Source organism: Lagenorhynchus albirostris, chromosome 6 (genome assembly GCF_949774975.1).
Source record: "Lagenorhynchus albirostris chromosome 6, mLagAlb1.1, whole genome shotgun sequence".
NCBI classification, from domain to species: Eukaryota; Metazoa; Chordata; class Mammalia; order Artiodactyla; family Delphinidae; genus Lagenorhynchus; species Lagenorhynchus albirostris.
In genome coordinates this window covers 44,759,090-44,903,268 of record NC_083100.1, presented here as the reverse complement: position 1 = coordinate 44,903,268, position 144,179 = coordinate 44,759,090, and the positions used below count along the sequence as shown (strand labels likewise).

General features: G+C 37.4%; 1 protein-coding gene across 2 annotated transcripts; it reads left to right on the top strand.

The window, feature by feature from the left end:
• The first annotated feature begins 81,170 nt into the window (after positions 1-81,170).
• WDR75 (WD repeat domain 75) lies at positions 81,171-122,394 on the top strand. 2 transcript variants are annotated; one of them, XM_060152468.1, is made up of 21 exons: positions 81,171-81,256; positions 86,978-87,107; positions 92,751-92,816; positions 93,704-93,794; positions 97,741-97,865; positions 99,606-99,676; positions 100,667-100,786; positions 101,227-101,315; positions 103,973-104,131; positions 104,979-105,038; positions 105,131-105,246; positions 106,328-106,503; positions 107,532-107,689; positions 108,145-108,325; positions 109,129-109,223; positions 110,208-110,303; positions 110,904-111,073; positions 111,656-111,715; positions 114,518-114,667; positions 121,570-121,661; positions 122,055-122,394. In XM_060152468.1, exons 1-21 carry the CDS (start codon positions 81,171-81,173, stop codon positions 122,257-122,259), a joined length of 2,496 nt encoding a protein of 831 aa, XP_060008451.1. In that variant the 3' UTR covers positions 122,260-122,394. The 2 variants fall into 2 exon arrangements, with proteins under 2 accessions (XP_060008451.1, XP_060008452.1); XM_060152469.1 differs by lacking the exons at positions 114,518-114,667; positions 121,570-121,661; positions 122,055-122,394 and adding an exon at positions 114,295-114,510.
• Positions 122,395-144,179: the final 21,785 nt, after the last annotated feature.

The following is a 144,179-nucleotide window of genomic DNA, read 5'->3' as shown; positions in this document are numbered from 1 at the left end:
GCAGGGTCTGCTGTAAGCAATAAAAACGTGGAGGGCAGCGTGCATGTCACATGTATACCAAGCTCAGACAAAATTATTTCTTTCATTTTTTTCAGCTATAAACTCTATTAGCTACCATTTTTAGTGCCTACTATATTTCAGCTATGCGAGATGCTCAACAGATATTATTTCCAATCGTCACCATATTTTAAGGACAAGGAAACTGAGAAACATAAAATAATTTTCTCAAAGCCACACAACATAGCTGGACTCAATTACTAACAAAATATCCCAACAATCTCTATTATGAATAAAATCTTAACTTCTCTTATTTTAGATCACATCCCCTAGCCCTCTTGCAACATAAAAGCTATAATATCATTATGCCTTATCTGATGATACCTTAATACACCCATATTTCCACAGAAAGAAAGGATGAAGGTTTTGACATGAAATTTGGCTAGCCCATATAAATATAAAAGGGAAAGGTAAGAGCTTAAGGGAGAAAGTGTCCAAGAAAATGCTTTTTTTAGCAAACAGACCAGAAAGGATTGTATGGTAAAAATTAAAAGTGGCAAAGGAATAGACAATAACTAAGTCATGTTCAACTTTAAAGCAAATAGAATTCTAAACAAATAAAATCACAGGGACAGCAAATCCAGACTTGAAAAGATTCCCGTAAAAACAGGACATTGGGGCTTCCCTGGTGGCACAGTGGTTGAGAGTCCGCCTGCCGATGCAGGGGACACGGGTTCGTGCCCCGGTCCGGGAAGATCCCACATGTCACAGAGCGGCTGGGCCCGTGAGCCATGGCCGCTGAGCCTGCGCGTCCGGAGGCTGTGCTCCACAGCGGGAGAGGCCACAAGAGTGAGAGGCCTGCGTACCGCAAAAAAAAAAAAAAAAAAAAAAAACAGGACATTGTGTATTGCATCAATACACAGGCAACAGCAATTTAATTGGTACAGTACTTAGGGAAGTACTCAGGTACAGTATGCAGGATGTCAGTGCTTGATACACACTTTTTGATGATGATGGTTTACAAATAATTCAGAAAACAGATTCCTGGTAAGAAACATTTTTGAAGCTTCTTTAATTTGATGCACCAGTTTGGACATTCTTTGGGTTACAATGTCCAGGTAGAGTAGAAAGCAAGACACTTTAACTTTGTTATAATAAACTGACTCTTTCCATCATATAACAGAAACTTTGAAAATGGCATCACAAAATTGGTCTATCCTGACTAATTACAGAATTACATACTGATGCTTTCAGAGTACATACTCAGAAACTTATACTTGCCTTTAGAAAATTACTCAGAAATACAGATTAGTAAAAAAATTTTAAGGAAACCAAATGCTAAAATGTACCCATTGGAGAAAAATGATTATTAATAGCCAAACTGGATTTCATATCAAGGTACCTCATGGCCTATGATTAGCTGGCTGATTTATTCATGTTAAAAGTATTTATTCTTCACTTACTATGAACTAGGCACTCTGAGAGTCACCAGGAATACATAATAAAATAAAATAGTCCTAACTTTGAGGAGTAGAGATCTAAGTGGAAACAGGTACAAAAATAAACAAATGAGGTACATATGTATTACATGAAAGTGAAGTAATTAATTTTCTCTCACAGGGTCAAAGAGGATCTGAAAGACACATTAAGTACAGGGCTGAACTGAAGATCAATATGTTTCTTAAGATACCCATAATTTGCATGTTTTTTAAATGATATTAAGATAGTAAAAAAATATTAAGATCAAAGGCATGGACTCTTAGACTGGCCTCACTTATAAGATAGCTCTGAAAAGAACATAGTCAATAACCATATGGGGAAAATGGTACTTGTATTATTATGTAAAGCAAAGTGGTACATTATTTTTCATCCCTGCTATTTTTTTTTTTTTTTTTTTTTTTTGTGGTACGCGGGCCTCTCACTGTTGTGGCCACTCGCGTTGCGGAGCACAGGCTCTGGAAGCGCAGGCTCAGCGGCCATGGCTCACAGGCCCAACCGCTACGCGGCATGTGGGATCTTCCCGGACCGGGGCATGAACCCATGTCCGCTGCATCGGCAGGCGGACTCTCAACCACTGCGCCACCAGGAAAGCCCCCTGCTATTTTAAGGTAATTTTATTCCAAGGGATGAGGGCCCAACATGGAATCATGCACTAAGAAAGTCAACACAAGAAAGTCCTGCAAAGAGTGTTGTTCTACATACGCTTTGTGACTAATTCTGTTTGTGGAATGAACTGAGCCGTGGTCATGGGTCACATTCATCCAGCCAAGAGAATGTTTCCAGAGTGTAATTGTTCTGGGCATCAAGGCACTTTACAGCATGTTCCCATTGCTTTTTGCTATTCTGTGGACAGGAGACTGCTGAGAAAATATTATTCACCCGAATTAGACTGGACTAGTCAACCGCCTGGTTATTACATCTCCATGTAAGCACAAGCAGTGTCTGCAATCGAATTTACCAGATGTTTCTAATTTCTCTACCTTCTGAACTACAAGTTGGTTTTCTCTTCCTGACTTTGAAATATTTTAAACAAAGGACTTTCTGTAATGTCTCAGGAAACTTACAAAATTAAAATCCTGGTTAATATCAGAATAAGAGTCCTGGGACTCCTGCCATTGCCACATTGATGGGATTTCCACCTTGCTACTCACTACTGGAGATTCTCTCTCCGGAGTCTCATTCACTCTAGAGATTTCCATCCGGCTAACAAATTGAAAAACACTGAATTCTGGAGGTAACGGCATGTCCTCTGCTACCGCATTATCTAAAATAAATGCTACTTCAAATTAAGGCCTTAATGTTAATAAAAATGATCAAGCCACATACCTCTCAAACCAGCAACTGCATTTCTAGAAAGTTACCCACAGAGATTTGGGTTACCCACACATGTTCACAAGGAATCGTATACAAGGATATTCATTGCAGCATGGTTTGTCAGACCTTGAACTTGGAAACAACCTAAGCATCTATCAGCAGGGGACTGGTAGAATATTTTATGCTACATCCACACAAGAAATAATTTGCAGCCCTTAAAATACCTAGGCAGTTCTCTAGATATAATAAGAGAAATCCCCATAATAATTGTTAGGGGAAGAACTAGGCCAATACGTATGTGTAAAAACACACACAATATATACTGTGTATCTTTTTGTAGCTTTTGAATTTTAATTTGTTGCCATGTGCAAGCATTGTTTATTCAAAAAATTAAATGTTTGGTGAAAATAAAGTAAAATCAAGATAAAATGAGGTCTTGAGGAAACTAAACACAACTAATGGAAAAGGGACATAGTAGAAGGAGGGAAGAAAGAAGGGAAAGAAAATTGTGAGATTTCAAGCTTCCAAAACCATGGAAGGGTCTGTCTTTTATTCTCACCAGCAAAATTTCCAACTTGTGTCACACGGTTGGCCTACCTCAGTTCTGATTCTTTGCAAGCGCTCAGGAGTGGCATTTGACACTTGACTGGAGACTCTCCCCTTCCGTGAACTGCCTCACCCTGATTCTTTTTTTTTTTCTTTTTTTTTAAATTGAAGTATAGTTTATTTACAATGTTGTGTTAATTACTGCCGTACAGCAAAGCGATTCAGTTATACATACATATACATTCTTTTTTATATTCTTTTCCATTATGGTTTATCACAGGACATTGAATATAGTTTCCTGTGCTATACAGTAGGACCTTGTTGTTTATCCATTCTGTATATAATAGTTTACATCTGCTAATCCCAGACTCCCACTCCATCCCTCCCCCAACCCCCTCCCCCTTGGCAACCACAAGTCTGTTTTCTATGTCTGTGAATTGGCTTCTGTTTCGTAGATAGGTTCATTTGTGTCGTATTTTAGATTCCACATATAAGTGATATCATATGGTATTTGTCTTTCTCTTTCTGACTTACTTCACTTAGTATGATAATCTCTAGTTGCATCCATGTTGCTGTAAATAGCGTTATTTTGTTTTTTGTTTTTTTTACGGCTGAGTAGTATTCCATTGTATACATGTACCACATCTTCTTTATCCATTCTTCTGTCGATGGACATTTAGGTTGTTTCCATGTCTTGGCTACTGTGAGTAGTGCTGCTATGAACATAGGGGTACGTGTATCTTTTGAATTATAGTTTTGTCTGAATATATGCCCAGGAGTGGGATTGCTGGATCATATGGTAATTCTATTTATAGTTTTCTGAGGAACCCCCATACTGTTTTCCACAGTGGCTGTACCAACTTACATTATCACCAACAACGTAAGAGGGTTCCCTTTTCTCCACACCCTTTCCAGCATTTGTTATTTGTAGACTTTTTAATGATGGCCATTCTGACTGGAGTGAGGTGGTACCTCACTGTAGTTTTGATTTGCATTTCTCTAATAATTAGTGATGTTGAGAATTTTTTCATGTGCCTGTTGGCCATCTGTATGTCTTCTTTGGACATACAGGTCTTCTGCACATTTTTTGATTGGGTTGTTTTGTTGTTGAGTTGTATGAGCTGTTTGTATATTTTGGAATTAAGCCCTTGTCAGTCACATCATTTGCAAATATTTTCTCCCATTCTGTAGGTTGTCTTTTCATTTTGTTTATGGTTTCCTTTGCTGTGCAAAAGCTCATAAGTTTGATTAGGTCTCCTCACCCTGATTCTTTTTTTTTTTTTTTACATCTTTATTAGAGTATAATTGCTTTACAATGGTATGTTAGTTTCTGCTTTCTAACAAAGTGAATCAGTTATACATATACATATGTTCCCATATCTCTTCCCTCTTGCGTCTCCCTCCCTCCCACCCTCCCTATCCCACCCCTCCAGGCGGTCACAAAGCACCGAGCTGATCTCCCTGTGCTATGCAGCTGCTTCCCACTAGCTATCTATTTTATGTTTGGTAGTGTATATATGTCCATGCCTCTCTCTTGCTTTGTCACAGCTTACCTTTCCCCCTCCCCATATCCTCAAGTCCATTCTCTAGTAGGTCTGTGTCTTTATTCCTGTCTTACCCCTAGGTTCTTCATGATATTTTTTTTTCTTAAATTCCATATATATGTGTTAGCATACGGTATTTTTTTTCTCCTTCTGACTTACTTCACTCTGTATGACAGACTCTAGGTCTATCCACCTCATTACAAATAACTCAATTTCGTTTCTTTTTATGGCTGAGTAATATTCCATTGTATATATGTGCCACACCTTCTTTATCCATTCATCCAATGATGGACACTTAGGTTGTTTCCATCTCCGGGCTATTGTAAATAGAGCTGCAATGAACATTTTGGTACATGACTCTTTTTGAATTATGGTTTTCTCAGTCACCCTGATTCTTGACATGGTCATCAGTCACTCCTTCCAGCTCTCAGGTGGCTCTTCATTCTCCTCCTCCCTGAGATCTCCCTTCAAGGCTTTGGTTGTGAGCATTTCCCAGGGCTTAGGGACTAGTCCTCAGTACTTCAGATACTCTGTTGATGGCATTTTATTTGTAGATGATTCACAAAACTGTATCTCCAACATTTGCCTACCTTTTGTTATTCGTCTTGTCTTCCCTTTCCCTTTGCATTCTCAATGCCTTCCAACCCCATTCCCTGACTGCCTACAGAGAATTTCCAACAACTGCTATTTAAACACTGAACTTAATCTTCCCCAATCCCTCCTGCTTTCATGTTTTATATATGTACATGCACTGCCTTCAAAACAAAATGTCAAATTCCTCAAAGTTAGGAAGATTTTTACAGTTATCTGAGTATGCACCCCATCATTCCATCCTTCCTCCAGCCAAGAACAGTGTTCTTGGGTAACAGCTTGTTACCCAACGAATTCTTATGTAATATTATGTTTTTATGAATAACCTATTCCCTTCTCATATAACCACCAGATTTAATTCATAATTTGGTATGCATAATAGAACATAGGAATTTTATTTATGAATTATTGATTTATTTATTTCTAATCTATTCCACAATGGATTATTATTCCACAATGGATTTGAGACAGCCTATGTTAGAATCATTGTTTACATGTTTCCTCTCTCACTAGACTAAGCTTTTTGAGGCTAGTGCTGTATGTTGTTTTCTTTTGCTAGGGACTGACTCCCATTAGGAGCTTACCAGAATTATTTGTTAAAAAATGAATATTTTAAAAAAGGAAAATACATGATCTGAAGTATTTTCCAAAACAGATTTTAACATTTAGTGAATTAATCCTTTTGTAATAAAAGTGATGGTTTGTATTCACATGGAAGAAAATGGATCTGTCACCAGTGTAGCAGGGATAAATGAAGTCCACAAATTCAGATATGCAATAAATGCAAATGTATTTCCCATTACTCCACTGAATTGTTATTATGAGTCTGTAAGGCAGGCTGAAGCTTCCACTTGAATCCTTTTAAAGAAACCCAATTCTCCAGGGTTTTGTTGAGGCTTAAAGAAGAGTAAAGGATTTTGTAGGGTTAAGAATTGGGGGAGATAGGAAACTAATACAGCTCTAACGTCACTCCTCATATAAAGGTTGCCACTGAGAAGTCCATCATGCCATGGAATTATGGTCTTTCTCATGCAGCTTCCTTACTATTCTTGGAGCATAGGAATCTGTCCACAAAGTTTCCCATTCTCCATCGGCTAAAAGCCTCATGTTGTTGCTTTCTTGATAGCGTTTACCAAACCCCATCCTCTCAAAGGCATTGCCAGGAAGCAGAACTGTACAGTCAGATCTCTAGGATGCTATGAACCTTCCAGGCTGTCTCTTCCCTGCCCAATCTATTTCCTTCTAGTCTCAAAGCAATTCTCCCTTCACAAATCCAGCCAACACATTTTCCTTTGCATTCACATTCACTTTATTCTACCAATTTCACAAAGCCTTCCTCCATTATGAGGTTTAGACTTCTAACACAAAAGCCAAGTTTTTTGCTTCCCACCAGCCACATCCCTTCCCTGAGATAATGATCCCAGAACCAAATACTTACTTGAATAGGAAAAGGAAAAGGGAAAAACACAATGTGAAGCTTAAAACTGTGTTAATATATCAGTATATTAGCCCACTCTGTTTTTCCCAGATCTTTCCACCATTTGTCTCTTATCTTCTCTTTCCCTTTTTCATTCTTATTGTATTCCCACTTCATATCACCCTTTTCTGGGCACTTATCATCTCACACTTGGATTACATCAACATTCTCCTAAGAATTCTCCTCTACAACATTCTCCTCTACAAAAGCATTTATCATGCCTCTGTATAATCTTCTGCTATCTGTGGCAGAAAGCTTAAATTCTTCTGCCAACTTGAAAAATTTGCATATCAAGTTATTTTGACCTAACTTATTTTCACCTGATTCCAAGCACTCAATCTCTTTTCCAAAAAGACCAATCCTTTCACTGCTCCCTCCATGCTTACAGTACTCATTCCTGCTTCTGTGCTGTAACTCACATCGTTTCTCTCATCTTAAATTTCCTTAACCGTTTTCTCCTCTTAGTAAACTTCAACCAACTTTTAGAACCAACTCTAAATTCACTACCACAACCCAGTCTTTCTCATGCACAGTAATTTCACCATAGGGCATGAATTGCCTAATTTAATATTTAATTATGTGTTATGTATTTTTGAATTGCACTTTATTTCACATATTTTGTTCTTTGCTCCCTCCACTAATTGCATGCTCCCTGCAAACAGGGATCATATCTTCTCATTTCCTTCATTATACCCAAAGAAGAATCTGACAGGTAATAAACACTAAATCAATATTTGTGTGGTGGAATGAACATGTGAATTACGTGCCAATGTGGCTGCTCTTCTGCTTACTCCTCCTGCCCCCAACTTGCACACAGACACAGTTTGTGCTAATGGATATCCCTCCTCAAATCAGGAAGTAGCAAAGGAATTCCATACTTACTCTCAAAGTAGAGTTGTTCCAGCAGAGATGCGGAAAGAAAAAAATAAAGGATGGAACCAATTCTCAGCTCTTGACCTTCCAAATAAAGTTTTATAGCCCACACAGAGACAGCAAAAAGTCAGAAAGTCTACAATCTAGAGCACAAAATAATACGTGCTTTAAACAACTGAAGGATGAAGAAGAAAGAAATTAGCTCTCTGATTTAGGAAGAAACTTTTAAAAAGAATAATACAGTGAGATGCTTACGTGAGTCTCTTAGAAGGGACTCTGCGCTCCCTTATTCTCACTCCAAGAAGGTGTAAATAGAATCTCTAGTATATTTGAGTACTAAAAGCTTATTCTTTGTTTCCCATCTGCAGCCTTGAGAAGGAGCAAGCTAACCGGCTCCAAAGATGCACTGGCGTAAGAAAACAGAGATGGTTTCATGCATACTTGGAGGACTTACAGGGTTCAAGAGGTATGGAGAGCCTTGAACTAAATGAGTGAATAAAACTTTTTCACTTTTTGAAAGAGGCCAGAGAGAAAGTAAGTCCACTGAGTGTACTGCAGAATGACTAGATTAAACTTTCTGCCCCTAGATAGAGTGGAAGTTCAAAACGAAGCTTAGGTTGAGCTACAAAAAAATAAAGAGAGCTACTTTGCACATCCAAATTTATTGTCGGAGAAATATCACACCCAGCACTATATTTATGATTGAGTGATTAATTCGTTGATTGATCAATTCATAATGAAATAAAAGTCTGAGCTAGACTCAGAAGTTGAAGACACAATTTCTAAATGGTCCTAAGTGCATTTTTAAAAATCTATTAAAATATTCATAAAATTTAAATAATAAAATCTCATAAATCAGAAAAAACCTCCCTCAGAAAAGTACAATGCTAATTAATAAAGTTTATTTTTATACCTATAAATGTAACATTTAGATGAGAAATGAAAATACATGTGATCACATAATATAAAATCACGACAGGATAAGAGTATATTAGACCATACTTTTAAGGCATTTGTCTGTTTTCTTACACAGGCTAGGATGCATAGAATGAGAAGTCAGTGATTTTTAACATTAAAAAATAATTTACCCTCTTAAGTCTTTTTACAAATCTATCAATTGCCACGATTCACAAAGCTTGAAAAGCAAGAATTTTATCTATGGAATCTTTTGGTAATCATATAATGGGTTTATAAGGTCACCAGTCTATTGAAGAAGAGTGTAGAGTGTTATAAATGTTTCATACCAGTAAAAAAAAAAAAAAGTATCCAACTTATGCCTTAAATAAATAGAACATTTTCCCTTTACCCATAATTTGTCTCCTCATTTTACCAACAGCATTCTGTCAACCCAGTACACTAAAACCATGATGATGGGAAAATATTGGTCATTTGTTTCCTTCTTACATTCTATGAGTTATTACCTCAGAGCACAGCTGGATGATTAACTACTTGTCTTAGTCAAAATGTTCCAGTTGTGTCCTCACTGTCAGAATTTTTTTCATTTTGATTTATAACTTTCCTGGCAAGCATATTATTAACTTTACATCTCTGTAGTTAACTGCCAAATGTGAACAATATGTTATTCAACATATCAGCTTCCCTATTCTGAGTAAGCCTGGTTTCTACTTGGTGAGAAAACATTCAGCAGAAAGTGCTAATTATTAGTAGGAAAATACTCCATATTTTGAAATTAAGAATCTAAACTCACACACAGGTCAATAATTAAATATTATAAGCCTGGTTTAGGTGCATTTTCACTTCAAACATTTTGGAGAATGTTTTCAATCTCACCAAATAATGTTTAGATCACATTTTTAAGTATCAATTTTAAGTCATTAAGAAAGGAAAACAAAAATTAAGTTCTTCTACTATGTATAATCTTCGAGGAAATAGGTCTTCCTCAAGCTAATACTCTTTGAAACAGATGGAAAGACCAATGTCTAGGGCTGTGTTGCCATAACCTGACTTGGGAATTGTTAACTCCACTGAGGAGAAAAGGGATTTTTTTCACCAAAATTGCTGTAAGGCCTTGCTAATGTGAACTGGTAGGAACCAGGACAGTATGCCTAGAAATGGCTCTTCAAAGTCCTGAACCAGGAGGGGACCTGACCTTAAAGCTGGATTAGGAAGAGTCTGTTGATACGAGGGCACGCTCTGTGACTCAGGGCTTAATGCCCTGGCAAGTTCTGATATGCTGCTGGATGAATATTGGAAGCTTGAAAAAAAATAATGGCCTTATATTAAACAAATTTGAGATGCTAGAACTGATAGACTGCTAAGGAAAGGAAGCAAATGTCCCAGAGAAATGAACATGGTAAAATGTGTCTATTACATACGATGGGAGAACCCTCCAGCTGACTTTTCCTGGAAGGGGCCAGAGAACATTTCATTAACTGCGGTGATAAGGAATGCACTGGAAACTGAGATGCCATTATTACTGAGAAGCTTAGTAGTGGCTGTCCTCTGCAGGCTGAGGCTGACGGCAGGACATAGTGTTATGAAACTTGGCTCCCCAGTATCAACAAGGCAGACAAGATTCCAGAGTTGCAGAGGCAGGTGGCAGCACTTAATTGTCAGAGACAAGGTACATGGAATAATTGTAATTGGCAGCATGGTTGAAATGGCATCCAGAGTACCCTGACCCAACAGTAAACTATCATGATGACTAATAGACCATGGTTCCAAAGAGCAAGACAAATAAGCAGTAAACAGGGAGTTTCTTCAGATGATACATACATACATGATAGATTCAAAAGAGATCAAGAATGGATAAAGACGCAGACATAGAGAATGGACTTGAGGACAAGGGGAGAGGGAAGGGTAAGCTGGGACAAAGTGAGAGAGTGGCATGGACATATATACACTACCAAATGTAAAATAGATAGCTAGTGGGAAGCAGCCGCATAGCACACGGAGATCAGCTCTGTGCTTTGTGACCACCTAGAGGGGTAGGATAGGGAGGGTGGGAGGGAGACACAAGAGGGAGGAGATATGGGGATATATGTATACGTATAGCTGATTCACTTTGTTATACAGCAGAAACTAACACAACATTGTAAAGCAGTTATACTCCAAAAAACATGTTAAAAAAAAAGAATGGATGAGCAGAAGAATGATATCAGCTGCCCCAATAGAACTAATCAAAAGCTGCAATCTCTCACCTACATTTCATACCTGAGCTAGTTCTTAGACAAGAACTCATCAATTAAAAGAGAGATCAGATCTCTGTAAGGAAAGACCCAAGAATACCATAGTAAGTGAGGGTAGTAATTCCCTCAGTCCTTCCCAACAGTTACCTAGGGTCATTTATCAAATAACCATGATCTTTTTTTGTCAGTTACATATATTTTTTTCAGATTATTTTCCATTATAGGTTATTATAAGATATTGAATATAGTTCCCTGTGCTATATAATAAATCCTTGTTGCTTATCTATTTTATGTATAGTAGTTTGTATCTGCTAGTCCCACACTCCTAATTTATCCCTCCCTCCCCTTCCCCTTTGGTAACCATGTTTGTTTTCTATGTCTATGAATCTATTTCTGTTTTGTATATAGATTCGTTTGTATTATTCTTATATTCCACATACAAGTGATATAATATTTGTCTTTCTTTGTCTGACTTACTTCACTTAGTATGACATTCTCTATGTCCATGCATGTTGCTGAAAATGGCAATATTTCATTCTTTTTTATGGCTGAGTAATATTCCACTATATACATTTATCTCACATCTTCTTAAACCAATCGTCTGTTGATAGGCACTTGGGTTGTTTCCATGTCTTGGCTATCGTAAATAGTGCTGCTATGAACATCAGGGTGCATGTATGTTTTTGAATTAGAGTGTTCATCTTTTCTGGATATATGCCCAGGAGTGGGGTGGCTGGATCTTGTAGTAGCTCTATTTTTAGATTTTTAAGAAACCTCCATACTGTTTTCCATAGTGGCTGCACCAATTTACATTCCCTCCAAGAGTGCAGGAGAGGGGAACCAGGATCTTTTGAGGTCTACTAAATTCAGGATCTAAACTGGCTCTAATAACAAGGACTACAATAGATACCCCACCACAGATAAGATAGGAAATCAAGAACAATACTGAATAATACTGCATTCCAGGTAGAAGGACAGAGCTTAGTGCCAACCTCAAAGGCTTAAAAAAAATGCAGCGAAGGTGTTTCCCATTAAGAATCCATTTAATTCGCCAGTCTGGCCATAAAAAATCAAATGGACCTTGGCAGATGACAGTGGACTCCACAATTTAATTAAATACTAGTCCCAATTTCAGCTTTTTTGCTAAATATGGTGTTTTTGGCAGAGCAACACGGACTAGAGTATGTGGTATGGAGCTACTGATCTGGTAAACACCGATCAGGAAGGAGGTCAAAAGCCGTTCTCATGCACCTGAGATAAATAACATGATACATCTATGGCATCACCCAGGAGTATGTTGAATCACCTCTCTTCTGTCACTTGTGTATTCTGAACAGATCTTGATCATCTGGACCTTCCACAGAACATCTCACTGGTCCAATATACTGATAACAACATGATAAACAGAACTGATAAGCAGAAAGTGGCAAGTACTCTGAATGTTCTAGTAACATACATGAGCTCCTAAAAATGGGTGATAAATACTACAAAGACTCAAGGTCCCGATTTATCAGTCAATTGTTTAGAAGTCCAGCAGTATGCTAAAATATCATTTTCAAGATAAAGAATGAGTTATTGCACCTTGCACTTCCTACCACTTAGAAGCATAGCACTTGGAGGGTTTTTAAAATACTGTTTCAGCCCACTTACGTGACTCAAAAGAGGGCTTTGCAGTAAAACAAGGCCGAAGTACAAATAGTCCCGCCACTTGGGCCACAGAGCCCATTAGATCCACAGTTTTAAAGGAATTTACGTTAATCTACATAATCAACATTATGTAGAGTCTCTAGGAAGACCCAATAGGAGAGTTGCAGCAAAGATCTCTAGGGTTCTGGATCGAAATCATGCTACCTACAGTGGAGAATTGTATCCTATTTACAAATCAGTTCCCAGCATGTTATTGAGTGATGGTAAAAACTAAGTGTAAGACCACAGGATAGCAAGTGACCATTGACCATAGCTGTCCAAAATGAACTAGATGCTATTAGACCTAAGGATGTCATAAGATTCAACTGGTCCAGCAACAATACATCTCTTAAGAGAAGCTTCATCCACATATACCTAGGACAGAACCAAGGAAGTCTAGAAGACCCAAGCAAGCTTCATGATTAGGTTTACCATGTACCAATGACTCACACTTTTCTTACACCTATGGGCTCATGGAACAGTTTCTTACAGCCAGCTAACAGAGGAAAAACCCAGAACTGGTTCATGGATGTCTACTAGATATGTTGAGGCAAGATTAAAAATAGACTCCTGCTGCACTGCAGCCCAATTCACGGGTGGGCCTGAAACACAGTAGTGAGGAGAAATTCTCTCAATGAGCAAAACATGGGTCAGTGCATCTGGTCATCCAATTTGAACAAAACAGCTGGCTAAAGGTAAGGATATATATGAACACATGGACAGTGGAAAATGGTTTGACTGGTCAGAGGCCAGGAAAGAGTAAGATTGGAAGATCAGCGATAAGAAAGTCTTAGAAGTGTTTAGATGAGCCTGAGGGAGTGGGCACAAAGGTTGAGCATCCTGGAAACACACTAAATGACCTTGACAGAGCATCAGTTGCAGAAGACATCCTAAACAACAGGTAAACAGGATTACTTATCCAGTAGCTGTCTGCCAGCTTCGCTATTTGGGCACCCTAGTACTTTCTCAATGGGCCTAAGAATGGAGTAGTGGTGGTGAAGAGATGGAGCCTCTACATGGGCTCAACACCATGGGCTCCTCCCACCACTCAATGTAATCTGGGTAGCACTACTGCTGAATATACACACACAGACATATATATATTCTTTTTCAGATTCTTTTCCCTTATAGGCTATTGCGAAATATGAGTATAGTTCCCTGTGTTATAGAGTAGGTCCTTGCTGGTTAACTATTTTAAATATAGTGATGTGTATATGTTAACTTCAAACTCCTAATTTATCCCTCCCCCCACTTCCTCTTTGGTAACCGTAAGTTTGCTTTCTATGTCTGTGGGTCTACTTCTGTCTTGTAAATATTGATAAAACAGAAATTTTTATTTTTTTTTTATAGATTCCACATATGAGCAATATATGATATTTGTCTTCACTGTCTGGCTTACATCACTTAGTATGATAATCTATAGGTCCATCCATGTTGCTGCAAATAGCATTATTTCATTCTCTTTCATAGCTGAGTAATATTGCATTATATATACACATAATATATATCCTTATTATACTTATTATATTATTATATATATATATAATATATATTCATTATCCATTCATCTGTCAATGGACATTTAGGTTGCTTCCATGTCTTGCCTATTGTAAATAGTGTTGCTATGAACATTGGGATGCATGCGTCTTTTCGAATTATGGTTTTCTCCAGGTATATGCCCAGGAGTGGAATTGCAGGATCATATGGTAACTCTGTTTTTAGTTTTTTAAGGAACCTCCATACAGTTTTCCACAGTGGCTATACCAATTTACATTCCCACCAACTGTTTAGGAAGGTTCCTTTTTCTCCACACCTTCATCAGCACTTATTATTTGTAGACTTTTTGATGATGGCCATTCTGCCTGGAGTGAGGTGATACCTCGTGTAGTTCTGATTTGTATTTCGCTAATAATTAGCAATGTCAAGCATTTTTTCATGTGCCTGTTGGCCCTCTGTATGTCTTCTTTGGATAAATGTCTATTTAGATATTCTGCCCATTATTTGATTGGGTTGTTTTTTTTTTTGATACTGAGCCATATGAGCTGTTTGTATATTTTGGAAATCAATCCTTTGTTGCATCATTTGCAAATATTTTCTCCCATTCCATAGGTTGTCTTTTTGTTTTGTTTATGGTTTTCTTTGCTGTGCAAAAGCTTTTAAGTTTGAGTCCCATTTGTTTGTTTTTGTTTTTATTTCCATTACTCTTAGAGGTGGATCCAAAAAGATACTGCTGCGATTTATGTCAAGAAGCGTTCTGCCTATGCTTTCCTCTAAGAGTTTTATAGTATCAGGTCTTACATTTAGGTCTTTAATTCATTTTATTTTTGTGTATGGTGTTCTACATATGTTCTAATTTCATTTTTTTACATGTAGCTGTCCAGTTTTCCCAGCACCATTTACTGAAGAGACTGTCTTTTCTCCATTGTCTATTCTTGCTTCCTTAATTGTAGATTAATTGACCATAAGTGCATGGGTTTATTTCTAGGCTCTCTATCCTGTTCAATTGATCTATCTGTCTTCTTTTGTGCCAGTACCACACTGTTTGATTACTATATCTTTGCAGTATAGTCTGAAGTCAGGAAGCCTGCTTCCTTCAGCTCCTTCTTCTTCCTCAAGATTGCTTTGGCTATTCAGGGTCTTTTTTGTCTCCATACAAATTAAAAATTTTTTTTGTTCTAGTTCTATGAAAAATGCCATTGGGAATAGGATAGGGATTGCACTGAATCTGTAGATTGCCTTGCGTAGTACAGTCATTTTGACAATACTGATTCTTCCTATCTAATAACATGGTATATCTTTCCATCTGTTTGTGTCATCTTTGATTTTTTTTCATCAGTGTCTTATAGTTTCCAGAGTACAGGTCTTTTGCCTCCTTAGGTAGGTTTATTCCTAGTTAGTTTATTCTTTTTGATATAATTGCAAATGGGATTGTTTCCTTAATTTCTCTTTCTGACATTTCATTATTAGTGTATAGAAATGCAACAGATTTCTGTATATCAATATTGTTAAAGAATCAATATTGTTAAAATGAATTATTTCATGGATACATTTCAAGCTTATGTATGTCCAGCTTTTTTAAACTATTTAATATCATTCAAATTTGCATACTTTATAAATAAAACATTGAAAATGAATAAAATTCTATCTTTTACTATTTGCTAATACATATGAAAAAGTTTTTAATTACATATAAGAAACTATAAATGGTAACATTTGTGCAAGTAGATTAGCAGGAGGATTTTCACTTTTAATTTTAAGTCCTTCTGAATAGTGTAAGGGTTTTACAAAGACCATATATCACTCACATAATCATCAAATAAGCACATACAGATTTTTCCAAAAATACAGTCATTATAAAATGGAATTTATCCCTTCTTTCTTCTGATGAAGTATTTTTGCATAAGCTTGTACATTTAAAAATTACATTTCAAAAGGCAAGATTTGTTGACTTGTTTGGTCATTACTTCATCTTTTGTCTGTAGATTTTTGTTATATTTATACAAACAAGCTTTATTTTTTGAATGCTTTTCATGAACTTACACCTCTCACATTTGATGTTAGGACTGTTCTAGAGGGTGAATTTTGCAAGCCAATCAGTTAGTACCAAATGCAATGACTTCATATTCTGGGAAAGTTGACATATTTTAAGAAACAGTTTTTCATATGCTGTTTCATATTTGGCACAAACTTTAGAATGACATAGATTGTTCTGGATCATTTCATGGCAAATTTAATTTCTGTATTACCTCACTTTCTCATCCAAAAGATGCCTTTTTTTCTATTCAAGTTAAACAGACATTAATATCTCAACAGGGAAAATATGAATTTTTAAGTTTTTATAATAGCCTTTTCAGTCCCAAACATTACAGTATTGGTCACAGTTAATGCTTGCTAACTAAAAAAGGTTCTTTTCAGTTTAGTTCAGTTTAACAAACATTTACTGATTATTTTATGTACCACAAACTGGCTTGAGCTCAAGAGTTACAAAGACAGCTAAGTAGTCTCTGCTGTCCAAAATATTCATCAACTAAAAGAGAAATCTAAAGAGAATATCAATGTGATCACTGTGATCACTGAGGACTAAGGACCCACAAAGGACAGGAACCTCTCTCATTTCTACCTTTCAAAATAAGTATACACTCTTTAATTTAATTATAATTCAATTATAAATTCCTACTTGGTAAAATCCCTTTATACCTTTCTTTGTGCCAGCCTTTCTAAATAGATATGAACAATCCGACTCAAAATAATATTCCTTGTGAATGACAATGATGAGAAGTGTCTGGGAAGAAATATGGCAGAGACATATATCAAGAGTCTCAGATTGATGTGAAACTAAATTTGATATAAGAAGCTTAAATTCTAAGAGAACAAGAAAGAATAGAGCTGATATAGAAAAAAAAAAGAAAAGGGAAGGAGAGAGATAAAGAACATGAAAACTAAATCAGTTCTATAATTCCTATATCCTGCATGCAGAAATATCTCCAACTCGGGAAATACCTTTAATGTACCACATGACTAAGGTCATGGCATGGCTTCCAGATACCTATTTTGAGCTTTTTGTTTTGTTTTGTTTTGTTTTAAGCAATGGGACAATATTTTGATGACTTTTGCTGTGAAAACACACAAGTGAAGAGAACTTATCCGTGAAATTGATTTTTTTTTTCCAAGAAAATGTCCTATGAAGAAACAGAAAGCAACCTGCATAAACCCTATCTGAGAAAGCAGCCATAAAAGAAGTATCAGGTCAAAGGACAGTTGTGAATTAGAAAAGAGTACTTTACTGTAAAGAAAGTGTAATATGAAAAATGAAATGACACTTGCATATGCATGAGTGACAAGGCATGAATTGGGCACAAACTTCACTAAATATTAAATTATTTTTTTCTTACATCTTTTTCTTTCCTAGGGCAATGTCAAAGTTTAGATCTCTTTTTTTGAGGGGGAAAGATCAGATTCCTATGGTTGTTGAAGTCCCTGTGGTCCAATTTTACCCTTTTTTAGTTTTATGATCATTCTTAGAAAGAAATCGATCATAATCTCAAAATAATCTTTAAAAAATTTTACTTATATTTTAAATAAATGACTGCTAGAGGACCAATTTTATGGAATAACTCAAGAGCTACATTTATAGAATGTGTAAAGGATGCATTGCTTCAAAATAAGTATCAAAGATCCATTTTTTCCTTAGTATTATATGGAAGGCACAAAATGAAAGCACAGCTGGAGTCTTCAGTAAATTTTTACAAAGAATTTTTTGTGTTGTGAATTACAAGAAAGAGCATTTCCACTCAAATCTTCTAAAATGAATATTCAGTATTTATTGTATGATATATTCTCCACTGAAATTGTGCATTCAGGTCAAGAGAGATGTGAGCTAAGGAAGACATGAATGATAGGTAAATATGAATGCATAAATCATCAGTGTATAATAATTTATAAATTGTCCTTTCACACTATAAATCTCTTTAAAAATAGTTTCTAAACAAAGGAAAATGAAGCACCTTAATCTTCAATAAAGTTAACAGGAAATTTGACTGCTTAGTAAATTGAATTGTCAAATATGCTCAGAACAAAATGTAAAGAAAATATTATATACCAAAATATAGCTGAATCCAAATATAAATATAGTATACATGTGTATTCACATATATGAAATACATGAAATGGAGAAAATTCATACCTGAAACTAATGAAAGTGGAAACAAGCAATCAAGAGGTCTGTATTTAAGAATGGTTCTACAGAAATAAATTGAAGTGTAAAATGTAATCAATGAGCTACTTTAAATGGAGATAAAAGAAGAGTTATTGAATAAACTATTTTTTATTTCTACCCCAATCCACTTTACCAAATAGCATTATTTCATAACTATATTTTGCTAGATAGCTTGTAGGTCCCATTTTAATATACTGATCAATAATGTGGATAGATTATAAATAACATTGATTTCATGCTTGTTTAACACAAAATGGAGGCAATGGCTTCTTCTGTCAACTAATATGATGTCTATGTTTTGTTTTTAGCATACGTTATACACTATTTATCAATGTTTAAATTCTTATAGAGAGAATGTTACCTTCGCAAAGTACTCTGGCTTTTAGTATAATAGGGGAGTTTGCCCAGGACAGTACTATCTATTATCATAGGAGGTCTGGAAGGGATCTCACACCTAATTGGTCCACGTTCTTGCCTCAAGATACTGGTTTGGCTAAAAGGTTCATTCGTTTTTTTTCTGTAAGATGGCTCTAGTAGTGCTTAGTTGTCTTTAACTTCATTCGAAACAATTTTGTTAGATTGTATTGTGATAGCTGTGATAGCTGTCATATCAGTGTGCATTTTAAAAAACATCAAAATTGGTGAATTTTTGTGTAGCCGTTTTAATATTGAAGATGGAAGAAAGAAAGCAACATTTTCAGCATATTATGCTTTACTATTTCAAGAAAGGTAAAAACGCAACTGAAATGCAAAAAAAGATTTGTGCAGTGTATGGAGAAGGTGCTGTGACTGATGGAACGTGTCAAAAGTGGTTTGCGAAGTTTCCTGCTGGAAATTTCTCGCTGGACAATGCTCCACAGTCGGGTAGACCAGTTGAAGTTGATAGCGATCAAATCGAGACATTAATTTAGAACAATCAATGTTATACCATGCAGGAGATAGCCAACCTACTCAAAATATCCAAATCAAGCACTGAAAATCATTTGCCCCAGCTTGGTTATGTTAATCGATTTGATGTCTGGGTTGCACATAAGTTAAGCGAAAAAAACCTTCTTGATCATATTTCCTCATGAGATTCTCTGCTTAAACATAATAAAAACATTCCATTTTAAAAATAAATTGTGACAGGCGATGAAAAGTGGATACTGTACAATAATGTGGAATGGAAGAGGTTGTCGGGCAAGTGAAATGAACCACCACCAACCACACCAGAGGCTGGTCTTCATCCAAAGAAGGTGATGCTGTGTCTATGGTGGGATTGGAAGGGAGTCCTCTACTATGTGCTCCTTCTGGAAAACCAAACAAGTAATTCCAACGAGTACTGCTCCCAATTAGACCAACTGAAAGCAGCACTCAACAAAAAGTGTCCAGAATTAGTCAGCTTTAGAAAACGCATAATCTTCCATCAGAATAACACAAGACCACATGTTTCTTTGATGACTAGGCAAAAACTGTTACAGGTTGGCTGGCAAGTTTGGTGTCATCTGCCGTATTCATCAGACATTGCACCTGTGGATTTCCATTTATTTCAGTCTTTACAAAACACTTGTAATGGAAGTGGAAATTCAATGGAAAAAATTTCAATTCCCTGGAAGACTGTAAAAGGCACCTAGAACAGTTCTTTGCTCAAAAAGATAAAAACTTTGGGAAGATGGAATTATGAAGTTGCCTGAAAAATAGCAGAAGGTAGTGGAACAAAAGGGTGAATATGTTGTTCAATAAAGTTCTTGGTGAAAATGAAAAATGTGTCTTTTATTTTTACTTAAAAACCGAAGGCACTTTTTGGCCAACCCAATAGGTACAGTGGTTAATAAACAACATAACTTAAAAAAACTGTGATATTTGAAAATAATTACATAGACATCTGGAATTCAGTAGACAGTGAATAAAAAGGGAAAAATTAGTTTTATATTGCATGATCCTTTCTACTAGCATGTTAACAAAGTTCCAAGATTAGCAGAGGTCAGGACAGTGGAAAGAAATTTCCAACCCTTCCCTGGGAAAGCTTTCAATTCAGCCCAAACTTCAAACTGGCTCTAACTCTTCTTGTCCTCCAAAGGGGGAATAAGATCTCTTTACTCTTTTCTAATTTTCTGGCACACAGGGAGAGAGTTTTACACAATGTGGTTGCCTTTACGGCATCAATAAAATATTATAATTTCTTTTATTCTTTGATTCTCCTTTATTGATATTTGAAAATTTTATGCTTATAATCTTTGCATTTCGCACTTTGCTTAGTATTGGTATTTGATCACCATCTAAGATCTTCCATTTCAAATTCTGCTTCTCTTTATCTGTTTATCCTTTTCTAGCCTCACTATCAATAATGAAGAATGAATATAATTATTCTATCACCAAATACATTGTTTCTTCCATAGTTTACCCAGTAAAAGACCTACGATGAAGCCTCCAGGTTACTTCAGTTGACTGATTTTTTTACCATATTCTTGATATGTTTTAAAAATAAAATACAATATATTTATGGCAAAAATAATAAATCTTTTAAAATTAATTTATTTATTACTGAAATAGTTGATGTACACTATTATGTTAGTTTCAGGTGTACTACATATTGATTTAACATGGACATATATTACAAAAATGATCACCACAATAAGTCTAGTAAGCATTTTTCCCATACACAGTTATTACAATATTTATTGACCATATTCCTTATGCTGTGTATTATATCCTTAAGGATTATTTATTTTATAACTGGAAGTTAGTATCTCTTCATCACCTTCACTTGTTTCACCCAACCCTACATCTCCCTCTGGCAACCACCTGTTTGTTCTCTGTATCTATGAGTCTATTTTCACTTTGTTTTGTTTAGTTTTTCCACATATAAATGAGATCATAGTGTATTTTTCTTTCTCTGTCTGACTTACTTCACTTATTATGATACCCTCTAGGTCCATCCTTGTTGTCACAAATGGCAAGATTTCAATTTTTTACGGCTGAGTAACACTCCATTGTATTTATATACCATATCTTTTAAATTCATTCATCTATTGGAAGACACTTAGGTTGTTTCCATACCTTGGTTATTGTAAAAAAATGATACAATGAACACTGGGGTGCATATATCTTTTCAACTCAGAGTTTTTATTTTCTTCAGATAAATACCTAGATGTGAAATTGCTGGATTATATGGTAGTTCTACTTTTAATTTCTTGAGGAACCACCACACTGTTTTCCATAGAGGCTGCACGAATTTACAGTCCCACCAACAGTGCATGAGGGTTCCATTCCCTTTTCTCCATATCCTTGCCAATACTTATTTGTTGTCTTTTTGATGATAGCCATTCACAGATATGAGGTGTTATCTCATTGTAGTTTTGATTTGCATTTCCCTGATGATTAGTGATACTGAGGATATTTTCATGTGTCAGTCAGCCACCTGTATATCTTCTTTGGAAAAATGTCTATTCAGATCTTCTACCTGTTTTTCACTGAGTTGTATGGTTTTTTTGATATTGGGTTGTATGTGTTCTTTGCATATTTTGGATATTAATCCCTTATGGGATATATTGTTTCCAAATATCTTCTCCCATTCAGTAGGCTACATTTTTGTTTTGTTGCTGGTTTCCCTCACTGTGAAAAAGCTTTTAAGTTTTATTAGGTCCCACTTGTTTATTTTTGCTTTTGTTTCCCTTGCCTGAGGATACAGATTCCAAAAAAATGTTGCTAATACCGTACTGCCTATGTTTTCTTCTAGGAGCTTTATGTTTTCAGGTCTTACATTTAAGTCTTTAATCCAGTTTGAGTTTATTTTTGTATGTGGTATAGAAAGTAGTTCAGTTAGATTCTTTTACATGTAGCTGTCCAAATTTCCCAACACCATTTATTGAAGAGGCTGTCTTTTCTCCATTATATATTCTTGCCTCCTTTCTTGTAGATTAATTAACCATACTAGTGTGGATTTATTTCTTGGCTCTTTATTCTGTTCCAGTGATCTATGGGCCAATTTTGGTGCCAGTACCATACTACTTTCATTACTATAGCTTTATATTATGGTTTGAAATCAGGGAGTGTGATACCTCTAGCTTTGTTCTTTTTTTCTCAAGATTGCTTTAGCTATTTCAGTTCTTCAGTTTTTCCATACAAATTTTAGAATTATTTGTTCTAGTTCTATGAAAATGCCATTGGTATTCTGATAAGAGTTTCCACTGAATCTAATAGATTGCCTTGGGTAGTAGGGTCCTTTTAACAATATTAATTCTTCCAATTTATGAGCACAATATAATTGTTTTCCATTTGTTTATATCATCTTCAGTTTCTTTCATCAGTATCTCATAGTATTCTGAATACAAGTCTTTTACCTCCTTGGTTAGATTTCTTCTTAGGTATTTTATTCTTTTTGATGCAACTGTAAATGAAATTGTTCCCTTAATTACTCTTTCTGTTAGTTCACTGTTAGTGTATAGAAATACAACAGATATCTGTATATTAATTTCATATCCTGCAACTTTACCAAATTCATTGATGAGCTCTAGTAGTTTTTTGGTGGCATCATTAGGATATTCTATGTATAGTGTCATATCAGCAAACAATGACAGTTTTATTTCTTCCTTTCCAATTTAGATTCCTTTCTATTTTTTTTTCTTTTCTGATTGCTGTGGTTAGGACTTCAAGTAATATGTTGATTAAAAGGCATCCTTGGGCTTCCCTGGTGGCGCAGTGGTTGAGAGTCCGCCTGCCAATGCAGGGGACACCGGTTCATGCCCCAGTCCGGGAAGATTCCACATGCCGAGGAGCAGCTGCGCCCGTGAGCCATGGCCACTGAGCCTGTGCGTCCGGAGCCTGTTGCTCCACAACGGGAGAGGCCCCAACTGTGAGAGGCCCGCGTACCGCAAAAAAAAAAAAAAGGCATCCTTTTCTTGTTCCTGATCTTAGAGGAAATGCTTTCAGCTTTCCATCATTGCACCTATTGAGATAATCATGACTTTTATCTTCAACTTGTTAATGGGGTGTATCACATCGATTGATTTGCAGATCTTGAACCATCCTTGCATCCCTGGAATAAATCCCTTTTGATCATGGTGTATGATCATTTTAACGTATCATGGAATTCAGTTTACTAATTGTTTATTGAAGATTTTTGTATCTATGTTCACCAGGGATATTGGCCTGTAATATTTTGTGTGGTGTCTTTGTCTGGTTTTGGTATCAAGGTTTGCTGGCCTGATAGAATGAGATCCAAAGCATTCCTTCTTCTTCAATTTTTTGGAATAGTTTAAGAAGAATAGGTATTAACTTTTCTTTGTTTGGTATGGCCCACCTATGAAACCATTGGTCCTGGACTTAGGTTTGTTTGGAGGCGACTTAGGTTTGTTTGGAGGCTTTTTTATTATTGATACAATTTCAGTACTCATAATCAGTCTATTCATATTTCTATTTCTTCTTGATTCATTCTTGGGAGATGGTACATCTCTAGGAATTTATCCATTTCTTCTAGGTTATCCAATATTGGAATATACTTCTTCATAGTACTCTCTTATGATCCTTTGCATTTCTGTGGCATCAGTTATAACTTCTTTTTCATTTCTGAATTAATTTATTGGGACCTTTCTCTATTTTCTTGCTAAGTCTGGCTAAAGGTTTATCAATTTTGTTTATCTTTTCAAAGAACCAGCTTTTAGTTACATTGATCTTTTCTATTGTTCTTTTAGTCTCTAATTCACTTATTTCTACTCTCATCTTTGGTATTTCCTTCTTTCTACTAACTTTGAATTTTGTTTGTTCTTCCTTTTCTAGTTCCTTTAGGTATGAGGTTATATTTTTTACTTGAGATCTTTCTTATTTCTTGAGGTAGGCTTGTATTGCTTTAAACTTCCCTCTTAGAACTGCTTTTGCTGCATCCCATTAATTTTGTATCATTATTTTTCCACTTTCATTTGTTTCCAGGTATTTTTTTATTTCCTCTTTGATTTCTTCAATGACCATTTGGTTGTATAGTAGCATATTATTTGGACTCCACATGTTTGTGTGTTTTTTGCAGGTTTTTTTTCCCTATAATTGATTTCTACTCTCATACTGTGTAATTGGGGGAAAAATGCTTGATATGATTTCAATCCTCTTAAATTTATTGAGACTTGTTTTGTGGCTTAGCATGTGATCTATTCTGGATAATGTTCTATGTGCGCCTAAAAAGAATGTGTATTCTGCTGCTTTGGGATGGAGTATTCTGTACATGACTATTATGTTCATCTGGTCTATTGTGTCATTTAAGGCCAGTGTTTCCTTATTGATTTTCTGTCTGGATCATCTGTCCATTGATGCAAATTGGTAGGAAGTTAAAGACCACTACTATTATTATATTACTGTCAATTTCTCCCTTTATATTGGTTAATGTTTGCTTTATGTATTTAGGTGCTCCTATACTGAATGCATGGATATTTACAATTGTAATATCTTCTTGTTGGATTGATCCCTTTATCATTATGTAATGTCCTTCTTTCTCTCCTGTTACAGTCTTTCTTTTAGAGTCTGTTTTGTCCAATATAAATATTGCTACCGCAGCTTTCTGTTTCCTTTTACATGGAATACCTTTTTCCATCCCCTCACTTTCAGTCTGTGTGTCTCTTTAGATCTGAAATGAGTCTCTTGTAGGCAGTATATATAGGAGGTCCTGTTTTTTCTTTTTTTTCAATCCATTCAGGCCCTCTATGTCTTTTGATTGGAGCATTTAGCCCTTTTACATTTAAAGTAATTATTGATAGGTATGTACTTACTGCCATTTTGTTGGTTGTCTTCTGGTTGTTTTTGTATTACTTTTTGTTTCCTTTCTTCTTCTTTTGCTCTCTTCCCTTGTGCTCTGATGACTATCTTTAGTGTTATGTTTGGATTCCTGTGTGTGTGTGTGTGTGTGTGTGTGTATCTATTATAAGTTTTTGGTTTGTGATTTCCATGAAATTCATATATATACACATAAATATATATATATATGAATATATGTGATTATATATTTTGAGTTGATGATCTCTTAAGTTCAAACACATTCTAACAATCCTGCAGTTTTACTCCCGCTCCACCCATGTTTTATGTTTTTGACATAACTTTACATCTTTGTGTGTGTGTGTGTGTGTGTGTGTGTGTGTGTGTGTGTGTGTGTGTGTGGTCATGCTGCAAAGCAGGTGGGATTTTAGTTCCCCGATGAGGGATTGAACCCAGGCCCTCAGCAGTGAGAGTGTGGAGCCCTAACCACTTGGCCACCAGTGAATTCCCTACATCTTTTATTTTGTATCCCTTAACTACTTTTTGTGGATATAGATGATTTTACTACTACTTTTGTCTTTTAACCATCTTACTAGCTTTATAAGTGGTTAATCTACTACCTTTACTGTATGCTAGTCTTTACCAACATTTTTTTTTTCTTTCATAATTTTCTTATTTCTAGTTATGGTTTTTTGTTTTCCACATAGAGAAGTCCCTTTAACATTTCTTGTAAAGCCAGTTTGGTGGTGAACTCTTTTAGCTTTTGCTTGTCTGAAAAAAAAATCTGAATGTTTAGTTTTTCCTTTCATCACTTTGAAAACATTGTGTCACTCCTTTCTGGGTTACAAAGTTTCTGCTGAAAAGTCAGCAGATTATCTTACAGGAGTTCCTTTGTACATAACCAGGTGCTTTTCTCTCACTGCTTTTAAGATTCTCTCTTTATCTTTAATTTTTGCCATTTTAATTATAATGTGTCTTGGTGTGGACCTCTTTGGGTCTATCTTGTTTGAGACTCTGTGTGCTTCCTGGTATTGGATGTCTGTTTCCCTCTCCAGGTTAGGGATGTTTTCAGCTACTATTTCTTCAAATAAGTTCTCTGTCCCTTTCTTTCTCTCTTCCCTTTCTGGAACCTTATAATGTGAATGTTAGTATGCTGGATGTTGTCCCAGAGGTCTCTTAAACTATCCTCACTTTTTAAAAAAGAATTGTTTCTGCTCATCTTGTTTGATTTTCACTACTGTCTTCCAGATCGCTAATTCATTCCTCTGTATCATCTAATCTACTTTTGATTTCTTTTAGTATATTTTTTATTTCGGTATCTGTGTTCTTCAGCTCTGTTTCATTCTTTTTTCTATTTTCCAACTCTTTGTTGAAATTCTCACATCCATTCTTCTCCCAAGTTAAGTGAGCAACTTCCTGATCATTATCTTGAACTCTTTATCAGGTAGCTTGCTAATCTCCACCTTGTTTAGTTCTTTTTCTGTCTTGTTCCTTTGTTTAGAACATATTCCTCTCTCTTCTTACTTTCCCTAATTCTCTGTGTTTATTTCCATGTATTAGTTCGGACAGTTACATCTCTCAATCTTGGAAACGTTGGCTTATGTAGGAAACATCCTATGGGGTCTAGCAGCGTCACCAAAGCTACATGCTCTAGGGGTGCCTCCATATGAGCTGAATGCTCCCTTCTGTTGTGGTGGGGCTGACTACTGTGGGCACACTGGTAGGCAGGGCTGGTCCCTGGCCTGGTTGGCTGCAAAGCCTTGTCTCATGCTATGTCTGTGAGGTCCCTGGAGGGCAGAGTATGCTTCTTGTGAGGTTGGCTGTGCAGTCCACTTGCACACAGTTGCTGCCAGCCTGCTAATGGGTGCAATAGGGTCCCCAAGCAGCCAGCCATATGGCCTGCTGGTATACAGCTGTTGTAGGCCCACTGGTAGGCTTGGTCACCTCCCCACACAGCTAACCACAGGGCCCAGAGGCACTCGGCTGCTTCAGACATGCTGGTGGGCATGGCTAGTCACAAGGCCAGAGGCACACAACTGCTGCCAGCCCACTGGTGAATGGGGCCAGTACCTTGTGCAGCTGGTCATATAGCACATGGCTGCTATGGGCTCACTGGTGGGTGGGGCAAGCTCTCCAGCACCAACAGGCTAGAGAGAGAATCCAATATGGCACTTGCAAGCACCAGTGTCATCACGGTAGAATGGGCTACTAAAAATGGCTGCCACCAGCATCTTCATCCTTGGGGAGTCCCACGTGCCTCCTGCCTCTTTGAGAGGCTCTCCAAGATCAGAAAGTGGGTCTGACCTCATGCTCCTTTCAAACTACTGCCTCTGTGCTGTGACTCAAAGCATATGAGATTTGGGTGCACCCTTTAAGAGTGGAGTTTTTTTCCTATATCCCCACAGCTTCACCAATTGTAAGCCTGGTTTTCAAAGTCAAACATTCTGGAGGCTTGTCTTACTTGGAGAGCCCAATGTGGACCTTGGAACTCCTTGGGGTAGACCTCTACAGTTGTGATATTCTTCTCGTTTGTGGGTCACCAACCTGTGAGCATGGGTGCTGATTATACCGTGCCTCTGCCCCTCTTACCTGCTGCATTGTAGCTCCTTCTTTATACCTTTAGTTATAAAAAAAATCTTTTCTTCTTGTCTTCAGGTCTTATAGATACTTGCTCTGTAAATAGTTGTAATTTTGGTGTGCCCATGGGAGGAGGTGAGTTCAGGGTTTTCCTATTCTGCCACTTTGGGTTCACTCCCCATAAATAGTGACAGCTTGTCCTCCAAAGTGCAATAACCATGGATAGCAAAAATTTGGCTGAAACTTCCCTTTTCTGGCACATAGAAGATATTGCTAATCAATTATAGTGCTCTTTCCCTCTGCACCGATATGCAGCCCAGTACCTATTTCAAAACAATGTTTCAAGCAACCACTACTACTCTGTAAATATTGGCACAGGAATATGTATAAGCATATTTGTATTCTCTGGTATAAAAAGGCTATTATAATTCTGAATTTATATTATCTATGCAGTTATGAAAATCCTAAGTTAGAAGTTCTCAGTTTAAATGGACTAAATATTGGAATAAATGTTCCATTTTCCTCTGGTAATCACTAAAACAGGCAAAGCACTTATATCCATTTGAAATATGTAAAGTAACAAGCAGTCATCCATAAGGCAAGACAAGGGCATATTGTCCCACTTTACAAGTTGTACGAGGTGCCACCACAGTAACTAGAGAAGTGGTAGAAAAGATGCTAGATTTTTAAAATAAGTAGTTCTTATTACTATTATTATGTTATGTTAAAATTATGAAATATACTTCATATGTACCTCATCAATTAATTGAATGAGTGACTATGAGACTGAGGTTCATCTTATCTTACAGAACAAAGTTCAAACACCTTAAAATGATCAAGACCCTTTGCAGTCTGTTCCCAACTCTTCAGTCATATCTGCCCTTACTTTCTACCATGTGCCCACCAGAATATATGTTACATAACAGCCATGCTGAACTGTACCCAAGCATAGTATGGTTTTTTTACATTCCTAGATATTTGAAAGTCATTCCTATTGCCCTCAGTGCCCTTCCTTCCTTTGCTTTACAATTCCTACCTACTTGTCAAGACCAGGCAAAAATTAGCTCCTCTAAAGCCTTCTCTGAACTTGGACGTGTCAATCATTCTCACCCCAGTGTTCTTAGAGCACTTTGTACAGAGTTATGTTGCACTCACTGGGCCATGATGTTATTACTAATCTTCCATAAACTACATATATGATCCTCGAAGACAGGAAACACTGATATTTTCATGTTTGTGTCTCATTCCTTGAATAGTACTTACACAAAGTAGAAACTCCGAAAATATATTCTGAAAGAATAAATGAACATTTGAACAAATCATACACTAACCTAAAGTGAATTCAGTTTATAATCAAGAGCCTTTCTTGGGTCCACACTAGTCTCACTGCTCCCTTACCAAATTCTTCATTGTGCTATTTTTACAAGGCTCACTCAAAAGTGACAACCTTGCAGCTTCTGTATTTACCTATCATAATCTCTCCACTATCTCCTCATCCCTAGAAGTGGCAAATACCACAGTGAGAGATTGTTTATTTAAAAGAATCATAGGTCATTACAGAATAAAGCAATGTAGATGCTGTCATTTAGTTTAAATTCTAATTTTTAGTTGCCTGAAAGGTAAGGTAAAAATGAAAGATAAAATGAGTAATCTACTTATTATTTAAAAAGGAAAAGAAACTAACATGATAGATACTAAGAGTAAGCAAAGATTTTTCTGTCACTGAACTCTGAAAGTTCTCATTGAAACTTTCATGTATGAAATATGAGATATTAAGTGGAAAGTAAACTTCACCCTCAACAATTATGTTTATAGTATGTGCTAGAAAAAAATATATGACTATTATTTATTTTATTAAATTTTACAGGCATATTATTAAAACAAAACTCAGTAAAGATGATTATACATCAGGCTAAATTAATATGGTCCAAAATATAATCTTCCTGTAACCCAATTTCTCCAAAGACAGTTGTCAGAGTATCTAGGAATGTGGTTCTTAATTCTATTTGAGCTTTGAACCATTTCACAAATCTGCTGAGTACTACAGTACTCTCAGCACAAAAATGCACATGCACACCCGCCTTTGTATACAATTTCAAGGAGTTCATTGACCCCTTGAAGCCCACCCATAGGTCTCAAGGACTAGTGTGTAGATGGATTACACAGCCTTTAAATAATTTCTCATATGTGTCAATTTTAGACACTACTTTTGATAAAATATGAGGAGTAAATGATTCAAGGCTGCAGTTTCACTGAAATTCCTAAAATATTTAATTTGAATGACTCTGAAAACCCTCAGGGCAAAATTCCTTCCTCTGATGATAATAACTTTTCTTATAATAACAGTATATTTATCTGCTGAAGCAATGTCACTTTCGCTTTCTGCAAGTATTTTTTATGGCTGGATGAAAGGGGATCCTTAGCCTCTGGTAACTGAACTGTCAAAATGTAAAGTTGGCATCTCGTTATTAAAGGCTATAGAGAGTCAGGGTACAGAGGTACGTAAGGCAAAACAAATTTTTCTTCAAAGAGATATTTGAGACTTACTCCAGCTGAAGAAATGGTAGCTGATACTGAATGCTTTTCATGTCTTTGGTAATTTACAGACATTATTTCATGTAATTCTTACAAATTCATGTTCATATTATAAACATGAAGAAACCAAGGGTCTAAGATGTTAGATAACTTGCCCAGGTTTTCATAATAAGTGACAAAGCCAATATTCAATCTGAGGTTGGTAACTCCAAGCTTATATATGGTCTTTCTAGCATACCATATTGACAATCATCCTTCCTCTGCTTTGCACATTAATACTGGAAGGAGTTGGGAGACCCTACATTCTAACTCTCTCCGGAAAGGTAAATAAGATCAAGGTTTTTGTTAAAATTAAATCTCTGGCATTATGTTAAGAGTCTTCCCTTAATGGAATCTCCAATCTACTTCCTCAGTATTTATGTAGTCATTTATTTAATCTGATTTGTTCAATATTCACTAGTTCTTTATGGATTTTAGAATATGTCACTCCTCTTAAAGGGAACCATAACAAATTGTGAAAGAAACAGTCTCAGCAGTTAAAAATCCTATTCACATAAGCAGTGATTGTCATTATTGCAAGGAATTTAGCCTGTGGGTTTTCAGAATTGTTCACATGAAATATTCTAGGAATGTCAATGATAAATGGAATGAGATAATGGGATCTCGGGAAGGTAAATGAGCTGTTCCAGAACCTACTAGGGTAAAAAAGAGGATCTTACTTGGAATGTGCACTGTGCTTAAGTTAAAAATTGTCACACAAAACTCTTCCTCCTTACCTTTACATTAGCTAAAAAATAAAAATAATAAACTATTTTAAGCTTCATAATACAAAATTTAAAAAATAAGCTCAGTAAAAATAAGATTAAAAGTTACAAAGATTTAAAGCAAATCATGCAGTGTTAGAATCAGTGGGGTGGGAACAATCCTGGCAACAGAGTTTTGCAAAATGGCTTGATCATACAGTGCATTAAAAACTAGGCATATGTTTACTGGTTCGTTCATATGCTTACTGCTTCATAGAATCAAGAATGTTGTTGGAAACTTATGGTTACCAGAGAGGAAAGGGGGTGGGGAAGGGATAAATTAGGAGTTTGGGATTAGCAGATACAAACTACTATATATAAAATAGATAAACAACAAAGCCCTACTGTATAGCACAGGGAACTATATTCAATATCCTGTAATAAACCACAATAGAAAAGAATATATATATATGTGTATATATATATATATATATACAAATATATATGAATCACTTTGCTGTACACCAGAAACTAACACAGCACTGTAAATCAACTATACTTCAATTAAAAAAAAAAAGAATGTTGTTAGAATGTAAAGAAAAAAAAAGATTTAAAGCAAATCAGAATTGAAACCTAACAGTATAAATGATCAACACAGTAGAAAAAATCATGTTAAAAAACAAGAGAAATTTGCCCCTTTTTTGGCCTTAATTTTTAAATGAAAAGCATAATGGTATATTCCATTTTAAAAGCTAGAATTAATTTTTAAAATAATAAAAGCACAAATAATTAATATAGATCTTGCTATAATTTATATATATATATTTATGACATCTGATAATTTTTCCATATTAAATACGGGAATTCAGTTATGAATAAATCCACACTTCCAGGCAGAAAATCAAATGAGTTACCTCTTGTATATTTCTGGATTGCTTAAATGTTTATAAATAGTATTATCAATTCTGTGAACAATAAAGTAATAATTATATAACATTTTACTTAAAATCATGAAAGCATTATAGAAGATGGAATAGTACATGATCTTAAAAATAATAAATAGTTAAGGTATCTTCTACATTCTTCTATATATGTAAAAGATGGTGTAGTAATTTCAGAAGAGAAGATTGAATGAGAAAACTTGAAATAAAATGGTATTCTTTCTATCACTTGAATAAATTTGTAAAATGACATATCTTTCCTACCTCAAACAGCCTTTAAGTAAAATTCAAAGTTGAGATTAAAACTAGAAGAGTACTATAATATGATTTTTATTTTTAGTAAAACTGATTTGAAAAATAAGCTCTTATTATGTGTGTTACTGGATAATTAAATTAGGCTATAATATAAATTATTTGCTTTCAGATTGTTTTTTAAAAACCATGTTTGTTGAAATTTAGTGAAATGAAAATGGTATTATGCAAGAATTTTCTGCTGATGTTCAATATTTTTTCACATTTATTAAACATAACTTGAAAAAATAACTACTCAACAATTAATATTCTGAGTAATTTAAACTTTTCCTTTCAATAAGCTAAATAAACAATTATCTACATGCCTGATATTGTCAGGCCAGCAATAAACAGAAGGTGGTATAAAGGTCAGTGTTTTTGTGTTGAAGCCAAAGAATTTCCCTTTAAGACAGTCATAAACAAATGAAATGATAGCCGATGTTTACACAGTAGTTAAAGATCAAGATATTAAAATCTTATCTTTACCATATAGTTAATTATATTTATTTTTTTTCTAATTTCCATTTAGAAGTTGTTATATATAACATAAAGAAAAATTTTGGTTCATTATAATTATTTTCTAACCAGCCATCTAACCAAATTCCCTTATTTTAATTTGTAGATTTTTACTAGGATGAGCATGTCATGGTTTTCTGTATTCGTTTTCTAAGCCTTCCAAAACAAAATATGACAGACCAGGTGGATTAAACTACAGAAATTAATTTTCTCACACTTCCAGAAGCTAGAAGTCCAAGATCAAGGTGTCAGAAGGGTTGCTTTCTCCTAAGGCCTCTCTCCTTGGCTTGCAGAAGATAGCCAAGCTTTCTTGCTGTGTCTTCACATGGTCAGCTGTGTTGTCTGTGCCCTAATAGCCTCTTCTTATAAGGATACCAGTTATACTGGATTAGGGTCTCACTCTTATGACCTTATTTTAACCTTAATTACCTCTTTAACGGCTCTATATCCAAAGAGGTCAAGTTGGGGGTTAGGACTTCAACATATGAATTTAGGAGGGGACATAATTTAGTCTCCAGAAATTTCTAAAGACAATAAGATATCATAGACAAAAAAAGAAAGAGAAAACAATCATTTTATGTTTTTGCTTCCATTATTTTAGTTATTTCATTTTTTTTCCTATTGCATTTTAGAGAACTTCCAAAACAATGTTAAATTCTAATAAAATATTGGTCACCTCTGTCCTTTTTCTAATTGTGACAGAAATGTCTATAATGTTTTGTCATTTAGAATAATGTTTGCTATTTATTTCTAATAGCGGTTATCTGATTTAAGCATACCCTGCTGTTCTTATTGTACTTAGATGTTTTATGGATAACTTCTATCTTTCATTCAAGGTTTCTCAGTATCTACTATATAATTATATACCTTCCTCTTTTAATTGGTAAATATTAAAATAGGCTTGCATTCCTGGGATGAGATTTACATAGTCATGATGTATTATTCTTTGGAGGTATGTAGTATTCTGTTTACTAATATTTTATTTAGAATTTTTGCATCCAATAAAATTAAAAATTTACATAAACTTTGATTCAGCAATCCCACTTCTGGGACTCTAGCCCATAGAAAGAAAGCACCAACAGGTTAAGATTTTATGCTTAAAGATGTTAATTAGCAAATGTTAAGTAGCACAGTTTACAATGGGAAAAAAAAGTTTTAGAAAGTTATCCTATAAAGAAGTCCATTTTAAAAATTTCATCTACTGACTAGATTGATGCTGTTCTCAGCATATTATAACACAGTAATTTACAGCAAAGTTGGATTGTAACTGATGCAGATTACATTCATGGTATATTTATTTTTGACAAAGATCTCAATAAAAAAGTCGCAATAAAGAAAAGAAAGCCTCTTCTACAAAAAGTGCTGGAATAATTGAATATGTATATGGAAAAAAATGAACCTTATTCCTTACATACGACTATACACAAAAAATAATTTAAAATCCACATAGTCCTAAACATAAAAGCTAAACCTATAAAATTTCCAAAAGAATGCATGGTGAAAATAACGAATGAAAGAATGGAAAAGCAAACTGATATATTCAGAAAATGTAATATTACTCAGAAACTTAAAAACTAATCAAGCAGCATGGAAGAAACTCAAAAACATTAGACTGAGAAAAGGAAGCCAGACACAAAAGAGTATAAACTACATGAGGCCATTTGTGTGAAAGTTTAGAACAGACTAAACTAATGTATAGCACCAGAAAGTGTAGCAGTTATTGTTTGGGGCCAGGAATTGGGGTGGTGGTTGATTTCAAATGGACTTAAAGGAACTTTCTCATGTGAAGAAAATGTTTTATCTTTTAATTGTGGTAGCCAAAATTCTTTGAAAGTATCATTTTAAATGGGTGTCTTTATTATATGTAAATTATTTCTCAATATGGTTGATTTAATAAAAAGCAAGAAATATATTAGGTTTAAAGAAAGCCTAACAGACAAAACATTGAGAAAATGCACAAGAAAAAACTAACAATTCAGCATCAAGGTGCTGAAGCATCCAAGCTCAAAGTGGGTGAAGCAAGCCGTTTGTGGGACATACAGAACAGAATCTATGACTAAGCTGTCCAACAGAATTGTCTGTGATTATATAAACGGTCTATATATGGACTATCTGACATAATAGTCACTAGCCACATTTGGCTATTGGCACTTAACTGTTAGTTCACCTGAGAACATTAATTTTTACTTTTACTTAATTTTACTTTAATTTTACTTAATTTCTATTTCAATAGTTACATGTGGTTGGTAGCCACCATATTGGAAATCATAGCTCCTCATATACAGTGATTAAGGTTCTTTCCAGTTTCTTTAGGAAGAGAAATTAAAGAAAAGTAGTAAAACCCACCATGTGTATTGTTTATATTTAGTTGTATATAATAATATAGCATACTGTAGAAAGTCCTCATTTTGTAAAATTTAGAATCATTTAAACATTATTTTTATTTTAAAATAAAAATATAATATGACATCCTTTGAAAGCAGAAGCATACACTAAATGCCCTGTCAAGTCAGTATTTACTAAGCTATAGAGGGCTCAATGAGTAACAGACACCAAGCTTGGTACTTTCATAATTTGAATACACATAGGATTATTACAAATGAGAGGCTTAGAGGACCAATGTTAGAATCATTCAGAGCCACACTTATACCACATGGAAACATTTTATCTCTTCTACTCTCTCACTAATCGCAGTGGGGGGTAAGCCTATTGTCATGACAATTTACTGAATGTACTATACCGAGTATATAAGTGAGGAGCTTACAATAAGTAAATAAAAATTGATGCAAAAAATAGTTGTACCTATGACTAAATATTGTATTCAACTGCCTGGTTTGTTGGAGATATATGGAAAGTTCCTTCCTAAATAAATCCTGACTATTGAAACACTGACTTCTCATTTATTTCTGCCATTAAGACACAGTATAAAATTAAATGGGCAGAAACTCGTGTTTTATTCATTTAAGCTAGGATATGGTACAACTGTCTGAGATTTAAATTTTTTATATGATCCTTATATTTTGAAAGTAACTTCCTTAATATAAAACATTATTTTATTTCCAAAAGAAAAATGTCACTGTCCATGGCAGGATCTGTTTATGCAAAAGGAAACATATATAGATATATATATAGATATATATAGATATATAGATATAGATATATAGATATATATATATATGAAAACATATTATATACACTCATACACACACACACACCAGAGACCATTTTGAGCTGCCAATATATGGAGAATGTTGTATTCTATGGAGAATGAATTAAACTTTACATGAGAGTAGGAACTGTATTGTATTGATTACCAGTACACTGGAAATATATGCTCAATTATTTTTCTAATAAATAAATGAATACTTAGTAAGAAAATATTAGGCATACATTGAACCACTAAAAGGAAGAAACCATATTTAACTAAATGTTACAGCTCTAGCACTAGCACCATCCCTGGGGCACATCAAGGGTTGCACCTGTTGATGTGGTTCAATGATGTCTAGATATACATAAACTATATGCGATAATAATGTTGTTAATAATAAAATAGCAAACTCTTATATAACACTATGTGCTAAAAATTGTTCTAAGATTCTCCTTTTATTAACACATTGTCTTAACAGTATATTTATGAAGTACATAGTAGTATTATCCCCATTTTAAAAATGAGGAAATGGTGGCACAAACAGAATAAGGATAGATAGAGTTGGATAGATAGATAGATAGGAAGGAAAGAAGGGGGGAGAAAGAGAGAGAGAGAGAAAAGGAAATGAAACAAGAAAGCAAACAAGAAAGAAAGAGTTAAAATGGCCCAAAGATAATAAAAATCATATCCCTAAGTGAGGTGACAGACCACCATTCGGATTTGCAAAAAGAAAGATGAAAGAAAACCATCCTTAAACCTTTTGCCCAAATAGAAAGTACAAAAAAGTCTAGAATAAAAAAATAAGGAGGAATTATTGAAAGAATTATTGGTGTTCGCTGAGTCCTATTAATCCACAGTGTGAAAGAGTGGGAATAGTTCCCCCTCTACCTCCAGTTCAAAATAATTGGGAAGATCAATTATTATTTGTCTCTTGTAGTTTGAGGGACAAGATGGCCTGCTACACTGCTCCCACCTGGAGAATCTGAAGGATAAAAAGATGTTTATTTAGCTACGTAAACAGAAGAGAAAGAAGATGAGCTACGTTGGGCAGCCCAAAATCCCCAAGTCTCTTGGGACAAAGCATGTTTATTTAGCTACGTAAACAGAAGCCCAAAATCCCCAAGTCTCTTGGGACAAAGCATGTTTATTTAGCTACGTAAACAGAAGAGAAAGAAGATGAGCTACTTTGGGCAGCCCAAAATCCCCAAGTCTCTTGGGACAAAGCATGCACGAGCACACAACACAAGAGAGAAAGCATGCGCATAAGGTCTCTTAGGTACTGTCCAAATTGGGCCACCAAAAGGAGCAAGTTGACTTCATTAGACAAAAGTCAGAGTTTGTTCAGGATGTCTAAGGGGCTAATGAAGTAGTAAACTACCAGATGGAATTACAATGCACTTTCCATCATTAACAGAACTGCAAGTGAGAGATCCCTAGTAATGTGGGAAACACAGAAAAACCAAAAAGAAAAGAAAATCCCTGTGAATAAGAGGCTTCTTCAAATATCTACCAAATCCAGAGACCAGCAATTCTGGGTTATCACACCAGGAGCAGACTAACAAGAATGTTCCTGTTCTCCATGCATCTTCTCCCTTCCAATATTCCCATGCTGGAAGGGTCAGAAAATGTGGTTGGCCACACACCTATGGTCAATTAATCTTCAACAAAGGAGGCAAGAATATAAAATGGGAAAAAGACAGTCTCTTCGGCAAGTGGTGCTGGGAAAGTTGGACAGCTGCATGTAAATCAATAAAGTTAGAACACACCCTCACACCACACACAAAAATAAACTCAAAATGGCTTACAGACTTAAACATAAAAAAACGACACCATAAAACTACTAGAAGAGAGCATAGGCAAAACATTCTCTGACATAAATCGTACCAATGTTTTCTTAGGTCAGTACCACAAGGCAACAGAAATAAAAACAAAAATAAACAAATGGGGCCTAATCAAACTTACAAGCTTTTGCACAGCAAAGGAAACCATAAAAAAAAAAAAAAAGAAAAGACAACCTATGGAATGGGAGAAAATATTTGCACATTATGTGACAGACAAGGGCTCAATCTCCAAAATATACAAAACAGCTCATACAACTCAACAACAACAACAAAAAAAACCCAACTGAAAAATAGGCAGAAGACCTTAATAGATATTTTTCCAAAAAAGACATACAGGTGGCCAGTAGAAACATGAAAAGATGTTCAACATCACCAATTATTAGAGAAATGCAAATCAAAACTACAATGAGTTACCACCTCACTCCAGTCAGAATGGCCATCATTAAAAAGTCTACAAACAACAAATGCAGGAGAGGGTGTGGAGAAAAGGGAACCCTCCTACTCTGTTGGTGGGAATGTAAGTTGGTACAGCCATTATGGAAAACAGTGTGGAGGTTCCTCAGAAAACTAAAAATAGAACTACCATATAACCCAGCAATTCCACTCCTGGGCATATACCCAGACAAAACTATAATTCAAAAAGATATGCACTCCTCTGTTCATAGCAGCTATTCTCAATAGCCAAGTCATGGAAACAACCTAAATGTCCATCGATGGAAGAATGGATAAAGATGTGGTATACATACAATGGAATACTACTCAGTCATAAAAGAAAGAATGAAATAGGGCTTCCCTGGTGGCGCAGTGGTTGAGAATCTGCCTGCTAATGCAAGGGACATGGGTTCGAGCCCTGGTCTGGGAAGATCCCACATGCCGCGGAGCAACTGGGCCCGTGAGCCACAACTACTGAGCCTGCGCGTTTGGAGCCTGTGCTCTGCAACAGGAGAGGCCATGACAGTGAGAGGCCTGCGCACCGCGATGAAGAGTGGCCCCTGCTTGCCACAACTAGAGAAAGCCCTTGCACAGAAACGAAGACCCAACACAGCCAAAAATAAAAATAAATTAAAAGAAGGCTCAACATTTTAAAAAAAAGAATGAAATAATGCCATTTGCAGCAACATGGATGCAAATAGAGATTATCATACTAAGTGAAGTAAGTCAGAAAGAGAAAGACAAATACCATATATCATTTATATGTGGAATCTAAAATATGACACAAATGAACTTATCTATGAAACAGACACAGACTCACAGACATAGAGAACAGACTTGTGGTTACTGAGGGGGAGGGGGGTAGGGGAGGGAAGGACTGGGAGTGTGGGATTAGCAGATGTAAACTATTACATACAGAATGGATAAACAACAAGGTCCTACTGTACTGCACAGGGAACTGTATTCAATATCCTGTGATAAACCATAATGGAAAAGAATATTAAAAAAAAGAATGTCTACATGTGTAAAACTGAGTCACTTTGCTGCACAGCAGGGATTGGCACAGCACTGTAAGTCAACTATACTTCAATAAAAAAATAGAATTAAAAAAAAAAGAGGGCTTCCCTGGTGGCGCAGTGGTTGAGAGTCCTCCTGCCGATGCAGGGGACAAGGGTTCGTGCCCCGGTCCGGGAAGATCCCACATGCCGCGGAGCGGCTGGGCCCGTGAGCCATGGCCGCTGAGCCTGCGCGTCCAGAGCCTGTGCTCTGCAACGGGAGAGGCCACAACAGTGAGAGGCCCGCATACCGCAAAAAAAAAAAAGAAAATGTGGTTGATGAGATAGGAAGAAGGAGTAGAAAAAGGAAAAAGCAAGGAGCAGGCCATAACCCCCATCTTCTCCCCAGCTACCTGCCTGCGTACTGCTGATGTTAGGAGAGGAGAGCCACAAATACAAAACAAGATTGAAATTTTAACAAGTACAAGAGACTGGGTATTTTAACAACTAAACTACAACTCTGATCTTTGACTTGAAATAACCAGAGGACAGTTTCCAGAAATGTTATAGGGCCTGCCTGAGTTTCCTCCCAAGGGCAGAACTGCATAGAACATATTTAAAGGGAGAATAAATTATAAAAATCAAGGGTTTCTCTTTCTGACTAACTTCACTTAGTATGATAATATCTATTTGCATCCATGTTCCTGCAAATTACAGGTGTGTAGGAATTTAAAGAAAAATTACAGAAAAATGAACTACATACATCACCCCCTACAGTATTTTTGCAGCAAATAAAAATGTGTGTCTAACATCACTGAGGTATTGTTTCCAGGAAATGGAAACTATAATGAGGGCCTAATCAAAAGCTGCTGCATCAGTGTGAAAAAGAAGTTCTGAGCATGAACCTCAAAAACTTTAAGGAGGACAGAGCTGCCTTTTAGAAAAGAAAACCAAGACCAGGAGAATCCAGTGTTTTCAACATATGGTAAATACATTTGTCCCTGCAAAGGGCCTCAAACAAAACAGGCAACAGTCAATGTTAAGATCCCTAAAAGGAGTTTTAATCTGTTCCAAGACAGTGTGCTTCAGAGCAGGGAAATCGCATGAATAAAGAGGCATTTAGGAGAGTGTTCTTGTTCCAATCCAGGAGACAGAGTATTGAAGGAAAGATCATTGAGAGGGAAACCTCTAAGGAAGCTGCTGCGGGAGTTTGATAAATAATGCAAATGGGCTGAAACCTTAATATTTAAAGCTATAGGGGACCTTGGAGAGTTTCTAGGCCAATATTTTCCTCTTGAAGCCAAGCAAGGAAAACACGTTCATAAAATGTAACAGACATTAAAACTCAGATGTGCAGCCAAATCTTAAGTTCCTTATTTAGTCTAAAACTAATCTGTCCTGTTTCTTTTTTCTCCACATAATACCTAGTGGGTTTAGATAAAAACATAATAGAGATCCAGACATAGAGAGATCCCCCATCCAATCTGGTCATCTAACAGTCCCTTCAAGTAATGCTCACTCTCCCATTTGGATAAAAACTCTGTATCACAAGAGCCTCTTCTTGCCCAACACCCAGTGCAGTCACAACCATTTTAGGTATTACATTCTCCTGGTGTTGGGATGAAGTGGCCCCCAGCCAATCCTGGCACTGGTAATGCTGGTGTCTGAACTGAGGTCCCCTGTTCTCCAAGTTATGGTTTGCTGCCCTGGACACTGTTGCTACAATTTACAGCCAGCAAATTTATGGTCTATTCCTTTGGCTTGGACTTTGTTCCCAGAAGAAATTGGCTTCTTCCTCTTGCCAACTCAGCTTTCCCACAATTCTTATTGGCTTCAGACTCGTGGTTCTCCCTACTGCCTCCATACAGTCCCCTGGCCTAGAGGTCTTTTCTCAACCCGTTTTGGGGTCACTCACCCTCACTGTCTCTCACGTTAGTGTCCAACCTACTCCTTTCTCTACACTGATCAGGATCTCTCTGCTCAGTCTCCTCCATGAGTCTCAATTAAGGGAGCAAGGAAGAGCCGCATGCCATTGATATCCCATCAACTGCCCAAACTCTTTCAACCCAGGCTAAAGCCATGAGAGGGAAAATCAGGCTGCATATTTAACTGTCCCCATGTTCTCACTCTTGCTATCCCTTCTGTCTACCAACCCTCAAGGCCAAACTCTTCTCTTATTTTCTTAACTTCATTCCTCACTTCTTTCTGACTTGAGTCTCTCTGTTAATGCTTAGAGGAGATTAGGGGAACCTTCACTAAACGCTGTGACAAGAAATACATACACCTAAGACTCCGGTCTAACATTAAAATAATAAATAGATTTGAAGGGTTAGGAATTCCTAACTCTTCAAAAGCCTTTCAAACTTATTATCTTGAAAATATATCAAGTGTGTGCCTTCTGTTGGTCAAGCATTAATCATCAGAGAAATTAAAATTAAAACCACAATGAGATATCACCTCACACCTGTCAGAATGGCTATCATCAAAAAGAACACAAAAAACAAATGTTGGTGAGGGTGTGGAGAAAAAGGAATCCTCACACACTGTTGGTGGGAATGTAAACTGGTGCAGCCACTATAGAGAACAGTATGGTGGTTTCTCAAAAAACTAAAAATAGAACTAGGAGCCTAGTACATTCACAAACTGAAAGGTAATTATGCTCCCTTTGTTTTCATATCATTAAGTAATAATAATGCTGAGCAGAGAGTAGCACTTCAGTCTATCTGGTATACATTTCCTACCTTCCATTCATTCTCTCATTCATCCATTCTGCAAACATTTTGTAAGTACCTTTTATGTTCTAGGCACTGATGCTAATTGACAGGGTATAAGGTTATTCCCAGTGCCTTAGGCAGCCTGATCCCGGGAAATACAAATGCAAGAACCACTGAAAAATACCCAACATCCTATCTCAAGCTATATGGAATAGCTGTGATCAAATATTGTAAATCAGATATTTTCTGGTTCTAATATTCTACGATTCTATGATAGTTTTATGTTATTTTCTTAAGGAGTTTTTAAGAAATTACTTTTGGGAAGTAACATGCTGAGAGAAAAATGGAAACACAACTATGGAGATATATTTTATTCCTCATACTTAAAAAAAAAAAACCTTTTAAATGAAATCATCATGGACAAATGGCAAAGACTCTAGGGATTTCTTCCAAGATCTCTTTTACCTTCTCCCTTAGAGAATTTATCTGATCTGGTGTCTTTAGAATGTCCAAATCCATACTGTCAGTCCAATCTTCAGTATAGAATAACTATAAATTTTAAGTTGGAAAAAAGCAATTTGGCTTTATAACCATATGTATGATCTGCCTGAAATGTGTGAAGGGGCTGGGACATTACTGCTTACTCCTCAGGAGAAGAAAATACGATCAGCTAGAGCTCCTAATTCCCACACCTCAACCACATATATTGTGATAATTAACTGGATCATTAATGGAAACAAACACTATTACAATCTAAACTGAAGATCACTGCAATGGGAAATGTTAACTTCTAATGACCTGCCAACATTAATGAGTTTTTAGTAAATCTAAATATATCTGAAGACTGGAAGGAAAATATTACTGCATTAAGAAGCTAGATTCCATCAGCACATTTTGTCTCTCATTAAACTTCATAAAACCTGGAAATACTGTGAAGCATTTTGAACTGTGAAAACACATTAGTCAGTGGAAGCACACTAGTCTATCATTCCAATGAATAAGATGACTGAGCCCTGGAACACATACGAGTTCTTATGGACCTCCTGGTTCTCCAGGGCATGTCCCAAATCTGTAAAGTCCAGCCTAAAATTGCCTAAATAGAGCATAATGTTGTAAAATGTGTCCCCAGAGGATGGCTCTGTGCTTAAGTACAGATTCACCACCTTAGCAACCCCAGGCTCAGGAGTTCACCAGCACATACCCTGATGGTTTGGTACTTCAAGCTAAGACATGCATAGTCACAGCAGAATGTAACTATGTGGCATGACTCAAGAGACACCAAAAAGGTCTGTAGTAAGGAAAAAACCAGGTCTAACAAATAAAATATTTATTTTTAATTAAAAAGCCAAGATGATTGAAACTACCAAATTTTAGCAAAATTTCTGCATGATCAAAGAGTAAAGGTAAATTTGACTGTCTATATGTCCTAATGGAGAAAAGGCCCCAAAAGAAGGGAACAGAACACAAGTTAGAATCAATGTGAATGAAGTCAAATCCGGCTGCTGCTGCCTAGCAAAGCATGGCCATAGGGTTGGAATGGACAAGGGAGGGAAATGAGGTTATGAGGTAACGGCCATAGACAGAAAAACCAGGCATAAAAAGTTGGGATAATAAGTTATCCAAATACAGTGGCTACCCTGCTCTGGAAGGCCACAAGAGCGCGTGGTATGGACTATGCTCACTTATATCCCTAGATTGTTTAATGATCTTAATAACCAGTTCCCAACTGCAGTCTTTTCATTACAGTCTAAATGAATACAAGAGAATTAAAAAAATCAAAAGTAAGATTAGGTAGTCAGTACTGAGAAGCCGTTTCCTGAATTTATTTAGCAAATTGAGCCATTTATAACAAATTAATAAGACATTGGTAATTGATTTTGGAATTCATTACAAGTGAACTATTTCCATGCTCTGAAATTGTCACCTTGGGGTGAGATGCTAACTATAATAATAGAAGCTAACTTCTTAAAATAATAAAGTTTTCCTTTTGGTCATCAGGTCTGTTTAATTTAAATGTGAATTTATTAAAGTTGGCTTAAAAGGTGAGTCATTAGTCAGGAAAATTGGTGGCTGCTATTTTCAAAGATTTGGGGGGGGGGGGCTTCCCTGGTGGCGCAGTGGTTGAGAGTCTGCCTGCGGATGCAGGGGACACGGGTTCATGCCCCGGTCCGGAAAGATCCCACATGCTGCGGAGCAGCTGGGCCCATGAGCCATGGCCGCTGAGCCTGCGCGTCCGGAGACTGGGCTCCGCAACGGGAGAGGCCACAGCAGTGAGAGGCCTGCGTACCACAAAAAAAAAAAAAAAGATTTTTTTTTAACTACTTTGAAAGTAATAAATGCTCTGCGACTCAAATTTGGCTGTATCTTTTAAGATGGCATTGAGGTTTAGATCTGAAATGGAGGTAGGATGGTAGGACACCTCCTAATCCTGTGTTCCATACACAACATCTGACAGACAGGCTATACGGGGAATTCAGTTTAAGAGCTGAAGAAGCTCCTAGGCTAAATGGCAGTGAGAATTATAGAGAACATCTCTGACTTGTGGCTATTGTTCCACTGATGCAGACAAACTTAAAATGAGAACCCACTGCTTTCATTACATAAAAGAAATTAATTTGGTAGCTCCTTAGAAAAAGGCTGATTGGTGTCACAAAGAGCAGAAGGAGGGTGAACAAGGTGATATATGAACAAAATAGCAACTAGTCTCAAAAGAGGTAACTTGTACAAAGTGTAATTTACTCCAGATTCCCTTTTAGGAAGAGAAACTAACTATCTAAAAAGGTAAATATACTGTTCTCAGAGGGCATCCACCAGTATAAAGAACAGAGTTGTTTGCTCTGAAAAGATGAATTTACGAGGTCTTTTTAAGTATACTCAGTACGTGTCTTCTTATTTCTGGAATATAAAAAGGGAAATATTAAAACTTGCTTTGAAAATGACTTAGTTCACATTAGCTCACTCTACCTGCTAAAACTGTAACTTGCTGTTCATGCATTTGCTAATAGGCCACTAATTTTTTCCATTTAAATGGATACGTTTTTCTCACACTAATTGTACATCTCAATATTACTAAGTTTGGCATCTTGAAATGGTGTTCCCATTAGGTAACTAACCTATGTAAGTTATTAATGTTCAGCTGAGATATTAGTTTAACCTTTATTAAAACATTCTTTGCCATGTTAATACATAATATTCCTTTATTCTCACTATTTTAAAAATAAAATAATTTGAGAAAATATAATATTGAAATATACAGAACCCCTTTTACTTTTATGTATCAAGTTATATCGTAAAAGTTTAGACATTGAACTTAATTCAACCACTCAAAATACCACATAAACCTGGAAAGAAAAATTTATGGATGTGAAAAACCACCAATGCAGTACTAAGACAGACTTTATTTACAACTTTGTTGATAGATCTCGGATTTCAACAGAACTGGAAACGTGCACAAAATTCAGGAAATAATTCCTCAGAAATGTCATACTGACTTTGACCACACCCTCTACAGGCCAGTTATTGTACTCCTGTGCTCCTGCTTGTCCCAAACTTTCACATTCATATCAAATGATTCTCTCTCCCTTTTCCTTAACTCTTAAAACAAAATCAGAGTTTACATTTTCCTACTTTTAATGGTAAAGAATGTGCCTTCCTTAGTCCTCCAACTTTATAGGACAAATGTGCTTCCACATTTCCTGATCTAAAGAAGCAAATCATCCTACTTTATCACCAGTAGAGTGGTTCCCTTCTACCCCATCACTCCCAGACTGTAAACAGCTTCAACCCAGCCCTGCAGCAGAGTGGGGAGACCGAAGGGGTAAGACAGGCTAAGAACTCACTGCAGTGTTAGTAGGAGTCATAGGCAACAATAAATCACACATTTCACATGGCCCAATCTGCTGGAAATCATATGAAGCACCGTTTTCTAGCCCTGCCTGCAAGGCTTGTTTAGCATCCTCTCCATAAATTATCTGATCACCTGAACAGCTTAAGTACCTACCCTGAGAGTACTGTCACCAAGCAAGGGGAATTAATTTAAGATATGCCACACCTCTCTGTTCAAACAAAAAAAAAAGTCTGTATACTATAGTTACATGTAGGTTGCCCTTGCAGTCATGTCTTGTTACTCCTGTTTACTGCACAGACCTCTACCTACAAATAAAGAACTTAATTGTAAGAATTAATTGATTAAAATAAGTTCTTTGCCAATTTGCTCATAATTAGCAATGCCAATTTAGCATAACATGTGTGCCCCTAGAGCTCATAGTCTCCCACTTTGGGGATACATTTTTGAAATCTTCTAACCTTTTTTATAGAAAAACACAAAAAGAAGTTGGTTCCAGCTGTGACTTCACTCCCTATGTCTAAAGATACTACGATTTTCCAGTCTTGGGTCTGGCAACATTTATGTTTATGCTTTAGTTCAACACTTAAAAAATGTTAACTGTGAGAGGAGTCAAGACGGCAGACTAGGAGGATGTGGAATTTGTGTCTCCACACAACTAGGGCACCCACCAGGCACCTGTGAGGGACCATGGACACCTAAGGGGATGGGAGGTACCCCCAGCAACCCGGTAGGATGTGGGGCATGGGGAGGAGTGAGGGGGGAAGAGAAGTGGAGGCTTGACGGGACTGGCACCCCTGAGGGGCGGCTGAGGGAGGGGAAGGGATCCCATGCCTAAAGGGGTAAATTGGGGGACCATTGGGAGGGCAGAGGATCAAAAGGGAGAGTGGCCAGGTTTCCCCTGCCCACTTGGGCCCCCAGGAGCCTGCTGAGATGCCAGGCCTGATCCTCTGCCCACCAAGGCCCCCTCCAGCCGGGTGGATCCTGAGGGAGTGGGAGGGAGGGAAGGGGGAGCAAAAGTAAGGGCCAGACCTATGAGACTGGCACCCCTGAGGGGTGGCTGAGGGAGGGGAGGACTTCCTACACCCAGCAGGACCCACCCACAGTTAGGGGTCCAGCAGCAACAGGGGAGACCATGGGGGAGACATGGGGGGACACAAAGGAGCAGAAGGGAACGTGGCCAGCGCTTTCCCTGCCCACTTAGGAACCAGGGAGCCCATTGGGCTCTCGGGCCTAATCTTCTGCCCTTCGAGCCTCCCTCCTGCTGCCCAAGTGCCCAGGCCCCGCCTCTACATCCCCACCCAGGGCCCCACCTCTACACTCGGAGACCCACTCTGAGACCCCCTCCAAACGCACTGGGCCTAAACCCCACCCACACACCCTCACCCAGGACCTTATCTCCAAACTCCAGAACTCCACAGAACTCCACACTCGGGAGACAGCCCTTTGGACATGCTGCCTTTCTGCTTCTGGGCCAGTTCTAAGCAGAGGCCCTGCCCTAAACTTGAACATCACCCGCCTAGGCCCTGCCCCCAAGGCCTTTTCCGGCTGCATGGGTCCTGAGCCTAGGCTCACCCCCCCACCCCACCCCCCACCCCTACCTAGGTCCCGCCCCAACCTAAACCCCACCCTAAACCCCACCCCTAAGTTCCACCTCTGCCTAAACTCTACCCCCATAGCCAAGGTTTTTTGTTTTTTCTTTTTTCCTCTTTTAGATTGGGGTTCTATTTTACCTTGTTATTGATTCATTGTTGTTTATTCATTTATATTTTTATTTTTTCTAATAAATCTTTTATTTTTCTGATTTTATTCTTTATACTTTGTTACTGTTCTGCTCCTTTTTTTTTTTTTTTTTTTGTAGTACACGGGCCTCTCACTGTTGTGGCCTCTCCCGTTGCAGAGCACAGGTTCCGGATGCGCAGCCTCAGCGGCCATGGCTCATGGGCCCAGCCACTCCACGGCATGTGGGATCTTCCTGGACCGGGGCACAAACCCAGTCTGTGTCTCCTGCATTGGCAGGCGGACTCTCAACCACTGCGCCACCAGGGAAGCCCCTCTGTTCTGCTCCTTTTGGCTTGTTCTCCTTTTTTTTTCTTTTCTCTGCTGTGGTTTTGTTTTACCTTACTGCACTTGTTTCAATTATATTTTTATTTTTCCTAATATATTTTTTAGCTTTCTAATTTTATTTTGTTTTTTACTCTTTGTTATTGTCCTGCTTCTTTTTCCTTTTTTTTTTTCCTTTTTGCCTCACCACGTGGCTTGCAGCATCTTGGTTCCCAGGCTGGAGGTCGGGCCTGAGCTCCTGTGGTGGGAGCTCCAAGTCCAAACCGCTGGACTAACAGAGAACCTCAGACCCCAGGGAATATTAATCAGAGTGAGCCCTCCCAGAGGTACTCATCTCGGCACCAAGACCCAGCTGTATCCAACTGCCTGCTGGATGCCTCAGGCCAAACAACCAGTAAGGCAGGAATACAGAACCACCCATCAAAAAAAATGAAATGATACAAAAATATGTTACAGACGAGGGAGCAAAGTAAAAACCTAAAAGACCAAGTAAATGAACACAAAATAGGCAACCTACCTGAAAAAGAATTCAGAGTAATGATAGTAAAGATGATTCAAAATCTCAGAAACAGAATGGAGAAAATACAAGAAACACTGAACAAGGATCTAGAAGAACTAAAGAGTAAACAAACAGTGATGAACAACACAATAACGGAAATTAAAAATACTCTAGAAGGAATCAATAGCAGAATAACTGGGGCAGAAGAACAGATAAGTGACCTGGAAGATAAAATAGTGGAAATAACTGGCACAGACCAGAATAAAGAAAAAAGAATGAAAAGAATTGAGGACAGTCTCAGAGACCTCTCGGATAACTTTAAGCTCACCAACATTCTAATTATAGGGGTTCCAGAAGAAGAAGAGAAAAAGAAAGAGTCTGAGAAAATATTTAAAGAGATTATAGTCGAAAACTTCCCTAACATGGAAAAGGAAATAGTCAATCAATTCCAGGAAGGGCAGAGAGTCCCATACAGGATAAAACCAAAGAGAAACACACCGAGACACATATTAATCAAACTATCAAAAAGTAAATACAAAGAAAAAATATTAAAAGCAGCAAGGGAAAAGCAACAAATAACATACAAGGGAATCCCCATAAAGTTAACAGCTGATCTTTCAGCAGAAACTCTGCCAGCCAGAAGGGAGTGGCAGGACATATTTAAAGTGATGAAAGGGAAAAACCTACAACCAAAATTACTCTACTCAGCAGGGATCTCATTCAGATTCGATGGAGAAATCAAAAGCTTTATAGACAAGCAAAAGCTATGAGAATTCAGCACCACCAAACCAGCTTTACAACAAATGCTAAGGGAACTTCTCTAAGTGGGAAACACAAGAGAAGAAAAAGACCTGCAAAAACAAACTCAAATCAACTAAGAAAATGGTAATAGGAACATACGTATCAATAATCACCAAGAATGTAAATGGATTGAATGCTCCAAACAAAAGACACAGGCTCGCTGAATGGATACAAAAACAAGACCCTTATATATGCTGTCTACAAGAAACCCACTTCAGACCTAGCGGCACATACAGACTGAAAGTGAGGGGATGGAAAAAGATATTCCATGCAAATGGAAATCATAAGAAAGCTGGAGTAGCAATACTCATAACACACAAAATAGACTTTAAAATAAAGACAGTTATAAAAGATAAGGAAGGACACTACATAATGATCAAGGGATCAATCCAAGAAGAAAACATAACAATTGTAAATATTTATGTACCCAGCATAGGAACACCTCAATACATAAGGCAAATGCTAACAGCCATAAAAGGAGAAATCAAAAGTAACACAATAATAGTGGGTGACTTTAACACCCCACTTATACCAAGAGACAAATCATCCAGACAGAAAATAAATAAGGAAACACAAGCCATAAATGACACAATAGACCAGATAGACTTAACTGATATTTTTAGGACATCCCACCTAAAAGCAGAAGAATACACTTTCTTCTCAAGTGCACATGGAACGTTCTCCAGAATAGATCACATCTTGGGTCACAAATCAAGCCTTGGAAAATTTAAGAAAACTGAAATCATATCAAGCATCTTTTCCAACCACGTTATGAGATTAGAAATCAATTACAGGAAAAAAACAGTAAAAATCACAAATACACGGAGGCTAAACAGTGCACTACTAAACAATCAAGAGATCACTGAAGAAATCAAAGAGGAAATCAAAAAACACCTAGAAACAAATGACAATGAAAACACAATGATCCAAAACCTATGGGACGCAGCAAAAGCAGTTCGAAGACGTAAGTTCATAGCAATTCAAGCTCACCTCAAGAAACAAGAAAAATCTCAAATAAACAATCTAACATTACACCTAAAGCAACTAGAAAAAGGAGAACAACGAAAACCCAAAGTTAGTAGAAGGAAATAAATCATAAAGATCAGGGCAGAAATAAATGAAATAGAAACAAAGAAAACAACAGCAAAGATCAATAAAACTAAAAGCTGGTTCTTTGAGAAGATAAAAAAAATTGATACACCTTTAGCCAGACTCATCAAGAAAAAAAGGGAGAGGACTCAAATCAATAAAAGTAGAAATGAAAAAGGAGAGATTACAACTAACACCACAGAAATACAAAAGATCACAAGAGACTACTACAAGCAATATATGCCAATAAAATGGACAATCTGGAAGAAATGGAAAAATTCTTGGAAAAGTACAACCTTCTAAGATTGAACCAGGAAGAATTAGAAAACATAAACAGACCAATCACAGGTAATGAAGTTGAAACTGTAATTAAAAATCTTCCAACAAACCAAAGTCCAGGACCAGATGGCTTCACAGGCGAATTCTACCAAACATTTAGAGAAGAGCTAACATCTATCCGTCTCAAACTCTTCCAAAAAATTGCAGAGGGAGGACCACACCCAAACTCATTCTACAAGGCCACGATCGCCCTGATACCAAAACCAGACAAAGATGTCACAAAGAAAGAAAACTACAAGCCAATATCACTGATGAACATAGATGCAAAAATCCTCAACAAAATAATAGCAAACAGAATCCAACAGTACATTAAAAGGATCATACACCATGATCAAGTGGGGTTTAACCCAGGAATGCAAGGATTCTTCAATATATGCAAATCAATCAATGTGATAAACCATACTAGCCAACTGAAGGAGAAAAACCATATGATCAACTCAATAAATGCAGAAAAAGCTTCTGACAAAATTCAACACCCATTTATGATAAAAACCCTCCAGAAAGTAGGCATAGAGGGAACTCACCTCCACACAATAAAGGCTATATATGACAAACCCACAGCCAACATCGTCCTCCATGGTGAAAAACTGAAACCATTTCCCTTAAGGTCAGGAACAAAACAATGTTGCCCACTCTCACCACTATAACTCAACATAGTTTTGGAAATTTTAGCCACAGCAATCAGAGAAGAAAAAGAAATAAAAGGAATCCAAATCGGAAAAGAAGAAGTAAAGCAGTCACTGTTTGCAGATGACATGATACTATACACAGAGATTCCTAAAGATGCCACCAGAAAACTACTAGAGCTAATTAATGAATTTGGTAAAGTAGCCGGATACAAAGTTAATGCACAGAAATCTCTTGCATCCCTATATACTAATGATGAAAAATCTGAAAGAGAAATTAAGCAAACAATCCCATTCACCATTGCAACAAAAAGAATAAAATACCTAGGAATAAACCTACCTAAGGAAACAAAAGACCTGTATGCAGAAAACTATAAGACACTGATGAAAGGAATTAATGATGATACAAACAGATGGAGAGATATATCATGTTCTTGGATTGGAAGAACCAACATTGTGAAAATGACTCTACTACCCAAAGCAATCTACAGATTCAATGCAATCCCTATCAAAATACCAATGGCATTTTTCACAGAACTAGAACAAAAAATTTCACAATTTGTATGGAAACACAAAAGACCCCAAATAGCCAAAGCAATATTGAGAAATAAAAACGGAGCTGGAGCAATCAGGCTCCTTAACTTCAGACTATACTACAAAGCTACAAAGCTAAGACAGTATGGTACTGGCACAAACACAGAAAGATATATCAATGGAACAGGATAGAAAGCCCACAGACAAACCCACGCACATATGGTCACCTTATTTTTGATAAAGGAGGCAAGAACATACAATGGAGAAAAGATAGCCTCTTCAATAAGTGGTGCTGGGAAAACCAGAGAGCTACATGTAGAAGAATGAAATTAAAATACACCCTAACACCATACACAAAAATAAACTCAAAATGGATTAAATACCTAACTGTAAGGCCAGACACTATAAAACTCTTAGAGGAAAACATAGGCAGAACACTCTATGACATAAATCACAGCAAGATCTTTTTTGACCCACCTCCTAGAATAAGAGAAATAAAAACAAATAAACAAATGGGACCTAATGAAACTTAAAAGCTTTTGCACAGCAAAGGAAACCATAAACAAGATGAAAAGACAACCCTCAGGATGGGAGAAAATATTTGCAAACAAAGCAACTGACAAAGGATTAATCTCCAAAATATACAAGCAGCTCATGCAGCTCAATATCAAAAAAACAAAAAACCCAATCCAAAAATGGGCGGAAAACCTAAATAGACATTTCTCCAAAGAAGATACACAGATGGCCAACAAATACATGAAAAGATGCTCAACATCACTAATCATTAGAGAAATGCAAATCAAAACCACAATGAGATATCACCTCACACTGGTCAGAATGGCCATCATCAAAAAGTCTACAAACAATAAATGCTGGAGAGGGTGTGGAGAAAAGGGAACCCTCCTGCACTGTTAGTGGGAATGTAAATTGATACAGCCACTATGCAGAACAGTATGAAGGTTCCTTAAAAAACTAAAAATAGAACTACCATATGACACAGCAATCCCACTACTGGGCATGTACCCTGAGAAAACCATAATTCAAAAAGAGTCAGGTACCATAATGTTCACTGCAGCACTATTTACAATAGCCAAGACATGGAATCAACCTAAATGTCCATCAATAGATGAAAGGATAAAGAAGATGTGGCACATATATACAATGGAATATTACTCAGCCATAAAAAGAAACGAAATTGAGTTATTTGTAGTGAGGTGGATGGACCTAGAATCTGTCATGCAGATTGAAGTAAGTTAGAAAGAGAAAAACAAATACCATATGCTAACACATATATATGGAATTTTAAAAAGTGATACTGATGAACCTAGTGGCAGGGCAAGAATAAAGACGCAGATGCAGAGAACAGATTTGAGGGAAAGGAGGAGAAGGGGAAGCTGGGATGAAGTGAGAGAGTAGCACTGACATATATGCACTACCAAATATAAAATGGATGGCTAGGACTTTCCTGCTGGTACAGTGGTTGAAAGTCCGCCTGCCGATGCAGGGGACACGGGTTCGTGCCCCAGTAGGGGGAGATCCCACATGCCATGGAGCGGCTGGGCCCGTGAGCCATGGCCGCTGAGTCTGCGCATCCGGAGTCTGTGCTCCGCAACAGGAGAGGCCACAACAGTGAGAGGCCCGCGTACGGCAAAAAAAAAAAAAAAAAAGGATGGCTAGTGGGAAGATGCTGCATAGCACAGAGAGATCAGCTCGGTGCTTTGTGATGACCTAGAGGGATGGGATAGGGAGGGTGGGAGGGAGGCTCAAGAGGGCGGGGATATGGGGATATATGTACACATATAGCTGATTCACTTTGTTGTACAGTAGAAACTAACACAACATTGTAATGCCCTTATACTCCAATAAAGATAGGAAAAAAAAATTAACTGTAAAATGAAAGAAAACTAATAACTAAATAGGATTAGACCATGTCCCATTTTACAGTAATTGGAAATTTTCATATTTTAAAGGTTTTTACGCATTCCCATTAATTCGTTTTTTAAGTATTTTTATCAGCTTGAACACTGGCTAGAACTACAGAGACCTGTCTTTCTACAGTCTAACATCTCTACTTAAATTTTACAAAACTTTCATTTCTACCCAGAAAGAGAATGTGAATCATTGTCAAAGCAGTATCTGTATAATGTCTGATGGTTGATAGGATGGGTTCATGGTGTGAGGACTGCTGTTTATAACAGGGAGATTTAAAGTTGGATTCCTGTGGACAACAGTGATGCAAACAAACTCCTAATCTACAAAAAACATTAGTCATAAACTGATAAGTGCATCTTTCAATAACTAGTTGTTACCCCTCTATTTACACGCCTTCTCTTTAGTATGCTATTCCTAGAATGCCAGAAGAAATGAACTTGCCAGTGCCCTTACTTAATGCAAAAATTCCCCCAATATATCTCAGTTACAGTGGCAAGAAATATTGTCTGGCTATTCACGGCAAACAGGGCCTTCACCACACACTAACTCCCAGCTGCCTGCCTGCTGTTAGTGCATTAAAAGACATTCTGTCCACTTAATTTTCACTCCTTCTCAGCCACATATTTTATGCTTCCCCAACCTTAGTAGGCAATTTCCCTCTGCTGAACTATATTAATCAGAAACTATATTAGGCCTCCCCTTGGGCACACCTCTCAATAACAAGTTTCGGTAGCAACCAATCCCTATAATTGCTTACTAGTCATTATTGTATTTGTTTTCAAAGGTTTATCCCTCTCACAGAAAAGTTAAGTTGTTCCTGGACAATGTTGACCTTAACCTAGTTGCAGAAGGTGATGCACTATGAGAGATATCTACATGACAAGATTAAGGAATATCAGGAAGCTTCTGAAAAACAATAAGAAAATTCCTTTAAGGTTCTTCATACAAATGTTCCCTTTTAAAATACAAATACACTTGGAAAAGTTATGCAATGGATGAAATGATCATGCCCCCCAAAAACGTATGTGTTGAAAATCCTAATCCCCAACGTGTTGCTATTTAGAGATAGAGCCATTGGGAGATAACTAGGTCATGAGTGTGAAACCCACAAGATGGGATTAGTGCCCTTATAAAGACAGACACAAGAGAACTTGGTTCCTCTCTTTGGTCTCTGCCATGTGAAGATACAGTGAGAAGATGGCCATCTGCAAACTAGGAAGAGGGCCTTTACAAAGAACCCAACCATGTTGGTACACTGATCTCAAACTTCAGCCTCCAGAACTGTGAGAAATACATGTTTGCAGTTGAAGCCACCCAGTCTAAGGTATTCTGTTATAACAAACCAATCTAAGATGGGTTAACTCAGCAAACTAAATACACAAAGTCAGAGACTCATAAAACATTCTCCTCCTCTACAAGCTTAGAAAGGCACGAAGATTGAGAGACAAGACGGTAGGAAAAAAGGTGTGCAATAGAATGAGATGAAGCTCACAGAAAGCTAATTCTACCTAATTAAAAATGGTTCCTGTCCCAGTCACATTTTGCTCATGACACTAAACCTACTCTAAACTAGATTGGACAGTAACTAGTCTTGATTTACCCACTTTATTTTAGTCGCTCATTTTAGGTTTGTCTTTTCATGAGATGGTTTATAGCAGCTCCAGAATTTATTTGTTTAGAGTACAATACTTGTTATCAAAGCTTCCACAAAGCTCTTTAGATTAAAAAGATACCAGAGAAATTTCTGAGACACTATAAGCATGATCATCTAAACAAATTTTCAAAGTCAATAAAGTCATTTCCACATATTACAGAAATACTTTAAATAAAAGATAAGAAACTATCCAAAAGTGCCTAAGATGTTGACAAGTTCTGTATCATACTTCTTGAACACTTTTTAACATCATTTAAAATTTTTTCACACTTTTCATGGTCCTTTGAATGAGGATAATTTTTACGTTATGAATTAGAATGAAATGAATTTATAAAGAAAAGCATAATGTAGATATAAGCTGGAAAGCAATGAAAGAATTTTCATCAGTTAATAGTTTCCAATTTCACATATAATTTGTAGACCAAACTTTAGTCTCTTCTATTTTTAAAAATCACTTCTAGGCATATACTTGTAATTGATCACGCACACAAAAAAAAGTGTCAATAAGCTCCATAAGCTCTCCTTTTGGTTTTTATCTTAGAGATGCCAGGTGCAACTTGAAATTTCTTATCGCTACTAAATTATTTGGTTTAATTAACTGTTTTAGGAAAATATAGCTGATAGTTCACATTTCTAAGTAAAATTTGGAACAAAGGTACTATAGAAAGCCATTCTTAAGAGGTTATTGGCTAATTTCACAACTTTGCATGAAAAGGGGTAGCTACATATTTTTGTTGCTATTCTGTTGGTATTTAGAATGTACTATTAACAAAGAATATATATAAAGCATCTACTAGATGGGAATCAGGATATTTGAGTAAGAAATATACTCAAATATCTCTTTTTGATATTTTATCCTGATATAGAAAACTTTATTACCATTTGGTCTGAATTTCTTACTGGTATCAGCTTTACTAAACTTTATAAAGTTTAAGAAATTTATAAATATTTTCTTAATGATAAATGTACTAGATGAAAAAGCTGAAGTGTGTGATCTCAAATTATTCAACCTCTCTCATTCTCAGTTTGCTCCTTTCTAAAATTTCTTTCTTTGGTTGACCCCCCCAGGATACATGCAGTAAATTTGGAAACCACTAGTATAGTGGAGAGAAATGGGCTTTGAAGACAGTTCAGATTCAAAACCTGGCTCTGCCACTTATGAGCATGAGCAAATTAATTAGCTAATGTAGTCCTCTCATAGGACCAAAAATTTGTCTCTCATTATCTTTGATATAAATCATAGCAATATTTTTTGTATCTGTCTCCTAAAGCAAAGGAAATAGAAAAAACAACAACAATAAATGGGACCTAATTAAACTTAAAAGCTTTTGCACAGCAAAGGAAACCATAGACAAAATAAAAAGACAACCTACTGGATGGGAGAAAATATTGACAAATGACATGACCAATAAGAGATTAACATCAAACATATATAAACAGCTCATACATTCAACATCAAAAAAACAAAGAACCCGATTTCAAAATGGGCAGAGGAACTGAATAGACATTTTTCCAAAGAGGAAATGCAAATGGCTAACAGGCACATGAAAAGACACTCAACAATGCTCACTAATTATCAGGGAAATGTAAATCAGAACCACAATAAGATATAACCTCACACCTGCCAGAATGGCCGTCATCAAAGAGAGCACATTAACAAACATTGGTGAGCATGTGGAGAAAATGGAACCCTCGTACACTGCACTGTTGGTGGGAATGTAAACTGGTGCAGCAGCTGTGGAAAACAGTATGGTGGTTTCTCAAAAAACTAAAATTAGAACTACCATATGACCCAGCAATTCCACTCCTATGTGTATATCCAGAAACAACAAAAACACCAATTCGAAAAGATACATACCCCTCAATGTTCATAGCAATATTATTAACAATTGCCAAGATATGGAAGCAACTTAAATGTCCATCAACAGATGAATGGATAAAGAAAATGTGGTATTTATATACAATGAAATACTACTCAGCCATAAAAAAGAATGAAATTTTGCAATTTGCAGCAACATGAATAGACTTGGAGGGCATTATGCTAAGTGAAATAAGTCAGACAGAGAAAGACAAATACTGTATGAAATCACAAATATGTGGAATATAAAAATTAACAACAAACTAGTGAATATAACAAAAAAGAAATAGACACAGATAAAGAAAACAAGCTAATGGTTATCAGTGGGGAGAGAAAAGGGGGAAGAGGATTAAGAGGTACAAGATATTATGTATAAAATAAGCTACAAAGATATATTGTACAACACAGGGAATATAGCCAATATTTTATAATAACTATAAATGGAGTATAATGTTTCAAAATTGTAAATCACTATATTGTACACCTATAACATATAATATTGTACATCAAAAATACTTCAATTTTTTAAAATTTTAACAAAAAAGAGAAAAAATAATAAACACTGTGAAAAAATAATTTTAAAAATTACTTCTCAAAAGAGTAAGATAATTATGTACATGTTCCTAGCACAGATCCTGGTGTGTAGAAGGCACTCAGTAAACATTAGTAGTTCTCTTCCTTTTTAATGCAATTATTCAACAAACTTTTACTGACCAGTTATAAGTACTAGTCCTGGATGCTGGGGATACAAAGATAGCTAAGATATCACGCTCCATTCAAGTAGATCATGGTTTAATAGGACAGACAGATGTATAAACAAATATAAGCAATACAGTAAGAATATTTCAATACTAGAGACTAGATATAGTCATTCAACTAGTATTACATGAGCACTACTATGAACAAGGCATCCTACTTGGTACTGGAGATTTGAAGGTAAAACATAATCCCAGGTGGGAAGGCTTTCAATTACTGATTCTACTTCTTTAATATCTGGTAGGATTCATATTTTCTATTTCATTCATGTCAGTTTTGTTAGGTTGAGTTTTTAAGAAATTTGCTCTAAATTTTCAAATGTGTTAGCATAAATTTGCTTATAATATTCCCTTATCATTGCTTTAATGTCTGTAGTATCTGTGGTGATGTCCTCTTTTTCATTCCAATTTTGGACATTTGTGCCTTCTTTCTCTTTTCCTTAATTAGTCACACCAAAGATTTATCAATTTTACTAGTCTTTTATAAGAATCCAATTTTGCCTTTTTTATTTTCTCTATTGCATATTTTTCCTATTTTATTAATTTCTACTCTTACCCTTTTTATGTGTTTTATTCTTTCTTTGAGCTTAATTTGCTGTTTAATGAGTTTGAGATGAATCATTTATTTTTAGCCTTTCTTCTACAATATACTTCCTCAAGACTATGAGTTTACCTCAAAGCAGGGCTTTAGCTGCATTCCACAAATTTTAATATGTCATATTTTCATTAGCATTCAGTTTGAAATGTTTTCTAATCTCCATGGCAATTTTTCTTTAAACCCATGAGTTATTCATAATGGCATTTCTTAATTTCCAAATGCTTGGAAATTTTCTAGTTGATATTTAGTCATTGATTTCTAGCATAATTCAGCTGTGCTCAATGAATATATTTTGATGTTCAAGCTGATGAAATGTGTTGAGACTTGCTTTATGGCCAAGCACATGGCAAATATTTTTTATAAGTATTCTGCAGTTTCTGGGTTCAGTTTTACATGTGTGTAAACATATTTACATATTGGATGATGCCTGTTATTACTCAAATATTATATATTCTTCTATGCTCAATCTATCATTACTTAGAGAAGTTATAGCAAAGTCTCTCACTTTAATTGTTTTTGTCCATGTTTACATTTATTACAATCAATGTTTGCTTTATATAGTTTGAAGCTTTTTCATGATACACAGTTTTAAATTATTATATTTTCCTAAAATATTGACACTTATGTCATTATAACTTATCTCTCCTTATCACTTATAATGCTTCTTGCTTTGTAGTCTAATTTGTCTTATGTTAGTTTAGTTACACCAACTTTCTTTTGGTTGCTGATTACATGATATATCTTCTTCAGTTCTTTTTCATTCAGCATTTCTGTATGCTTACACTTAACCTGTGAGTACTGGAGGAGAATATGGTTGAGATTTGTTTTTCTATCCAGTTGGACAATCTTTGTCTTTTATTGGTATATTTTATCTGTTTAAATTTAATGTAATAATTGGTCTATTTGGGTTAATCTTCCATATTAGTATGTTTCTTTTCTTGCATTATTTTGATTTATGTAGTTTTGTTATTTCATTTTCTTCTATATTAGCTATTTAGTTACACATTCTTTATTCTATTAAAAGTTGCTCTATAATTACAATATGTATCCTTAATTCTTTTAAGTCATACAGTATTTTTACCATTTCTTAGACAATTTAAAGACTTTAGAATAATTCAATTCTCTTTCTCCTCTCTCATATTTTATGCTGTTTTTGTTATATGTTCTTAAACCAGTAGCATATTATTAGTATTGGCTGATACAATAAATATCATTTAGATATATCCATATCTTTATTCTTCCCATAAATTTTCATCTCTTTCTGCATTTTTATGCTTCCAGGTAGAATTATTTTCTTTCTGCATGAAGTACTTCATTGCTATTTCTTTTAGTACAGATCTTCTGGGTATAAATTCTTTCAGTCTTTGTTTATCCTAAAATCTTTACATCATCCTCCTTTTTGAAGGATGTATTTTATAGAATGTTGTGGCTGATACATATTAATTACATATAATATTTGTTTTGCACCGAGTTATCATCATTCCAGTACCTTCTGCTTTCCATTGTTTCTGTTAAAAAGTCAACTGTAAGACATTGTGGCTCAATTGGCAATAATAACTCTCTTGGTCTGATACTATAATTTTCTCTCTTTTTGCTATGGTTTTCAGCAGTTTTACTATGATTTGCCTAGATATGTTTTTTTCCTTCATATTTATTCTGCTCAGAATCCATAGCACTTCTTGAATACATGGCTTGATTTCTTCAATTGGTTTCGGAAATTTCTCAGTCATTATCTCCTCAAATATTCCTTTTGTTCCATTTTCTTTCTTCTTCTGGAATTCCAACTGCACATATATCAGCCCTTTGCACTTTGTCTTACATATCTCTTATATTCTTTTTCTACTTTTTCTATTTATTTGTTTCTGTGCTGCTGTCTTAAATTAACATTTTCTTATTCTCTATATACCAAATTACTAATTCTCTCTTTAGTTGTACCAAATATGCTGTTAAGCTATCCATTGAGTTCTAAATTTCAGATATTTATTTTGAGTTCTAGAATTTCCATTTGATTTTTTAAGTTCTCTGCCAAAATTCTTCCTCCTTGACTATTAATCACAGTTATTTTAAAGTCTATGTTGGATAACAGCAGCATCTGGAACTCCTGAGAATATATTCTATCATCCTTAGGTTGGGTCAATTCTCTCTGTATGAATGAATTAGATTTTTATTGGGTGATGAACACCACAGATTTTAAAACATTGTAAAGATAATCTGAGAATCTGGGTGGTGTTACCTTCTTCCAGAGAATTTGGGGCTAAAGAAAAGTTTGCTTTAATCTAATTAGAGATCAAGATAATTTGAAACTGCCTTCAGTTCCTGGTCTTCATGACTAGTCTATTTCTGGTTTACCCTTACTCTAGGATGCAGCACTTGATGGTTCCAATTGAAAAGATAGGCTATTTACCAGGCACCTACCTCCTTGACAAATCCTCAATTCCAATTTTTATTCTTCAATCTCTATAATACAAAGCAGCTTCTCAATCTTCCAATCACTACTTTCACTTTTGAAATCTACAATTTCCTTGAGGGAGAAAGTATGCCCAAATGCTGGCCTCATTTTTGCTAGTTTCCCTCTTCTTTCAGCTCTTGGCTTAAAAATAATTAGTACCCATCTGATGACTTCATATAGATGCTCTTTTCTTCTTCATATTTTAACCAAATTTTATAATCATTCTTAACAGAAAAATTGGTTTTAAATAACCTAGTCATTAATGAAAATTCTCTTTTTAATTTCATTTTTTAATCCTTTACCTTGTGGCTACTCTCTTCCTTCTACACTATGTCACTTAAGTTTTAAATCTTAAAAAACATTTCTAGGGCTTCCCTGGTGGCGCAGTGGTTGAGAGTCCGCCTGCCGATGCAGCGGACACGGGTTCGTGCCCCGGTCCGGTCCGGGAGGATCCCACATGCCATGGAGCGGCTGGGTCCGTGAGCCATGGCCGCTGAGCCTGCGCGTCCGGAGCCTGTGCTCCGAAACAGGAGAGGCCACAACAGTGAGAGGCCCGTGTACCACAAAAAACAAACAAACAAACAAACAAAAGAACATTTCTAGCCAGAATATTGGTGCACCCATACTAGGCTCAGATAGCTCAGAAAGTCCATATCAAGAATGCAACATAAAAGAAAAAGAAGGGAAAAATAAAACCATGATCCAGCAAAAATGCTCCAGTATCTAGGACATTCAGAAATGTTGATAGCTCCCCAAATTATCTCCTCTAGCTTTTTCTTTCTTAGCAAATCCATTATTGTGGGAATTCTGAGTTACTGGTCTTTTAGTGGTGGCTGGCAGAGGCCAGAGTTACCAATTACTAGCTCTGCTAGTGACTTAACAACCCAAAAAGTAGATATTTCCAGTTGAACTAACACATCTTTAGCAAAGAAATCACAGTAATGTGTTTCCCTTCATGGACAACAACTATTGTTCAAGGGAAACGAAAAATAGCCCTAGGAACATATTGTATAAGTATAAAGTAAGGTTTATGAAAAACAAAACTTACAAGTGGAGAAAACAGCAGATTGCACATGATACCCAAAGTGCATATAATCCCACCGAGTAGAGTACCTGGGGTGAGCACAGCTAGATTCATCGTGTAACGTACCCAAGAAAGGAACCCTGCCCTTGTATTCATTGTCAAGTGGTATAGGGTCAAGATAAACTTCAAGTGGACTATGTAACAATGGGGGCTTCATGGTTGAAGAAATGTTTGAAGAAGAGGGGAGCCTCTGGAGCTCAGATAAGGTATTAGTTGTTAGCAAAATAGCAGGTGCCAATAAGAGACCTTGTTCTTCTTACATTGAACAGGCATGCTCCTTCTGACAAGACAAGTTTTTGCAAAGCCACCAGAAAGGGAGAATAGGGCTTCCCTGGTGGCGCAGTGGTTGAGAGTCCGCCTGCCGATGCAGGGGACATGGGTTCATGCCCCGGTCTGGGAAGATCCCACATGCCGCGGAGTGGCTGGGCCTGTGAGTCATGGCCGCTGAGCCTGCATGCCCAGAGCCTGTGCTCCGCAACAGGAGAGACCACAACAGTGAGAGGCCCGTGTAACGCAAAAAAAAAAAAAAAGGGAGAATAGAGAGAGTGCCACCAGGGTAGTATCCAAGGCAAACCAAGAGAAAAGCCTTATCTTTTCTCAGCGTTTTAGCCCTAGTTCTATCATTATGATTGTTTGAACATAGACACTTGGCTCCCATGGATCTCAAACTCCACATCAGTACACTTGGAGATGAAGATAAAGGTGAAACTTGATAAATTTAATTCAAGGTGGTATTAGGACACTGTTTTCTAATTCTCCACATGTGTCCAGGCCCAAACTTTGTACAACACAATTTGTTCTTACTCTAATCCACTTATATCAGTGGTCCTCAGCCTTGGCTGTACAAATCTTAGTGTAATCAAACATTTTCATTTCTCTAAATAAACACCTACAAGTGGAACTGCTGGGTCATGTGGCAGGTATATGTTTAACTTTGTAAGAAATAAACTGTTTTCCAAAGCAGTTGTACCATTATACCTGTCCACCTGCATTGTATGAGATTTCCAGTTGCTCCTCAATCTCACCAATATTTAATATTATCAGTACCTGCAGAGCTTTTAAAAACATGTTGTCCAGGCTACAGCCCAGAATAATTAAATCAGAGTCTCTGTCATTAGCATTTTCAAAGCTCTCCATGTAAAACCAGTATGCAGTCAAGGTTGAGAATCACTGGCTTCATGGATAATATGATTCATTTTTTTCTCCTTCTCCACAGCTATGTCTAGTGGATACAAGCTCTATAATTAGCATACAGTTTCAAAAGCAAGACTGAAAGCAAGCTAGTAGACACAGTGATTTGGGTAAAAGAACTCTTTGGACTAAAATAAATATCCCCAAATAGTGTATGCGTTTATTATAACTTTTTATAACCCTTTAGGTATATTATAATGTTTTGAACTTTTTTCAGATGTTTTCAGATATATATCATTTTAGTAATTAATCACACTTTTTGCTATAATAAAGTTGAAACAGCCTAATTAGTCAATAGAGGTATATTAGAGGTAAAAATCCATCTAATTATCTGCCATATAAAATACAATCACCATCTGTACTATTCCCTTGATCTCATGTAGAAAAGATAATTCCACAGTGGCATGTAGCCACTTAACACAATCAATTAACCACATTATCCTAAGTTATCCAAGTATACATATGAGTCTGAGGTGTTCTGACGTAATGAATTGTTGGAGAAAACACTGCAAATTATAAAACATACATGGCAAGGTTCTATATTTGTAAAAAATCAATAATATACAAAATGTATACATGTAAGGTATCTAAAGAGATATCGTATTTATGTCAATAGTGTCAGATTGTCTATAGGTATTCTTCGTATTTTTCTTTGGTTAAATGTCTGGTTTTTCATTTATATGCACATACTGTCTTTTTTATTCAAAATAAATTCTTAAAAAAATGTGGAACTTGGGTGTTCTGCTTTTTACAAAATATTTTATTTTAAGCCAAATACACTTGCTTTTCTTGTTTATGTTTTGTGCATAAGAAGACAGGTGGTTCACACTAATTTCATTATCACATATTTACATCCTTCTAGTTTTTTCCTATTAAGAGAGGCTAAGCAAGGGCTCTAGAGACAGACTGGATACAAATACTGGTTCTGCCATTTGCTAAGTATATAATTTTGGATGAATTATTTAATATCAGTGTATCTCAGTTTTCTTGTCTACACAATGATAGTAACTGTATAGGTTATTAACTTTATAGGTTAGCTGTGAGAAATAAATCAGATAATCCAGTAAAAGTACTTTGCTGGCATATAGGAGGTTCTCTATAAATATTAGCCATTTTTATCAATATATTTATTACTAACTGGAAAATATTCAAATTAATTGAGTGAAAATTAAAAAGAAGCACACACACACACACAAAGACAATGACATAGGATATCCATTTGCAATTAAATTACCCTTTAACAAAGCTTAGTGTCACAGAATTTAAGTTTACTGCATTGTATAGAACATTGTACTTATTGGCCACTGGGGAGGCATGCAGGAAATAGAGACCCAAAAGAACTTTGTTAAAATATGAAGCAGAGGTATATAACGTAATACTGTGCTAAATTAAAAAAGACAAACTCTTGCACACAATTTATTTCATGCTCACAGTGGAAAATGCATGTAAAACCATCTGGGTATCCATAAGCATGAATCTAATATAGAGTTACAGTGCATTTCAGTCAAAAATCTCTGTTGTCCCAAGGTTTTTCTGATAACTTTTAAAACCACTGTCAAAACTTAGTCAACATTTATGGTCCTTTAGGAACTATTTTTTGGACTAATGAATTAATCTGTTGCATCATTTGAAATTCTTAATTTATTTTCAAAGCAATGAATATGAATAGCTTAGCTCTTTCTAGAGTATTTGCAACCACATCATACAATGATTAAAGGAAATATGCAGATAACTTATTTCAGCTAAGACCAAAGTTATTCACAAACAGTAATCAATTTTCATATTTTCAAGTGCTAACATTATATCTTTTAATAAATGAATGACTAAAGAAATAAGTTCAAAGTAATAAATAAAATCCATTATCAAAATGTGTTGGAAATTGCCAATTTTAATTTCAATCTCATCTTAATTTTTAAGCTATGCTTCTAAAAACATGGATTTAATGCTTTTTAAGATATATTTCTTCTAAAGTACTGTATTTTTTGGTAACTATGTATTTCACAAATAAAATGAAGAGGTGGTAGACTCCATCACTGAGATAATTCCATCTCAGACACTACTAATAGCGGACTATGTTCAGAAATATCCAAGACCATCAAAAAAGCATATATTAAAAAAAAAGCATATATTGCTAAAATCTAAAAAATTAGTTTTAGTGCATATTTCCTGCCACAAATTATAATCTTATCCTTGCACTTCTCCTTAGTCTAAAATCAAGTTCGTCCCCCTGCTTAAGCTCCACAAGAAAATGCACTCCTTGAGATCTTAGAAGAAAATTTCAGTACAAAAAAAGTTCTGTAATTAAACATGACTGACCCAGCTCTGACCTCTAGCCATGTAACTAGGAAAACTGCTTGAAAGTTGGTTTAGCCTGGATTACTTATATATTAAAAGCCACTTGTACATGATGTTATTCCAATACAAGATGCCAAAAAAAGCTATTAATTTGTGAATACAGCTTCTAAAGTGTGGGAAATTCATGAATGATGATGCAAGATCTTAACATTATTCAAAGAGCCCAGAGACAAATCATCACAAAAGTGAGAAAGATGGAGCTATAATTTATAGGGGTTGAAGAAACTGGATCACTTCCTGTAAACTCAAAGAGAAAAGAATTATAATTGGTTTGCCTGTTTCAAGCCAAATATCTATTGAAAATGTATTAATTTGTCTTGTCTGTGCTGGCCAAGTTCTTCCCCAGCAAAAAAACACATTTGAAAGCTTGTTAATGGCTATATCATAGGAGGATGTTTTAAGATTACACTAAATTTTCAAGAAAATGGTACAGTGTTTCAATCATTTTTAGGTTATTTGCTTCAAGTAAGCATTCAAACTGCATCTCTGTAAAAGGTTCTTATAAAGTTTTATTTCGTTAAAAACACAAATAATTTTAGGAAATGCATGATAAGAAGAAACTGAAAAGTTTTTAAATCCTTTGCCTTGAGCCTGGAAAGTGTAAGAATAAGGATGAGGTGGAGGGGAATGTTTATATCACTCAAAACATAGCTACAGCTGTTTTGTATCAAAGGAAAGGTTTTTGAAATGTGCTAAAAGCCAAGTTCAAAATACCTAAAAAGAGGTTCACCACACATGGAAAGGGATATCCACCTTCTCCAGTACTCTAAGCTATTATGTTACTTGATATTGGTTAAATGTGACCATTATCTAACATTATAACTGAAAAATATAAGATTTTTTCTACCTTTGAAAAGTCCAAAATCCTCCATCAACTCAGCAGCTGTGCATGATTAACAATGTAAACAGGCTCAAGAGACTGATTCCATGTCCAGGTCCTCTGCTTATGAATCACCTACCCAGAGACATAATTTTAATGGAAACAGAATCTCTTTCTAAAGCAACAAATAAATTAACTTGCAGGAATACTACAGCAACACTACACTTCTTTACTGACACTACTGTATACTGAACAAAGGCAAGCTCCATTTTCTTTTGCTTTAAGATATATAGTGAGGAAATGAGAGTTTCTCTGTTTTTCATTTTCTGGGAAAAGAAAAATATTATAGTTGCTTTTCCAATAATAGCAACTTAAACTCCAAATCTTGTTATGGCAGCTTAAAGATCTTTCACTGAGGATGGACACAGTATTTTGGATGGTGAAAGTAGAGTGTGTTACTTAAGGCTGTTCAAACCAAGATTGGGTTGACTGGTTCTGTTTACCTGGCCACCCTTGACCCAGATTCATGTGCTTAATTTACAGATCAAGATGCAATCCACTCTAATGTCTGGGATTGTAAAAAGATGTGCTATATTATTTAGCCAATTATTTAGCACAAGGGACTCATTTCAAGTGAGAATGCCAATATTCCTTCTGAGTGAAGGACAAAGGTAAGTGAATACAAATCTGAGTAAAAATAATAGTAATACTTATCTGAAATAAGAGGCTATAGCTGAAGCTGAAGCTAAAGGAAAATTAATTCAATCTCACAGACATTCACATGCTGCCCATTGTATAAACTATAGTGCCTGGACATGTACACAGTTTTGCTTTTTGCCTCTCAGATGGTGTGATGTCAAAAGAAAGTACATAGCATTGCTATGTAAATAGATTTGACATACTTCATTCAAATCTGACTCTTAAAAAACATGTGTGACTATCAAAACATCAAGTTGTATACCTTAAATATATACACTTTATTTGTCAATTATACCTCAAAGAAGCTGTTTTTAAAAAAAAATTCTGTGGTTATTAATTCTTAATACTGGTCTGAAGAACACAGGATATAAATCATAAAAAGGAAAGCAACCCAGAGTATAAAATTCAGTGACCATTGTGACTTTTAATAGTCATTCTTTAAATTGGAATATAATATAAATGTATCCAATCACACTGTATATCTCAAACTTACACAATGTTATATGTCAATTATATCTCAAAAATAAATAGGAATTTTTATATCAATAAAGATATTGGAATATAATAAAAATTAAAATACTATGATTCAGATATACTAATTTATCTTTTTACCGTTAGCCTTACTTTAAATCATCTTTCTAAACACTGGATAGAAGCCATACAAGACACAATCACCACCTCTACTATTCCCTTGACCTCAGGTAGACCCACAGTGGAATATAGTGATGAAAGGCACGCCATATAAATCCAGACACAATCATTTAACCGCATTATCCTGAGTTATCCAGGAATATTTGTAAATCTATCATTTTTTTTTTTTTTTTTTGTAGTACGCGGGCTTCTCACTGTTGTGGCCTCTCCTGTTGCAGAGCACAAGCTCCAGACGTGCAGGCTCAGCGGCCATAGCTCACGGGCCCAGCCACTCTGCGGCATTTGGGATCTTCCCAGACCGGGGCACGAACCTGGGTCCCCTGCATTGGCAGGCGGACTCTCAACCACTGCACCACCAGGGAAGCCGTATCAGATGTTTTGATGTAATGAACTGGATTGTTATTCAACTGGTCCTCTTGACTTTGGTTGTAGAAGCCCAGCTTGGAAACAGTCAAAGGAAAGTGAAATAACTGAGGGTGTCCATGGTCTGAGTATTTACAAGTTTAATTTTTATGACTACAGTCCTTCACTTGAAAATCAGCATGAATCCATTCTCTTATTTGAAGTTGTGCTTATAAAATTTTCACTTCATGGCATTTATTCTCATTTAGTGAAACTTCTTTCTGAAAGTCACGAGTATTTCCTTTTTCATCATAAAATTACACTCACAAAATGACACAGGATAGATTCTGCTCACAGAATTATAGAAATACCCTTACATTTTATTGATTTTTTATATATCCACTCAATGCCAAGACATATGCCCTAGTCAATCAGAAATGCAAGTCTAATTGCTCAATTGGCACTGTTCATCTTATAATATTGTGTAAGGGGTTAGTGAAACAAGGAAATTATCTTTAGTTTCTCCTTAATACTTTGAGAAGATCTGGAAATGAGAGTTAGATTCTACTTCTAATTTGGAGGCAGAGTGGGAAACCTTAAGTCAATGGAAAAATTCAGATTAAAACTACCACTTAATTCCTTTAAAAACTATTCACTTCAGGGCTTCCCTGGTGGCGCAGTGGTTGAGCGTCCGCCTGCCGATGCAGAGGACACAGGTTCATGCCCCAGTCCGGGAAGATCCCACATGCCGCGGAGTGGCTGGGCCTGTGAGCCATGGCCGCTGAGCCTGTGCATTCAGAGCCTGTGCTCCGCAACGGGAGAGGCCCCAATAGTGAGAGGCTCGTGTACCGCAAAAACAAAAACAAAAACAAAAAAAACTATTCACTTCACCCTAAAAATAGAATTGTTTTAATGTTAAAATAAAAATACAATGTTTATAACACCCCTTTATAAGATAATTTATTTATGACTAAATTATTAGACAATTATTTTTTCAAGTGACTTCCATAAGTGAAATTACTGAAGCTTTACTATTATTCATGACCTCTCAAACAGACTAGAAAACTTAAAGAATGTCATAATAGTTTTCTATTCGATCTCTAACCATAGTTTGATGGAAACTTTAAGATGGAAAATAGAGCACTTAGAATCTATTTATTTTAGAATTATAATTCAGGATAAGAAAAAGAGTGGGCTCAATATCAGTCATTAAATGTAAGTGAGCAATATGAATGCTTCTCTCTTAAATTAGAAGTATGTTTTATTCTGATCCAATAGAAAAATAGTATATATAAAATACTTTCAGGGCAAACTTCCAATATCCACATACATCCCAACAAATAACATATATTCCAACAAATAACATCATTTCTTTCCATGTAACTAAGACTATAGTGGCAGGACCAAAAGGTGTATATATGAGAATAAAACAAATACTAAAACCAGAAGTAGGAAAATTTATTTTTATAAGATAGAAAAATAGCATTATGTATCGAAAAAACAGAGCTCCTGAAACACTTCCACCAATGATTCTAAAAGCTAGCTAGACAAAATAACATAGAATATATTTTTTGAATGCAAGTTTCTCCACATACATTTTGAATTTGGTTTTGTGAGGAAAATACTACAGATAATTAAGTTATTTCTGTTACATTTAATATATACTAGAGCTATCATTTAGCCATCTAAGTTGACCATTAATAAAGGCCAAATTATCAATTAATTACCAACACAGCATTATAATTATACATATGTATTATAATTATACAAATGCACAATACACATTTTTCACTAAAGCTTTGCTTCTTAATCTAGAAGCTAAATACCTATGGCCTTGAACAGTTAAATATAATGACAAATTCAAGGACACTTTTATGTTTATTTAACAAGACAAAAATATGTGAATATACATGGAACTGCATAAATTTTTAGTCACTGATATATTTTACTGATACATGTAAAAGGTAACTCACTAACTTAAGAACATCAGCTGTTATGATACCTATTAAGTTTTTACTATGAAGGAAAAAAGGTCATGTATTATCACCTTGAAATAACATGAATCAAAACTTTTTCATAAATCAAAACATATATCAAAACTTTAAAACTATAATCTCTAATTTTTAATTAAAAAAAGATTTTGCATTTATATTTCTAAACCTTTAGACAAAACTAAATCTGGTCTCACCCTTTCTTTCAATTCTTTTTTTTGCGGGGGGTGGGCCGGAGCACAAGGTAGTGCGGGCACTTTTGCTGGGCATTTTCTTTTTTGTTTTTTTGTTTGACAGCGCCATGCAGCTTGTGGGGTCTTAGTTCCCCAGCCAAGGATTGAACCCAGGCCCCCAGCAGTGGAAGTGTGGAGTCTTAACCACTGGACTGCCAGGGAATTTCCCTTTCTATCAATTCTTTCTCGCTACCTAGTTACTCCTTCCATGTATCTGTAAGAAAACGAAACTAGAGTCCTTATGTTCCACAAACCCATCACACTAGTGCTAATCCATTCTGCTGGCTCAAAAACTTGTTGTTCCCTTCACTGCCTAGAGAAATTCCCCTCTATCATTCAACACTTACCTCCGATAACTTCTCTTCTATAAAGTTTTCTTTAGTTCCCCTAGATTATGGGTTGGCTGTCCTGCACTGTCAGAAATTTTTAATTTGTGCTTCTTTCCTAAGTTACATTGAATGTTCCTTAAGATGAGGATCTTTCTTAATCCTTTCTGAGCATAGCACAGAACCTGAGGTAGGCCCTTAACAAATATCTTTGAAAAGAGAAAAAGGGGGGAGGGGGAAAGAAGAAGATATAAAGAAAAAGAAAGTAGTTAATAACTAATAATAACTCTACCTTTTTTGGGAAGACTATTGGAAGCACAAATTCTGTGTGGTTAGAACTCTATAAACTATCATCAACATAAATCAGATATTAGAATACTTCCAAATATAGTATTTAAATATCTGATACCTGAGAAGGTACATAGGCATTACATAAAAATCTGTCTTTATTACTGCTAATCTTTAGGAAAATAAAAGTTCAGTTATTATTAAATGATAATATCAGTGAGATTTAGTTTGGTTTTAAGAAAACTTGTATCATTAGAGTGAACAGCTTGCTAATTAAAGAATAAACAAAGCTTATAGAGAAGGAAAGAAAATCATATGGTTATCAAGGAAGGATTTTAAAGCAAAATCCAACATTTATTTGGGCAACTGTTTCCCAGTAATAAACTGCTACTCACTAATGGGGTCAAAGATACTAGATGGCTCTCCAGAGGCCCTTTTCTAGTCAAAGGGCTTTCAAAATAAAATGGGGATGGAATAAGAGGCTAGGGAACTGTTCCTTCATGCACCAAATGCATTCTCAGAGTACTAACATCTGTTTCAGTTTACATACTTTAAGTATGACTTTACACATGGAAATTAAACTTAGGCAACATGCTTAAGAAGCCTGTCTGCAAAAGGACTACACATACCATTAACAGCTGGAATTTGATTAGGTTCACATTCTACACAACATAATAATCTGTGAGCCACCAATGACCCCCATCTCAAAACCCAAATGTCAAAGAACAGCTTCTAATGCTCATGAAATTTTTAGAGTATAGAGGGATAAGACAGTGAAGGAAGAGGAATCTGATTCCAAAACAATATATAGGAGTTCTAGAACTTAAAGACATCTTTTGTAAAAACAGACAAGTAAAGATGCAAAGATCTTTTTGAATGTTTCTATACTAAGAAATTCTCATTCTATAACACTCTACTAAGTTTAATTATTAGTTAGATATTTAAAAATATTTTTCAATGTGCTAATACGACAATTATAATTTCTGGTAGACTGAAGTACAACACAAAAGCTACAAAAATAATGATGCACCTTTGGTGCCACCATGTGGTATATCTGTATTTTTGCAGTCATAGTTTTTTTTTTTTTTGCGGTACACGCGCCTCTCACTATTGGGGCCTCTCCCGTCGCGGAGCACAGGCTCCAGACGCGCAGGCTCAGCGGCCATGGCTCAGCGGCCATGGCTCACGGGCCCAGCCGCTCCGCGGCACGCGGGACCCCCCCCCGGACCGGGGCACAAACCCGCGTCCCCTGCATTGGCAGGAGGACTCCCAACCACTGCGCCACCAGGGAAGCCCAGTCATAGTTTTTTTTAAATAATGGTTTTCATACCTAGTTCTGAAGTCGTCATCATCAGCTCAGATGTCTGGCATGCAAATACTATTAAATACTTTAGGAATATAGGGTCTGTTCCCAGATAATTTACATACTAATAAATCATCAACCAGTAAATGGTAATTAGGAACCCACAATGCAGGAAACATTGCATTATGAAACCTTGAAGACCAATATACCATCTTGCCCTCAAAGAGCATACATCTGTAAACACGAAAACACAGACAAATCAATATTAACAGGAAACAACTCAAGCTATTATACAATTAAATCGCAATAAGTGGTAAAGAAAAGTTTAAGTGCTCTGACTGGAAACTAGGAAGGTAAATGAGAATGTTCATGGAAGAGAACTGAGAAGGTTTGAAGCTCTTGGAAAGGATTTAGATACTCAATGAAAATAAGAAGGCATTTCAGGTATAAGCAACATTAAATAAAGGTAAAGATCTAGAATCATCATGGAATGCTAGGTGGACCACATCCACAGTGAGGTTCACAGAGGTGAGAAAAATAAGCTAGATAAGAAAAAGTTAGGACAATTTGTGTCAGTCCTTCATTGCCAGATCCAGAAGCCTAGATTTTAGCCTATGGGTCATAGGGAATCATTGATTCAAAATATCATGCTTTTATTTCCCACTGTAGATATAATCCCTCTGCCACGTGAATGTCTATGAGTTTATACAAAAATAATTTACTTCCCAAATTGGGAATAATCTAACAGCTCAGATCCTTTAATCCCTCACTCTGAGTAGGTAATAATTTGAGGTTACAGAGCCCTGAAATCAAAGTCAACCAGTAAATCACCCCAGAGGGAAAAAAATTAATAAATAAATATTAAAAAGGAGGATGACTGGGCCCAAGGAGATGTGAAACCTTCTTCCTAATATTTTACTGAGATCTGTTTTGAGAGGATGGGTGTGCATTGCAGGGGAGGAAAAGAATTTTAACAAAGAAGGAAGGAGAAGAAATTTAGGCTCATAGGCCCCTTTCAAAGCAAAGTGTAATGTAGTGTGTATTGGGGAGGACCAGAGGCAGGCAAAGGAATGAAGGACTAGGACAATTGCTAGGTGACACTTAGATGTCCAGGTAAAAATAAAAACTCCAGCAGTGGGTCACTTTGATTCAAATTGTTGATGTAAAAATCAAAAGAAAAAATAGAAAATTTTTTATATTATATATTATTGGATGCTACACTGATTTGTTCTTTAAAACATAATTACAGAGCACCATGAAGAGTAAAAGATCTCCAGGCAGGGAGATTCAAATCTCCTGAATCTTCACATGTGAGAAATCACGGGGAAAACTTGGGGTCTTTGTTTATGCTGTCCATTCTGCCTGGAATGTCCTTTTCAGAATCTCTTTACATGGCTTACTTCTATTCATCCTTTAAGAATTAGGTGAATCATCACCTCCTTCAAAAATGCAGGCCAGGTTAGGGGGCCTTCTGTAAACCCACATCACCATGTATATACCTAATCAATTTGCACTTGATTTCACCATAACATAATGATCACTTTTGTGTCCATATTCCTCAATATAAGATCCTCTCTGATGTACCATGTACCATGTCTTAACTCATCTTTATATCCCCAGGAACCAGGACGTTGTCTTATAGTAACTATTCAATGTTTGTTGAATTAGGAAGCAAAATGTGTTATTAAAAAGATAAAATTACACACCTATCAGAATGGCCAAAATCTAGAACACTGACAACAAAAAATTCTGGCAAGGATGTGGAGCCACAGGAATTCTCATACATTGCTGGTAGGGGTGCAAATTAGTACAGCCCCTTTCGAAACAATTTGGAGGTTTCTTACAAAATTAAACATACTCTTACCATACAATCCAGTAATAGCACTCCCTGGTATTTACCCAAAGCAGCTGAAAACTTAACATCTACACAGAAACCTATACATGGATGTAATAGCAGCTTTATTCGTAACTGCCAAAACTTCAATGCAAACAAGATGTCACATCCTCATCAAGTGAATGAATAAATAAACTGTGGTATATCCAGATAATGGAATATTATTATTCAGTACTAAAAAGAAATGAGCTATCATGCTATGAAAAGACATGAAGGAAACTTACACGAATATCACTAAGTGAAAGAAGCCAATCTGAAAAGGCTACATATTGTATGATTGCAACTATATAACATCCTAGAGAAGACAAAACTAGGGATGGAGACAATAAGAAAATCAGTGGTTTCCAGGAGTGGGAGTTGAAGAGGAAAGATGAATAGGCAGAGCACAGAGGATTTTTAGGGCAGTGAAAATATTCTGTATGATATTATAATGCTGGATATTTGTCATTATATGTTTGTTCAAGCCCATAGAATGTACAACACTAAGAGTGAACCCTCAGGTAAGCTAGGAGCTTGCGTGATTATGATGTGGCAATGTAGGTTCATCCTTGGTAAATATCTTCCCATCTACACTGTGAGAATCTGGCAGGGTTCCTGGAGATAAAACATATGAAAGTGTGGGGACACTCATGCAGCTAGGCCCCCTTGGAATTTTTAACTCTCAAAGTTGTCCACACTGAGCCTCCAATAATTTGTCAATTATAGCTTAAGTTTTCTTTCCCAAGTACTGCTCCAGCAATGGCACTCTGCACTTGGGCATCTGCTCTGATATGCTGTGATTCTATCTGCCTGTCTCCAGTTTGGGGAGCAGGGGCAGTGCTTTTCCTTGTGACCTCAATTATTTGATGGACCTAAGAATTGTTAATTTTCAGTTGTTTTTTTCTTTCTTTTTTCTTGTTGTGAGTGTGAGAGTAATGATTTCCAAGTTCCATACAAGCTAGACCAGAATTGTGACTACTGTGATAAACCAGAAGGGACCCTATATGACTTTTGACACTAGACCACAAGACACTCTCTGAGGAATGTCAGCCACCACGTAAAAATTCCAACCACCCTGGGCTTCCCTGGTGGCGCAGTGGTTGAGCGTCCGCCTGCCGATGCATGGGACACGGGTTCGTGCCCCGGTCTGGGAAGATCCCACATGCCGCGGAGCGGCTGGGCCCGTGAGCCATGGTCGCTGAGCCTGCGCGTCCGGAGCCTGTGCTCCGCAACGGGAGAGGCCACAACAGTGAGAGGCCCGCGTACCGAAAAAAAAAAAAAAAAAAAAATCCAACTACCCTAAGGCTGCTATGTCAGAGACGCCAGGTTTCGGTGCCCTGGTTGATAACCCCAAGTAAGCTTGCAGCAAACAGTCAGCATCGACTTCTGACCATAAGTGCGCCATTTTGGATGTCCAGTCAAGTCAAGCCTTCAGATGACTGCAGTCCAGCCAACATGAAATATCCCATACAACCATCTCAACAGACACAGAAAAGTCACTTGACAAAATACAACATCCTTTCACAATTAAAACACTCAGAAAACTAGGAAGAGAAGGGAATTTCCTCAACATGATAAAGGGGACATATGAAAAATTCACAGCTAACATCATACTTAATAGTGAAAGATTGAACACTCTCCTCCCAAGATCAGGAATAAGACGAGTATGCCTGCTTTTACCACTGCTATTCACCATTGTACTGGAAGTTCTACCCAGATCAATTAGGCAAAAAAAAAAAAAAAAAGAAAAGAAAAGAAAGAAATAAAAGGCATCCAAATTGGAAAAGAAGTATCTATTCACAGCTGACATGATCTGACATATAAAAAACCCTAAAGAATACAAAACAGAAAACTATTAGAGCTAGTAAATGAATTCAGCAAAGTTGCAGGATACAAGATCAACACACAAAGATCAGTTTTATATCTATACACTAATAATTGTGGGGATGGGGGGAGAAGTTAATACTTAATGGTAAACGATTTCCTTTGGGGTGATGAAAATGTCCTGGAACTAGATAGCGTGGTGGTTGCACAACATTGTGAATGTACTAAATGTCACTAATAAAAAAATCTGTTATGTGTTTTTCACCACAATTTAAAAAAAAAAACAAAAACTGATGTCCAGGTTACACTGCAGACCAATTACGTCAGAATTTCTGAAGATAGGACCGGACCAGGTTTCATTATTTTCTAAAGCACACCAGGTGGTTCCTATGTGTAGCTAAAGTTAACTACAGCTTTATATATATTAAGGAGAATTTAGTAAAAGGTTGGTATGAATAGCTAGAATATCCTTGGGGATATAACTAGCATAAAATATATATTAAGGCCAGGTACTTAAAAGTATAGTGTTTTGTATGAGTTGATTTTTATGTTGGTAGGACTTGCGAGTCTACTTAATGGCTTATTTTGCACAGTTGTCATTAAATTGTGGAACTTTTTTTAGCTTTATGAAGCTATGCCTTATTGCCTAGCCTCTCAGATTGAAATCTGAAAGTTCAATAACAATTTTTAATTTTTGAGATATCATTTTAATAATCTGAGAAAAAAATTACCACCAAAGAAAACCGTAAGTTCTCTTTTGCAGTGTTACTTCCCAATTATATTACACCCTCAATCTGTACAAAACAAAATAATACTATCCATGTTTCCAGTCTTCACGAACACCCTCCTTCTCCCAGTCTTCACGAACACCCTCCTTCTCCCTTCCTAGCTTACCATTGACCAGAAGCCTTACCAATAACAAAATAATCAGTTAACATATATTTTTATTAAATGTATATCTACATACGTTTTATGCATTCCTGACATACCTAACTTTCTCTTAATTTTTTCGATATTTTTAGGCAATTCAGAGTATCTGTGAGTTTTTTCAAATTGTCACAAACCTCCAAAAAATTTTTCCAACATATTTATTGAAAAACATCTGCATATAAGTGGACCCACAGTTCAAACCTGTGTTGTTCAAGAGTCAACTGTATAAAACTCTTCATATAAAACATTGGAGAATATTTTCATAAACTTGGAATACATAAAGTGTTTTTAGATACAATAACAAAAGCACGATCCATAAAAGAAAAAAAGTGATAACTGTACTTCATCAAAATTTAAGACTTCAGTTCTGTGAAAAACACTATTAGAAGAATGAAAAGACAAGCCACAATCTAGGAGAAAATATTTATAATTCACATATCTGACAAAGGAATTGTGTCCAAAATATATAAAGAAATCTCCAACTCAACAATAAGAAAACAACCAACCAAGAAAACAATGGATAAAATATTTGAAGACATTGCACCAAAGAAGATATACAGATAGGAAATGAACACATGAAAAGATGCCCAACACTGTTAGTCACTAGTGAAATAAAAATTAAAACAATGAAATCCCACTATAAACTTATTACAGTGGGTAAAATTAAAAATACTGACAACACCAAGTGCTGACAAGGATGTGACGCAACTAAAACTTTCAAGATTTACTGATTAGAATGCAAAATGGTACAAAACTGGAAAAACAGTCTGGCAGTCTCTTAAAAATTTAAACATATTATTTGACCCAGCAATCCCACTTATTGGTATTTATCCTAGAGAAATGAAAACTTATGTTCCCACAAAAACCTACAAATTACTGTTTAAACAGTATTATTCATAAGTTCCAAAACTGGGGAAAAAAACTAAACATCCTTCAACAATAAACAAATTGCGGAATATCCATATAATAGAATACCACCCAGCAATAAAAACGAGAAAACCAATGATCTATACAACATGAATTTCAAATACACTACGCTAAGTGAAAGAAGCTAGATTCAAAAGGTTACATACTATATAATACCATTTATACAACTTTCTGGAAAAGGCAAACTATAGGGACAGAGAACAGATTAGTAGTTGCCCAGTGTGATGGTTAATTTTATGTGTCAACTAAACTGGGTCACAGGGTGCCCAGATATTTGGCTAACCATTATTTCTAGGTTTGTCTGTAAAGGTATTTTCGGATGAGATTAGCATTGGAATCTGTGGACTCAATAAGGACCCAGTAAAGCAAATTGCTCTCCCCAGTGTGGGTGGGCATCATTCAGGGCCCATTAATAGCCTAAGTAGAACAAAAGGAAGAGGAATAGAGAATTCGTTGCTTCTCTACCTGACTGCTCAGCTGGTACGTCATTCTTCTCCTGTACTTAGACTGGATTTACACCATCAGCTCCCCTGGTTCTCAGGCCTTCAGACTCAGACTGAATTACACCACAGGCTTTCCAGGGTGTCCAACTTGCAGACTGCACATTGTAGGACTTTTCAGCCTCCATAATTGAGTGCACCAATTCCCTTTAATAAACAAACAAATAAATAAATTCTATTGGTTATGTTTTTCTGGAGAACCGTGACTAACAGACTTTGGTCCCAAGAAAGGGGTGCTGCTGTAACTAACAAATACCTAAAAATATGGAAGCAGCCTTGGAACTGGATAAAGGTAGAGGCTGGAAAAGTTTTAAAGTGTGTGCTACAAAAAGTCAGTACTTTCATGAAGGGACTTTTAAAGATGATTCTGGTGAGGACGCAGAAAGAAAAGAGGAGAGCTTAAGAGAACCGAAGACCTGTCAAAGATGCTCAACTCAATAAATGAACCAAACTTCCCTTGCTCTCTTCTACGAAACGCTTAGGGAAGTATCTGAAACCATGTACAGAGAGTATCTAGCCACCTCTATCACCCTCAGTATTCTATTACTTCTTTCCAGTCCACCAAACACTTTAGAAAATTTTGCTTTTATTTTAGTGTTTGCAGGCCAATCAACAAAGACTGTTGTATGATATATGAATGCCAGTATATGAAAAGAAATATTAGACTTAAGAAGCAGAATTCATTATACTTAACAATTCTTGAAAAAGTGACTCCACATTACACTCTTAATTTTAAACAGCGAACTCCCCACCCTTGCTACCTTTCAATCGTTGTTCATTGATGCAGTATGTATAGGCAACTTCATTTGCCTTACACCATTTCATCAGTCCTTTTCCCTCCTGATTTCTTCTTAAGAAATCATACTCTCTTATAATACTCCCTCCTCTTATGGATTTTCCCCAAATTTTAAATAGTTCCCTTTTTTTGGCTGCCATTAGTTATTCCTCTTGGTTTTCCCAGTAACACATATCTCTATTCCACAAAACATACTCTCAAAATAAAAAATGTGGGGCTTCCCTGGTGGCGCAGTGGTTGAGAGTCCACCTGCCGATGCAGGGGACACGGGTTCATGTCCCGGTCCGGGAAGATCCCACATACCGTGGAGCGGCTGGGCCCGTGAGCCATGGCCACTGAGCCTGAGCGTCCGGAGCCTGTGCTCCGCAATGGGAGAGGCCACAACAGTGAGAGGCCCGTGTACCACAAAAAATAAAACAATAAAAAATGCAAATATCCTTTAACCCCACAATACCTATTCTAGGAATCTCTCCTACAGCAACACTGTCACAAATTTATGTGTCCTTAGCACTATGTGTCACTTTTTAAAAAATGGAAATGACTAAATGTCCACCTTTGAGAGTATGACTTAATCAATTATGGCACATTTACTCTATGAAATACTATGCAGTTATCAAAAAGGAGATTAAAAATATGTATACACTGCAGTGAAAGCATATAGAGAGGGGAAAAAAGAATACATGGTGCCTTGAATTGCACTGCAGAATAATGTTAAGGTGTATGTATGCCTAGAAAAATATCAGGAAGCATATACACCAAACTTTTAATGGTGGAGAGATACTCATAGGATATAGGATCTACCGAGACCATTCTATTTCTGCATTGAATTATTTTATATCAAATTTGTATTAACATTGAATTGTTAAAATATCATCTTTTAACCTACACGACCTTAACAAATATATATTCATCAGGTTAAGCCTAAACCTCCTCAGAGAAAACTATTCTCTCTTATATTACTGTTTTATTTTCTTCGGCACACAATCTCTGATCATCTCGTTTGTTAAACGTCTCTCTCCCATAGAAGGTAACAGGGCAGCAGTCACGTCTGTCTTGCATTGTGTCTCACATATAGAAGGCTCTCAATAATTATTTGTCTCCAGAAACACTGAAGAGATGTGGTAATTTTCTACACAATCAAGGCAGATCTCCTGTTCTTGTTAAAGTTAACCTGGCACTGGCTCTTTACCCTTAGGAGTGTTACAGAGCCAGCACAGAGGGGGTTGGTGGAAGGAAGGAAGGAAGGGAGGAAGGGAGGGAGGAAGATAAGCACCCGCTAATATACAGGGGCCACGAAAATGACACACATAAGTTTATAAAAAGGAATGTAGATGGAGGCATAAACTTTCTCAGAGTTCAGGACTTCGGTCGACTAATTACGGAAGCTAAAACCACGGCAACACGCACAAAACAGTAGCAAACCAGGGAGCAGCGGCCCTGGAACTTGGCCAGGGTAGAGTGCAATGTCAGATCGGCCAAGGAGGTCCAATGAACCAGGGAGAGAAATAGAAACCAGAATCCCGGAGTAAGAGCCAGGTGTCCAAAGGAAAAAGCAAACCTCTTGGAGCTGTGAAGATTCTGTAGGAACGTATGCTCTGCTCAGAGGAACAGAACAAAGTGACAGCTAACGAGAGGAGCTAACAGCTGTGTAAAAAGAGAACGCTACCTTTCCAACCAAGAACTCAATTGCGCGACCAGGAATGCTGTTGGCGCAAAACGCTGGCGTCATCTCGCAGCTCCTGAATCAAAGTTAAGAGAAAGGTGAAGCCTGGCGGGATATGGGAAAGGACTGGCGGTCATCTGACACACTTCGGGCCACCTTTCCCTTCCGGCGTAAGAAACTTTAGAGTCAGATTAACAAGTCCGGAGAGAAATTTATCTTTTCTAAAGAAAAGTTTAGAGGGATCTAATATAAATGCATTCTATGTTTCGCTTTTTCCTTTTTTCACATGTCCTAATTTGACGTTGCCCAAACCAAAGATGGCCGCTCAGGCGCTGGGTCTTACCATTGAGAACTACCATAGAGACGGAGGCCTAGAGGAGCCCTGCGAGGATGGGGTCTGTGGGCTGGGGAAAACGCCCTATCAACCGGCTCCCGTCGGGGAAGCTCGGGGCGGGGCCGGCGCCAGCGAGTCCTTGCGCTTGCGCGAAGATGGTGGAGGAGGAGAGTCTCCGCGTGGTTCGTTGTGGCGGTAGCGAGCTGAACTTCAGGAGAGCGGTGTTCTCTGCAGATTCTAAGTAAGAGGCCACCACGCGTTGCAGGCCCAGCTGAGGGGCGTGAGTCCCCGGGGGATGGAGAGAAAGAACTGTCGGGCGCGTCTGGACAAACCAGCAGGCGGTTCTGGGCTCGGGAAAGGGCGCGCGTGCGGGAGACTGCAGGGTCAGCGGGAGGGAGCTGGTCCCCGTGTGCTGTAAGAGGACTCAGAACCCCTTAGTTCTGTAGCACCTCAGGCTGGGGCGCGCTTCCCCCGTCCCCGGACCTGCAGGTAGATTGAGGGGCCCCCGGGCGGACCCACGTATCTAGAATCGGCTCGGCGTTGGGGCGGCTGGGAAAATGGTCCGGGCACGGATTTGTACGCCACTGCTCTTGCAAGACCACGAGGAGTATCCCCTTTTCGGACCGAATCGTGACTTGGAATTACTGTATGATTAAAGATTCTGATTTCTCCACACTTCTCTACCCCCTAAAAAGGCATTTTGGCAACCTTTTTGGAGCTCTGCGTAAAAACTGCCATTAGATTCTGTGTGGGATAAAAACACGTGTAAGCCCTGGTCCCCTTCCTCAGGAGCTCAGTGTAGCTGGAAAGCTTAACTAAACCCAGTTCATCCATTGTGTACCCTTCGCAAGGTTCTTAATCTCTGCCTCAGTTGTCTCATCTATGAAAGGGGAATAATATTTAGTAATCTATCTCGTAGTGTTGTTGAGAGGATTAAATGCCTTAATACAATACAAATAGAGCAAGTCAAAGAATGCCTAGCACTTAATGGCTCAATATACGTCAGCTGTCTCCATCATTGCTCTATTGTCAACATCATCTAGAAGTGACACAATGTAAAAAAACGTTTTCAAGTCACTCAGGGATACAGAGACACTTAGTAAAAACCCTTTCTATCTTAGAAAAGTAGAGGTAGTATCTTATGAAAGTTTGTATGCCCCGCAGTGTCTTGCTATGGGTGTATGGCAGATAGTTATTGAATGCATGCATGACTTGAAGGAGCGTTCATCAACTGCCTTAGAGGCAAAAAAAAAAAATCCTTCGTCTTTACAATAAAGAGGGCTTTGTTGATACTTACCTTGTGAATCAGAGGAAGAAACTGAGGCTTCAAAAGATTGCCGAAGTTCTGCCACTTTGGACTTATATCCAGTTTTTTCCTCCAGTGTACTGTTTGTATATCTCATTCATTATACTGAGATCCATTGTATTTCACTTGATTAGTGAAAATTGATTCGTCCTACAATTCATTTTTAAGTATTTATTAGCTATGTATTTATAGCAAGCTGCGATGATAAAAACTAAGATAATTCCAGGATTGATCCTACCTTCGAGAGCTTTCAGTGTAGTGAGGAAAAGAAGGTAATCAGTAACAGATGTTTCATACAGTGGCAGTTTAGGATCCCATAAGAAACAAGAGTACTTCAAACTGGAAGGATGGAGAAGGTTGATGAGGAAGTGATGTTTAGGCTAGACGTAGATAGATGGATGGTATTTTGACTAGGGCATATGGATGGAAGGCATTCCAGATAGGGGGCACAGTATAAGCATGAGGACTGTGGTACAGTTAGCTTGTAGGAATGGTATATGAAGAGAGCTAGTGGGAAATGAGGTTCTAAAGGGAACATAGAGTCAGTTTTTGGTTGTTTGGTCCAAAGAGAGTGTATTTTTTAATTCTGCAGATAAGGTGTTGGTGGGGAGGGGAGGGCGGGACACATGATTGTGTTTCCTCAATAATATTAATCTGAGAACTCTATAAAACTATACAGTATGTGGTGGAGAGACGAGAGGTGGCTAGGCTAGCATATTCAAGGTGCAGTGATGGCACCGAAGGAGGAGTTACACAGTGAAAGTTTCCCTTCAGCAGTAGGATTTTGCAAAACTAACAGGAGTTTGCCCCTTCTGTGATACTGGGGGGAGGGCAACCAGACAAAGTGAGCAACTAGAAATTGGGGCGGGGGAGGGGTGTCATGTGCATAAGAAGGTCAGTATACTTGCAGCATAGGCTGAAGGTAAGTGGTGGGAGAAGAGTCTAGAACATTATAGACCAGGTATTAGAAGACTAATGCAGGCATCCAAGCAAGAAATGATTTTGGCCAGAATTAAGATAATAATGAAGATGAAGAGAAAAGACAAGAGTTTTGGAGTGATTTAGCAATTAGGATTAACGAGGAGAAGATGTAGGGTTCACATGTGCCTGTTGAGTTTAAAATACCTTTAAAACAACCAGGTGGGTGTAGCAGGTGTTTAGGCAGAAATCAGGATGGGAACTTGGTCGAGATTTAGAGATACAATTTTTTTTCATATATATAGAAGCTAATAATTAAACCAGTTTTCTGGCAAATTAACAGGGTTATAATGAATTCACCAAGGACTTGAATATTATCTAAAAGCTGCCACAAGGGTTGGCTAACTTATACAAAGGGGAATAAAATAATTTTGTATTTTACCTCAAGGAGCTTATCAAAAAAGCTGAAATAGTAAATGAAACAACAGAATCGTGGAATTTTAACAGCTTTCTCTTGGTCACTAGGTCCTCTTCGAACTAGGACAAAACTCTACTCTGCCTACTGGAGTGCGTTATTATGAGAGGCAAGCAGGGAGGTGAGGTGTACATGAAAGGACCTGGCATCCCCCTATCAAGTATTACTCCCAGTCCGGCACTGTTTGCATCACACCCTATTGCCTCTCACAGTTATATGGTGCTATGTATCATAGCAGTAGGTTACTAGGGTATAGAAAACTAAAACAATGAGTCATTCTTGCCTTTTACATTTCTAAATTATCACAGAATCGATGTCCCTGACTCTAGGTATTTTCCCCTGCAGATCGTTCTGGATACTGCTGCTGTTACGTTACTGTAACTTATTCCTAGTCTTGCTCAGAACCCTGTAACAGGGTTCTGTTGCCTTCCTTAACTATAGCTCTTATGTCTGACTTTCAGGGCCTTCCCTGATCTAGCTCAACTCTGCTTATGGGGCTGTGTTTCCTGCTAGTGCCCATTGTGCACACTTTGCTACTTACATAGGTACATTCCCTGTCTCTCGTAGGTACCATGTTGTTATTTTCCTACTGTTTTTTGTTGCTCTTCTTTTTCTTTACCAGCCCTTAAATCATGCATCCTTCAGAACCTCATTTAAATCCTGATTCCTGCTTGAAAACATCCCTAATTTCTTACTTCACCACTTGATCAACAAAGATGATTTGAGTCCTGTGTGACAGGCATTGTGGTGGTGCTTTACATGCATCCCTGTCTGCATGGTGTAGGTATTGTTATCCTCATTTTACAGAACCATTTATTGAGTGTTTGCTGTATATGCCAAGCTTGCACTTGCATGCATTGTTTCATTTAATCCTTATAATAATAACCCTGCGAGTGGAGAACAGCGAGGTTTAGAAAGGTTAGGTAAATTCTTCAACATCATTCAGCCTTGTACATAGTAAAGCTGGCATTCGAACCCATCTGTGTTTGACTTTTTAAAAATGCCTCCTTTTCTACAACACCCTGTTTCTGTTATTATTTGAAGTAAGTAAACACACAGTTCCTCCCCTCAAGGAGGGGAAGTTCTCTCATAACACCGTGCAGAAAGTGCTGGGATAGAGTTAAGCCCCGCACCTTGCAGAAGCATGTTAGGACTGGTGCTGATCTGGAATAAGATGAGGGAAGGCTTGCGGTGGAAAGACCCCGGAGCTGAATCTTAAAGAAGTAGTCAGAAAGAAAGCGTTCTCAGTAGATAGGAGAATGTGCAAGTGTGGAGAGTGTTTTCTCTAGAGGTTTGCATTCAAACAGTTAAAGTCATTATTCCCTGCTGAGGAGCAAGGAGTGAGGGAATTGCTTTCCACTGGGGAAGAATATCAGAATCAATTAGGGGGAGTTTTCTTGGCAAACAGCAGTGCCCCCTCACCCACCAACATCTCCAGGAAACACTGCCTAAAGGACTTGATGCTAATGGAGAGCAGGGGAGAGCGAGGGGGTCGTTGGAGTTTTGAACCACTTAACCTACTGTTCAAGTGAAAAAGTATTTCCAGTCAGACTGGAGTCAAACATAGGAATTTGGATCATATCCTGAAGGCAGTGAGAAAACACTGAAGGAGTTTCATTTAATTTTATCTTTATTTAAGGAAGTAATATGCTCAAGTTTGTAAAATTAGTCTGGTATGAGTATGAAAGGTTGAATCAAAGGGCCACACCTGGAGACTGTAGGAAGCCCTTAAGAGTGGTCCAGACAGGAGATGGCAAGAACTAGGGTACTCATGGGAATGGAGAGGAGGGTCCAACCAAAGGGGAATCCATGTACCTCGGTTGCTTTGTTGCTTGTACTTTGTTGATCTTATAAACAGTTGAACACAACGATGGCCCCTGGTTACAGCACTTAAAAGATGCATCCCGATTTTAGAGAGGTGAACATGTGAAAATCAAGTGTCTTAAAAATGATAAAATAGGGTAGTAGCAACCCCAGTCAGCATTAGAAGATTTACCCTTATGATTATTTTGTAATAATTTTTTTACTGGTTCATTTTATCTAAATAGTTTATAAAACCTTTGAAGAGGGCTTCCCTGCTGGCGCAGTGGTTGAGGGTCCACCTGCCGATGCGGGGGACACGGGTTCGTGCCCCAGTCCGGGAGGATCCCACATGCCGTGGAACGGCTGGGCCCGTGAGCCATGGCCGCTGAGCCTGCGCGTCCGGAGCCTGTGCTCCGCAACGGGAGAGGCCACAACAGTGAGAGGCCCACGTACCGCAAAAAAAAAAAAAAAAAAAACCTTTGAAGATCAGGCATATTCTGTTTGACAAACTGGATTGGACATTGAAAATCAAAGATAAATAGGGCCTCTGCCCTATAGAAGCATATGGCCAGATAAGGGAGATGGATATTTACATAAATGAGACATTTCAACATAGTTTGAAAGTACCCAGATCAAATCATGCCTTGGGTACTTTGGGAGCACAGAGAAGAGGTCCAGCCTAAGGATTCTGTGGTTTGTACATTCTATGGTATATGAGAAAGCACCATGTTAGACACGTACGCTGTCAGATGTAATAGGCACAGAGCAAACATTTTTTATTTGATGCTAGAAGATTTGCAGTTCTGAGCTTTGTCTTATGGTTATATCTATTATGAAAAAAGTTAAACAAATATTACCCCAGTTTAACCACAGTTAATAATTTAGTAGCTTCTGATATATGGAAGAAAGGCACAAATCCAGAAAAGCAAAGTCAGCTTTTTGGGAGTAAGAAAAAGAACTGTCATAAAGTTTTTATACTTTGCTATCTAAGAGACCTCACTGACTAGAGAGAATATTTGACTTCGTATTTGTAGGCTGGTGTCTGTGCAATAAATGATGGAGAGTTGGAGGACGGGAAGACGCTGCTGTTAGTAGAACCACCGCAGAATAATAGCTGATAGTGAAGGCGTAGCACAGTGTCTGCATCCATTAGTGAACAGGCAGCTTGGTTAGGTTGGCTGTTTTTGCAGGATGATTCCATACAGCCTCTGCCCCTGGAACAGGTCAGAGGTATGACTTTGGCATCATTGATCTACTTTCAGAATTTGTGAACTAAACGACCTCAGATGTCCCCATAGGCTTAAGCAGCACAATTTGAATATACAGTTCTTAAACTATTATTTTGAAAGAAATCTCTGTTGCATGTTATAGCTTTGGTTTTTGTTTTGTTTTTCATGGACAATAAAAAGATTATGCTGTCTATACAGTATGTGAATCTTATTTTTCTCTCTTATTTCCAGGTATGTCTTCTGTGTCTCTGGAGACTTTATTAAAGTTTATAGCACAGCTACAGAAGAATGTGTACATATATTGCAAGGGCACAGAAATCTGGTGACTGGAATCCAGCTCAACCCCAAGAACCATCTACAGGTGTTAATTTACAGTCAAATATTTTAATATCGGCTTTATTGTTGCAAGAAAATTTTGAATTGAATTTGGCTGAGAAGCTTTCTAGGTGATGATCAGGGAAATACCTATTTTGATTTTCTGATTTAGTATAGTTTTCACTTATTTTTAATTATTAAAATAGGGTCACAGCCTAGAACTACATTGTTCATGGTGTATTCTGTGAATCATTTGTTCACAGGATGCTAATAGGTGTTACTTGAAAGAAGGGGTTCTTGTTTGTATAGTTTCTGAAATTCAGGATTTGGCACAGTTAAATGAATTTCTTGATTATAGGTCTTCTCAAGTCCTTTATATGCATGGTGAATATCCGGAAGGGGTATATTGTCTTGGGTGTTTCTCAAATTTATTTGACCTCTGAACTCTTTGGTTTCTGGAATGCAACTTTGAGGTACTGATTTTGTAGATATATTTCTTTACAGACGAGGCTCTTTAGTGTTAATGCAGATGTCACCGAATCTTAGGGCCAGTATCTAGACAAGAAGAAGGGCTTCTTCAGTCAGTGGATCAACCAGTTAATTTCAGAACAAACTTGGGGAGCTAGTGGAGCCTGGACCTTCCCACTCTCCCCACAAAACAGCCCTTGCTTTTCAGAAATCAACAATAAAATGGTCGTTTTAATTTGTTCTTAAGTGTCAGCAAAGCTGCTAGAGAGTAATCTCAAAAATACTTGCCTTAGGGCTTCTGGTGGCGCAGTGGTTGACAGTCCGCCTGCCGATGCAGGGGACACGGGTTTGTGCCCCGGTCTGGGAAGATCCCACATGCCACGGAGCGGCTGGGCCCGTGAGCCATGGCAGCTGAGCCTGCACGTCCGGAGCCTGTGCTCCGCAGCGGGCGAGGCCACAACAGTGAGAGGCCCGAGTACCGCAAAAAAAAAAAAAAAAAAAACTTGCTCTAGTTTTTGATCAAGTTCCCCTTTTCTGGATTAGTCTCAGCCAACTTGACAGTTACTGCTTAATTTAAGAATGGATTTGCATTGCCATTCACTGTGTTGTCACAAAAGAAGTAGGGCATAAAGTAACACTAACACTGATCTTTTCTTTCTAAAATTAAATGAGCTACTCTTGAAAATCATAGTTAAGTAGCTCTTCTGCAGGGTTCAAGCACACATTTTGTCCTTGCTGTCCTCTGAGGACTTGAGAAAAGAGGTTATGGTTATGTGTACCATTTGAATGTTTTTTGTAGCAGAAAAGAAAATTAAAATTGGAATTTGTGAAGTCTGTATTACCAGGTTTAACAACAGGCTTGGTTGAGGTGAAGGGGTGGGTGCCAGAGAGTCTGTGTACTCTGAACTCACAGTATTTGTGTATAACCATTGTCTTATAGTGATTCTGTTTGCCTTGTTATATTTTACTGATCTGTGTTCATGATTCATGTTATATGTAATAATGCTGGTGTATATTTTTTACCTAATATAATTCTTTTGCTTGAATAGATATTTTCTTACTCCATCATTTTTTATTTCAATTCTGTGATTCCATGTCCTCCCTGGAAGAAATCTTAAAATTGCCACTTTTTTTAAATTGAAGTAGAGTTGATTCACAATATTATATTAGTTTCAGGTGTACAGTATGGTGATTCTTCAGTAGTGGAGATTAAACTCCATTTAAAGTTATTACAAAATAATGGCTATATTTACATGCACTATACAATATATCCGTGTTGCTTATCTGTTTTATACGTAGTAGTTTGTATCTCTTAATCCTGTACCCCTATCTTACCTCTCCCCCTTTTCTCTCCCCACTGGTATCCACTAGTTTGTTTTCAGTATCTGTGAGTCTGTTTCTGTTTTGTTATGTATATTCATGTTTTATTTTTTAGATTCCACATATAAGTGATAAGATGCAGTATTTGTTTGTCTTTCCCTTTGTCTTATTTCACTAAGCATAAGACTCCTAGGTCCATCCATATTGTTGCAAATGACAGAATTTTATTCTTTTTTATGGCTGAGTGTATATATCATATCACATCTTCTTTATCCCTTCATCTGTTGGTGGACACTTAGGTTGCTTACATGTCTTGGCTATTGTAAATAATGCTACTGTGAACATTAAGGTACATGTATCTTTTCAAATTACTATTTTTATTTTTTCAGGTATATACACAGGAGTTGAATTGCTGGATCACATTGTAGTCTGTTTTTAGTTTTTTGAGGAACCTCCATACTGTTTTGCAGTAGTGGGTGCACCAGCAGTGTACAAGGGTTCCCTTTTCACCACATCTTCACCAACATTTGTTATTTGTAGACTTTTTGATGATAACCCTTCTGACAGGTGTGAGGTGATATCTAATTGTGATTTTGATTTGCATTTCTCTAATAGCGATGTTGAGCATCTTTTCATGTGCCTGTTAGCCGTCTGTATATCTTCTTTGGAAAAATGTTCAGTTCTCCTGCCTATTTTTTAATCAGGTTGTTTATCTTTTTTTTTCTTTAGGTTGTTTATCTTTCTGATGTCGAGTTGTATGGATTGTTTATGTATTTTAGAAATTAATCCCTTATCAGTCATAGCATTTGCAAATATTTTCTTCCATTCAATATGTTGTCTTTCTGTTTTGTCTGTGGTTTCCTAGCTGTACACAGCTTTTAAGTTTAATTAGGTCCCATATGTTTATTTTTGCTTTTATTTCTTTTGCCTTAGGAGACAGATCAAAAAATATGTATTGCTACGATTGACATCAAAGGGTGTTCTGCCTGTCATCTACTCTAGGAGTTTTATGGTTTTCAGTCTGACATTTATATCTTTAATCCATTTTGAGTTTATTTTTGTATATGGTGTGAGGAAATGTTCTAATCTCAATCTTATATATGTAGCTGTCCAGTTTTTCCAGCACCACTTATGGAAGGGACTGTCTTTTCTCCTGTGACTGTCTTGCCTCCTTTGTTGTATATTAATTGTCCATAAGTATGTGGATTTATTTCTGGGCTCTCTATTCTGTTCCATTGATCTGTGTTGTGTTTTTGTGCCAGTATAATCCTGTTTTGATTACTATAGCTTTGTAGTATAGTCTGAAGTAAGGGAGCATGATATCTCCAGCGTTGTTCTTTTTTCTCAAGATTGCTTTCATAATTTGGGGTCTTTTGTGGTTCCATACAAATTTTGAGATTATTTGTCCCAGTTCTGTTGAAAATGTCATGGGTATTTTGATAGGGATTGATAGGCATTAAATCTGTAGATTGCTTTGAGTAGTTTGGACATTTTAACAATATTAATTCTTCCAATCCAGGAACATGGGGTATCTTTCCATTTCATTGTATCATCTTCGGTTTTCTTCTCAGTATTTTATAGTTTTCAGAGTATAGATCTTACACTTCCTTGGTTAAGTTTATTTGTAGATATTTTATTCTTTTTGATGTGATTTTAAATGGGATTGTTTTTTCTTCTGTTTCTGGTAGTTCATTATTAGTGTATAGAAAAGCAACAGATTTCTGTATATTAATCTTGTATCCTGCAACGTTACTGAATTCACTTATTAGTTCTAATAGTTTTTCAGTGGAGACTTTAGGGTTTTCTGTTTGGGTTCATCTTGTTTGGGACCCTCTGTGCTTCTATACCTGGATATCTGTTTCCTTCTTCAGGATTGGGACATTTTCAGCCATAATTTCATCAAATACATTTTAGACCCCATTCTCTCTCTCTTCTCCTTCTGGGACCCCTATAATGTGCCCTATGTTGTGAATGTTGGTACTCTTGATGTTATCCCAGAGATCTCTGAGCTGTTCTTGCTTTCTTTTTCTTTCTTTCCTTCTTTCCTTCTTTCTTTACTCTTTTTGTTCTTCTGTTTGGGTGATTTCCATTATTCTCTCTTCCAGATTACTTGTGCATTCTGAATCACTTAGTCTGCTGTTAATTCCTTCTAGTGTGTTTTTCATTCCAGTTATTGTATTCTTCAGTTCTGAGTGGGTGTTTTTGTGTGTTTTTCCCTCTAGTTCCTTGTTTAAATTCTCACTGTGTTCATCTATTCTTTTCCCTAATTCAGTTAGCATTCTTATTACTAATGACTTGAATTCTTTATCTGGTAGATTATTTCTGTTTCATTAATTTTTTCAGGGGTTTTCTTTCGCTCTTTCTTTTGAGACCAGTTCCTCTGTCTTCTCATTTTGCTTAACTTTCTCTGTATCTATGAATTTAGGTGAACTGGTTAATTATCCCAGTCTTGAAGGGGTATCCTTATGTGGGAGCATCCCTGTGCAGTCTGCATGTGCTCAGTGCCTTTGGTAAGAGAGCTGGCTTTGACATGAACTACAAGTCACATCTTTCCTCGGGGTGTGCTGGCAGCTGTCACCTTGGTTAGAGGTGGGGCTAGAGGTGGAGGTGCTAGGTTGCTTCTGTGTTCCGCAGCCAAGCTCTCTCCCCAGTCACGGCAGGCCTCTCTCCAATGTGGAGTTGTGTCATGAAGTAAGCAGGGCTGGAGCGTACACTGGAGCGGTCACAGGAAACCAGGCAGCCACTAAGGCAGTCTTCAATCTACCCTCTTCCTCAGGAGCAAGCCCACATGTGTGCTCTCCTCTTGAGTGGAATACAGGCTTCCCACTGCCCTACTGTTAGTCCCAGCAGCACTTCAGCCAAGGGAACTTCTCTTCCCTGTGTCAGACCCTAGGACTGGAGCACCCAGTATGTGACTCAAACCGCTCACTCAGTCCGCAGGGCAGATCTCTGCCCTTGTAATCTCCTTTGTCCTCTGTGTTCCTTCCCAGTGGAACAGGTCCCAACCTGATTGCTTCTTTTCCCTGCCTACCTCATTCCATGTGGATCTTTCTTACAGCCGTGGTTGTATAGGACTCTTTCTGACAGTTTCCAGTTAGTTTTCAGTGAGAATTGTTCCACACGTAGATGTATTTTTGATGTGTTAGTGGTGGGAGGTGAATTCCACGTCCTCCTACTCTACCATCTTTCTTTCAAAAAACTCAGAATTTTAAGTAAAGTGTTTTCACAGTAACAGCAACGAAAAACTCCAGTGTGACTTTAGTAAAATTCAGTCTTGTGGGACAAAAATAAAAACATGCTACAAAGGCATTCTGTTGGTACCAACGTATGGCCCACAGACCAGTGCCACAAACCGTTGGTTACAGGTCTGCAATGAGATAAGTATAGAAGTTGAGTGTCTAAAACTTTAGGGCACTTTGACATTGCCACAGCATCCAAGTACATAATAACTTAAGTTGTATTTTACAAAAATATTGGTCCATGATGGGTTGGAAACTTTTCTTTTTAAAAAGGACATTCTCAGATCATTTGAGAAACACTTCTTTGATACCAATGTAAGATAAAAGCTGTTCTGCTGATAAAGGACTGGGCTCTGGGAAAATAGCAACAAGCTCTCAAGTGCTTTTCATAACTCAATACCTCACCATCTCCCTCTTGAAGACAGAGGGTTGACTTTTTTCTTTATTTTAATTAAAACTTGAAATTGATAGGTCTGCTTTCTACAAAGAGCTGTGATAAGATTTTTTATTTTGCAAAAACAATATAAATAAATGATTTCACCTCTTTAAAGCTGATAATGAATTAATGAACAGGCAATGCCTTCTGTATCAGCAGTTAAGTTACTTGATATCTTCATGTAGTTCTTTTTTTAATCAGTTTTGTACTATTTTTACCCTTCTAGCTATATTCGTGTTCCTTTGACAGCACGATTAAACTGTGGGACTATACAGATGGCATTTTGATAAAGGTACGTGGATTGAGCTTCATTTTCATTATGTGAAGAGGAATGGCAACATAATTTAATGACAGACATATTATTTATTGAATACTTCCTTAAGGCCCAACCTTTTAGATAGCCTTCCTAAACAAATCATAAAATTCACTCACCATAAAAGAAACGATAAATTTGACTATATAACATTTTAAACCTTTTTAACCAAAAAATGAGCAATGAAACTGAAAGAAAATATTTACAAGAGCTATTATCCCTAATATACAAAAAATTACCAAAAACCAATAAGGAAAAACTAATGACCCAATGGGAAAAAAATTGGTATAAAGTAAGAATATGTAATACACAGAAGAGAAATAACAAATAGCCAATAAACATGAAAAGATGCTTAACCTTGTTAATAATTAAATGTAAATTAATAGATAACACAGGATTTTTCCCTGTCACTTTATCCAAATTGCAGATTGAAAAAAATATAGCGATAAAGTGTAGAGAAATAGACATTTTTGTACACAGTCAATGAGAATGAAACTGAATAAATACCTTTTGCTCCAGCAATTTCACCTTTAGGAATCTCTTGTTGAAATAATGGCAGGTATATGTAGTTCTTAAAACATTGTTCATGGTAGAAAAAAAAATTGAATATAATCTTGAGGTCAGTTAAAATTTGATAGTCATTCAATAGAATACTGTGAAACCATTGGTAAGAAACAGGTAGATTTTATATATGTATTAACTTAAAAGGTTATTCAACAGATATGTATTGAGTGTCTCCGTAGGCCGGGTTTTCTTCTGATGTTCGCAATATAGCAGTGAGCAAAATGGATAAAAAAAAAATCCTGCCTGTTATGGAACTTAGGGGGGTACACAGAATGAACAATATGGTGCTTTTTATCTTTCAGACTTTCATAGTTGGATGTAAGCTTCATGCCCTTTTTACTCTTGACTGTGCTGAGGATTCTGTCTTTGTTATAATAAATAAAGAAAAACCAGGTATAGTATAATTAATTTTTTTATACATTTATAGATAGCATTGAGCGGCTCTTTACGTTTTACAGTGTCTCAAATTTAACATTTTGGTTTTAGTGTGAAGTTAAGTTTTTGGAGTTGGCTTTTAAATTGGTCTCATCACTATTGCATTCATTTTGGGGAGGCTTTGTATTATTTCTGAAATATTGATGAGGGAATGATTACTTAATAAATGGCTGTGATAGTGGACAGCTAACTCCAATTTTAAAGCTGTTTTGAGCTATATTTGTCTTCCTACTGACCTTAAATCTGTCATTCTGAAGCATCACTATTACTTTACCCATCACTGAACACCCATTCGTTGATCTTGAATCTGGAGGAAATGGTATAGAAAACAGGTGATTAGGAACTAATAGTGTGGCTAAATTATTATTATATTTTCATTATCATTGGAACATTATTCCATTGAAACTGCCATGTTTCAGAGCATTTAAGGATTTCTAGAATATCTTCAGTGGTTACAAATAATTGTCCTTTAGCAGTAAATTTAATACATTTAACATTGACATGAAGGATATATCCAAAGAATTTTTCTAATCTCAGACTTCAAGAATGCCAGTCCCCCCTGTGTTGTCCTCCTTAAAATAGAGTTGTATTCAGAATTCAAAGTACAGGCCAGCTTTAAACTGGTTACTGGGCAGTCAGCTAGATTGGCTCACAGCTCATTAGCTAAGTGAATCCTTTGAGGGGGGAGTGGGGGGGGGCGTTGGCTTGGTTTTTGTTGGGGGTTCTGGTAGTGGTTTTTTTGTTTGGAATTCGGGGAGTTTTGTTGTTTGTTTTGCTAAAACAGATTTACAGATTGTTATATCATGGACTTTTAAGTAAGTTGAGAATAGTTAAAACTGTGAAGCCAAATCTTTTTTAGCTAAAAGTCGTTTGGTGCCAACTCTGTTAATGAGTAATATTTTTATCTATCAAAAATGTGACATGAGGGCTTCCCTGGTGGCGCAGTGGTTGAGAGTCCGCCAGCCAATGCAGGGGACGCGGGTTCGTGCCCCGGTCCGGAAGGATCCCACATGCCCCAGAGCGGCTGGGCCCGTGAGCGTGGCCACTGGGCCTGTGCGTCCGGAGCCTGTGCTCCGCAACGGGAGAGGCCACAGCAATGAGAGGCCCGTGTACGGCAAAAAAAAAAAAAAAAAGTGACATGAAAGAATAAAAGCTGTAAGTTTAGATTTCTGATGTGGCCCATAAACCATCTCTAAGGGACATTCCAAAAAATGTTTTGGAAATGGCAGTGTATTTCTTAAAATAATTAAGTTGCCTTACCAGATGACTATTTTAAAGTAGCACTTTTCAATATTTAGGTTCTGTTCTGTATATAAAAATGTGAATTCTTTTTTTTTTTTTAGGGAGTTTTTTATTTTTTGTAAATTTATTTCTTTTTGGCTGCATTGGGTCTTTTTTTTTTCAATGTTTGGCTGTGTTAGGTCTTTGTTGCTGTGCACAGGCTTTCTCTGGTTGCGGCGAGCAGGGGCTACTTTTTGTTTAGTGCATGGGCTCTAGGCGCACGGACTTCAGTAGTTGTGGCACACAGGCTCAGTAGTTGTGGCTCACGGGCTCTAGAGTGCAAGCTCAGTAGTTGTGGCGCATGGGCTTAGTTGCTCTGCAGCATGTGGGATCTTCCTGGACCAGGACTCAAACCCATATCCCCTGCATTAGCAGGTGGATTCTTAACCACTGCACCACCAGGGAAGCCCTGTGCATTCTTAATGTCTGTCTAAATGCTTACTAAAAATTCATGTTTCTAAAACCCCTGACTGACAATTGATTCACTAGGTCTGAGATTTGGTCTAGGAATCTGCATTTTTTGTGTCTCCCCAGGTGGTTCTGCTCATCACTCTAGTTTGGTAGCCACTCCCCATACACACTGCATGATTCCTCAGTTGGAGGGGTAGTTGCCAATAACAGTAATGAAAGTTTTTATCCATATCAGTAGGACAGGTGATTCTTAACACTGACTACACATTACAGTCACTCCAAGGAACTTAAAATGTCAGATTCTCTGTGGTGGGGCCTGTCTATTTATTTAAGTATTCCCTCAGTTGAGTCTAATGTGCAAGCCAGTATAGAAAACTGTAGATCTAAAGTAAGTCTCACTCAGTCACTCAGATCTAAAGTCATTAGCCTTTTGGAGTTAACTGGAAACTTCAAATGCTGTAATGTAATCGGAATTCTGTTCATGGTGGAATCTAGTGTTACTCTTCAGTACTCGGCACATCGTGGGCACTCAGCCTGTGAAAATCTAGTTACTATATAAAAATGTGAATAAGGCTAAAAAAGATTCCCTGTGACTGGCATCTCAAAATATATATTAACATATCCTTCTTTATTTGTTTCATCTTTGTTCCACAGTCCAAAACCAGAGTCTCTGATAGAAATTTGTATAAATCATATTGAAATATGCTTCTCTGGTTTAAAAACAAATGAACCTTTTATTTACACGTTATCTTATATGGTGTCATTTCTTGACTGTAATTAATGTACTCACCAGCTAATTAAACATTTACCATGTACCAAATACTGTTCTGGTTGCAGAGAACTAAACAGACATTAAGCTTACTAGATCAGTCATATAATACAATAAGATGACAGGTGTTCTAGAGAAAAATAAGGCAGAGGACGGGAATAGGCAACACTGGAAGAATACATATTAAATAAGTGATCAGGGGAGGTCCTGGGAGAAAGAAGAATACGCTGTGCAGCTGTGTTGGAGAAGCATATTCTAGAGCATTCCTGCCGTGTTTGAGGAATAGCAGGGAGGATGGATTGGAGTGAGCCTAAGTAGAATGGATAATGTAGAGCATTGTACGCGATTAGAAGGACTCTGACTTTTACTCTGAATAGACAAAAAACCATTGAAGGTTTTTGAGCAAATGAGGGACATGATCTGACTTAGTAGTAATAGAACACTGACTTCTGTGTTGAGAAGAGACTGAAGAGGTCCAAGGGTGGGCGTAGGAAGAGCTGTTAAGAGATCACTATTCCTAACACTTAGGATATGAAGCAGGACCATGGCTTTAGGCTAGGTGGTAGCGGCAGAGGTGGTGAGAATCTATTGAATCTTGGATGTCTTTTGAAGATAGAGCCAGCAGAGTTTGCTGCTGGTTTGATGTGGGGCATGAGAGAAGTCAAAGGTGACTCAAGGATTAAGTCTGAGCAACTAGGTAAATTGTGGTGCCACTTCCTCCAGTGGGCAGTGGGGGAAGACTAAGTTCAGAAAGGAAAATAAGAGTTCTGAATTTAGGCATGTAAAGTTTGAGATGACTGAAAAGGCTAGAAGAATTGGGTTCAGAGTATATAATAAGCAGGCTGGAAAACAAAAAATGGTAGATCAGTGTATTACAGTGTATTATAAAGTCTAGGAGGATAAGGAAATAGCATAGTGAAATATAGCTGTTTCCCCTTAAGGAGATATTTTTTAAATGGAATGCAAAGAGAAGAGCATGCCAGTTCTACAGAAAAGGAGATTTATTCTATGAATGTGTGGCAAGCCCATAGCATTTCTGAAAGCTCTCAGATGGTTTGTTGCTTTTGGCTGCTCAGTTCACCAATGTATCATATTCCATCTCCATCTTAAAGCTCATCTCAGTACTTTGGGGTTTTTTTGTTTCTTTTTTTTCGTCTCAGTACTTTGGAAAGCAGTATGTACCAGTAAAACCAGTTGTTTTCTATTTCTACATATATGAAGCGTTTGTGTGTGTGTGTGTGTGTGTGTGTATGAGTTGTGGAATTAGCCCTCTAGTTAAAACTTGTATATTCAAATGAAGAGCACAACTTGTTCAGATAGCCTAGAATTATGATCTTAGCATCAAATTAACTTTGGAGTACTAATTAACAGTTTTATATGAACAAATGCACATCTTCACTTTCTCTAGAGAAGCTTTATATTAATATAGCTGCCTTTGGCTAGATGTATTTCAGCTGGTTTCAGTGAAACTACCAAAATCATCAAGTCAGGAAATAGAAGCTAAGGAGCTCTCCTTTGTTTTGGATTATATAAACCAGTCACCCAAGTGCATTGCCTTTGGAAATGAGGTAAAATTTGCTTTGTTGGTTTTCTTTTTTGTACATAAAATCTCTTTCCTGCTGTCTTTCCTCTGAGAATTTTATGTTATAGTGATTTAATATTGCCTTGAGTTACAATATTTTTGTTAGTAACTAAGAAATCTGTCTTACTACTTTAGCATGTGTTTGTAGTATAGATTTTTTTAGGACTACCTAATTTTGTAGATTGTGTCTTTTTGCTCTTGTAAACTGTATAATTGTCCCAAAAGAAATCAATGTTTTGGCATTTGTACTGTAATTCTTAGCCTGTACCATGTAGAAGCCACTTAAATGCTTTGATTATAGATATGTGTCTTTGAAAATATGACCTCCATGTCTATAAATAACACGCCCTTATAGAAAATTTTGAAATTACAGCAAAATATAATGAAGAAATTAAATCTCACCAGTGGTAATATTTGAGGAATTTTTTCTAGACTTTTTCCTAAATGTATAAAATAACTTTTCTCAAATTGAATAGTTATGAGGGTTTTATCTTTTTTCTTCACTTAACACTGCAGCATGAGTGTGTACTTAAATGTTCATCAGAAATAGTGACTGTATGATGTTCATGCCATGACTTATTTAGCCATCCCTTGTTAATAATCACGTAAGTTATTAAAATCAAGTACCATCAAAAGCCCCTATATATCATTGTGGTAGGCTGTTTCTTTAGTCTTAAGTTTTGTAGCATTATTTTGGCTTTGTTCTGAAAAGGTTTAATTTCTTAGAGTAGAGAAAACACTTGAACATTATAAACATCATTATTCTTTAGCATCATAGTCGTCAGTTAAATACAAATTAAAACCACTGTGAGATACCGCTTCACGTCCACTAGAACAGATAAAATTAAAGAATGACAGTACTGAGTGGTGGAAAGATATGGGGCAAAGTTAAACATATGCCTTTACTGTGACCCAGCAGTTCCACTCCTAGGTAGAGAAATGAAAACACGACCACAAAATGACATGCACAAGAATAATTAATACTCATAATAGCTCCAAAATGGAAATAACCCAAGTGTTCATCAATAAGAGAGTAAACAATTTATGATACATATGCATTCATTGGGATGCTGCTTCACAATAAAAAGGAACTAATGATACACATAAGAGCGTGGGTGAATCTCAAAAAGGTGATGTTGAGCTACAGTCCAGACATGAAACGTATTTACCATTCTGGTTGTATTCTGTTATAGAAAAGGCAGAGAAGTAATCTACGGTGATAGAAATCAATAGTTGCTGACAGGGGTGGGAGCATTGGGGAATGACTGGAAAGAGGAACAACGGAGCATTCCTGAGGCGAAGAAAATGTCCTAAATCTTGATTGTGATGGTAGTTACATGGTTATACACATGTCAAACATTGCATTCTGTGGTGTATAAATTATGCCTTAATAGAAAAAAGTTTAATCATTATACTTATAGAGTCTGGTTTTAGGATTTAGGACCTACTTTCATCTTTTAATTTTCTATGATTATTGTAAATGTAAGAGTATCCTTTCCATAGTTAAACTGTAATATGGGTTGGCCAAAGAGTTCATTTGGGTTTTTCTGTAACATCTTACGGAAAAACCCGAGTGAACTCTTTGGCCAACCCAGTATATCATTTCATACTAATGTACTCTTAGTCTCCAAAAGTTTATTGTTCCCATGTTAACTTTTATGATAATATTTCTTCTTAAAGGGTGTTGACTATTTTTGTGAATGTTATCTTCTCTTTGAAATACCAGGGAGAGTATGTTGCTGCAGTACGGGACTTTTACTTGTCGGTTTATTTTTTCAAAAAGAAAACAACATCAAGGTAAGAATTCCTTTTTGATGGCTTTATTTTATTTACTCAAGAGTTCATTAAAATTTTATTCATCCTTATACCTGTGACCCAAAGCTGTTTCATGTTACAAGTAATTGTGAAACCACAAGATGAGGTAGAGTTTTTAACCCACAGTGGGTTAAAATCATTAGTCACAAAATCCTAGGGAGCTTTTCCCCCCAAAACCACTTTCACACTTAGATTCTGCTGTGTATACTTGATGTCAAAATTGGATGTGGTTTGAAAAGTTTTCCCTAGGTGATCCACATTGTCATTTTATGGCTGTAGGAATGAATATAGGCTTTGGTATAATCTGGGTTTAAAATGAGGCAGATTAGTCCATTGAACCTCACTACACTTCAAATTAACATATATTTTAAATGGCAATAATTTCTACCTAATAGAGTTGTAAGGATGAATGAGATAACGTATTTAAAGAAACTAGTGCTAAGCATGAGCAGTCACTCTTCAAATGACACTGTTCCGTCTCGCCTTTTACCCTGCCAAGATTAACATTTGTTTTCCTTTGCAGTATAAGGATCCTGACATCTTTGGACACATTAACAGTTGTCTCAGATATAATTTCTCAGGCTTGTCCATACTTCATGCTAAAAACTTAGCTTTAACAAGAAATTCAAACAAACTTTGCCCAGGCAGAAAACTATAAAAAGAACTGTCTGTTCTCTATTTCACTCTCAGTGGCCTCCATAGACAAGTTATGGTAGAATATTATTCTACCATAACTCCATAGACAAGTTATGATAGAATGTTATTCACATGAAGTTTATATTGTGTGTTAATAAATGTTTACAAAACAAAATTCTTGATTCTTGGTCATGATTTTTCTTAAAAATCATGCATTTATGTTCAGTGAATTCTGAGAGCTCACCAGTTTGGGTTGATAAGGGTGGGACCTCCATTTTGCCTAACTACATCACTTACCAAGCCTTTAATAATCAAGGGAAAATATTTTTCTTCTAGGTTTACTTTATCATCATCAAGAAATAAGAAACATGCTAAGAACAATTTTACATGTGTAGCATGTCACCCGAAGGAAGACTGCATAGCAACTGGTCACAGGGATGGCAAAATTCGTCTTTGGTCAGTTAACTCTTGAAGAGCTTGGCAATCATTTATTTATTTTAGATTAGTCCTGCAGAAAAGGTATACCTGGGTGCAGGGAAAAGGATAGAACTGAAAAGCCACAGCTGATAATAGAGATGATGCTTTGCTGGCATCGTTCCTTCCTTTTACTACTGTACTCTTCATTGCATAGACTTACTATTTTAGGACTTCAACCCTTGTCCCTAGGAGTAAATCCATTTTGTCCTTAATCATTTAATTGAAGAGAACTTTTTGTCAGCCTTTAAGTAAAAAAGAGAGAGTAACAGTGAATATCGAACTAGTAGAATACTACGATGGCCTATTGTTTGCAGAAGTGACTGGTTTAGAAATAGAAAGTACTTTTTGCACATTAAGACCAGTAAACTTGATAAACATATGCCTTTGGCCAAATTAAGAATTTTGGTTTTCTCCAATAGGAGGAATTTTGATGATGAAAAGAAATACACATACACATGTTTACATTGGCACCATGATTTGGTTATGGATTTGGCTTTTTCAGTGACAGGTAAGTACAAGTTTAAGACTTAAAATGAACTTTTAAAGTATGTGAACCAAGTATTTTAATTCATTGTACTTAAAGGTTGAAAGATTTAGAATTGCATGGGCCAAATGAATTTTTTTAAGCACTTGTATATCACCCCTGTGTTTTCGGCTTTGCTCAGCACAATGCCATATGCTTAAGTTTTCAAAGCTCTTCAGAGTATCAAAGTGTACACCTATCATAAAGTCTCTTGTTAATATAAACCTATTTAAATTATATTCCTTTTCTTTTTTTAATGTATGTGCACGTAGCTAAGTGCTTGTTGTCCATAAGTATAGCTACAGTTTATCAGGAGCAAATTACTCTGCTGATACTTTATATCCATTATCTCATTTAATCCTTGACTCTGAAAACAGGCATCATTATTCTCATTTTACAGATGATGGAAGTGAAATTTGTAGTTGAGAACTAACTTGCCTAAGGTCACGTGTCTCGTAAGTGGGATTTGGACCTAGGTCTAATTCGGAAGTTTGTTTTTAACTGTAAGATGGCCACATTCACTATTTTAAGTTAATTCAGATCTTTGTTCCATTTAAGCTGCATGAGAGTGGCTATAATGCGTAAAAATACCTCCCTGGAAATAGGATGACCTTCAACAGAAATTTGGAGAAGTACATTTTGTCTTTGGTTACCGTTAGCATCCCCACACGTATGTGGTGAAAATTATGTCAGTACATTTTGACTGGTCCTTAAGGGGGTGGGGGAGGGGAGGTGCTAGATGCTCCAGAAGTTTACGTGCCCAGAGAAAGTAGTGGTTCTTCTTCCTGTAGGTCTTCCCAGAGACTGGCAGGACAAGTCTTAGTACCATTTACTCTAGATTCCTACAGGCTTACTTGGGTTTAACTCAGTGGAGCCTCAGGAAGCAGGAGGCATCTTCAGCCTGCTTGTGCTTTTGATTTTGGGGATCAGTGATTGGTATATGGGGGTGGGACCCAACCTGACATACTTAGCGTAGTACAACAGGAGTACAGCTGTGACATATGGGAACGAAGAACAGAAGAATGAAGAGGGTGTTAACCCTATGGATAAAAGACATCGGCTACTCTTATCTTCACGCTCCTCCCCACCAAAAATACAAATGAGTATGTTTGTGGCATTGTGTGTACATATGTCTGTAATGTTTCAGGCAGTGTTGTTATTCTCTCCTGACCTAAGGTGGTTTCTTCTGCCCTTCCTCATCAGTTTCTTTTTCTCTGCTGTGGCCCCTGCCCAAAGGCCAAGACCCGTTGATGTATATTGTCACTGGGACTTTTCTCTATTTTGTTGCCCTTACCTATCTTGTCCACCTCCTCTCACACTAGTTATTAGTCACAGCTTTCTGTGATGGCCTTACTTATTACCCTTAAGTCCTGGGACATTCAGGATTGGCCTTCTCAGGTGGGGTTTGGGGAAGAAGGAATAGTTAGATTAGTTGGCACTCAAAAAAGAGAATACCAAGTGCCTCTATTGTGAGCCATGGCTTTCATATAGGAAGTACTGCAGATCATCTTGGCTATTAGAGAGTTGAATTCTTGATGTTATTTTTTAAATCATGTGAGTATTTGTGAGAAGTAATATAGTACATGGTTGTCAGTGAATGTATAGGTATGAGAGAGTTAATAGAAGAAAATTAGTTGTCTGTGTAAATGAACTACAAATTATAGGGTTTTTGAGAACTGTTTATAAGTTAAGGCAAATGTTAACAGTATAAACTGTTTTGGCTCTGCTTTGAGTACAGTCATGCTGTCTGTGAGCATCTAATTTATTGTTTACTTCTTTCTGATTCTTAAGCCTTTCTTATTTCAGTGCTCTAGGACCTCAAGTTAATGTTGGATAAAAGTGGTATTGGTGTTCCCAACACAGGGGGAAAGTTTTCAGTGTTTTAGCACTAAAATATTTGCTATAGATTATCTGTAAGTATTCTTGATGAAATTTTAAAGGTCTCATCAATTCCTAGGTTACTGAGAGTTTTTATCATGGGTCTAGAATTCTTTTACTTTTTCTGCATCTGTTAAGATACTGATGATCTATTTCCCTTTTTTCTGTAAGTAGAGTTCATTACATTGGTTTATTTTTCAAATGTTAAAATAACCTCACATGCTTAGAATAAATTTTACCCTGCAGTGATGTCTTATCTTTTTAATATATCATTGGATTCAGCTTGCTGATACTTCATTTGGTAGTTTTCATCTGTTACGAAATTGGCTTGTAGTTTTCTTAATGATGTGCTAATTTTGGTGCAGAATTATGCTGGTCTTCAAAACAAATTGGGAAGTGTTCTTTCTTTTTTGTTACCTGGAAGAGTGTAAAACTGGTTTATTTCTTCCTTAAATGTTTGGAAAAGTTTACTAGTGAAGCCAGCTGGGCCTGGAGGATGTTTGTTTCATCCAGTTTTTCTAGTTATTGGCAGAAGAATTTGTCAGCAACAAAGTAGTCACATGTTACTGGAAAGGAAAAATCCCTGAACCAGTGATCTTTAAATCTTTTGTCTTGCAAGTGTATTAAAAGATATAAAGACAATTGTTTGCGTGTTTTTTTAAATAGTTTATTTCTCTAACATAGGAAAAATCAAAACATTGATTATATCTTCCTGTTTTTTCCCCCAAACACTGTCCTTTTCATTTCTTTGGGTGGATGAGAAGGCAGCAGTCTGCTGAGTGGTGGCCGTGAGTCTGTCCTCGTAGAGTGGCGAGAGGCAGCAGAGAAGAATAAGGAGTTCCTCCCCCGTTTAGGAGCTACTATTGAACATATCTCAGTGTCTCCAGCAGGGGATCTCTTCTGTACTTCGCACTCCGATAACAGTAAGTCTCAATTTGTTGTCATGAGGAAGTACAGTTTGTGTAATGTCATAAATTAGGTAGCATCTGTAGGAGATGGAAAATAAGAGACCTCAAACTAAGAGTAGCATAGGATTTAACGAGCATTTTTTTCTCTTCCATTTCTCCTCTTTCCTCCACCCCTCTTGCCCCAAGATGCCACCTGAATACAACATTTCCAGAGTTGTTTTTATGAAAGTGTAGGGCTTAGTGTATTTGGTTATTGTTTTGCCACTTGTATTTAAAAATCTTTTCATGTGGAATGATTGGGGGAATAAAGGAGGTTTTCATAATATAATGGCATTCTCGAAAGAATGCTCTGAGGTTTTCCTTTGGTACAGCCATTGTCTCAGCGTGGGAGTCCTGTGGATTCTGACAGAAATGGAGCAGTCTTCTGATTCCTCCCCAGCATTTGGTCATCCTGTTACACCTCAGCTTGGATGTAAATCCCTTGCCCATTGCCTCCTTTCCCTTCAAAAGAGAGCATAACTGAGCAATCCATTAGTGCAGTGACTCATTTCAAAGTAAACAACCGTCTCTTTTGGGGCATATAAGTTTCTGAATTAACACTTCTAATGTATTCATAGTCACAGTAGAAAACTTAGAGACTCCAACAGAAAAAGCCCTCATCCCCACCCCTAGTTTTTCTGTTAAATCACAAAATATATTCCTAATTTTCCAGTAACACTCCAAGAAATTGAACATACTCAATTGTTTTGTATTCTGGTATATTTCAGAATGATATAAATTCACTTTTTATTTTTTAAACCTTGAAGGTTTGACCTATTTATGTTTAGATGTTTGTTTATTTATTTATTTATTTTACCCACAGAGATGATAATCATTCACCGAAACCTTGAGGCGTCCGCAGTAATTCAAGGCCTAGTGAAAGGTATCGCAGACCTCAGTGGATGTGGAATTGTGTACATTTTCAAAAGTGAATATTTGTCTGATTTCAGCTATTGTTCATCACTTCTTTTGCAGACAGAAATATCTTTACCGGTTTGATGATTGACCCAAGAACTAAAGCTTTGGTTTTGAATGGGAAACCTGGCCACTTGCAGTTTTATTCTCTCCAAAGTGATAAACAGTTATATAATGTAAGGTTTTTGATCTGTTAACTAGCCTTAAAACTAATGAAATATCTTTATAGCACCACTGACGTCAAGTAACTTATTGTATACCTTCTAAAACAAGATCCTGTGCCTATGTTATTTGAACATAGTATTATCAGTTGTTTATAGCATGATTCTAATGAGGCCACAGTTGCAGATGAAGTCTGCATGTAAGCCAGTTGGCACTGTTGTGTGCGCTCTATTTTATTCTGTTTAAGACTACACTCTAAATTAACTGTCGCACACATCTGTGCCTTTGGATAAGGATAGGCAATGAGAATATGGATTAACAATACAGACCTGTCTCTGCTTTGTGGTGAAACAGTATCATATGTACATGCCGAAGATAAAATCTTCAGTGTAGATTAAAGAGGAACACTTCCCATAATCCTGGTAAATGCAATCCAGAATTTCCACTTTTTCTTTAGTGCCCCACAGAACCCTTTACAGATTTCTATCACAGCCACTGTAACACTTTATCTCTTTCTCTCCAACACCTTTAAACCTCTCAAAGAAAGGAAACTTATTGATCTTTGTACATTTCTAGCGCAGTGCCTGGAAATAGTAGCACTTAGTACATTTTTAGTAAATAGATGAGGAAACAATAAAAGAAACAATTATAAAGAAAATGCTGGCCTATTTAAAATGTTGTGCTTTTTTCACTTCTTAAAAATTGTAGGTTTCATTTTTGCTCTCCTTGTTTCTAGTGATGTGGAATCTAGCCTTGAGATTTTATGTAAAGCTATTTGTTCTTAGAAACAAAAGAAAAGCATTACTGTGACCTAAAGTTCTGCTGTATCATATAAATGGAGCATAGCCGTTACTAAAATTTAAGGTCATTGAAGAATCATCACCACCAAATTGATATTATATAATATGCTCCATGTTTTCAATGGCAATTTTGATGTCTGTAAGTAATGATTAGTTCATTTTTCTCTTTACCTAAAAATCTGTTACTGTAGATTCCAGAAGGTATCTATGATGTGGTTAATTACCATTCCTTGAATGCTTTAACATGTATGTATTTACATTAATAAGAATTTTGGATTTTTTTTTAACCCATCAGTTAGATATTATACAGCAAGAATATATCAATGATTATGGTCTGATCCAAATTGAGCTAACAAAGGCTGCATTTGGCTGCTATGGTAATTGGCTTGCAACGGTGGAACAACGTCAAGAAAAGGAAACTGAGCTTGAATTGCAAATGAAACTGTGGACATATAATAAGAAAACACAAGGGTAATACTACCTATATAGACATTAATTTCAGAGCAGAAAATTATTTGACTTTCTAGTTTCAATTGTTGGTCTTTACGATGTTTCATTTTGTTAAATTTATATTAAGAGAAATGAAGGAGGTGTTATTCCTCTAATACAGCCTTTATGCTTTCTGCTCTGAGAAAGCATTGGTGTCCTCCAAATTATGAGTCACCTCATTGCATAAATAAGGAAACATGGAGAAGTGATACCCCCAAGAACACATACCAACTTCCAAGCAAAACCAGGATTAGAATGCAAAGGTCTTAGTTCCTTAGCTCTTTTGTGTTATATTACCTTCTTTGGGAAAATGGCAGTGGTAGGTGGTAGAGGTGTGGTGTGGTATAGTCTTGATTAGATAAGGAGCCCACTAGTTTCTCATACCATGGCTGTAATAGCAATTTATCAAGTCCTTGCTTGTCAAGAACTGGGCTTAGTGCTTTTGTGCCCATTGTCTTGTGAATCTTCACAAGATAATCTTTCATTCACAGCAGTGTTCTGTCAAGCCAGAAACAAGCTTTGAGAGGTAGTTTGGATGACTTTAAATATTAAGTATTGACCAGGGCAGTGAAATAGGTAATGTTCTTTCTGTACCGTCTTGCCACAAATAAGGGCTTTCATAGCCATTTCCTTTTTTGCTTATTTTCAAAAGAGTGAGGTATCGGTGTTCTACACAATTTCCCTGCAGTTTAGTATAGTAGCCTTTCAAGTATCATTTTTTGATGACCCCTGTTTTATACTCATTCTGTACCAGTAAGCTGACACTATTTATAATCATCTCTGTTACGTACGTTATAGAAGGCCAGAGGTAATGTGTTAGAACTCTTTGCATCCTGTGGCCATTAGTGACAGAACACTCAATTGTTTGTCATGCTAGGTGATAATATATCAGTTGCTCATTCTTAAAGATGCTATTGTAAAATGTGCAATATGTAAGGAATTCTTAATACTCATATGATAGTGTATCATATTGCCCTGGTACAAAAATAAATTGGTTTCCTTCCTACTAGGTTTGTTCTCAATACAAAGGTTAACATGCCACATGAAGACCACATCACAGCTCTCTGTTTCTGTAATGCAGAAAAATCTGAAAACCCCACCTTGGTTACAACAAGTAAAGATGGTCACTTCAAAGTGTGGATATTAACAGATGATTCTGATATATACAGTAAGTTACTAAAATATAATATGTCTGTATGTAGTGCACAGTTTTAAGAATTGATATATTTATCTCATGAATTGTATCCATTCTGGGAGGACATTTTCTACTTTAATTCTATAGGATATTGCCCAATTTCAAAAGATTTTAGAGATTACATTTTTACATGCCTTTTCTCCCAAATCTTTACTTATTTTATGACATTCTTGATTAATCGTGTACTAGTTATTCCAGTCTGTGAGGGTACAGTAAAAAAGGCTTTTGCAGTAGTCCCTTTACTGTTCCACTAGAGGAAGGTCAAGGTCTCTTGGAAGGGACGCAAATTTCAAATCAGTCAATGATTTGTAACTAAAATTTTGGAGAGGAGGTTTTTTGTTGTGTTTGTTTCTTAATCCATATTTCTTATAAATTCCGTAAAATATTATCTAGCATTTGTAGTATTTCTATGGTCTGTATTTTCACAGAAAAAGCTGTTGGCTGGACCTGTGATTTTGTGGGTAGTTATCACAAATACCAAGCAACTAACTGCTGTTTCTCCGAAGATGGCTCTTTACTAGCAGTTAGTTTTGAGGAAATAGTTACAATATGGGATTCGGAGACATGGGAACTTAAATGTACATTTTGTCAACGAGCTGGGAAAATAAGGTAGGTAAATAATTGGGAGAGTATGAAGTACTGGGTTTCTTTTTTTTTAAATTCAAACAAGTCTTTCTACATAGACTTTAGTAATTAATTTATGCTTTCTCCAGAGGTATCCTGTGGGTCAGTGGCGCCAGCAGCTAACCAAAATGCTGGGAAGCTAAAAAACACTGGGTTTATGAACCATGTGCATTAGTTTTCATGGTTGTACTACACAATAATAGAAGATATATATAAGCCTCAGTAGATCCGAACAATGTTTATTTTCTCAGTATTTTCATAAAAGCAATGTTATGCTCAAACTTCATTGTTTGTAATAATGGCAAGAGAATGTAACAGTAGTATCTTCCGTTTTATTTCCGGTAACTTGGGCATTTGAGGACAGAATGGGAAATGGCTGTTTCTAATTCCCAACATGTCTAATTCTGAATTTACTTTGTAAAACTTTCTTCAGAATTCATATTGCAGATTTTCCTCTTGAGACAAAGAAGCATAAAAAAGAGTTTTTGTTAAATAACTTGGTACGTTTCACATACATTTTCTCTATATGTGTCAATTATTGTACCGTACAGCATATTAGAGAAAAGAATTGGTCATCAAATCTGTTTTCCTAAAGAAACAAAATAGCTAAATAAACCTTTACTGTTGTGCTCCTTACCCTCTTCCCTGCAGAATAATTATGAACAAAAACATACATGTCTATCTAAAACTTTGCATTGCACGAAGCTAGTACTGTGCAGGAAGTCTGCAGTCCTTTGTAACTACGTGTGCTAGAACTGACTGTTGTTAACTTCCTTGTTTTAATCTAGGCACCTTTCCTTTGGGAGATTGACTTGTTCCAAGTATCTTCTTGGTGCCACTGAAAATGGCATTCTGTGCTGTTGGAATCTGCTCAGTTGTGCATGTAAGATATTCTTTGCTATAAAGTGATGACAAAGCACACAGGAAGTGGACATTAACTAATCTTTGGCATTTTAGGACTTCTGGATGATATCTTCATATCTTTACCCAGAGAATATATAATTTTTTACGTGGTACATTGTACCACCAAACTTTGGAGTGCTATGCCTGTAATAATAGACTTTGATTACAGTTGACCCTTGAGCAATGCGGGCGTTAGGGTTGCCGACCCTCTGCGCAGTCAAAAATTCACTTACAACTTAGAGAGTCAGCCCTCTGTGGAGTCAGCCAACCTTGGATTGAGCAGTTACTGGTAGTACTTGCTATTTTAAAATCCACATGTATGTGGACCCTCACAGTTCAAATCCATGTTATTCAAGGGTCAACTGTATTTATAAGCTGCCTAATTGTCATCAAATCATCTTCCATTATCCTCACCTTTTTCCACTGTCTTCAGTGTATGACTTTGTTGCCCTCCATATTATCGATCCTCATAACAATTTGAGGAAAGTTTCTGATAGTTCATAATGCATATTAACCTGCAGTATTCCTGACAGCACTAAATTTGAATGTAGCCTATCACAATCCTCCTAACAAATGTGAACTTTGTGGCATTTTACTCATTCGAGTATATGTTTGGAAGACATTGTGGTTACTTTGTAATAATGTGTGTGATAATATTTTTTTAAATATTCTCTACAGTGATTCTGGTTAACGTTTTGCCCACATTTAGCAGTAGTGGGAAAGCACCAGACAGAAGTTGCACTGCTTTAACTGTTTTTCTGCTTCTTGCCCCTCATTTTAGTGCAGACTTCCACAGATTATGTCAGTGTGTTCTCCATGTATTATCTGGAATGGTAAAATCCCTCTTCCTAAAAATAATAGAATTGATTGTCCCAATAAATATTGAGTACCTAGTTTAAATAACAAGCTTAAGAAAGCTTTTGGTAAATCTCTTCTTAGAAGTGAATCACTTTTTTTCCCCCAGTGGAGTGGAGTGCAAAATTAAATGTGAGAGTTATGGAACCTGATCCCAATTCAGAGAATATTGCTGCAGTCTCTCAGTCTTCCATGGGTTCAGACTGTAAGTACAGACCATTCTTTGACAGAAGAAGTCTATTACCTAGATTTTCTTTTTAACACCTTTAATATAATTTGATTTAAACTTACCTTCAAATCAGATGTCCATTTGAAGCCATTTGCCTGACCACTGCCCTTCCTTTCGAGTTCCAGCTCCAGCACATCCCTCATTTTTCAACATGTCATTTGCTACTCAGCCTTCAAAATCCAAGAGACATTTTGCCTCTTTGAAGCATTCCTAAATCCCCCAAGGAGCTTTTATCATTCCTCTATGATCTTGAAGCTCTTTATACAGATCTCTGTTCTAGTGCTTAAGACAAAATACTGCCATAGTATTTTGGTGTCTGTTTTCTGCAGTTGACCCTGCTCTCAGAAACAGAAATTTTTGTTTCTGTTTTTCATCTTTAAAGCCCTCATTCCTAACCGGCTTGGCACATAGTAAGCATCAAGTAGATATTTGTTGACTCAAAGCCTAAAATAATCATGACCTTATCAATTTATTCAATGGTGTAAGTCCCAGGATGAGTGTGATCTGCCAATCTGAGGCTGAAACTAACCTTTGCAGGCAAAATGTTGTTGTCTGTTTGGTTTTTTTTTTCTCCAGTGTTTGTGTTTAGACCTAGCGAGCCAAGGCCATTGTATATTCAAAAAAATATCTCCAGAGAGGAAGTCCAGTGGGGAGTGTTTGTTCCACGAGATGTCCCTGAATCATTCACCTCAGAAGCCTACCAGTGGCTGAACAGATCGCAGTTTTACTTCCTAACAAAATCACAGGTAACCATCCACCTCAGAAAAGGCGGTCATCTCTTATGTGTGATTTTCAGTTGCTTTACTATTTGAGAGTAATAGCCCAGGGCAAGTGGAATAGTTTTATTAAAGAATTACTCCTTCTCTCACCTTCCACTCCCCTGCCAAATCGTCTTATGTGCTCTGTACAGTCATATTACTGGTGGGAGTATATTAGCCCACACCTTTGGGGCTAAGTATTGCTTGCATTCATTCACTCCGTGACACCAAAAAAGATATGACCTAGAAGATAACTAGAATACTTTAAATTGTACTTATTAGAATGGTTCTTTTTTAATTTTAGTATTTGATTTACCATAAAGAAATCAGTGGCTTAAGTTTGACCCATCAGTTGAATTTTATTTCATTACCAACTCTTAAAAATGATCTTTGAGGACAATCTTACAACTGTCACAGCAGTTATTAAATACGTTTTCAATCTTGTATTACTTTTCTGTGAGCAGATGTATTTATATCAAGAAGAAAAGTCAACATCATTTTCTAACTTTACCATTTAGATTTGCACTCTACAATTTATATTTTGCATCATTCATTGACCTCTCTTTTCAGAGTTTATTGACATTCAGTACACAGTCTCCAGAAGAGAAACTCACACCAACAAGCAAACAGGTATGTTCTAGTCACCCGTGGTGCAGATCATGCACATTGCCTCCCTGCAAAGATAAAGTTATCTTTTAGAACTCAGCTATGAGAAAAATGTTTTACCTGCCCTAAAGTGGAATTAAAATTACATACTTAGAAACTACTTGCTTTGTTTGATGTGATAGTGCTCTTTGAAAATGTAGTCTCAATTTGTAACATCAGTAATATATGCTTGTGATTTAAAGAATCAAATAGTTCTACAAGACTTCTTGGGGAAAACTTGAACATCACCACCACTGCCGTTACCCACAAAGATACTCTCAACTCTTTGAGTTGAAGTTTTTATTTACCTCCATATCTCTAAGAAACATGTTTATATTGCTAATTCCGGATTTTTTAGGTCTAGGTATTATTTGTTAACTCTGATCTATTGAAGTTTCTTTCACACCACTCCCGCCATATACATAACATACCCCCACATATTTTCTGTCGCCTAATTTTTCCAGTATAGATAAATTGGTCAGGTCACTGTTCATCCTTAAACATGTAAACACAATTCATAGCTGAGCCACATAGTAATAAACAGGTTGTTTTTCCTTTTGTGACCAACTTCTTTTCTCTGGAGTTAATGATTGCCTTCTTTTTTCATTTGCTCAGTTTCCTATTTACTTCTCACCTAATTCACCCCTAATCTCTACCCTGTAAGTCCTCTCTCATTATTTTCAGACATATTAGGTATTCTTTCGAGTCTTGAAGAAATATTTTCAAGAGCCTCTGACCTTCTTTCTGAACTGATTGCCCTGTAAACCTGCTGCACAGTAATCATCTTAGGATCTACATTTGCTACCATTCTGGGGGTTTATCCACATCTACTGTAATAGATCCTGTAGTTTTTCTCCTTCTTTGGTCACTCCCTTGCTTTGGTAAAGCACATCCTATTGGTGCATGGGAAGTAAATTTAAGACATTGCATGTTTGGACATGCTTCTATTCTCTCCCATTGGATTGGTTGGTTGCGTAGAGTTCTAGGTTGAAAATCATTTTGTCTTAGAACTTTGAAGATACTGTCTTATACTTTATCTGTATCCTGACTTGTTTATTTTTCTCTGAAAATTCATTGAATTCGTTTAACATTTTTTTGTTGATCATTACTGTATGTTCTAGACATTTGGGATATATCAGTGAGCGAAAGAGTCAGGTCTCTAAACTAGTGGTGTTTATAGTCTAACAGGAAGGCACAGATAATAAACATCAAGTAAGTAAAATATATAGTATTTTAGAAGGCAATAAGAATTATGGGAGGAGGAATGGTGGGAAAGGGAATGTGGAGTGCAGTTTGCCTTTTTAAATAAAGCAGTCAAAACAGGCTTCAATGAAAACACTTTGACTTTTCCTCTGAGTTAAATGTAGAGCCCCCTTCGAGGGTTTTAATCAAAAAACTGTCTAAGAAGAAGAATTAATTCTTTCTTTGCCTTCATTTTCTCTAGAACTGCTATTTTTTACTGCTGGACCTTCTAGAATGGTGCTCTCTAATATTCTTATTTTTTCTCTTGTTTTCTTCCTGTTGTCTGAGAGGTTTCCTCCTCTTTTCATCTGATCCTCTATTTTTTTTCTCTCTCTTAACATGGTTCATTTCCATTAGGTTTTTATTTCCAATCTGTTTTGGAGATTTTCATCAAATTCTCATGACTCTTGGCTATCTGCTCTTATTTAAAAGTGAGCAAAATCACCATTTGGAGGTTTTCTACCTAGGTGGAACTTGACCTCTGGCCTCCACTATCTGCCTGAGCTATTATGAGAAAATCTCCAAAAGTCATTATTTTTAGGACTTTTTCTCTTAGATTGGTCAAATTGTCCAGATAAAATTCTTCCAAATTCTTGCCTAAAAGATGTCAACCTGGCTGCCAGTGTTCTGAGAAGCACCCTCTATGGAACACAACTGCCTTCAGCTGTGAGGGCACCTCCGCCCCGCCACACACCAAGCCATCCTTTCTAAAGACACACTTTATTTCGCTCTTCAAGGAACATACTGCCAGCCCTCTGCTGGGGCTGAGGAGGAGATCTGGAAACCTGAATGCTCTCTAAATAGACCTTCAACCAGGCTAACTGGTTTCTTTCTTTTTTTGTTTAGCCTTTTACAGAGGAGGTACTGTTACTATTAGTACCAATTCTTGAGTGTTTGCGGCATTCTGCAGTATAAATGGGGATGCTTTTAGCTTTCTTCACCACCAGCTTAGAATCCTGCTTTCTCAGGTCTACTAAGTTAGCTACCACCATTCAAACTACTTTTCACTTTCCACATCACACAGTGTCTTTAGTACTGTGGATTTATGCTCTTTTGAAAACCCGTTTGCTGCCATTTTTGTAGGATTGGGGGCCTAAGTAGTGGTGGATGCACATTTTGTTCTGTCATCGAAGTGTCTGCTGTTAGCTTTTCACATAGTAAATTGACTGCCCTCAGTTGCTTTACCTGTGAAATGAAAGAATCATACTAGATAATTTCTATAGTTCCTTCCATCGGACATGTTATGACTGTGATACTTCTTTTTTTTTTTTTGTGGTACGCGGGCCTCTCACTGTTGTGGCCTCTCCCGTTGCGGAGCACAGGCTCTGGACGTGCCGGCTCAGCGGCCATGGCTCACAGGCGCAGCCGCTCCGTGACATGTGGGATCTTCCCAGACCGGGGCACGAACCCATGTCCCCTGCATCGTCAGGCGGACTCTCAACCACTGCGCCACCAGGGAAGCCCTGTGATACTTCTTATTGCCTCAAAGGCAGTTCCTCTTCTTTAGTGAAGTAATTTATTTCCCTTTGTCTTAAATCCTTACAGCTATTAGCAGAAGAAACTCTTCCAACAACCCCATTTTATTTCATATTGGGAAAGCACAGGCAGCAACAGCAGGATGACAAGTTAAATGAAGCTTTGGAGAATGAACTGATACAACTACCCTTAACAGAAAACATACCTGCAATTAGTGAGGTAAGTAATTATTAATTACTTATTAGTGTGAAACATAAGTTTATTATAATACTAATAGTGTAAATTAATTGCTTATACCAATATGAAATGGGTTATACGCAATAAAGTTCCTTAAGTTAGAGTTTATTTATACAGTCAATCTGTAACAACTAATTTTTAAATAATCATTTATACACTGTGCAATTTTTTTTTGAATTTTTGGATTTTATTTTTTTATACAGCAGGTTCTTATTAGTTATCTATTTTATACATATTAGTGTATACATGTCAATCCCAATCTCCCAGTTAATACCACCACCACCACCACCACCCTCTGCCACGTTCCCCCCTTGGTTTCCATACCTTTGTTCTCTACACCTGTGTCTCTATCTCTGCCCTGCAAACCAGTTCCTGTAGCATTCCTCTAGGTTCCACATACATGTGTTAATATACAATATTTGTTTTTCTCTTTCTGACTTACTTCACTCTGTATGACAGTCTCTAGGTCCATCCACGTCTCTACAGATGATCCAATTTTGTTCCTTTTTATGGCTGAGTAATGTTCCATTGTATATTTGTACCACATCTTTATCCATTCGTCTGTCGACGGGCATTTAGGTTACTTCCATGACCTGGCTTTAGTAAATAGTGCTGCAATGCACATTGGGGTGCATGTGTCTTTTTGAATTATGGTTTTCTCTGGGTATATACCCAGTAGTGGGATTGCTGGGTTATACGGTAGTTCAATGTTTAGTTTTTGAAGGAGCCTCCATGCTGTTCTCCATAGTGGCTGTATCAATTTACATTCCCACCAACAGTGTAAGAAGGTTCCCTTTTCTCCACACCCTCTCCAGCATTTACTGTCCGTAGATTTTCTTATGATGCCCATTCTAACTGGTGTGAGGTGATACCTCATTGTAGTTTTGATTTGCATTTCTCTAATAATTAGTGATGTTGAGCAGCTTTTCGTGTGCTTCTTGGCCATCTGTATGTCTTCTTTGGAGAAATGTTTATTTAGGTCTTCTGCCCATTTTTGCATTGGGTTGTTTGTTTTTTTAATATTGAGCTGCATGAGCTGTTTATATATTTTGGAGATTAATCCTTTGTCCATTGATTCGTTTGCAAATATTTCCTCCCATTCTGAGGGTTGTCTTTTTGTGTTGTTTGTAGCTTCCTTTGCTTTGCAAAAGCTTGTAAGTTTCATTAGGTCCCATTTGTTTATTTTTGGTCTCATTTCCATTACTCTAGGAGGTGGATCAAAAAAAGGTCTTGCTGTGATTATGTCAAAGAGTGTTCTTCCTGTGTTTTCCTCTAAGAGTTGTATAGTGTCCGGTCATATTTAGGTCTCTAATCTGTTTTGAGTTTATTTTTGTGTATGGTGTTAGGGAGTGTTCTAATTTCATTCTTTTATGTGTCCAGTTTTCCCAGCAACACTTATTGAAGAGGCTGTCTTTTCTCCATTGTATATCCTTGCCTCCTGTGTCATAGATTAGTTGACCATGGGTGCGTGGGTTTATCTCTGGGCTTTCTATCCTGTTCCATTGATCTATATTTCTGTTTTTGTGCCAGTACCATATTTTCTTGATTACTATAGCTTTGTAGTGTAGTCTGAAGTCAGGGAGTCTGATTCCTCCAGCTCCATTATTTTCCCTTAAGACTGCTTTGGCTATTCGGGGTCTTTTGTGTCTCCATACAAATTTTCATGTATTTTGTTCTAGTTCTGTAAAAAAAAGCCATTGGTAATTTGATAGGGATTGCATTGAATCTGAAGATTGCTTTGGGTAGTATTGTCATTTTCACAATACTGATTCTTCCAATCCAAGAACATGGTATATCTCTCTATCTGTTTGTGTCATCTTTGATTTCTTTCATCAATGTCTTATAGTTTTCTGAGTACAGGTCTTTTACCTCCTTAGGTAGCTTTATTCCTAAGTATTTTATTCTTTTCGTTGCAATGGTGAATGGGAGTGTTTCCTTAATTTCTCTTTCTGATCTTTCGTTGTTGGTGTATAGGCATGCAAGAGATTTCTGTGCATTAATTTTGTATCCTGCAACTTTACCAGATTCATTGATTAGCTCTAGTAGTTTTCTGGTGTTATCTTTAGAATTCTCTATGTATAGTATCATGTCATCTACAGACAGTGACGGTTTTACTTCTTCTTTTCCAGTTTTGATTCCTTTTATTTCTTTTTCTTCTCTGATTGCTGTGGCTAGGACTTCCAAAACTATGTTGAATAATAGTAGCAAGAGTGGACATCCTTGTCTTGTCCCTGATCTTAGAAGAAATGCTTTCAGTTTTTCACCCTTGAGAATGATGTTTGCTATGGGTTTGTCGTATATGGCCTTTATTATGTTGAGGTAGGTTCCCTCTGTGCCCACTTTCTGGAGAGTTTTTATCATAAATGGGTATTGAATTTTGTCAAAAGCTTTTTCTGCGTCTATTGAGATGATCATACGGTTTTTCTTCTTCAGTTTGTTAATATGGTATATCATATTGGTTGATTTGCATATATTGAAGAATCCTTGCATCCCTGGGATAAATCCCACTTGATCATGCTGTATGATCCTTTTAATGTGTTGTTGGATTCTGTTTGCTAGTATTTTGTTAAGGATTTTTGCATTTATATTCATCAGTGATATTGGTCTGTAATTTTCTTTTTTTGTAGTATCTTTGGTTTTGGTATTAGGGTGATGGTGGCCTCATAGAATGAATTTGAGAGTGTTCCTTCCTCTGCAATTTTTTGGAAGAGTTTGAGAAGGATGGGTGTTAGCTTAGCTCCTCTCTAAATGTGTGATAGAATTCACCTGTGAAGCCATCTAGTCCTGGACTTTTGTTTGTTGGAAGATTTTTAATCACAGTTTCAATTTCATTACTTAAGATTGGTCTGTTCATATTTTCTGTTTCTTCCTGATTCAATCTTGGAAGGTTATACCTTTCTAAGAATTTGTCCATTTCTTCCAGGTTGTCCATTTTATTGGCATAGACTTGCTTGTAGTAGCCTCTTATGATGCTTTGTATTCCTGCAGTGTCTGTTGTAATTTCTCCTTTTTCATTTCTAATTTTATTGATTTGAGTCCTCTCCCTCTTTTTCTTTTTCTTTCTTCCCTTTTTTTTTTTTTTGGTCAGCTTTGCTTGTGGTTCAAGAGATTCTGCAGACGACAGTCACTGTGGCCAGTGACAACAGTGATGCCATGTGTGTGTATGCGAGTATAAGCATCCCTCAGAACGTGAGCTGCCATACTTGACTCTATGTTGGAATCTCGCAAGGAGTTTTTAAAAATAAGGAAAAATTTTTTTTATGAAAAAGCCTTGGCTGCACTCTAGACCAATCAAATCAGAATCCCTGGAGTGGGACCCATGAATTGGTATTTTTAAAAACCTTTTTCTTGATGAGTCTGGCTAAAGGTTTATCAATTTTATCTTCTCAAAGAACCAGCTTTTAGTTTTATTGATCTCTGCTATTGTTTTCTTTGTTTCTATTTCATTTATTTCTGCTATGATCTTTATGATTTATTAGCTTCTACTAACTTTGGGTTTTGTTTGTTCTTCTTTCTCTAGTTCCTTTAGGTGTAAGGTTATATTGTTTATTTGAGATTTTTCTTGTTTCTTGAGGTAGGCTTGTATTGCTATAAACGTCCCTCTTAGAACTGCTTTTGCTGCACCCCATAGGTTTTGGATTGTCATGTTTTCGTTGTCATTTGTCTCCAGGTATTTTTTAATTTCCTCTTTGATTTCTTCAGTGTTCTCTTGGTAACGTATTGTTTAGCCTCCATGTGTTTGCATTTTTTACGTCTTTTTGCCTGTAATTGATTTCTAATCTCATAGCATTGTGGTCGGAAAAGATGCTTGATATGATTTCAGTTTTCTTAAATTTACTGGGGCTTGATTTGTGACCCAAGATGTAATCTATCCTGGAGAATGTTCTGTGTGCACTTGAGAAGAAGGTGTAATCTGCTGTTTTTGGATGGCATGTCCTATAAATAACAAATCTCTCTGGTCTGTTGTGTCATTTAAAGCTGTGTTTCCTTATTAATTTTCTGTCTGGATGATCTGTCCATTGGTGTAAGTGAGGTGTTACAGTCCCCCACTATTACTGTGTTACTGTCGATTTCCTCTTTTATAGCCGTTAGCAGTTGCCTTCTGTATTGAGGTGCTCCTATGTTGGGTGCATATATAATTGTTATATCTTCTTCTTGGATTGATCCCTTGATCATTATGTTGTGTCCTTCTTTGTCTCTTGTAACATTCTTTATTTTAAAGTCTATTTTATCTGATATGAGTATTGCTACTCCAGCTTTCTTGTGATTTCCATTTGCATGGAATATCATTTTTCAACCCCTTCACTTTCAGTCTGTATGTGTCCCTAGGTCTGAAGTGGGTCTCTTGTAGACAGCATATATATGGGTCTTGTTTTTGTATCCATTCAGCAAGCCTGTGTCTTTTGGTCAGAGCATTTAATCCATTCACATTTAAGGTAATACCAATATGTATGTTCCTGTGACCATTTTCTTAATTGTTACAGGTTTGTTTCTGTAGGTCCTTTTCTTCCCTTGCGTTTCCCACTTAGAGAAGTTCCTTTAGCATTTGTTGTAGAGCTGGTTTGGTGGTGCTGAATTCTCTTAGCTTTTGCTTGTCTGTAAACCTTTTGATTTCTCCATCAAATCTGAATGAGATCCTTGCTGGGTAGAGTAATCTTGGTTGTAGGTTCTTCCTTTTCATCACTTTAAATATATCATGCCACTCCCTTCTGGCTTGTAGAGTTTCTGCTGAGAAATCAGCTGTTAACCTTATGGGAGTTCCCTTGTATGTTATTTGTCATTTTATCCTTGTTGCTTTCAGTAATTTTTCTTTGTCTTTAATTTTTGTCAATTTGATTACTATGTGTCTCAGCATGTTTCTCCTTGGGTTTATCCTGTATGGGACTCTCTGCACTTCCTGGACTTTGGTGGCTATTTCCTTTCCCATGTGAGGGAAGTTTTCAACTCTGATCCCTTCAAGTATTTTCTCGGGTCCTTTCTCTCTCTCTCCTCCTTCTGGGACCCCTATAATGCGAATGTTGTTGCGTTTAATGTTGTCCCAGAGCTCTCTTAGGCTGTCTTCATTTCTTTATTCTTTCTTCTTTATTCTGTTCCCTGGTAGTGAATTCCACCATTCTGTCTTCCAGGTCACTTATCCGTTCTTCTGCCTCAGTTATTCTGCTATTGATTCCTTCTAGTGTAGTTTTCATTTCAGTTATTGTATTGTTCATCTCTGTTTGTTTGTTCTTTAATTCTTCTAGGTGTTTGCTCTTTAGTTTTTCTAGGTCTTTGCTAAACATTTCTTGCATCTTCTCGATCTTTGCCTGTATTCTTTTTCTGAGGTCCTGGATCATATTCACTATCATTAATTATATTCACTGTCATTATTCTGAATTCTTTTTCTGGAAGGTTGCCTATCTCCACTTCATTTAGTTTTTCTGGAGTTTTGTTCCTTCATCTGGTACAAAGTCCTGTGTCTTTTAATTTTGTCTGTCTTTCTATGAATGTGGTTTTTGTTTCACAGGCTGCAGAATTGTAGTTCTTGCTTCTGCTGTCTGCCCTCTGGTGGATGAGGCTATCTAAGAGGCTTGTGCAAGCTTCCTGCTGGGAGGGAATGATGGTGGGTGGAGCTGGGTGTTGCTATGGTGGGCAGAGCTTGGTAAAACTTTAATTTGCTTGTTGGTTGTTTGGCCTGAGGCGACCCAGCACTGGAGCATACCGGGCTCTTTGGTGGGGCTAATGGCAGGCTCTGGGAGGGCTCACACCAAGGAGTACTTCCCAGAACTTCTGCTGCCAGTGTCCTTGTCCCCACGGTGAGCCACAGCCACCCCCCACCTCTGTAGGAGACCCTCCAACACTAGCAGATAGGCCTGGTTCAGTCTCCAGTGGGTTAGGAGACTAACCACTGGTCCTTCCCCTGCGTCCTGATGCACACACTACTTTGTGTGTGCCCTCCAAGAGTGGAGTCTCTGTTCCCCCAGTTCTGTGGAAGTTCTGCAATCAAATCCCACTAGCCTTCAAAGTCTGATTTTCTAGGAATTCCTCCTCCTGTTGCTGGACCCCCAGGTTGGGAAGCCTGACATGGGGCTCAGAACCTTTTGCAGTGGGTGGACTTCTGTGGTATAAGTGTTCTCCAGTTTGTAGTCATCCACCCAGCAGTTACTGGATTTGATTTGATTTTGATTGCGCCCTTCCTACCATCTCATTGCAGCTTCTCCTTTGTCTTTGGATGTGGGATATCTTTTTTGGTGAGTTCCAGTGTCTCCCTGTCGATGACTGTTCAGCAGTTAGTTGTGATTCCGGTGTTCTCACAAGAGGGAGTGAGCACACATCTTTCTACTCCAGCACGTTGAACCAGTCTATATACTGTGCAACTTTAATTCCCGAATTAAATGGCCTAAAACTTACAATTTCTGATTATTGTAGCCTGACATGGGTTTATTTGCATAAAAGTAGGGAGTTCTTTTTTTAATCTATTTTTTTAATTATTAATTTTATTTATTTATCGGCTGCGTTTGGGTCTTTGTTGTTGCGTGCGTGCTTTCTCTAGTTGCGGCGAGCGGGGGCCACTCTTCGTTGCAGTGTGCAGGCTTCTCATTGAGGTGGCTTCTCTTGTTTCAGAGCACAGACTCTAGGTGCACGGGCTTCAGTAGTTGTGGCACGCAGGCTCAGTAGTTGTGGTGCCTGGGTTTAGTTGCTCTGTGGCATGTGGGATCTTCCCAGACCAGGGCTCAAACCCATGTCCCCCTGCATTGGCAGGCAGATTCTTAACCACTGCACCACCAGGGAGCCCCAAAAGTAGGGAGTTCTTCGGTTTGGTTTTTCTGTGGGGAGAGCCTACTGTTGATGAAAGCCTTGGCATTTCATCTTTTTAAATGAAACCCTGTTTTTCTGTTTTACTGTAGCTTCTTCACACTCCAGCCCATGTACTGCCATCTGCTTCTTTCCTGTGCTCCATGTTTGTAAATTCATTGCTGCTGTCTAAGGAGACTAAGAGGTAAGGCAGTTCATAAGATATGTTTAGATACTGTTTTGAGAAACAGGATGGTTTGTGTTATCCTTGATTAGAATATTCTTTCCCTGTGTTTCTCTTTATTTCAGCTTTGACCTATAGTTAAAGGATATAGGATTACTAAGTCAAATAAATAAAATTCATTGAAACTAAATATCAGAGATCTTTCGTGGTAATGTTTTAAGGGTTTCAAAATTTCATGTTTTATAAATTTACCTGTTGTTTTATAATAATCCATCATTTTTAAAGTGTATTCAGTAACAAGAATTTTCATTTATTTTGTTCATGATTGTTTTTTCATAGATACCTTAAATTGGAAAGTTATTGTTTAGAAATATTTTTTAATAGTAATTGTATTTTATTCTGTTATTGTTAAAGTGCTGAAGAAATTCCTGATGATGTCAGTATGGAAGAAGAAAAAGAAAGTGTTGATTCAGATGAAGAAAATAACTTCACTGAAGAGGTCCAGGATACAAATAACACAGATTTGGGAAAAGACATTATACATCAGTTGTCAAAATCTGAAGAAAAGGAACTGAGAAAATTTAGGAAAGTAGACTACAGCTGGATGACTGCTCTTTAAGCCTTGGAGAATAGGGAGAGGGTTTTACACTTTGTGTTTTTTTGTTTTGTGGGGTTTTTTTGTTTGTTTTTGTTGTATGTTGCTATTCCAGAATTCTATTTTAATGTTATTTGTTCATAAAATGTTAAATATTAACAGGCTCTACTTTTTAAATGACTGGTAATATTAAGCTGTATTTGCATCATGTTTTAGTTGCTATATACATCATCTCTTTTCACTTATCAGCCCTATAGAGTAGCTAGATATTTTCTTCACAGGTGCTATAGCAGAGCTGGGACTTGAATTTGTACAGCATAAGTCCCCCTGTCTGCAATTCGGAGATAGATAGATACAAAAAGTCAAAAGGTTTTGTTGATGATGTTAAGTTCAAAATTCATTTGGTGGCCAAATATGACCTGAACTGATATGAGGTTCTCTGTAGTCTTGTTTAATCCCTCTTAGAGTATTTCTCTTCTCATAGAGAAATTTAGAGAAATGATTTGATTATGGTCGTATTTCACAGACCCCACTGAGGATTTTATATAATATGAGCTGCCTGAAATCTGAAAAACTCTACATTCACATCATCTGGTCACATATCTTTCGGGTAAGGTCTTGTCTACTGTACTTGTAAATACAATTTTCATGACAGCCTTGGCAGATAAGAAGAGCTGGTATTACTCTGTCAGTGTTATGCCTGTTTATACTGAGTCAAATAACAACTAGTTTTTAAGCACAGTCCCATTGCTAGTAGAAAAGAATGCAAGACTCCTGTATTACCTTAAAGTAGTGAAATTTCTACATTTTAACCACTTAGCATTTAGAGTTTTCCAGTTCCATGATACACTTCCATAAAATTTATATTTAAAAAGTTAATGCAAAAACAAGTGTACACATCACAAAAGCACATCTCAGGGAATGTTCACAAAATTGCTGTAAGTGGCTTTTTAAGTATGTCTGAGTCAGTATCCAAGTAAGATCTATACATTTCATTTAAATAGCTAGATTGAGATATAGATAACTCACAAACTATGCAGTTCACCCATTTAAAGTATACAGGTCAGCAGTTTTTAGTATATTCAGAGTTGCACACCATCACCACAGTCAATTTTAGAACATTTTCATCACCCCACAACTCAACCCATTGCCAGTCACTCCCCATTACTCCCAGTCTGCCCCACCCCACACGCAACCACTAATATGTCTGTCTCTATAAATTTGCCTAGTCTGCATATTGCATAAAAATAGAATCATATAATATGTGGGCTTTGTGACTGGTTTCTTTTCACTTAGCATTCATTCTGCAGCATGTATCAGTACTTCATTTCTTTTTATTATTTTCATTTCACCTGTTTATATACCTAGGAGCAGAACTACTGAGTCACTTGGTAACTCTATGGTTAACTTTTTGAAGAATCACAGAACTGTTTTACAAATCAGCTTCACCATTTTACATTATTTACATTATGTGGGATATAAATTGTTCCACAGTCTGATCCATTAAATTTTGGTCCCTTTGCAGGGTTAGTTTTTGAGGCCAGTGTTTGAGGTTCCTGGGAGGACTCTTTAGCTGTCTCTTTTCCTGGTTCTTTTTGGTAAATTAGCTGGCATATGGATTAGCTTGTTGCTCTCATGGAGCTACTAGCTTCCCCTTAATTGCTTACCACCAAAATCTCCATTGTTTTCAAGAATACCTTAGGCTTGAACTTTGCTCTATTTCAGATAACGTCAGAACTCTCTATTCTTATGGACTGTCTCGCCCCTGGGCAAAATCTCTCACCCACTGCTCCAAAAAGGGGGGATGGGGGGATAAGGCACAGTGGACCCTCTCAGAGTGTCAGAGACACCCCTCTGCTTCAAAAACAGTGGAGAAAATAGCCTCTGGTCTTTGTATCTCCTGACGTGGAACCTCTGCCCTAACCAGCTGGGGCAAGGACAGCCAGGTGACCAGTGTTCTCAGCCTGGGGAGTGGGGCTGACATAAGTTAATCATTTTGCCACGTTCAGACACTGACATGGTACCTGCAAGTTTATTTTTTGCAGTTATGTATGAAAGGTTTCATACTTTCAAATCAAATTACTTAAATTTGGAGCTTTTTAAAATGATTATTCCATAATCTGAATCATTACTTTATAAGTGTGGGTTTTTCTAAGGAGTTGATCTCTCACACTAAAACATGACAACCTTGTTATTATTCTAATTTTTTCTCCAATACTAAAAATATAAAAATTTTTCCAAAGACAACTATACAGATAAAAGGGTAATAGCCACTCTGTTCCTTCAAATCTGAACTTATGTCCAGCAGATCTGTACTGCCATCCCTCAGTTTCTTTCCCACAGAAAACTGGTCCCATCATAGTAAGCAAACCCATAAAGATTATTCACCTTCTAGCCTCCCTTGTTGATCTGATTTACCTGTCAAGGCACAGACTCACTACTTGCTCTCACAAGTGCAGCCTGCACTTCTGGACGCAGACAATCTCAGCCTTACTGCAGGTGGACCACATGTTAACCACCTACCATGTCAGATATTTACCCCAGTTTGACAAATGAGGAAAACTGGATCCATAGAGAGCGTGTAATTGGTATCTAAGTCACTGGGTTCTCAAGAAGTGGGGCTAAGACAGGAGCCCCTCCCTCTCCCATCAAATACCAAGTCCTGTGCTCTTTATAGAATAGCACATTGTCTCCCAGACACTTAAAACAACTAGTTAGCATTATGAAGGCATCTATAACTGGGGAGGAATTGTGATTAAAACGAAAAAATTTTTTAAAAATGAACAGCCCAGATTTAGAGCTGGTCTCAGCTGCAGACAAGAGCTAGCTAGCTCTGTGACCTGGCTAAAGTCCTATAATCTGCCTGAGCTTCAGCCCCCTCATCTGTAAAATGAAGTGCTCCCTCCCTATGTTAATGGTTTTGACTGTCTGACTAGTACTGATATGTTCCAAAATAGGAAAAGTGCATGAAATTTGGATATTGTGTGAGATTGTGCACTTGATTATATGCAGAATTTTAATGAAAAATCTAGACTAATTAAATGGCTGCATATTAATTAATTAGAATAGGCTCATTGTTAACGTGCTGAAGCAACTCCTCTTTGGTTTTTTTCCCTTATCACAGACTAGCACTTAGTATAGAAATTATAGAATATGTTGTAATGTGTATAATGTGTCTTAAATAATTTCAGGTCTTTGTACTATGACTATAATGGAGCCTTTAAAAGAAATCTGTTAGGTTAAACATAACCATTTGGTTAAAATTGTTTAAGTCTTGTAAATGGCACTGATGTTTCTGTGAGGCTGCTTTATCTGAACTACTGGAAATTGTGCTTTCCTCTGTCAGCTTCTTGTGTGCTTCTTGATAGCCATAAAAATGGCAAAATTATCTTACAACATCAAAGTGAAGGTTCTGTATCACCACACAATCCTATATGAAATGATAGGGCCCCAGGAAGGATATATGATCCCAGGAAGATTATTTATCATTGAGATTAAAGAGAAATAGAAATGGAAGTAACTGGGACTTGATAGTATACCATGCAGGGGGGAATGTGAATGGAATACAAGCCACCAGAGAGATGCAGATGCAATGATTACATTGTTCAAATTACTTTTGTTTTTCTAAAAGCATGAGCAAAACCACAATCTGAGTTACAGTTCATCTAAGCTGCATAATTAGACAGAATGATCTCTTCTAGCTCCAATACTCTGACCACAAAACCAAGATGCCAGACTGGTATATTATAGCCCCCACTCCCACCTCATGCCCCAAAACACCAAGGATCTGGCCTTGCAAGTACTAATTTGTGGTACCTGTATGTAAACATGTAAAGATACATCTATCTTAGTTTCCCATCTTCAGGCATGACATATCTCTGGCTTGGAAACTCCTTTGGAGATCAGAGCACTTAGTTCACAAAAGAAAAAACCAGACATGAAAGCACGCACACCAGTTCCTCCCATTGTTGTGTTGAGTTCTGATAATCCTTGTTGTTCAATGGTTGCCTATTTTAATGGAAGGATGAATATAAGTGCTCTGAAAACAAGCACTTTAAATGCAAATATTGATGTTATATTCTCGACCACGTAGAAAGGCAAATTTAAACTTCTTGTTCCCTCAGAAATGCTTGTCTGCAGTTGTAAAATTTGAGTCCCTTAGCCCAGCTTTATTTGGTGAGCAGTGTTTCATACCAGAAAGACCACTGGTCTAGGAGCCAGAAGACCACTAATTCCAGCTCTGCCTCTTGCTAGGTTTGTGCTTGTATTAAGTTTATTTGAGGCCTTAATTTTTTTTATCTCTAAAATAATAGGGCTATGTTTCCTTAGATGGTCCTCCAAAGCCCATTCTTGACTCTCAAATTGTGATTTTCCAAAATGCCCAGAATTCTATTAGCCCTACTCAAAAAATATATGTGGGGCTTTGCTACTTCACAACTTCCACTGGTGCTGGAGAGAAGAGGAAACAATAGTTTAACAAGATTTCATTTCCAGGGACTTCCCTGGTGGTGCAGTGGTTAAGAATCCGCCTGCCAATGCAGGGGACACGGGTTCGAGCCCTGGTCCGGGAAGATCCCACATGCTGCGGAGCAACTAAGCCCGTGTGCCACAACTACTGAGCCTGTGCTCTAGAGCCCGCAAGCCACAGCTACTGAGCCCGTGCACCGCAACTACTGAAGCCCGCACACCTAGAGCCCATGCTCTGCAACAAGAGAAGCCACCACAATGAGAAGCCCGCCCACTGCAACGAAGAGTAGACCCCACTCGCCACAACTAGGGAAAGCCTGCGCCCAGCAGTGAAGACCCAACGCTGCTAAAAATAAATAATTATAAAGAGGGGCTTCCCTGGTGGCGCAGTGGTTGAGAGTCCGCCTGCCGATGCAGGGGACACGGGTTCGTGCCCCAGTCTGGGAAGATCCCACATGCCGCGGAGCGGCTGGGCCCGTGAGCCATGGCCGCTGAGCCTGCGCGTCCGGAGCCTGTGCTCCGCAACGGGAGAGGCCACGGCAGTGAGAGGCCCGTGTACTGCAAAAAATAAAATAAAATAAAATAATAATAATTATAAAGAAAAAAAAGATTTCATCTCTGAATAAGAGATCTGCACCTACTTATTCTCGAGATGCCCTTGGTCTAAATCTGCAGACTTTACCCAAGAGAACAGATTAGAAACAGAGCTCCTCATCAGCACCTTCCCCAGAAAATACAAACAAAAGCCAAAAAAAAAAAAACAAATGGAATGAAGGAACAAGCAGGCTGTGTGACACACAAGAGGCACTCACATTTGTTGAATGAAACCATAAAGAAGGTAAGAGGAAATAGGTTTACACTTACAGGTTTTTACTTAAATTCAGAGTCAAGGTGAAATAAAGAGCCAAAGATGCCCTATTTAATCAAATCTATTTCCCAGGCTCAAAGTACTCCCAGAAACCACTGAGGAGTTAGATATTCTGCAACATATGCAGCACAGCCCATGGATTTTAGTCAGGAGGTAGAGTAGCATAAGAACATTGAATGTCCCAGTCTTAGGATATAGCGCTTCACAGGATATTTGAGGCATTCTCCACTTCCCACCTCCCTCAGCACCAGGATAGGACGAGGTCGGCTTTCTGTTCCACACTGACTTCACAAGGATGCTGTTTCATCCTTGTGTAGGAGTACGTCTTTGAGTTTCTTATTCCCACCCTCATGGTTTTTATCCCATTTTTTTCTGGTCTGCTTGGGACCTGCTCCAGCAATCATCCCCTGCAACTCGTCTATCTTTAGTTTTCACTTTCCCCTTTCTGCTTGACGTAGGAACATGCTGACACTTGGTATTGTCAACTCTTAAAATCACACAGCTTACGCTTTGCATTGTATTATGAATCTCAATGTTGGCATTATCTTTCTTTCACCCCACTTGGCATTTTTGCATTTACCTCCTTTTGTTGTTGTTAAATCACATGTATCTCTATAAGCTACTTTAAATCCTTCTGGAAACAGGCCTGAATCTAAGGGCATGCAAATATTCATATTCATATGATCTAACAGGTATCATAGCCAGCGCTTCATCCTGTATCTAGCAAAGTCAGTTCCAAATGAAAGTGAGAACCCAATGAGCAAATGAATGTCTTAGGTAACATGCAATTAGAACAACAAATAAAAGTGAGATTTTTAAGACTGTCCCTAGTTCTACAAAAAGCGTTGTGGGTTCCAAGATCTCAATTAATCTGATCTCTGGTAACCTGATCTTTCTAGTGACCAATTCTGAAACAACCACCTTTCTCAGGCAGACGGGAAGGTAGTGTATGTGTGGCTGCAAACCAGTCTCAACAAGCAAAGGACAGTGAGTGTAACATGGATCTCGGACTACCCTAGTCTCTCTGAGGCTTCAGTCATCTCACAACCTCACGAGGTTATTAAGAACATTAAATACAATTATGTATGATAAAGCCCTTCATAGAAATATAAATTTTTGTATAAAAGTTAAGCAAACTAGTTGGTAAATTTAGCCACCCTACCTAAAATGTATCCCCTTGAACAGCAGAAGGATTTCAATTTCACTTGGAGGATGAATTACAGCAAGAATAAATCTAACATGAGGTTAACATTTGACATGTATATTGCCACACGTATCTTTTTCTAATCTATCCCTTCAAGAAAAAAAAAGTGCAAAGTATAAGCTCTAGAATGAAAAGAAATGATTATCAGTAACAGAAACCAGCCCTCTGATTACTGAACTACATGTAGTACAGAGTAAGGTAGAATTTTGAGATGAATCCAATTTATGTCATGGAGGTATAGCTCAACTGTCAGCACATCCCCAGTTCACTGAGTAACCATCCCATTCATTCTTTATAAAACATATTCAAGATGCAAAGCAGAATCACAGCAGGCTTATAGGACTTCAGTGCATTATGACTTACTGAAAAGCTTATTGTCTACAGTGCCACTTATGTGGTACTCCTACAAGAAATCGTTTAACCTAAATCCAATCATGAGAAAACAGGCAAGTCCACATTGAGAGAGATTCTGCAGAACAACTGAACCCAGGACTCAAAAATAGCAGCCTTTTAAAGAAAATAAACTAGGGAACTACTACAGATTAAAGGAGACTAAAAGAGACATAAATAAATGCAATGTGTGCTCCTTGGTTGAATCCTGAATTGGAAAAAAGGCTATAAAGGACATTTTTGGGACACCCGGGGAAATTTGAATATACACAAATTTTACATATAGGATTATATCAGTGTTACATTTCCTGAAAGTGGTAAGTGAATTGTAGTCATGTAGCCATGCCCTTGTTCTTGGGAAATAGATGATGAAATATTTAGGCGTGAAGTGTGATGTAAAACATTTAAAATTCACAGATAATATTAAGCAGTTCAGGGGAAAAAAAAAGTGTGTATGTGATAGGTAGATAGAGGCAAATCTAGGTAAAGAATATATGTATACTCGATGTACTCTTCTTGCCAAGTTTCCATAGGTTGAAAGATTTCAAAATGAAAATACAAAAAAATCAAAAACTTATATAAAAATTCTACTTCTGCTATTTCTATGTTGCAGGACCAAATCTTTGCAACCCTGTCCGGCTATCTTTAGCTTGTCTCCAGAACTGCTCAGATTCTTCATTTGCTAAGTCTCCTTATGAGTTCATTCTTTCCTCCTGGAGTTTTACTACCCTCAACTTTCCCACCATTTCCTCTTAAGCAATTTATCTAGCATCAGCTGTGATAACACCACTCTTTGCTTATTCACCTTACTCTCTGCTCCTTTGGCCTCCTTTGCATTTATCTTGCTCTCCTCTTCTATTGCCTTAGGACCAGTTGTCATCCTCCAAGTTGAGTTTTGAGATCTTTACCATTTCCATTTTTCCTGCATTAAGGGCACTAAGCACTCCTGCTCAAATTGTTCTCCTTATGAGACTTAAATCTGTCCTGCATTTCTGCCCTATCTTCAGTCCCATAACTTCTTTGGAACTCCTGCTGCTAACTGAATATGCCTAAGTCCATTCCACTCTATCCCTCTGATGTATCCAAACTGTGTAACACTCCTCTCGTCCCCTCAATTCATAACCTTGATAGAAAATATCCTATTGACTATGTAAGCCAACCTAAAGGAAATATTGAACACTACAAAATAAAGGAGCATGGGGATATGATTGGCTGTTGAAACTAAACTACCCAGGGAGCACATCTTTATTGGTATATCCAATAATTGGGAATATCTTGAACCAAGGACAATAAATTGCTATTTGACATTTTGCCTTTGTCCTCTAACACTTCCAACTTTTAATGGGAAATCCAGCCACCCTGAATATCCCTGCATCTTTTGAAAGGTCTCTTATCAGGAGTAAGCTGTATGCCCATCACTATAGACCTGTATTTCCCATTCAAGATGTTATAGAATCTTCCCCCAAGTAGCTCTTTGAGGGCAAAGAAAGTGTAGCTCAACCCTCAGTTCAGTCACAGTGGCTCTGCTGTCTCCGTCTGTCCCTATACCTTCAATGCCTCCATCCTATTCCCACCAAAAACTTAAAAAATAAGGATTTTTTTACTGTCCATGGCTTTGTGTTTAATAAACAATTTGCAGTGACAGGTAAAAAATCACTTAAACTTCCATGAACATGTTTCCTCATCAGTGAGGCAGGAGGAGGCTGTCATCTCTGAGGTACCTTCTAGCCATGAGACTCCCTGATTGCAAGAGTGCTACACAATATCTTTTGCAATTAAGATGGTAATGCTTTGATAGCAATAATTCATTGCTGAATATACCAATGGACTAATAGTGTGCAGAATTCTCTATACAATTAAAATGAGTCAACAAATACACCTCCATACAAGCCAGAGAGACATCGACCCTGGTCCTGCCCTCCCAGGGCTCTAGTCCAGATGTGTGTGTATGTGTGTGTTGGCAGAGTTGGGAGGGGCAGGATGCAGAATGGCAGAGGGAGAATCAACCATAAAGCATCTTATCACATAGATAATTCCACCTCTCTTAGGGACCCCAGAGATGTAATAATGTCAGGAATGCCCAACATTTATTTAGGGCTCACCGTGCTCCATTTAATCCACACCTTAGGATGTAGTTACATGTTAAAATGCAGTCTTATTATCTCTAATTGTCAGAGTAGGACACTAAAATCCAGGAAGGTGAGGTGAATTGCCCAAGGTCACAGCACTAGTTAAGTGGCAGAGTGGATATTCAAGCCCATTTGGCTCTAGGACCTGCTCCCTTAGCCACTACAGTTCCCAAAGCCAGCGAGCAGTTTCCTCACCATAACCCCAGGGCCTTCTGCAAATTTAGCACCCCCAGTCTGGAGTGTCTTCCCTCCCATGAGTCTGGGTTGGAGCTGAGGTCTCTGCCCCTCCTCACTGACTGTGTGGCAGTCTAGTGATCCCCACTTCTACCCCCATCCCCATCCACTGGAGGCTCTTCGATCTCCTCACCATAGCCTCAGCTGATTGGCAAACCCTGGCATCAATCGTCCTAATGTTGCTCAGCTGGGTGAATGCCTGGACCCTGCCCCTGTAGAAAGTGGCCACCTGCCTCAGCAACAGGATCATTGCCAACCCAACTGGTGTGAGGGGCTGTGGATGTCCTGTGTGGTCCAGAGCAGGAGTCAGAGGCAGTACAAGGCTGCCCACGTCCCTCTGCATCACCATCTTCCTTGTAGCTCTGCTGAACCTGCTTGTCTACATTACTGGGGCCGGGTATAACACCTCTGTAGAAGACAAGGAGCCCACGGTCCTCCTGGTACTCAGCTCTGGGATTATCTTTTTCTTCCCAGTCCTGACTCTAATCCGCATCTGCTGGACAGCCCGCAGCATCATCCCCAACACTGACAAGCACCTAGGACGGGCTGCCTCAGCCTCTGGCTGAATAAAGGGAGGCTGATGTGCTCTAAGTGCAGCTCTGAGGGATCCAGGGCTCCAGCCCTTACATGGTACTTTGCTCTGCCTCTGCTTCATCTGGTACCTCTTTGGGAGCCTCTGAGTATCCCCACTAAGAATTATCTCTGAGGAGAATGGGAGAGTGAAGCCTCTTTTAACAATGGAGACTTCCCCTCTTAAACTGGAGTCATCGAAGTGATGCCTGTCAGCTTTGGGGTTGGTTTTATATTTATTTTCTTGGTTTTTGGTGGGTTTTGTTTTTTCTGGTTTTTTTTTTTTTAATCCATTGAATGATTGAACCAAGAAAATGACTCAGACTCCTACCCTGGACTCTGTTGCTGGTGTTCTCACCTTTGGATGATGGAGTCAGAAATGATGCTTTGAAGCTTCTGGATCATCATCCCTCCTCCAAGGCCTGGAAATGGAGCTCCTGGTCACATCCCCACCTTGGAGGTAAAGCTGGAGATGTGGACCTACCATAAAAGGCTGCTTTCTGTCCTGGCTCTTCCTGACGGAACAGTCTCTCTCTGAGTGGACCTGCTGCTGTCGGGGGAGGAACCTCCCTGGACCTGAAGGGACACACACCCGCTTTCCTCTCAACCTCTGGAACACCCCACCCCCACTTAGGATAACTCCTAGAACTTCAGCAGATAAGTTACCAAGGAAGCCTCACCTCCAAGACTTCTGACCTCTGGTTCCTGTGTCCCCTTCAATCTGTCACAATGTGCCCTCTGGGACTGGGGACTTCCGGCCCTCCCCAAGTCCCGGCTATGCTTTAGTCCCTCTACCCTTTCACTTCTTACTCACTGTAAGTTTCTGCTTATGCCCTGCCCCGTACTCATAAGTTTTTCCCTAAACAAAATGAGTAACTGTATATGTGTGTGTGTGTGTGTGTGTGTGTGTGTGTGTGTGTAAAGAGGAAGAATTAGGAGAGGCGTCTACAGTTCAAGGGGCATCTTGACCATCAGTGGCCTTGGTTAAAACTTGGCAGATAAGTTTACAATCATGGCAAAACCATTGAAGATTTTTATATTTATCTTTATTAATTTTATCCTAACTATGCACATGAGGTATTCTGGATCATAAACAGATTTTGTGTTCATTACGTTACAGTAAATAAGAAGCACACTGGCCCCCCTAGGGTACTGCAATGAGAGCCAGGTCAAGTGTCTTACACAAGTAGCTGGATACTCCATAGGTGAGTGATGACAAAAAGTGATTTTTCTCTGCTTATAAGGAGGAAGGGAAGCAGCTGCCCCCTCCCTTCCTGAAATAGTCTCCTTAGAAATATCTCTGAGTCCTTTTCCCTTATGTGAATAAAATAACTCCAGGAGCCAGATAACCCCATGTACCTCAGTTTTTATGACCTAGAGATGTCTCCAAGGTCTGGGCTTCATACCAAAGGAGATAGCACTGCCATTGGTCATCCTGGTACCCTGGGGCTTAACCTAGGGACCTAGTTTGTGTTGTAACCGTTTGGCTCTTTCAGGGACATAAGAGAAATTGTATTGTCACTTCAGATCAAAGCAATTACCCCGACAAGTGGATACAGATCTAATTCTAATGGTATGTAAAAAGTGTTGGGAGGTTTGGGGTTTTTACCAGAGCACGAGGAAGTCCAAGGACCTTTTATTTCCCTGTAAACACCCACAGTGTTCTAAAACCAAGGAATGCCTAGAAATTTCTGGTGTCCAGAAAATTGACTTTATTCATTAAGTTTTTGAATATATACTTTGTGAAAAGGTGAGTAAGATGTAGTTCCCGTCCCTAAGTTGCAATGGTGCATGTGGTCAATTTGTTATAGGCCAATGGGACTTGAAACTACTGCTTACACAGTTTCAGAGCAGACCCACCAACATCACAATATAGGCAGGCTTACTGTTAAATAGCAAGAAAAGATTCTAACCAGATGTTTTGCCTCAGATCAACCACATGAAAATTGCTGCCTCACTGTCACTGCACACAGCTGTCCTGAAGATGTATACTATTAACAGAAACTTACTTATCCAGACCCCTCTGCAGTTCACAAAATGCAACACCCATAGAATTGATCTCCATAAAAATTAGAAGAGTGATTAGTATAGCCCAGAAGTGACTTGCCCAAAGTCATATGATGAATAAACAGTAGAATTCAAATTCTGATTCAGATCTTTGATTACAAAACCTGAATCCTTTTCACTAAGTGAATTCTATATAATTCTATGTAAGCACTCAATATTTATAATATTATAATGTTAATTATTGCAATAGTTGCTGTATATCTCATTCAAGTTCTGAGGACATGAAAATGTTAAAAATTCTTAAACGAGACCAGTTTAAGAAACTGTATAAGAATGCATTGAAGTCATACTTGTTACCATACAGCATAAATCAAATACTGGGAAATGGCAGCAGTAAGTGGGCTAATAGAGTATGTGATAATCTAAGATGACATCACTTTTTTTTTAATCCCTCACCCCGCACCACCGGCAATTTCTGGCAACCACTGATCTTTTTACTGTCTATGTAGTTTTGACTTTTCCAGAATGTCATAGAGTTGGATCACACAGTATATAGCCTTTTCTGACTGTCTTTCCACCTAGTAATACGCATTTAAGATTCCTCCCTGCATTTTCATAGCTTGATAGCTCATTCCTTTTTAGCACTGAATAATATGCTACTACTAATAATATGCTATTATTACTAATTACTAATATTATTACTAATAATAATATGCTAATAATGTCTTGATATACCACAGTTTATTTATCCATTCACCTACTAAAGGCATCTTGGTTGCTTCCAGATTTGGCAATTTTGAATAAAGCTGCTGTAAACATCTGTGCAGGTTTCTGTGTGAGTTTTCAGCTTTTGTGGGTAAATACCAAGGAGTGTGATTGCTGGATTATATTGTAAGAGTATGTTTTAGTTCTGTAAGAAACCACCAAACTGACTTCCAAAGTGTCTGTACCATTTTGCATTCCCACCAGTAAATTCCACATCCTTGTCAACATTTAAAGCTGTCAGTATTCTGGATTTTGGCCATTCTAATAGGAGTGCAGTGATATCTCATTGTTTTTGTTTTTTGCTGTACGCGGGCCTCTCACTGTTGTGGCCTCTCCCGTTGCGGAGCACAGGCTCCGGACGCGCGGGCTCAACGGCCATGGCTCACGGACCCAGCCGCTCCATGGCATGTGGGATCTTCCCGGACCAGGGCACGAACCCGTGTCCCCTGCATCGGCAGGCGGACTCTCAACCACTGCGCCACTAGGGAAGCCCTATCTCATTGTTTTAATCACATTTCCTTGCTGACTTACGGTGTGAAGCATCTTTTCATATGCTTACTTGCCAACTGTAGATCTCCGTGAGGTGTCTGTTAAGGTCTTTGGCTCATTTTTCAGTTAAAGTATTTTCTTATTGTTGAGTTTTAAGAGTTCTTTCACATTTTGGTTAACCCTCCTTTATCAGATGTCTTTTATAAATATTCTTTCCCAGCCTGCGGTTGTCTTCTCATTCTCTTAACACTGTCTTTCCCAGAGGAGTTTTTAATTTTAGTGACGTACAATTTATCAATTCTTTCTTTCATAGGTTGTGCCTTTGGTGTTTTTTTTTTTTAATTTTATTTTATTTTTCCTGGCCATGCCACATGTGTGGCATGCAGGACCTTAGTTCCCTGACCAGGGATTGAACCCGTGCCCCCTGCAGTAGAAGTGCGGCGTCTTAACCACTGGACTGCCAGGGAAGTCCCATGCCTTTGGTGTTGTATCTAAAAAGTTATTACTATACCCAAGGCCACCTATATTTTCTTCCATATTATCTTTTAGGAGTTTTGTAGTTTTGCACTTTACATTTAGGTCTGTGATCCATTTTTAGTTAATTTTTGTGAAGGGTGTTAGGTCTATGTTTGGATTCAATTTTTTGCATATGGGTATTCAGTTGTCCCAAAATCATTAGTTGAAAAGACTATCTTTGTGCCATTGTATTGCCTTTGTTCTTTTGTCAAAGATCAGTTGACTATATTTACATAGGTCTATTTCTTGGCTTTCTATTCTGTTCCACTGATCTATTTGTCTGTTGTTTTGCCAGTACACTGTCTTGATTATTGTAGCTTTATGTAAGTCTTGAAGTCAGGTAGAGCCTGTCCTCTAACATTGCTCTCCTTCAATGTTGTGTTGGCTATTCTGGGTCTTTTGCATCTCCATACAAACTTTAGAATGTGTATGCCAATATCCACAAAATAACTTACTGGGATTTTGATTGGCATTGCATTGAATCTAATATCAAGTTGGGAAGAATTGACATCATCACAATATTGAGTCTTCCTATCCCTGAACATGGAATATCTCTCCATTTATTTAGTTCTTTGATTTTGTTCATCAGAATTTTGTAGTTTTCTTCATAGGGATCTTGCACATATTTTGTTACATTATACCCAAGTATTTCATTTTTTGATACTAATATAAATGGTATTATGTACATTTGAAACTTAATTTCAAATTTCACTTGTTCATTGATAGTATATAGGAAAATGACTGACTTTTGTATATTAACCTTGGATCCTGCAACCTTGATATAATAACTTATTAGTTCCAAGAGTTTTTTGTTCATACTCTCAGATTTGCTACATAGATGATTATGTCATCTGTGAACACAGTTTTATTTCTTCCTTCCCAATGTGTATATCTTTTATTTCTTTTTCTTATCTTGTTGCATCCACTAGAACTTCCAGTATGATGCTGAAAAGGAGTGATGAGAAGGGACAGCCTTACCTTGTGTCTGATCTTAGTGGGAAAGCATCAAGTTTCTCACCATGAAGTATGATGTTAGCTGTAGTTTTGTTGTTGTATTTGTTTGGTAGATATTCTTTATCAAGTTGGGGAATGTCTCCCTATTCATAGTTTACTGAGTATTTTTATCATGAATGAATATTGGATTTTATCATGAATGAGTATAGTTTTCCATCTATTGTTATGATCACTAGATTGTTCTCTTTTAGCCTCTTGATGTGATGGATTATATTAGTTGATTTTCAAATGTTGAACCAGTCTTGCATACCTGGGACAAATTCCACTTGGTGGTGGTATATAATATTTTTTATATAGTTGGGCCTCTGTATCCATGGGTTCCATATCTATGGATTCAAACAACCGTGAGATCAAAAATATTTGAAAAAAATTTCCAGATAGTTCCAAAAAGCAAAACTTGAATTTTCTGTGCACCAGCAACTATTTACTTAGAATTTGCATTGTATTTACGACTATTTACACGGTATTTACATTGTATTAGGTATTATAAGTAATCTAGAGATGATTTAAAGTATACAAAAAGATACACATAGGTTATATGCACATGTTACAGAATTTTATATAAGGGACTTGAGCATCTACAGATTTTGGTACCTGCAGTGGGTCCTGAAACCAATCCCTGGTGCATACTGTGGCAAAACTGTACGTTATTGAATTTGACTTGCTTTTATTTTTTTTTTTTTTGAGGATTTGTACATCCATGTTCATGACAGACATTATTCTGTAGCTTTCTTTTCCTGTAATGTTTTTGTCTGATTTGGTATTGGGGTGATCCTGACCTCACAGAATGAGTTAGGAAGTATTCCCTCTGTTTCTCTCCTCTGAAAGAGATTGTAAAGAACTGGTATAATTTCTTCCTTAAATATGTGGTAGAATTCACCAGTTAACTCATTTGAGCTTGGTGCTTTCTATTTTGGAAGGTTGTTAATTACTGATTCACTTTCTTTAACAGATATAGATCTATTCAGATTGTGTATTTCTTCTTGCGTGAATTTTAGCAGAATGTGTCTGTCAAAGAATTGGTCCCAGGGCTTCCCTGGTGGCGCAGTAGTTAAGAATCCACCTGCAAATGCAGGGGACACAGGTTTGAGCCCTGGTCTGGGAAGATCCCACATGCCGTGGAGCAACTAAGCCCATGCGCCACAACTACTGAGCCTGCGCTCTAGAGCCCATGAGCCACAACTACTGAGCCCACGTGCCACAACTACTGAAGCCCGTGAACCTAGAGCCCATGCTCCTCAACAAGAGAAGCCACCACAATGAGAAGCCTGTGCACCACAATGAAGAGTAGCCCCCACTTGCCGCAACTAGAGAAAGCTCGCACGCAGCAACAAACACCCAACGCAGCCAAAGATTACATAAATAAATAAATAAATTTATTTATTTAAAAAAATAAGAATTGGTCCCTTTCATCTGGGTTATCAAATTTATGGGCATAGAGTTGTCCACAGAATTTCTTGATTGTCCTTTTAATGTCCATGGGATGTTTAGTGATGTCCTCTCTTTCATTTCTGTTATTAGTAATTTGTGTGCTCTTTTTTTTCTTAGCCTGGCTAGACGCTTATCAATTTTATTCATATTTTCAAAGAAACAGCTTTTGGTTTTACTGATTTTCTCTATCGATGTCCTGTTTTCAATTTCATTTATTTTTGCTCTAATTTTTTTTACTTCTATTGAGATATAATTGACATACACAGCACTGTATAAGTTTAAGGTGTACTGCATAATGATTCGACTTACACACATCATGAAACGATTATCACAATAAGTTCAGTAAACATCCATCATCTCATATAGATACAAAACTAAAGAAATCAAAGAAAAGTTTTTTCCTTGAGATGGGCACTCTTAGGATTTACTCTCAAACAACTTTCATATGTAACATACAGCAGTGTTATTTATTATGTTGTACATTACATCCCTTGTACTTATTTATCTTACAACTAGAAGTTTGTGCCTTTTGAACACCTTCGTCTAATTCTCCCTCCCACCCTCCCATAACCACAAATCTGATCTCCCTTCCTAAGAGTTTGTAATTTTTTAAATTTTATTGGAATATAGTTGCTTCATTTTTGAATAATAACTAAACGATAACACTATGTTAGTTCCTGGTATACAGTATAGTGATTCAGTATTGTTATACATTTCAAAATGATCACCACAATAAGTCTAGTTACCATCTGTCATCATACAGAGATATAATTATTGACTATATTCCCCACACAGTACATTTCATACCTATGACTCATTTATTTTGTAACTGGAAGTTTGTGCCTCTTAATCTCCCTCACCTATTTCTCTCATTTCCCCACTCCCTTCCCCTCTGGCAACGACCTGCTTGTTCTCTGTACCTATGACTCTTTGTTTTTTCATTTTTGGTTGTTTTATTTTTTAGATTCCACATATAAGTGAAATCATACAGTATTTGTCTTTGTCCGACTTATTTCTCTGAGTATATGATACACTTTGGGGTCCATCTGTTTTGTTGCAAATGTTAAGATTTCATTCTATTTTATGGCTGAGTAATATTCCATTACTATATATATATATATATATATATAGTTGCTTCCATATCTTGGCTATTGTAAATAATGCTGCAATGAATAGAGGAGTGCATGTATCTTTTTAAATTAGTGTTTTTGTTTTCTTCAGATAAATACCCAGGAAAGGAATTGCTGGATCATATGGTAGTTCTATTTTTAATATTTTGAGAAACCTCCCTACTGTTTTCCATAGTGGCTGCTTTTAATTTCACCAATTTCTGCTCTCATTTTTATGATTTCTTTTCTTCTTCTTACTTTGGATTTAATTCACTTTTCTTTTTCTAGTTTCCTCAGGTGGAAACTTAGATTATTGATTGTAGAAATTTCTTTTCTAATGTATGCATTCAATGCTATAAAATTTCCTCTAAACACTGCTTTCGCTGTATCCCACATATTTTGATAAATTGTGTTTTAATTTTCATTCAGTTGAAAGTATTTTTTAAATTCTCTTGAGATATCTTCTTTGACTAATATGTTATTTAGAAGTGTGTTGCTTAATCACAGCATATTTTGGAACCTTTCAATTATCTTCCTTGTCTTGATTTCTAGTTAATCCCATCACAGTCAAAGAGCAGACATTTCAATATTTCTATTCTCTTAAATTTGTTAAGGTGTGTTTTATTCCAGAATGTGGTCTCGGTGAATGTTCATCTTGGTGAATGTTCCATGTGAGCTTGAGAAGAATATATATTTTACTGTTGTTGGATGAAGTGATCTGTTATTATATCCAGTCGATTGATGGTGTTGTTGAGTTCAGCTATGTCCTTACTGATTTTTCCCCTGCTGGATCTGTCCATTCTGATAGAGGGGCACTGAAGTCTCCAATTATGATAGTGGATTCATCTATTTCTCTTTGTAACTCCATTAGCTTTTGCCTTACATGTTTTAATGCTATATCACTTTTTTTAGCAAAGGTATTTTGTAAATTTTATAAAATTATATTAATATTTTAATGCAAATGCTTAACACTTAAAATTATCAAAGCTCAATTTAAATACAAAATTTTATTTAATAAAGATGATTAACTCCAAGAATTATACAGCATTTCATTTCTGCTACATAATGCCAACCCTATGCAATACAATAAGAACTGTATCATTCACTGTTCATTTTTTCCACTGCTCTTCTGAATCCTAAAGGGCAGAGGGGGAGGTAATCAAACAGACACAAAACAAAATACAATCCAAATAAACTGAGCAGAGTGATTCCTGATAGTTATAAGTACATTTTGACTAAGCTCTCTAACCAAATAGCTAGGGGATAAATGCAGGTATTGCTCCCAGGTTGATAAGAGGCTTTGTTGCCACAACTTAGTAAAAGCTTTGTACTAAGTACTTACTGTACTTAGTAAAAAGCTTTGTCACAGTTTAAGGATGCATGTTCTTTAGATAGTTATTACACATACACAGTGTCTGTAAATACTAGAAATATAAGTTAGACAGGGTCTATGTATTCCTCAAAAGTTGGGTACAGTTTTAAAAAAGGTGAAGTAACATGAGTTTCAAAGTCCACAGGAATCCTGCCTGAAGAGTTTGAACTGCTGCCAATAATTCATCTTCACTGTGCGAGATTCTTAACTCTGGAACCCTTAGGGTTTGTCCAAACTGGATTTTCTGGCTTTCAGTATAGCAAGTGCATCTTTCACTGTGTGGTAAATAACATTCTTCACCTGTAATTTATCTTCATGATTAGCATGTGTTTGTGACAGATACCAGAATTTCTGAGTAAGCCAGGAGCATTGTTTACCATGCTCTGGAGAAACAAAATCTTCAGTCACTTTGAAACGGCTATATAAGTTATGAACTTTATATGGAATTCCAGATGGGATAAATGCCACATCTCTGGGAAACTGTATAATAGCCCAGCTTTGGACTCCATACTCTTTTTTTTTTTTTTTTTTTTTTGCGGTACGCGGGCCTCTCACTGTTGTGGCCTCTCCCGTCGCGGAGCACAGGCTCCGGACGCGCAGTCTCAGCGGCCATAGCTCACGGGCCCAGCCGCTCTGCGGCATGTGGGATCTTCGCGGACCGGGGCACGAACCCGTGTCCCCTGCATCCGCAGGCGGACTCTCAACCACTGCGCCACCAGGGAAGCCCAAACTCCATACTCTTGATGAAGATGCTTTCTTAGTGATCAGTCTAAATACCAGCTCTGATCACTGATAGGACCATGGCTGCAGGGTTTTCTTGAATTTGCTCTTCTGTTGCCTTTTTAGGAATCCACATTATCTTCTTTGTGTCTTCATTAGCATATATTTGCCAGAAGGCTTCTGGCTTCTCTTTTCTTCCAATAAATTGCTTTACTGTGAGTTCATGAGAATATCCATCTTGCACAATTTTAAGGACTTCTTGGTCACACTCTCCTTTGGGATTTCCTACATAGACAAGGACATTAGCTCCTTTGGGATTTCCTACATAGACCAGGACATTAGCTGCATCTGATACGTCTCAGTAAAGACATTGCTCCACACTTTTGATCTTCTGGAGTAATTAATCCATAATTAATCTTCGGACCCCAGTCTGGCCAAATAAAGTAGTCTGGCAGCCTAGAGACAAAATTCAATTTATCATCTCACCCTGTGTACTCAAGCAGTGGGTGCTGGCCATCAGATCAGCAAACCCGGAGCGCATCATATCTCTAAAATCTCCCCCTGATAGCCAGTCCTTAAGTATCAGCATTGTTAAATCGTTTTCATTTTCCAGGAGATTTGGAACATCTTCAAATCCATTCCAGAAGTATCCTACTATGGCTTCTGTGATTATTTCACTGGTCCTTGGTATAGACTGAATGTTTGTGTCCTCCCAAAATTCGTATGTTGAAACCTAATCCCCAGTTGTGATGGTATTTGGAAGTGGGGACTTAGGTTTGAAGGCAGAACCCTTATGAATGGGATTAGTGCCCTTATAGAAGAGACCCCAGAGAGCTCCATTACTCCCTTCCATCACATGAGGACACAATGAACACAGCCATCTATTCCAGTGGAAAGTGCTACAAAGTCATGTGCCAAAAGGTGTAGCTGTATAATTCCATTACAGAGAGGGAATGAAGGACTGGGAACAAAAATTCAATCTATCCCCTCATTCCAACAAACTGGGGAATGAAAGAAAGAAATGAGTGTTGAGTAGACATCCAATTGTGTCGACACCAGAGTAGTCAAAAGAAGCCTTAGAAACTTATTTTTCTGATTTAGTTAGCAGGAAGAAGAGGAGGAAGTAAGGAAATGGTAGAGTTACAAATTGTTTTCTGGGCAGGGGTTTCCAGCTACAACATTGCTGGACAGTTGAATAGGCTGATATAGACTGTTTAATAACTCAAACTCTCAGTTTCATAGTCTGAATGCCTGTGAATGGCAAACATCTCTGATGTAGTATGTGCCTGGTACTACACTAAGTACTTTACATGCATTAGCTCATTTTATCCTCACAACAAACCTATGAAGCTATTCTCACTTTACAGTTGAGAGGTCAAATAACTTAGGCAGCTGCTTACGCATGTGAAAGCTATGATTAGAGCCCAGATCTCTCTGATTTCATTCACTCAGGCATCCACTACTTGCCAGGCATTGAGCTGAGGACGCAGACCAACGACACAGCCCCTGCCCTCCAGGACTTCAGATCTTAAGTTTCTAAGCTGTACATCCCACTAGACGTTACATGTCAACTAAAAACAATGAATCCAAGACAAATATGTGTGTTATTTTTTAAATGAATATACTTTATGTCAGTTACACTTCTGAAGGCTTATCATGTCATACGTCAATAAACTATCATACCAACTCTTTGAAGTAGGTACTATTATTCCCCATTTTAAATATTAAGAAACTGAGATCCCTAGAGGTTACCTTTGTTATACACTAGAAAGTGATGGAGCAGGATTAGAAACCAAGCCATCTGACTCTAGAGCCTACCTTTCACCACACCTGCCACGTGCAGCACATGGTTAATAAAATACAGGTTTCTTCAAGTATAGTAATGAATCAATATAGCTTCTTCTGATGTGTTTTCTCATTAAAAGATACTAGTTATAAACTTATCACATAAAGGCCTGTAAACTATTTCATGGTTAAAAGGGTTCCTCACAGATTTTTTTTTTTTTTTTTTTTGGTACGCGGGCCTCTCACTGTTGTGGCCTCTCCCGTTGCGGAGCACAGGCTCCGGACGCGCAGGCTCAGCGGCCATGGCTCACGGGCGACCGCTCCGTGGCATGTGGGATCTTCCCGGACCAGGGCACGAACCCGTGTCCCCTGCATTGGCAGGTGGACTCTCAGCCTGGTATTTTTAAAGTGTTTCAAAATTATAAACTATGAGGGAAGATATTAAAATATAAAACAATAGGTGTGATTTCTTTTTCCTTAAATCTCAGAGACTGGATTTCATTTATTCCACTATTTTATCTGTGTTTGATGTTCACATAATACTTTACAACTGCTAATTAATCACGGTACGTTCCAGCGATTATTATAACATTAAAATCACTTCGCTTGGGGGTGCTGGAGGCGCCACTGGAGCCCGCTTGCCTGACAGCTCCACACAAGAGCCCTAGGTTGGGCGGCAGTTCCAGCCACATCGGCTCGTGGTTCCCGGCCACCTGACGGCACAACCGCGGGTCGACATTGCCGCCGCCCAGGCGGCGCTGTTGAGCGCGGTTCCCCGAAGCAGCGGCGCTGCCCGGCTTTGCCCACCGCACTCCGGGCTCCTGGCCCCCGACTCGGCGCTGAGGACAGGACCCCACCGCCCACTCTGCAGCAG

Bases quoted from the DNA above. Each gene is read 5' to 3' on its own strand.
- WDR75 (XM_060152468.1), top strand. From the start codon at position 81,171: ATGGTGGAGGAGGAGAGTCTCCGCGTGGTTCGTTGTGGCGGTAGCGAG. The intron at 87,108-92,750 runs GTGTTAATTTAC...TTACCCTTCTAG, and splicing joins ACCCCAAGAACCATCTACAG to CTATATTCGTGTTCCTTTGA. The intron at 121,662-122,054 runs GTAAGGCAGTTC...TTATTGTTAAAG, and splicing joins CTGTCTAAGGAGACTAAGAG to TGCTGAAGAAATTCCTGATG.